The sequence below is a fragment of the Ovis canadensis genome, chromosome 6 (genome assembly GCF_042477335.2).
Source record: "Ovis canadensis isolate MfBH-ARS-UI-01 breed Bighorn chromosome 6, ARS-UI_OviCan_v2, whole genome shotgun sequence".
In the NCBI taxonomy this organism is placed as follows: domain Eukaryota; kingdom Metazoa; phylum Chordata; class Mammalia; order Artiodactyla; family Bovidae; genus Ovis; species Ovis canadensis.
This window is the reverse complement of record NC_091250.1, coordinates 15,319,800-15,463,978: the sequence shown is the minus strand read 5'-3', so window position 1 is coordinate 15,463,978 and position 144,179 is coordinate 15,319,800. Positions and strand designations below refer to the sequence as shown.

Sequence of the window (144,179 nt, the reverse complement as noted above, 5' to 3'; positions counted from 1 at the left end):
ACTGGAAAAACCATAGCGCTGACTAGAAGGACCTTTGTTAGCAATGTAATGTATCTGCTTTTAATCTGCTGTCTAGGTTAATCATAATTTTCCTTCCAAGGAATAAGTGTCTTTTAATTTCATGGCTGCAATCACCATCTGCAGTGATTTTGGAGCCCCCCAAAATGAAATCAGCCACTGTTTCCACTGTTTCCCCATCTATTTGCCAGGAAGTGATGGGACCGGATGCCATGATCTTCGTTTTCTGAATGTTGAGCTTTAAGCCAACTTTTTCGCTCTCCTCTTTCACCTTCATCAAGAGGCTATTTAGTCTTTCTTCACTGCCGTAAGGGTGGTGTCATCTGCATATCTGAGGTTATTGATATTTCTCCCGGCAATCTTGATTCCAGCTTGTGCTTCTTCCAGCCCAGCATTTCTCATGATGCACTCTGCATAGAAGTTAAATAAGCAGGGTGACAATGTACAGCCTTGACATACTCCTTTTCCTATTGGAACCAGTTTGTTGTTCCATGTCCAGTTCTAACTGTTGCTTCCTGACCTACATATAGGTTTCTCAAGAGGCAGGTCAGGTGGTCTGGTATTCCCATCCCTTTCAGAGTTTTCCACAGTTTATTGTGATCCACACAGTCAAAGGCTTTGGCATAGTTAATAAAGCAGAAATAGATGTTTTTCTGGAACACTCTTGCTTTTTCCATGATCCAGCAGATGTTGGCAATTTGATCTCTGGTTCCTCTGCCTTTTCTAAAACCAGCTGGAACATCTAGAAGTTCATGGTTCACACATTGCTGAAGTCTGGCTTGGAGAATTTTGAGCATTACTTTACTAGTGTGTGAGATGAGTGCAATTGTGTGGTAGTTTGAGTATTCTTTGGCATTGCCTTTCTTTGGGATTGGAATGAAAACTGATCTTTTCCAGTCCTGTGGCCACTGGTGAGTTTTCCCAATTTGCTGGCACATTGAGTGCAGCAGTTTCACAGCATCATCTTTCAGGATTTAAAATAGCTCAATTGGAATTCCATCATCTTCCCTAGCTTTGTTCGTAGTGATGCTTTCTAAGGCCCATTTGACTTCACATTCCAGGATGTCTGGCTCTAGACCAGTGATCACACCATCGTGATTTTATGGGTGATGAAGATCTTTTTTGTACAGTTCTTCTGTGTATTCTTGCCACCTCTTCTTAGTATCTTCTGCTTCTTTTAGGTCCCTACCATTTCTCTCCTTTATTGAGCCCACCTTTGCCTAAAATATTCCCTTGGTATCTCTAATTTTCTTGAAGAGATCTCTTGTCTTTCCCACTCTGTTATTTTCTTCTATTTCTTTGCATTTGTTACTGAGGAAGGGTTTCGTATTTCTCCTTGTTATTCTTTGGAACTCTACATTTAAATGGGTATATCCTTCCTTTTCTCTTTGCTTTTTGTTTCCCTTATTTTCTCAGCTATTTGTAAGGCCTCCTTAGCCAGCCATTTTGGTTTTTTGCATTTCCTTTTTATGGGGATGGTCTTGATCCCTGTCTCCTGTACAATGTCATGAACCTCCACCCATAATTCATCAGGCACTCTGTCTGTCAGATCTAGTCCCTTATCTATTTCTCACTTCCACTCTATATTCATAAGGGATTTGATTTAGGTCATACCTGAGTGGTCTAGTGGTTTTCTCCACTTTCTTTAATTTCTAACTATTTCACCAAACAGAGCTCAAAACTGAAAATTAATGTCTCCTTTATGAACTTGTGGTGGTTTAGTCACTCAGTTGGTCCCGACTCTTCCAACCACATAGACTGTAACCTGCCAGGCTCCTCTGTTTATGCAATTTTCCAGGCAAGAATATTTGAGGCAGTTGCCATTTTCTTCTCCAGGGAATGTTCCCAACCCAGGGATCCAAACATGTATCTCCAGCATTGCAGGTGGTTTCTATACTGCTGAGCTACCAGAGAAGAGATTTATGACCTTACTTTTTTTTTTTTTTTTAATTTTCAATGTGTGTCCAGAGAATATACGCAATTTGACTTGTCCCCGAGTTTACATGTGAATGATTACGAAAATTCTCTTTAGCTTCATAGTTCACTTTGGGTTAGAGAAATTGACATTTACATTTATTCATTTCAACACCTCTGACATTTATAAAGTGGACAATTTGTGTTCAAATCATTCTCAAATCCATAGAACTCTATGATTCCAAGCACTCATTTACTCTTACATAAAGTTTTTAACATATAGAGTCCAGTTCAGTTCAGTCACTCAGTAATGTCCAACTCTTTACGATCCCATGAACCACAGCACACCAGGCCTCCCTGTCCATCACCAATTCCCAGAGTCCACCCAAACCCAGGTCCATTGAGTCGGTGATGCCATCCAACCTTCTCATCCTCAGTCTTCCCCTTCTCCTTCTGCCCTCAATCTTTCACAGCATCAGGGTCTTTTCAAATGAGTCAGCTCTTCACATCACATGGCCAAAGTATTGGAGTTTCAGCTTCACCATCAGTCCTTCCAATGAACACCCAGGACTGATTGAGTAGAAGAAATCAATTATGTTTTTCTTCTGAAAATATCTTTTGACAACAATCTTTTCTAATAGCCTTTTTCATTTCTGTGTTTCTCAGAGTGTAGATTAAGGGATTCAACATAGGAACAATGATAGTATAAAAGAGAGAAAATATTTTGTCCTCAGGGAAATTGGGAGGTGGTCTGAGGTAGGCAAAGATTAAAGGACCAAAATATAAGACAACCACAGTGATGTTAGACCCACAGGTAAACAGGGCTTTGTACCTTCCTTCAGCTGAGTGACTTCTTAAGGTGGATAATATAATGACATAGGACCCAAACAAGAGAACAGAGGTTACTAAGGCAACCATTCCTGAATTGGCAACCACAAGGACACTAGTGACATAGGTATCAGTACAGGCAACTTGCAATAAAGGAAAAATGACACAATAGTAGTGGCGAATTTCATTGGGACCACAGAAGGGCAAACAGATTATCATAGAGAACTGAGAAATGGCATGGACAGCCCCACCAGCCCAAGCTGCCAGGATGAGGAGATTGCACCTTGTCCTGTTCATGATAATCATGTAGTAGAGAAGCTTGCAGAAAGGAAAGCAGTGGTCAAAGGCCTTGACTGTAAGGACAAAGACCTTGATGATGCCAAAAAGGTGCATGGTGAAGACCTGCAGAATGCAGTTGCCATAAGAGATGGTTTTCCTTCCCGGGAGCAGGTCACTGATCTGTTTCGGTGTCACACAACAGGTATAGCAGACGTCTATGAAGGATAAGTGGCTGAGGAAATAGTACATTAGTTGGTGAAAAAGGACACTGCATCGGATAGAGACAGGATCAGAAGATTTCCCACCAGCAGCGCAACATAACAGAATAAGAAGAATACAAAGCAAAACATCTGCATATTCTGGTCAGAGGAAAGCTCCACAAAAATGAATTCTGATACATTCCTCTGATTTTCCATATGGTGAATTTAATGTGTATTATTCAAAAATTGTTGAGTACCTGAAAGAAAAATCAGCACATGCATTTGGATGAAACTCTTACAATAAAATTATAGCAAGTTTACTATAAAATTATAACCATTAACATATCATTGAAGTAAATTCATAAGGTATTTACTGTATTTGTTATGGGAAATTATAGACTTTTTTGTCCCACAGCTTCCTTTTGTATAAAAATATTCTATTCTATTGATGAAATTAAATATGTATTCTCTTAAGTATTCCTCAGTTTTTAAATTTAATAATTAACATATCACTATTTCCTGAAGGAGAAAGGAACAATTATGGAGAAGGTAATGGCTACCCATTTCTGTATTCTTCCCTAGAGAATCTCATGGGCAGAGGAGCCTGGCAGGCTGCAGTCCATAGGGTCACACAGATTCGGACACACCTGAAGCAATTAAGCAGCAACAGCATAATATTTAGGGAAAAATAAATATTTATTTACTCATTTCTGGGTATGAGACATATTGATATATTAAACATGTGTTTTTTTGGTATTATTTTATATAATGTTTCTTTCTCCAACAGGATGTTGTCTACCGCCTACATTTTCTTCATGCATAAGTGCATAAACAAATTTATGACATCTTTTTCTGAATTTTGAAATGCTTAAGTGGACAATTTATTTGCAAAACAGCTTTTTTTTTTTTGCCACTAGTGAAAAAAACATAATCTTAGAAGTCAAATAAGTCTTATAAGTCAAATAACTGGAATACATGATCATAAACACTGGAAGTCTGTCGATGATTGACATCCTAAAAATAACTGTAAAATATATGCCTCTCTTCTATTTAACCTTTAAGTGTTAAAGTCACTGCTTTTGTAGTAACCTGTACATTTGTTAAAATTAATGGTTTAATAAGTAAAGGAAAAATAAAATTGCTTATAATTACACAGGTATATTTAATTTCTGCACCTTTTATGTGTTTTATATATTTATATTTTACTGTTTAATCACTTAAATTCAGTACAAGATGATGTTATAAAATGATAAAGCATACTTTATGGTCAGTAAGTATTCAACTATTATGTGTTGAATAAATGAGGGATTGATTCATGAATCTGCTTATATCACATTTCTGCATGATTTTTAAGACATAAAATATAGGAGTGGAAAAATATGCACTACATACAATAGAACTCATCTAAATGCTGCTCTCCACCATGGTAAATCCAGAAGGTATTCCTACCTTACTTCTAGATCAGGTGTGAAGACCATATACAGCCATCACAGACATATTTTTAAAATATAATTTTTTTGTTGCAGAATTATGTAGAAATTAACAACTTCATCATTAACTGCACTGCGTAGCTATATTACTGATAAAGTTACAGTGATTTTAACTAGTGAACAGATAAGACAATAAAACACATTTGGTATCATCATAGTTTAATCTATTTGATTCCATGAGGAAGGAGTTTTTGATTTTGTCATATTATATCCTTAACATATCTCCTTGCTAATCTCCATTAAAAATATTTATTTTAATTGGGGGTTAATTACTTTACAATGTTGTATCGGTTTCGCCATACATCAACATGAATCTGCCACAGGTATACATGTGTTCCGCATCCTGAACCCCCTTCCCTCCTCTCTCCCCGTACCATCCCTCTGGGTCTTCCCAGTGCACCAGCCCCAAGCATCCAGTATCATGCATCGAACTTGGACTGGGAATTCATTTCATATATGATATTATACATGTTTTGATGCCATTCTCCCAAATCATCCCACCTTCTCCCCCTCCCACAGAGTACAAAAGACTGTTCTATACATTTGTGTCACTTTTGCTGTCTCACATACAGGGTTATATATAAATTCCATATATATGTGTTAGTATGCTTTATTGGTGTTTTTCTTTCTGGCTTACTTCACTCTGAATAATAGGCTCCAGTTTCATCCACCTCATCAGAACTGATTCAAACGTATTCTTTTGAATGGCTGAGTAATACTCCATTGTGTATATGTACCACCACTTTCTTATCCATTCATCCGCTGGTGGACATCTAGGTTGCTTCTGCTAAGTCACTTCAGTCGTGTCCTACATTGTGAGACCCCATAGAAGGTAGCCTACCAGGCTTCCCTGTCCCTGGGATTCTCCAGGCAAGAACACTGGAGTGGGTTGCCATTTCCTTCTCCAGTGCATGAAAGTGAAAGGGAAGTCGCTCAGTCTGGTCCAACTCTTTGGGACCCCATGGACTGCAGCCCACAAGGCTCCTCCGCCCATGGGATTTTCCAGGCAAGAGTACCGGAGTGGGGTGCCATTGCCTTCTCCTGTCCTGGCTATTATAAACAGTCCTGCAATGAACATTGGGGTACACGTGTCTCTTTCAATTCTGGTTTCCTTGGTGTGTATGCCCAGCAGTGGGATGGCTGGGTCACAAGGCAGTTCTATTTCCAGTTTTTTTAAGGAATCTCCACACTGTTCTCCATAGTGGCTGTACTAGTTTGCATTCCCACCAAGAGTGTAAGAGGGTTTCCTTTTCTCTACACCCTCTCCAGCATTAACTGCTTGTAGACTTTTGGATCGCAGCCTTTCTGACTGGTGTGAAATGGTACCTCATTGTGGTTTTGACTTTTATTTCTCTGACAATGAGTGATGTTGAGCATCTTTTCATGTGTTTGTTAGACATCTGTTTGTCTTCTTTGGAGAAATGTCTATTTAGTTCTTTGGCACATTTTTTGATAGGATCTTTCTTTTTTTTTTTTTTTTCTTTTTCTGGAATTGAGTTACAGGAGTTGCTTGTATATTTTTGAGATTAGTTGTTTGTCAGTTGCTTCATTTGCTATTATTTTATACCACTCTGAAGACTGTCTTTTCACCTTGATTATAGTTCCCTTTCTTGTGCAGAAGCTTTTAATTTTAATTAGGTCCCATTTGTTTATTTTTGCTTTTATTTCCAATATTCAAGGGGGTGGGTCATAGAGGATCCTCCTGTGATGTATGTCTAAGAGTGTATTTCCTATGTTCTCCTCTAGGAGTTTTTTATAATTTCTGGTCTTACGTTTAGATCTTTAATCCATTTTGAGTTTATATTTGTGTATGGTGTTAGAAAGCGTTCTAGTTTCATTCTTTTACAAGTGGTTGACCAGTTTTCCAAGCACCACTTGTTAAAGTGATTGTCTCTAATCCATTGTATATTCTTGCCTCCTTTGTCAAAGATAAAGTGTCCATAGGTGCGTGGATTTATCTCTGGGCTTTCTATTTTGTTCCATTGATCTATATTTCTGTCTTTGTGCCAGTACCATACTGTCTTAATGACTGCGGCTTTGTAGTAAAGCCTGAAGTCAGGCAGGTTGATTCCTCCAGTTCTATTCTTCTTTCTCAAGATTGCTTTGGCTATTTCAGGTTTTTTGTATTTCCATACAAATTGTGAAATTATTTGTTCTAGCTCTGTGAAAAATACCGTTGGTAGCTTGATAGGGATTTCACTGAATATATAGATTGCTTTGGGTAGTATACTCATTTTCAAGATATTGATTCTTCCGATCCATGAATATGGTACATTTCTACGTCTATTAGTGTCCTCTTTGATTTCTTTCACCAGTGTTTTTATAGTTTTCTATATGTAGGTCTTTAGTTTCTTTGTGTAGATATATTCCTAAGTGTTTTATTCTTTTCATTGTAATGGTGAATAGAATTGTTTCCTTAATTTCTCTTTCTATTTTCTCATTATTAGTGTATAGGAATGCAAGGGATATCTGTGTGTTGATTTTGTATCCTGCAACTTTGCTATATTCATTGATTAGCTCTAGTAATTTTCTGGTGGAGTCTTTAGGGTTTTCTATGTAGAGGATCATGTCATCTGCAAACAGTGAGTTTTACTTCTTCTTTTCCAATTTGGATTCCTTTTATTTCGTTTTCTGTTCTGATTGCTGTGGCCAACTCTTCCAGAACTATGTTGAATATTAGTGATGAAAGTGGGCACCGTTGTATTGTTCTTGACTTTAGGGGAAATGTTTTCAATTTTTCACCATTGAGGATAATGTTTGCTGTGGGTTTGTCATATATAGTTTTTAGTATGTTGAGGTATGTTCTTTCTATTCCTGCTTTCTGGCGACTTTTTATCATAAATGGATGTTGAATTTTGTCACAGGTTTTCTCTGCATCTATTGAGATAATCATATGGCTTTTATTTTTTGATTTGTTAATATGGTGTTCTACATTAATTGAGTTGTGGATATTGAAGAATCTTTGCATCCCTGGGATAAAGCCCACTTGGTCATGATGTATGATCTTTTTAATGTGCTGTTGGATTCTGATTACTAGAATTTTGTTAAGGATTTTTGCATCTATGTTCATCAGTGATATTGGCCTGTAGATTTCTTTTTTTGTGGCATCTTTGTCAGGTTTTGGTATTAGGGTGATGGTGGCCTCATAGAATGAGTTTGGAAGTTTACCATCCTCTGCAATTTTCTGGAAGAGTTTGAGTAGGATAGGATAGGATAGCTTTTCTCTAAAATTTTGGTAGAATTCAGCTTTGAAGCCGTCTGGACCAGGGCTTTTGTTTGCTGGAAGATTTCTGATTACAGTTTCAATTTCCCTGCTTGTGATGAGTCTTTTAAGATTTTCTATTTCTCCCTGGTTCAGTTTTGGAAAGTTGTACGTTTCTTTCTTTCTTTCTTTCTTTTTTTTTTACTTTTCTAAGAATTTGTCCATTTCTTCCACATTGTCCATTTTATTGGCATACACTTGCTGACAGTAGTCTCTTATGATCCTTTGTATTTCTGTGTTTTCTGATGTGATCTCTCCATTTTCATTTCTAATTTTGTTGATTTGGTTTTTCTCCCTTTGTTTCTTGATGAGTCTGGCTAATGATTTGTCAATTTTATTTATCCTCTCAAAGAACCAGCTTTGACTTTGTTGATTTTTGCTATGACCTCTTTTGTTTCTTCTGCATTTATGTCTGCCCTAATTTTTAAGATTTATTTCCTTCTACCAAGCCTGGGGTTCTTCATTTCTTCCTTTTCTAGTTGCTTTAGGTGTAGAGTTAGGTTATTTATTTGACCTTTTTCTTGTTTCTTGAGGTATGCCTGTATTGTTATGAACTTTCCCCTTAGCATTGCTTTTATAATGTCCCACTGGTTTTGGGTTGTTGTGTTTTCAGTTTCATCCATTTCTATTCATATTTTGATTTCTTTTTTTTTTTTATTTCTTCTGTGATTTGTTGGTTATTCAGCAGTGTGTTGTTCAGCCTCCATATGTTGGAAGTTTTAATATTTTTTCTCCTGTAATTTCCATCTAATCTTACTGTATTGTGGTCAGAAAAGATGCTTGGAATGATTTTTTTTTAAATTTACCAAGGTTAGATTTATGGCCCAGGATGTGATATATCCTGGAGAAGGTTTCATGTGCACTTGAAAAAAAGGTGAAATTCCTTGTATTGGGGTGAAATGTCCTATAGATATCAATTAGGTCTAACTGGTCTATTGTATCATTTAAGGTTTGTGTTTCCTTGTTAATTTTGTTTTTAGTTGATCTATGCATAGATGTGAGTGGGGTATTAAAGTCTCCCACTAATATTCTCTCATTGTTACCTCTATTTTTTAAAAAAATGACAGCAGATCATTTTGTTAAAAATGAAGAGACAGCTTGATCTCTTCCACTGATCACGGTGGTTAAATAACATGTATTCATGTTGTATGGTTCATTTTTTAAAATGTCACAATTATAGTCATATGTTGTATCTATTATAGAGCAATAAAATGAAAACTTACATTTTAAATAAATTTAAGTACATTGTTATAAAGAAATCTATTAAATAAGAAGGAGCTTAGTTATTAGAATGGCTTAATCATGGGAACATGGTCCCTTTGTTCCATTACAAAAGAAGCTGATAAAAAGTAACTGAATGAATTTCCCAAATCAGAAGGTTAATAAACAGTAGCTCATAGAAATAATCTGGTTTACACTTAGACTGCTGATGCCTCTTCTGGATGGAAGAAGAACAGACAAGGAATCACGAAGGACAGCAGTGGTGGAATTATTTGAATCTATATTTCAAATTCTTTGCAATATAGATGACAGATGATATGGCAGGTCATTCTAAAAATACATCTATGAAGTTACAAGAATTAAGATATAGATTAGCATTTATGATTTCAAACCCATTTGCAACATCTTTGCTTACAATTTGACCACAGTAGTTTTCAGTGTCCCAATTTGTACAGTTAAAGATTAGCTATGTGCTGTTGACTGAATGTTGTTAAGGAAATTATGCTGAAATATCAAGTATTTCTACAGAGACTGGCAAAAACAAAATTAATCTAATGAATAAATTGAGGGAATAAAATTATAGCCATGGAAAAATTATCCTTTCTTTGACTGAAGAAAAAATTTCAAAATGTTAAACTCATATATTACATTTATGCAAGTATAAATAGTTTTTAATAAAGACAATAGCAAAATAGTTAGAAAAGCTGAGGAGTATAAAATAAAGAAGAAAACTAATGACATTGATTAAAACTCTGTACATAACAGTAAATTCCATCAAGATTGTCAAGCCCTTATATGTTTTCAACACACACATATTTGCCATTAGATGAAATAGTAGATCCTTATGCCTGGCCAATTTATTCCAATTTTTCAATATTAGTGTTTGAATAAATGTTACCATTGTGTCAAATATTTATTTCTGAATTAGTGGAAGACAAACAACTGTCATCCTGCATAAGCTTAGACACTACTAATTTTACTCTCCAAAATTATTTTAAATATTTTGCTTTCCATAAAATTATTAAGAACTTAAAACAGGAACAAAGTGTACTCTTTCGAGATTCTTTGGAAAGGATGTTTAATCTGTCTAAACTTCAGAATCCTTATATGTGCAACTGCAATATTGATATATTCTTAAAGATAATATTGAGAAGTACATAAAATTATAATGTGAAGCTTCCTAGTATGGTACCTAGTGCATAACAACTAGACAGGATTCCTTTCCCTACCATTGACTTACCTTCACCAATTTCAATCAGTCTAATTTATTTTAGGAAAATCATCATTTGATCTCTGTAGATTAGATGCTCAAAAGTCATAGACAACCTAAACATTTCAAAATTTTAATGTTATTTCCCCTACTTCATTTCAGCCTGCAATATACAATTAAGGCTAAACATCACCAAAGCATGTACTCTTATTGCTATACCACAATTAAATATAAAACCTTACAATAACAGTTAAGGAGAACAAAAGGCAAATAGCATGCCATTAGCCTAATACAAGCAAAAACATCAGGATAATTTTTGAGTTGCCTTCAGGTTAGTTTCCAGTTCTTCAGGAAAATATCTGCTTGGTACATTCTCCACTTTTGGTAAGCGCTGTGCTAACACTTTTCAATCATATAAACCCAAAATAAAATGGGATACTACAAATCCATGATGCAAACAAAGTTATATTAATTCTCTGCAAATATCTTCAGGATTGTTTTTCTGGGAGAAGCTCTGTTGTTTTGCAAAGGAAATCAAGAGTTAGGTGCCCTTGAATCCATCCTGAACTCACAGAGAAGTATAAATTCTTTCCACAGAGATGTGGTCTGGTCTTTTGATTAGACATAATTTGTTTACACCTGCTCTGAATTGCAAGTAAGCCGGAGACATTTTTCTATACCTGCTAAAGCAATGTGCATATGCATTCTGTAGTCGCCACCTGCTTTACGCTTGTGCCTGGAGGAAATGATATCTGCAAGAACCAACTATAAATAGGGCATTATAAAAATTCATTCTTTGAAAGCTAGGGGCATTTGTTTTCCCAAAACTGTTTCGAAAGCAATCTTGCTATAATCACTAACCAGTTGTCCAATGTTATATTTCTCAGGTCTCCTGGGAATTTTCAGTCTGTAAATTTGCTTTTCACTTTGCTTTAGCAGGGCTCTGGGCACTGGGTCTCTAGAAGGCAGTATTCTTATTCAGACCTGAGGATGGTCAGAAAATTCTGCCATCTTTAGCTAATGCTCTTGTTTGAAAAGCAGGAGGGAGACTTAGTAGCCCTGAGGAAGCATGAGGTTTCTTTGGAGGAGGTCTCTACTTCTTGAGAGGGGAACAACAAAGAGAATCAAAGGGGAAAAATACAGAGCTTGAATAATTGTCATGAACAAAGCAATATGGATACAGGAGTCACTTAATAAAAATACCAACCAGCTGGCACTCTATTCCTCTCAGTCCCAGGTTATTTACTGTCACATTTATTTCCATTTCTCAAATGGGAGATTGGGTTTTGCATATAAAAGGAAGAGAAAATAATCAAACCAAATGAACTTTCCTTTCCTTTTGGCAAAAGGGAAAAGATACACACACAACTATGAATTATCAGTTGCGAGTCAATATTACAGGTTATTACGATATATTGAATATAACTGCCTGTGCTATAATGAATTCTTATTGCTTCTCAGTTTTACATATATAGTTTGTATCTGTTAACCCCATACTCCTAATTTGTCCTTCCTCCCCTTTCTCTCCCCTTTGATAATCATGGGTTTGTTTTCTATTTCTGTAAGTCTGCTTGTGTTTTGTATATGATTCATTTGTATTGTTTATTAGATTCCACATTTAAGTGATATCATATCGTAATTGTCTTTGATTTATTTCACTAAGCATAATACTCTCTAGGACTATCAATGTGGCTGAAAAAGGCAATATTTCATTCTTTCAAAATTATCATCAATCTGGAAAATTTTCAATAATCAGCACTTTAATTTTTTTTCTCATTGTTATCCAAACCCTAGAGTTTGATAAACATTGTTTTTTCACTTTTATTTTACTTCATTGATAATGAATAAAATATTCTCTATCTTCTTGTATTTCTAATTCTATGTTCTGGTAATTTGTTAATAACTGCATTTCTATTTACTATTGCTTTCTTAAGATAAGATAAACTTCTTAAGATATTTATTGTTTCTTTCCTTTTTGTTGTATCCATCAAATTTCAAATTAAAATATTATTTTTATTTAATTTTTTAAACACCCTGGAAAATTTTGAGATTCATATATCGTGTTTTGAAAATTATTATTTTTATATAATAAATATTTTTACATTATATTTTTGTCTGACGACCTCAATACAGAAAGTCATTGTGTGACATACTCTGCAATATCTATGTTCAATATAATTTCCCCCTATATTCAAGGTTATTTTTTTAATGTGGTCATAACCTTTTGGAAAAAATTAAATATTTTCTCTTTTAGTTTGATTTTGAATTCAAGAATGTTTATCTCTTTTATGCTATAATAGAAGTTCTTGGAAAGTTGGAATTGTCTATATTTTGTGTTTGTGTACATGTAAGTGTTTTTGTGTGCATTGCAAACCAGCATTAGCATTTGTTGTTGTTCAGTTGCTCAATCATGTCCAACTCTTTGCGACCCCATGGACTGTTTCCCTGTCCTTCACTAACTCCTGGGGCTTGCTCAAACTCATGTCCATTGAGTCTGTGATGCCATAAAATCATCTCATCCTCTGTTGTTCCCTTCTCTTCCTGCCTTCAATCTTTCCCAACATCAGGATCTTTTCCAATGAGCTGGCTCTTTGCAGCAGGTGGCCAAAGTATTGGAGCTTCAGTTTTAGCATCACTCCTTACAATGGATATTCAAGATTGCTTTGCTTTAGGATTGATTGGTTTGACTCCTTGCAGTCCAAGGATCTCTGATGTTCTCCAGCACCACAGTTTGAAGGCATCAATATTTGGCGCTCAGCTTTCTTTACTGTCCAGCTCTCACATCCTTACATGACTGCTGGAAAACCAAAGCTTTGAACATACAGACCTTTGGCAAAATAATATCTCTGCTTTTTAATACAGTGTAGATTTGTCATTGCTTTTCTTTCAGGGAGAAAGCATCTTTTAATTTCATGGCTGCAGTCACCATTCACAGTGATTTTGGAGCCCAAGAAAATAAAGTCTGCCACAATTTCCATTGTTTCCTCATTTATTTGCCATGAAGTGATGGGACAGGATGCCATGATCTTTGTTTTTTGTGTGTTGAGTTTTAAGCCAGCTTTTTCACTCTCCTTTTTCACCATTATCAAGAGGCTTTTTAATTCCTCTTCACTTTCTGTGCTAAGGGTGGCATCACCTGCTTATACCTTCTTTACCTGAAACCACTGCCGCTATTTAGAGGCCATTGAAATGCATTTTTTTCTTTTTACTCAGAATCTAAGTAAATAATTTTCCAGTTTTACTTATGATAAGCAACTCCATCTCCTCTAGTAAATATCTTATTTGTAAATATTTCCCAGTGATGATTACCTAAATGCTAATCTTGTAAACATTACCTGACGCTCCATTCTGGGAATTTGTCCTAAGCTCCATTGTACAAGCTATCTTTCTAACAGTCTTATTCTTTGTATCTGTGATTGATAGCTTGATTGGCATTTTTTAATATACCCCAGACCCCAGTGATGAATGCTAACAGTCTTAGAACTTTCACATATTTCTAAACTTCTTATTGCATCCACCTTAATGTCTTTCTAGTGACATTTAAAAATTTAATATATTTTAGATTATGTCAGTAATATATTAGCAAAGATTATTAATACAAGTGTGTACCACTATCTTAAAATTTTAAGTATTAAAAATTACAATGTAAAACATATTAAAAAGAAACAATAGAAGATATATATACACCAAAAGACATTCAAAAATGTTTAAAGCAGTACTACTCTTAATAGCTCTAAGTGAGAAATGACCCAAATGCCTAGCACCAAAAGAATGGATAAATTAATGGGCACATATTCATTCAATGAGATGCTGTAGATCAATGAAAGCAATCAGAGAAGTCAATACATAATGACTGAGTATTACAAACACAATAATAGAGAACTGGACACAAGAGTATGATCTCTATTGCTATCTTTTCCATAGAATACAAAAATAGATATAAATTGATTTTAAAGATAAAAATAGTGATTTTGTGGGGAAATTGTAATTATACAGGGGTACAAGGTGGAGTTCTGGTGTATTGATAATTTCTGACTCAATCTGGCTGCTGCTCAATTTTTGAGCAGTTTGTTGAGCAATTTTTGAGCATGGTGTTGCTCAGTTTTTGACCGTTCATGAACTATACATGAGTGACATGCATGTATAGTCGAATAAAAGTTTGAAAATGGAAGGTAATGTCTTATTCAGTTTCTCAACATTTTAAGGCATAAAATGTGCATGATTTATTTTATCTTTTTTCAATAGGATGCTACATATGTGATGTAACTTTTTGTTTTTATCACATAGTCTAGCTAGTTTTCATAAACATAGTCCTTAATTGTTAAGACAGATGAAGGAGGGTGAGAATTAGAATAATGCTTAAAATTAGGTGAGCTGCCAGTGTAAAAACATAGAACAGACAGGATATCCTGTTGTTTGTTTTTGTTTGTTTGTTTGTTTGTTTGTTTTTTTACTTATCTCTCCAAGCAGAGGTGATGAGAATTGGTCTTATTTCCAGCCATGGTCTCAGGGAACCTCTTCATGAAATGCAGAAAAGCTTCAGAAAATTTACTTTCTTTCCAGAAGTACATGAGGACGCCAAAATTTCCTCAAGGCATTCCTCATCTCCGTGTTTCTCAGCATGTAGATCAGAGGCTTGAATATTGGGACAATGATGGTATAAAAAAGAGCAAACATTTTATCTTCTGGGAAAGTTGTGGCTGGTCTGATGTAAGTGAATGACTCAGGTGTGAAAAACAGGGGTACAACAATGATATGAGAACTGCCAGTGGAGAGATCTTTGCTGTGGCTCTCCATGGAATATGCCCTGAAGACGAACAATATAAAAAAGTTAGACAGCATCAAGACAGTAAAAGTCACCAAAACAACTAGGCCTGAAATAGCAATAACTTATCTGAATGCCGAAGAATTGATGCTTTTGAACTGTGGTGTTGGAGAAGACTCTTGAGAGTCCCTTGGACTGCAAGGAGATCCAACCAGTCCATTCTAAAGGAGATCAGTCCTGAGTGTTCATTGGAAGGACTGATACTGAAGCTGAAACTCCAAATTCTTTGGCCACCTCATGTGAACAGTTGACTCGTTGGAAAAGACCCTGATGCTGGGAGGGATTGGGGGCAGAAGGAGAAGGGGATGACCGAGGATGAGATGGCTGAATGGCATCACCAACTCGATTGAGGCGAGTTTGAGTAAACTCCGGGAGTTGGTGATAGATAGGGAGGTCTGGCATGCTGGGATTCATGGGGTCGCAAAGAGTCAGACACGACTGAGAGACTGAACTGGAACTGGAAGAAACCTATCATGCCTGTATTCGAGCAGGCCAGTTTCAGCAAAGGCTACACATCACAGAAGTAGTGATCTATCTCACTGGGGCCACAGAAGGGTTAGAAGATGGTGAGAAGAAACTGACTTGCAGAGTGTATAAATACCCCAGTACAGCAGGCAATGATGATGGCATTATACCTCTGCCTGCTCATGGCGACGGTGTAGTGCAGGGGCTTGCAGATGACCATGTAATGGTCATAGGCCATCCCTGTGAGGATAAAGATCTCAATGCTTCCAAGAAATGCATGCTAAAGAGCTGTGCCATGCAGTTCCTATAGGAAATGATCTTCCTTTCTGCCAGTAAGTCAATTAGCTTAAGTGTCAACAGTAGATGTGGAGCACAGGTCACAGAGTGAAAGGTAATTAAAGAAAAAATACATGCGTTGCTCAATGAGCTGACTGCAGGTGATAGAAATCATGATGAGCACATTTACTATCTAAATAGCAATGTAGCAAAATAAAAATAAGATGAAGCGAAGGATTTCAGTGATCTTGTTTTTGGAAAGTCCCAAAAGAACAAATACAGTGACATTATTGCATTTTTTCCATGATTAGTGTAGATGGACCATATAAATCACCTGCAATAATTCATGAACCAATATTTAGAAATGCTTATTGAGAAGAGTAATGATCCTATGATTTTAAAGGCACTAATTATTAACAGGTTTAATAGGACTCATTTACGTGTCTCTGAATAAAAATCAGGTAATCAAAATACTCTCTAATAAGAATCTGTATTAATATGTACAGATTAATATATTAATGATTTCTGTTAGTTCTTCTAGCAAATTGTGATCAGCATATGTGTTAGTTGACATGAATGTCTTTTATCAATCCACAATAGAGTTTTTAATGCTTCTGAAAAGATGACAGTGATTGGTTAACAATGTTCTCCGTCAAAAACTTTTAAAATAATGAATAATAAAAATAAACTAGGATAAATTCTTTTCAGATGTCTTCATGGTGTTGGCATTTTCATACTATATGTTTTCATAATCAACCTCATACTTGGCTTCTTGATCAATTTCTGTTTAGATTTCCTGTTCAATTCTTCCTATTATTGTTTAAGTTACATTGTTACCTACATGGTGAATAACTGCATTGTAATAGAGATAGAATTTTAAAATAAATAAAATTTGTTTCCATAGCAGAATTTTAAGAGTTTTTGCTAAATTAAAATAAACTAATTTTAGGAATTTGTTTAAAGACAAATTTATTGAGAAGTAGCTTCTGATCAGTCCTCAGATCAGACCAAGGTTATTAGCCAGTAAATAGAAAGGCTGTTCATTTCAATTTGAATAAAATAATAATGTTGAATATACTACTAGCTTGAAGCATTCACTATATACTTCAAATATGTCCTTTATCATGACTAAAGCGTATTTAGGCATTTATATAATTTTAAATTTCTATCAAAAGGAAAATTAGGAATAATCTCAGGAAAGCCAATTCATCAATTTGAATTCATCACGTTTACTAAAAATTTTCCTTGAAGGTTTGCTGTCTTTTTATCGAGAAAGCTACAGCTATGCTTAATTTCTTACCTGACATTCTTCCTTGATTCATCTTCCTCATTGACATAGGAGTACTATGACTAACTTCATATCTTTTAATGTCTTTAAAAATAATGATTACAATCTAATCATTCATTATATTTTTGGGGTATCCCTCATTATATGTCTTAACTAAGACACTAAATTCAGACATAAATTTTGCAGGGTAGTAAATATATTTAATATTTTTCTTTTTTTAAACCCCCAAGAAATATTCTTTAGAATTCAGATTGACTCTGGGTCAATTTTGATTACAGGTGAGAAAGATTTAAAAAAAAAAAAGCATAAAGTAGTGTACACATGGCAAGATGATTGTGTTGAAATAAATGTACACAAAAATAATGTTCAGAGGTTAAATAATTTGTATATAATAACATATCTAATATGCAGCAAACTAAGGTTTATAGCTTAAATTTTCTGACTCCATTGCCTGTTTTGCAATGTTTCAAAAAGGATAAATTAAAAAAAAAGCAAACCAACAAGATAGATTTAACATTAACCCCACTTCACCCAACTCTGAAGTTTGCATAGATTTCTTAAACCTTCTAGATAAAACTATGATGCCTTCTGAATCAATCATTGTTCCATTCTAGTCACAAAAACTTAAATTTAAAAAAAAATGTGTAAATGGAACACAGAACATAGTTAGGCTAAAGTCTCTATGAGAAACCACAAACCAAGTCAGCTCTGAATTGTCATAAATAAGCCACTCAAAAATGTAACAATCATACAGTTCATCTTCTTCTGTAGGAAGCAATTTCATATTATTTCAAGAGTGAGCACTAAGTGCATCTCAACTCTTAACCATGTAAAATAATAGGCAGGAGAATTGTATTTAGGAGCATGTCCTAACGTTGCCACTTCTTATATCTGTTAAGTTGAAAACACCTGGCTCTGTGAAATGAAGAAATTATCTTCTTTGTTCTAATAGTCCTTTCCACTATTATGTCTTTTCAGAATAAAAATTAGCTTAATATTGCTTAATATTTTACTGACCTTCTCCCTTGAGTTATAACAACGTGTACTTTTTATATATATATGCAGTCATCCTGCAGTATTATTTTATGACTTTGATCTTATTTTTCCAGAATCTGTTAATCCACCCTCAGTTTACTCTCAAATCTTCCTTGAATTTCCTTGTCCTTTAATCAAAAAATTTCCTAGGCTATAGAATTCACAATAAAGCATATTTTAAAAGCAACAGTCAATTAATATTTTCTTAACCCAGTAGTTAAAAATATATTGTGAGAAATACCACATGTTTATGGAAACTCCTGGCAAGGAAGAAAAAGACATAATTTACTCATATTTTCCTCAGCACTTATTTTTAATCTATCCTTCTTGTATAGTTCTGTCCTGTCTTCATTGAAATGAGAGTCATCCTTTAACGGCTCAAGTGATTTCCTTTCAAGTTTCCAACTTGAATGCTACTGCTGAGTTTCATTTTCTAATTTCCCCCATCTGTAAATAAATAGTACAACATTTACATAATCTTAGTAACTACTGTTCCCTAAACACCATCAAATCAAATAAATAATGGGGGTTTATTCCACAGAAAAAAGCTTGAGGGTAAGAAGAGTATTATTTTATCCAAAACTAGTCAAATGGAGTTTTATAGATTCTGTGTTTATATTACAACATCATTCCTTAGGGGTTTAGGCAAAAATTCTGTAAAGTTTTAAGTAAACTTTATATCCTAAAGGTACCTATATTTCTTCCCAAAAGGTTGCTTACTTAGTTCAAGTTAATTATGTATATTGGGTTTCCCAGGTGGCTCAGTGGTAAAGAATCCACCTGCCAATGCAGGAGATGTAGGTTTGATTTCTCCATAAGGTAGATCCCCTGGAGAAGGAAATGAAAACCCAGTCCAGAATTCTTGCCTGGAAATCCCATGGAAAGAGGAGCTTAACAGGCTACAGTCCATGGGGTCGCAAAGATTCAGGCATGGCTTAGTGACTAAACAGCAAAAATAATTATGTGTATGTTACCAAATAATCCACTCACCAGTGTCCTTTTAGATCTAAGTTATCAGAGCAACTTATAGAACAACTTATAGAGCAACTTATAGTTATCACGTTATAGAAGTGGACTATAAATGCCCTGCAAAAGAGGTAAACCTGCAGCAAGTTAGAATCCCTTAATGACTGAGATCTGTTATGTATGCAATTCGAGTTTCTTTTCTCCTTGCTGTTACATGAGGAAACCTGTAGTCAGACCTTCTGTTAAGAAATAATTTTCATCCATCCTCATGTAGTGTTTTAATCTTTGTCTCCAGAGGGGCAAAATGAATGTTCTTTAATGTACTTCCAGTTAAGATGAATTTTTCTGGAAAATACACATATATAGTACTTTCTTTCATATCTTTCTAGGTTTCAAAAACTTATTAGACTAATTTGTCAACAGTGGAGTTGAGCGTTGTGTAATTTTGCTCTCATAATTTTTCAACAGCTTTTCCTCTTTTTACATCTATATACAAAACTAATGCTTGCTTCTGCTCTGCTCTGTGAGCCTCATTAATAATAGCAAATATTTACCATCTGTAAAGTACGAGCCAACTGATGAGATTTAGCTTATTAATCTTTATATCAACCCTAAGAGATAGATAATGCTTATCAGCTCCATTGCACAGATGAAGAAACTGGGGTGTAGAAAAGTATTTTAAGAAGTGATCCTCAAGAGATAGAAGTTACAGTAGTCTTTGATGATGATGATACAGAAAGCACTAAACCTAACTTTCCTCTTATTTTTTTCTTTTTTCATTATAGCATTCATTTTAATATAGTAGTGACTTAATTACTATAATCCAGATGATTTTTAGGCATATAAGCCTGATCACATCATCTCAAAATCCAACAAAATTAACTACATTTTCAATTCAATTTTTTTGTAAGTAGAATTGGTGTTTGTTTAGTAGCCATTTTTAATCTAGAAGTCCTATTTATGTCACTTTATAAAACAGTACTGGTGGAATAATTAATCTGTGAAATAATTTATTGTTCTCTGATTCCACATATATCTCATCTAGCTGTCCCTCACCCCACCTTTTTTGTTGTTGTTGTTAAGATGCAGAGAAGGCAATGGCAACCCACTCCAGTATTCTTGCCTGGAGAATCCCAGGGACAGGGGGAGCCTGGTGGGCTGCCGTCTATGAGGTCACAGAGTCAGACACGACTGAAGTGACTTAGCAGCAGCAGCAACAGTTGTTACGATGTGATTAGAATGTTTAACACTAAGCTCTTCTTACAGCATTTTTCATCTTTATATCCCTCAGCATACAGATAAAGAAATTGAACATAGGAGCAATAATGATGCAGAGAGAGAATACTAAATGAAACATGGTATGCTGGACTGAATATAAAGAAAATGTGAATGTAATTGCTACATCAAAGAGATATATGATTCCCATTCTCACTGCAGCATTATTCACAATAACCACAACATGAAACTACCTAAGTGTCCACTGTCAGAGGAATGGATAAAGAAAATGTGATATATGCATGTATGTGTATATGCATATACAAGAGAAAGAAATGTTACCATTTTAATGACATAGATGGAACTTGAGAGCATTATAATAAAAGAAGTAAGACAGACACAGAAAGACAAATATAATTTTACTTATATGTGAAATCTTAACAAAAAAAAGAAAGAAAGAAAAGCAAACAAACCTGAATTCATAGATTCAGAGAATAGATTACTGATTGCCAGAGATGGGTGGAAGGGGCATGACAAAATGTGTGAAGAGAGTCAAAAGGTCCAAAGTTGCAGTTATCAAATTTATTTATAAAATAGATAAATCCTTCCTGGATATGTGATGTATAGAATGATGGTTTTAGTTAATAATACTATATTTTACATTTGCAAGTTGCTAAGAAAGTAAATATTGGACATTACTATAACAAGAAAAAATTTCAAATTTGTCAGGTGATGAATCGAAATGGCTTATTTTGGTGATCACTTATATATATATATATTATATATATATATATATAATGTTATGCACTAAAAATTAATTATGTAGTTATATGTCAATATGCTTCAATTTGAAAAATACTGTCAACCTATTACTCCTGACAGACACTACAAGAAGTACTAAGTAATTTCTGTAAAATGTTTTTGTAAAGACTCAAGTCTCATTTAGTGGAATTTGTGTTTAAAATTGTATCAGGAAATGTTTTTAGTGCTAGGTCAATACTGTTTCAAATAAGAATTTTGATCACTAATAATGCTCTATAAATATAAATTCATACTATTAAGGGAAATATGACAATGAAAACAATTAATTACCTTTTAAAGATGGCAACAAAGGTCCATCCAGCCAAGGCTGTGGTTTTTCCAGTAGTCATTATGGATGTGAGAGTTGGACTGTAAAGAAAATTGAGCACTGAAAAATTAATGCTTTTGAAGTATGGTGTTTGAGAAGATTTTTGAGAGTCTTTTGGACTGCAAGTAGATCCAATTAGCCCATCCTAAAAGAAATCAAACCTGAATATTCATTGGAAGGACTGGTGCTGAAGCTGAAACTCCAATAGTTTGGCCACTTGTTGTGAAGAACTGACTCATTTGAAAAGACCCTGATGCTGGGAAAGATTGGGGGTGGGAGAAGGGGATATCAGAGGACAGGATGGTTGGATGGCATCACTGACTCAATGGACATGAGTTTGAGCAAACTCTGGGAGTTGGTGATGGACAGGGAGGCCTGGCGTGCTGCAGTCCATGGGTTTGCAAAGAGTCTGACATGACTGAGGGTCTGAACTGAGCTGAACAGATAGTCCTTTGAAATAATTCTATTAATTAACTCAACTTCTATTTCACTGTTACTGACAGTTTTGTTTGGTTCTGTTCAGCTTAGTAAGCATCATGCTAAGTCGCTTCAGTCTTGTCCGACTCTATGTGACTCCATAGATGGCAGCACACCAGGCTCCGCTGTCCCTGGGATTCTCCAGGCAAGAAAACTGGAGTGGGCTGCCATTTCTTTCTCGAATGCATGAAAGTGAAAAGTAAGCATCATTGAACATGACTAAAATTAAATTTGGCGATTAAAAAAAAAAAAAAACAATAACATAATTTCCCTAGTGGTACAGTGGATAGGAATCTGCCTGCCAAGGCAGGGTACCTGGGTTCAGTCCTTGGTATGGGAAGATTTCACATGCTGCAGAGCAATCAAAGTCCCTATTCTATGACTATTGAACCCACAAGCCCCAGAGCTAGTGCTATAGAGCAAGAGAAGCGACCACAATCAGAAGCCTGTGCACCCCAGCAAAGAGTAGCCATACTTACCATAACTGGAGAAAGCCAGGATGCAGCAGTGAAGACCCAGTGCAGCAAAGTAAAAAAATCATTGAAAATTTAAAAATATAGTAATGACAACAATAACACTTTCCTTAAACATTCTTGGATTTGAGATTGTTTATTTTTATTTAGTTGTTGTTGCCGGCCACACTGCCAGTTTCAGGAATCTTTGTTCTCTGACCAGTGATTGAACTCAGGGACCCGACAGTGAAAATGCTGAGTATTAACCACTGGACTGCCAGTTTTGCCATTGTTTAATCACTAAGTCATTGGACTCTGTAGCCTCATGGACTGTAGCCCGCCAGGCTCCTCTGTCCATGAAATTTCCTAGGTAAGACTACTGGAGTGGGTTGCCATTTCCTTCTCTAGGGGTTCTTCCCAACCAACCCAGAGACTGAATCTGCATCTCCTGTTTGGCAGGTGGATTCTTTACCAGTGAGCCACCAGGGAATTCCCAAATCTGGAGATAATTTGATTATTTATTAGGAATTTTGGGGATGCTAAGTTGTGCAGTTCCTCTCTGCTTTAAAAACTAATAGTTAATGTTACCTTTGTTATCATTTTTTCCATCCTTTATAATTCCCTGTGGGCTTCCCCAGTGCTGCCGTTGGTAAAGAACCTGCTTGCCAATGCAGGAGATGCAAGAGACACAAGTTGATCCCTGAGTTGGTAAGTCCTCTGGAGGAGGGCATGGCAACTCATTCTACTATTCTTGCCTGGAGAATCCCATAGACAAAGGAGCCTGGTCAACTATAGTCTATATGGTCGCAAAGAATCAGACACAACTGAAGCAACTTAGCACACACATGCATACTTCCTTATATAGCATCTTTAGAATGATTGTGACTCTTGGAATTTTTACTTTTTATACAATTTTAAAGGTTACTTTCATTTACAAAGTCATGGCTATATTCTCCATCTTTTACAATACATCCCTTAACCTATCTTGCACCCAATAGTTTATACATCCCATTCCTTCACCCTTATTTTGCCATCCCCCAAAAAACTATTAGTTTTCTCTCTATATCTGTGAGTCTACTTTTTTATGCTATATTCACTAGTTTGTCATAGCTTTTAGATTTCACATTTAAGATATATCATAGAGTATTTATCTTTCTCTGTCTGATTTATTTCACTTAGCATAACGCCCTCCAGGTCTATCCATGTTCCTGAAAGTGGTAATATATATCATTCTCTTTTTATGACTGAGTAGTATTCCTCTGTGTGTGTGTGTGTGTGTGTGTGTGCGCGCGCGCGCACGCGCACACATGCATCACGTCTTCTTTATCAATTCATCTGGTAATAGACACTTAGGCTGCTTCCTTGGAAATTATAATAATGCTGCTATTGAACACTGTTGTTGTTGTTCAGTTGCTAAGTCATGTCCAAGTATTTGCAACCATGTGAAATTCAGCACACCAGGCTTTCCTGTCCTTCACTGTCTCCCAGAGTTTGCTCAAATTCATGTCCATTGAGTCAGTGATGCCATCCAATCACCTCATCCTCTGGTGTCCACTTCTACTCCTGCCTTTAATCTTTCCCAGTATTAGGGTCTTTGCCAATGAGCTGGCTCTTCATATCACATTCACATAGCCAAAGTATCGGTGCTTCAGCATCAGGGTTGATCTCATGTAGAATTGACTGGTTTGATCTTCTTGCTGTGCAAGGGACTCTCAAGAGTCTTCTCCAACACCATATTTCAAAAGTATCAATTCATCAGCGTTCAGCTTTCTTTGGAAAAGCTATAGCTTTGACTATATGGGTCATTGTTGGCAAAGTGATGTCTCTGCTTTTTAATAAGTTGTCTAAGTTGGTCATAGCTTTTCTTCCAGGGAGCAAGCATCTTTTAATTACATTTCATTGAAAAATGAGGTGAATATACTTTTTTTCAATTAGTGTGTGTGATTTCTTATATATATATATATGGCAAGTATCCTTTAATTTCATGGCTGCAGTCACCATTGCAGTGATTTTGGAGCCCAAGAAAATAAAATCTGTCAGTGTTTTCCATATACATATACATATACATATACATATACATATACATATATATGTATATATGTATATATGCATATGTATATATTTATATATATGGATAATTGCTGGATCGTATGGTAGTTTTATTTTTAGTTTTACTGCATTTATACATTCTAAAGTATTTTCAATACTTTATTTTCCTTTTCATAAAAACCTGTTAGTGTTTTCTCTCTAATGGTATTTGCCATTCCTTTTTTTTTTTTTTTTAAGATCGTTATTTAAACCCTATTAAGCATGCTCAAATGACTTTCATAAAATTCTTTTCTGGTTTATCTATAAAAACTTTCTCAGAATTCTCTTCTTCATTCTAGTTTCAAGATAAGTTGATGTATCTATTTGACATAATGTATATTTTTAACTAATGAATTTTACTTTGTAAGGCAGTTTTAGTTTTAGTTTGTAAGGCTATTTAGCAAAACCATATACCCCTATCCTCACACAAGGACTACCTCTCCCACCAGAGGGGTATATTTTTACATTCAAAGGAATCCACATTGACACAACTTCATCACACAAAATTCACAGTTTACGTTAGGGTTCATTATAGGTTTTATACAGTTTATGGGTTTTGACATACATCATGACATTAGCTTAGACACAAAATATATCGTGGAAAATGCTGGCCTGGATGAAGCACAAGCTGGAATCAAGAATGCTGGGAGAAATATCAGTAACCTCAGATACGCAGATGACACCACCCTTATGGCAGAAAGCAAAGAGAAACTAAAGAATTTCCTGATGAAGGTGAAAGAGAAGAGTGAAAAAGTTGGCAAAAAATGAAGATCATGGCATCTGGCCCCATCATGGCAAATAGATCGGGAAACAGTGAGAGACTTTATTTTCTTGGGCTCAAAAATCAATGCAGATGGTGGCTGCAGGAATGAAATTAAAAGAGGCTTACTCCTTGGAAGGAAAGGTTATGACCAACCTAGACAGCATATTAAAAAGCAGAGACATTACTTTGCCAACAAAGGTCTGTCTAGTCAAGGCTATGATTTTTCCCGAAGTCATGTATGGATGTGAGAGTCGGACTATAAAGAAAGGTAACCGCCAAAGAATTGATGTTTTTGAACTGTGGTGTTGGAGAAGACTCTTGAGAGTCCCTTGGACTGCAGGGAGATCTAACTAGTCCATCCTAAAGAAAATCAGTCCTGGGTGTTCATTGGAAGGACTGATGTTGAGGCTGTAACTCGAATACTTTGGCCACCTGATGTGAAAAGCTGACTCATTGGAAAAGACCCTGATGCTGGGAAAGATTGAGGGCAGGTGGAAAAGGGGACGATAGAGGATGAGATAGTTGGATGGCATCACCGACTCAATGGACATGAGTTTGGGTAAACTCTTGGAGTTGTTGATGGACAGGGAAGCCTGGCATGCTGTAGTTCATGGGGTCACAAACAGTCTGACATGACTGAGCAACTGAACTGAATGCATTTCAGTTTACTGTAGTGATGAATAGTATTCAATTGTCTAGAAGTACCACAGTTTATCTATCCATCTACAGAAGGTCATCCTAGTTACCTACAAGATTTGAAAATTAACAATAAAGTTGCCATTAATATCCATGTACTACAAAAAATGCACTCATTTGTTTCTTTTATTGATTTTAATTGGATATTATTTGTCTTTTGCTAGCTTTTCCCCCCTCATTGTAGTATGAAAGATCTTTGAGCGCCAATCCAATCATGAGCCAATTACTTATCATTTTAGACAATTAAGGGTTTGTTAACACCTACAGTTTTTTTATTAATCATTTCTGTAATTTTATGGGAAATGCTTTATATTCTGATCTATAGGTGGAAAATATTAATTGTGGTTTTAATCTTCCTGAATTACTGATTCTTAGTTTGTCTTTACTAGATTTTATTATTTTTTAATGTGAAGTCAAGTGACCATTTGGAAGCAAGTTAAAACAGAGTCTGCTGTACTGATCTTTTGTTATATTACTGATTTCTGAGTGCTAATAAAAGATATGCATGTGAATATTTTTTCACAAATCTATGGATATAATTTTATCTCATATTTCAACTTTTCTACTGCCATATAATATGAGCCATCATATGGTCTGGTCCATAAGCCCAGAGTTTTTAAAATAAGCATAATTTAAAATATTTTAATCTTAATAGTCAAGGATCAATATAGAATTGTTTTATTTGTTTTGAGCCAGTTTTTTTTTTTTTTTCCCCTTGCAGGTAACTATGTCTAAACCACCATAAAACTGCAAAAACTGATCAAACTTCCAGCTATTTTGGTATGCACAAATTTAGTACTGGTTTTGATTTTAAGTTTCTAAACTTCTGTTCTCAATAATTCCATTCAAATGATGGTAGAATATAAAATCTATGAAATCCCTTTTCTTTTATAAAAATTGCTTACATACAAGCTTCTTCACATTAATCGTGTGCTTTCTTTGAAAATAAGCTTTGAAAAAAAAAAAAAAGAAAATAAGCTTTGACACCAAATTTTCCTCATAGCATTTTTCATCTCAGTATTTCTCAGTGTATAGATTAAAGGATTGAACATAGGGGCAATGATAGTGTAAAATAGTGCAAATACCTTATCCTCAGTGTAAGGTAAGAGGTCTAAGGTCTAAGGTAACCAAAGTTTGAAGGTCCAAAAAATTAGATGACTACTGTAATATGAGACCCACAAGTAGAGAAGGCTTTGCATCTTCCCTCAGCTGAGTAATTTCTTAAGGTGAATAATATGATGACATAAGAAACTAATAAGACAATAAAATTAAATAAGGAAACCATTCCTGAATTGACAACCAGAAGGACACCAGTGATGTAGGTATCAGCACAAGCAATTTTAAACATAGGAAAGATATCACAAAAGTAGTGATTATTTTCATTAGAACCACAAAAGGCAACTAGATTATCATTGATAATTGAGGAAAAAAATGGACAGCCCCACCAGGCCAAGTAGCCAAGACTAGAAGATTACATTTTATCCTGTCCATGATAATCATATAATGAAAAGGTTTACAAATGGCAATGCAGCAATCAAAAGCCATGGCAGTAAGAATGAAGACCTCAATACTGCCAGAAAAATGCATTGTAAAAATCTGTAACATGCAATTATCATAAGAAATGTTTTTTGTCCCCCCTAGTAGATCACCAATTAGTTTGGTTATAATACTAGAGGTATAGCAAATGTCTATGAATGATAAGTGACTGAAGAAATACTACATTGGTTGGTTAAAAAGAGGATTGCCTAAAATGGACACAAGGATCAGAAGATTCCCTACCAACAGGATAACATAGCAGAATAAAAAGAGCACAAAGCAAAATGTTTGTATATTCTGGTCATAAGAAAGTCCCAGGAAGATGAATTCGGAGATGTTTCTCTGGTTTTCTATATATGTGAGTTTGTTATATATTATATACAAATGAATTAGGTATCTGAAAAAAAAAATCAGAACAAACAAAACATAAATTTGGTGAAAATTAACAATATGAACACAAAATTATAAACTTTACTAAAAACTAGTTTGTCATTAATGTAATATTATTCTCAACTTATTGAATTAAGCTGCTTTATTTTTAATTGCTTTTTATTTTATAAACCTACTGTGGACAATTTTTGTAATTGAAATAATTATTTTACTGAATTTTATCTTTTCAGTAATGATTTTAAACATTTAAATAATATTTTGAAAATCGAAACATATTTGACTATCAATTATATTATCTAGCTAACAAGATTTTTAATTGACCAAAGTAAAAAAGTGCTTTTCCACATATTTTAAATATATATATATATCAAATACATAAAATTGACCTTCCTTTTTCTAATATATTTGTCCAAATTTTCTGAATTATCTGGGACTGACTCATCAGGAAATGCAAATGTATTTAAGCATCCCAACCTAAACTGGAAAATTCTTACAGAGTGTGCTGTTTATGGCTTATATGAGAAAATGTTGCAAATGAATCATGCTAAACCAGAGTGATTGTTATAATATTAGAAAGTAAAGAATGTTTGAGCACTACTCAGCAAAAGAAAGAATGCATTTAATGATGGATATTGTGAAAAAATTAAGAAATCAATTTATCCTATTTATAATTCAAGTGAAAGGCAATTAAAAATATTACTGTCATTGAAGTTTGTGATGGCAATCATTAAAACATAGATGAAATAAACTATCCACATATATTTGAATTTAGCATATGCCATGACTTTCGCTAGAAATTGGTTATGTTTTATTTACAATCTAAAAAACTGTTGTAAATAAAAAGAGATAATACAGAAGACAACTTTGGACAAACTTTGTGGTCGGATACACATGGTGGTATTTGAGGCATTGATATTAATAAATTAATTAATTCATAGTTATACATATTATGTAACTAACACAAATGTTAAAGACATTAAACTGAGCAAAATAAAGGCTAGAGACAATGCACCATGAGTGTCTCACCCATTGATGATGAATCAGCTGTCCTAAGTAGGTTTGCAAAAGCTAGTACACCTACCTTAGTCTGCATCTGATGTTACAAACAAATCTGTGCCCCAGATGTCTACAAAGAATTCTTTCATAGCAAGGATATATTGAAACCATCAACTCTACTTGAAGAAGGAATTCATAGGCCTAGACCCCATCTTAGGCCTGTTCTTGCTGATCAATCTCAGCCACCTCGCCAATGAACTCTGGACTCTGCTTAGTACCTATGGAAACTACAATAGAAGGATAAGACCCTCTCTGGACAGGGGAATCTTGAAGATCACATCCAGGTTACTCATTGCCTAAGAGAAAACATACTCTAATCACCCTTGCCTCCGGACAGGTCATAAATGCTTTCTGTATCTGTTGGAGTGTAACCTCAGGCTTATTAATTATTAAATGTTTGAACACCTAACAGTTGATAACATTTGAATAATGGGGTTATTGCGATTGTATTTACCCTTTTGTTTAATGTAAGTCCCAAGGAAATTGAGGTGGTGGGTTCGGATATGTACACATGGGGTATAAAAGATTTTCACTAATGCTGGCCAGAGTCCTTGGCCAAGAGGAGACTCTGCCCTGGGCTCTCTGGTGTAATAAACTGCACTCCACTATCTGCATTGTCCTTCTGAGTGAGCTTGTTTCCCAGAAAGCATGGCTATAACATATTAACTGTCAAAATCAATACCTATGTGTTTTACAGTCTTGGAAACTCTTATACATGCCATAGAATTAACAGGCAGACATTTAAAATATCTGTAATGTGGAACATCAACTCTATTTTAAACTATTCAAAAGTCTAAATTTTCAAAGGAGACATTTTCAGTTTGTTTCTACTTTAAGGATAATTATCAACCACAGAATGTTTTCCAGTTAAACTTAACTAATGATAATTGAAAATTTTTATGTGAGATAGCAACATGGCTATAAACAAACAAATTTTTATGTGGGATAGCAACAGCTGCTACTGAACCTGCACACCATAGTGAGGGATACTTGTGTGCCTCAATGAAAAGATCCTGAATGCTGCAGCAAAGTTTACACTGACAAAAATAAGATCTGATGTGGCCAAATAAAAAGATAGAAATAAAAATCAACTCTCAAATTTAAAACAAACAAACAACAACAACAACAAAACAGAATCTAACTAACTTCTCAATGTTGGAGAATAATATAATTACATAAGGAACAAATAAGAGAACAAAGGTAGCTAAAGGGAAGCCATTCCTGAAGGAACAACCACTATGAATGTTCAGAGACAAATGTTCTGATTATTCCTCATCCGGGGCTTCAAGTCATGCTTGAGAGCTGAGAGAAATGCAGGAAAACAGTGAAAGCACTCTTGAATTCTTATCTGAGTAGAAAAAAAAATGCATGGTGATGAGTTATTAGACACCAATTTGTTTTCTGAATATTTACATGTGTAAAGAGAATGGGATAGTTAATGCAAACATGTATTCCATACACTTTTTTTTTTTTTAATTTACTGGAAATTTTTCCAGTAGTCATGTATGGGTGTGAGAGTTGACCCGTAAAGAAGTCTGAACACCAAAGAATTGATGCTTCTGAACTGTGATACTGGAGAAGACTCTTGAGAGTCCCTTGGATTGCAAGGCGATCCAAGCAGTCCATCCTAAAGGAAATCAGTACTGAATATTCATTGGAAGGACTGATATCGAAGCTGAGATTCCAATACTTTGGCCACCTCATGTGAAGAGCTGACTCCTTGGAAAAAAACCCTGATGCTGGGAAAGACTGAAGGCAGGAGGATAAGGGGACAACAGAGAATGAGATGGTTGGATGTCATCACTGACTCTATGGACATGAGTTTAAGTAAGCTGCAGGAGCTGGTGATGGACAGGGAGGCCTGGCTTGCTATAGTCCATGAAGTCTCAGAGTTAGACTCTACTGAGTGATTAACTAACTAACTAATCTGATCTTACTATTAATTGAGGGGAAAAGGGAAAGGGAAAGCTCAGATGAGGAGAATTATTGTCAATTCTCTGTTCTGACCACAGAGATATTAAGGAAAACTCCCAAGTAGAAATTTGTCAAAATGGATGAAATAAAGAGTATTTGGCAATCTCTGAATACACACAGCAGTGGTGACAGGGAAAGAGGCAGTAATGTTAAGGAATGGCTATAAACAAACAAACACAAAAACTGACCAGTGTCACCCTTGAGCTAACTGCTTACTCTTTTTAAACCTCATCTTATTCATCTTATACCTATGATATCATGCCAGAATTCAGATTTCTAATGAGGAGTGCATGAGGTGATTTGAAATAAACCAGTGACAATGTGATATTTAAAACAGATTTTCCTTTTATAGTCTTTCCTCTTTGTCTGATTGGTTTAGAAACACAGAATTGTCATGTACATTTATGCAAAGTCGAATGGAAAAATAAAGACAAAAATGAAAAAATTCACAACATGCAAATGATAACTATGATGAGGTAAACTTTAATTTAGCTCTATGTTAGTGAAAACATTTAAGCTAGTTTAATAAGATTGTTTCTCATAAGGAATATTTAATTCTATTCACTAACCTAATCTTTTGCACTATAAAATATTGTCATCAATTTACTTTATTCTTAGGTAGTACTGAATAAAAATTCTAGTGCCCTTTCTGTTATGTTATTAGCATAAGGGTAAAAATTGGGAAATAGATGGAGAAACAGTGGAAACAGTGTCAGACTTTATTTTGGGGGGCTCCAAAATCACTGCAGATGATGACTGCAGCCATGAAATTAAAAGACACTGCTTGGAAGGAAAGTTATAACCGACCTAGATAGCATATTCAAAAGCAGAGACATTACCTTGCCAACAAAGGTTCATCTAGTCAAGGCTATTGTTTTTCCAGTGTTCATGTATGGATGTGAGAGTTGGAGTATAAAGAAAGCTGAGCGCTGAAGTATTGATGCTTTTGAACTGTGGTTTAGGAGAAGACTCTTGAGAATCCCTTGGACTGTGAGGAGATCCAACCAGTCCATACTGAAGGAGATTAGCCCTGGGATTTCTTTGGAAGGAATAATGCTAAAGCTGAAACTCCAGTACTTTGGCCACCTCATGCAAAGATTTGACTCATTGGAAAAGACTCTGATGCTGGGAGGGATTGGGGGCAGGAGGAAAAGGGGATGTCAGAGGATAAGATGGCTGGCTGGCATCACCGACTCGATGGACGTGAGTTTGAGTGAACTCCGGGATTTGGTGATAGACAGGGAGGCCTGGCATGCTGCGATTCATGGGGTTGCAAAGAGTCAGACACGACTGAGCGACTGAAGTAAACTGAACTGAAGAAGTTCTTAAACTTAAAACTTCCACTGCATACTCAAATTTTTCTTTAATGTATCAAAATGTAGCATGGTATAAACTTACCTTAGTTAATTCAGGTCAGACTAGTCTACTGTGAGATGCCAGATTTTGATATTTTCATGACTGTAGATATTGAAGCATAATCTAGTATATGTCTTAATGGTAATATGAAGGAATGCATATAAACATAAAAATAGTGCACAATGATATTCACTGCCAATTATTAGAAAATGTTTTAACTGTGTATTATTTTAGTAAGAACCTTGTTTACATGTAATGCACCATTAAAATTAAGGCATGATAAATCATTTTACAGTAAACAAATTATCATATACTGCCAAAGAAGTTATAGGCTTTAGAATGAAATTATATAGAATAAATAGAAAGACGATATAATTAGCCTAGCACATGTTTGATGGGGCTCAGGTCGTAAAGAATCCGCCTGCAATGTGGGAGACCTGGGTTTGATCCCTAGGTCAGAAAGATACCTTGGAGAAGGGATGACAACCCATTTCAGTATTCTTGCCTGGATAATTCAATAGACAGAGGAGTCTGGCAGGCTATAGTCCTTGAGTTCACAAAGAGTCAGACAAGACTGAATGACTAACACTTGGACACTTTCCAAAATCCAGGTGCTATGAGTAATAAACTGCCAAAAGTTCTGAGTGGCTATCAGGTTTGTTTCAGTTTGATCAAGAATTTTGCTGTAGATGCCTACTTTGTCAATCCATCCCTAGGATCAAAAACTGCAATAAACTGTGATAAATTACATTTCATAAATAAATTATAAACTAATAATTCAGACACATCCAAATTAATTCTCTGCAAATATTTTGGAAATTTCAATACATCTCAAAAACTCTACAGGCTTGTAAGGGAAATGAACTGTTAGAACTACTGTGTACATCTTTATGCCCCGAGGAAAGCAGGCTAGGAAGTTCAAATGCCAATTGAACATCTCAGTACTAATTCACTAAAAATAAACAAAAAGTATGTTTCAATCCCTTCAAAAGCTAACACAGGTATTTACACCCTATTCATTGCATGCTTATGCCTGAAGAAATTTTGGTTCAAAAGAACAGAATATAAATGAAACTAACAACCATAAATTAACAGGTCCTTGAGAGCTCTAACTGATTATATCCCCAAAGGCATCTTCTAAACAGACCCAAGTCAAATGTTGCTGAGTCACTGTCCTTGGCAATGTCCTTGCTTCCAATGGGACGAGGACTTTCCATAATTTATCTTGATTCAGGCATTTTTTCCCAGGGGTCCTAAAAAGGCTACAGGCAAAACAGTTCAGGGAAACCTGACTGCTCTGCTCTTCCAGCTTTCTGAAGATTAGGAAGAAAACTGATATAGCATGTAATAGTACCAGGCTGGCTTTCAGGAAAATCTGAGCTGAGGTAGGGCAGAGAACCAATTACAGGAATTTTACATTCTAACTATGGACCATTATCAAGATCCTAGCTGTGCAGAGTAGATAAACAAATACAATTGATGACCTTCAATATCATAACTGGTACAAAATTACTTGTTTCAAGGGACCAATTTTGCCAGAATAGATCGTTTGGGAATGGAAGATGAGAAAATAAAAGAGAAAAGCATAAACAGTCTTTTTCTAAAAAAAAGGAAAAATTAGAGGAAGTACTCAATATACAGCAAAACATGTATCCTGTTTCCTCTTCAGTTTTTTTTTGTTTGTTTGTTTGTTTTTTCCCCTTGAAACTGAATATTTATAGGTTGTTTATTCAGTCTCATCCTCATACACTAAAGTTTGATTAGTCTCCCTCTGAAACAAATGCATAAGTATATACTTTTTCAGGCATTTAAAACTTAAGAAAATTGCAGTTTATAGTATCAGACTTGATACAATACTGCTAAGACCAAACTATTTAGCAAATTAATAATAGTAAAATAATTTATTGAGAGATTATTGGGTAGTTCATGTTCACTATTTTATTTAATATGAATGAGTGAGTAAAAGCCACTCAGCTGTGTCTGACTCTTTGCAACCCCATGGACTCTACAGTCCATAGAATTCTCCAGGCCAGAATGCTGGAGTGGGTGCCTTTCCCTTCTCCAGGGGATCTTCCTGACCCAGGTATCGAACCCAGGTCTCACGCATTGCAGGAGGATTCTTTACAAATTGATCCACAAGGGAAGCCCCTTAATATGAATAAGAATGGATATTTTGAGCGAAGTACTGTTAACTCTGCACTTCCCAGATGATGGCTCAGTGGCTTTTTTTGTTTGTTTGTTTTGTTTTTCCACAATGCCAATTCCATTCGTTTATTCCTTCACACCACAAACATTTAACTCCCTTTTTGCAACCTGAATTTACAGAAGCAAATTGCAGAGGAAAAACAGGCATTTTTTAATCCTCCAAAATGCATGTATGAAATATATCACAAACCCTAATATTAAGACACAAACAGGCTTAGCTGAAGCTTTATGGAAATTTCTTAAAATTAGCATGACAGTTTAAATATTTATGCCTCTAAAGGTTTGCACAATCTCTCACATGCTAGTAAAGTAATATTTAAAATTCTCCAAGCCAGGCTTCAGCAATACATGAACCATGCAGTTCCAGATGTTCAAGCTGGTTTTAGAAAAGGCAGAGGAACCAGAGATCAAACTGCCAACATCTGCTGGATCATCATGAAAGCAAGAGAGTTCCAGAAAAAAAAAAAAATCTATTTCTGCTTTCCTGACTATTCCAAAGCCTTTGACTGTGTGGATCACAATAAAGTGTGGAAAATTCTGAAGGAGATGTGAATACCAGACCACCTGACCTGCCCCTTGAGAAATCTGTATGCAGGCCAAGAAGTAACAGTTAGAACTGGACATGGAACAACAGACTGGTTCCAAATAGGAAAAGCAGTACGTCAAGGCTGTATATTGTCACCCTGCTTATTTAATTTCTCTGCAGAATACATCATGACAAACTCTGGGCTGGAGGAAGCACAAGCTGGAATCAAGATTGCTGGGAGAAATATCAATAACTTCTGATATGCAGATGGCACCACCCTTATGGCAGAAAGTGAAGAAGGACTAAAGAGCCTCTTGATGAAAGTGAAAGAGGAGAGCAAAAAAGTTGGCTTAAAGCTCAACATTCAGAAAACTAAGATCATGGAATCTGGTCCCAGCACTTCATGGCAAATAAATGGGGAAACAGTGGAAGCAGCGGCTGACTTTGTTTTTCTGGGCCCCAAATCACTGCAGGTGGTGATTGCAGCCATAAAATTAAAAGACACTTACTCCTTGGAAGGAAAGTTATGACCAACCTAAACAGCTTATTAAAGAGCAGAGACTTTGCCAACAAAGGTCCATCTAGTCAAGGCTATGGTTTTTCCAGTCCTGGTCCTTGCCCATGACTCATGGCCTCAGAGACAGTCTCAGGGCAGATGGTGCTGCCTGCGTGCAAGAATCCCCAGTGCTTGACTCAAATGACCCCAGTGCACACACTCGCCCCCTGGGCACCCCGTGGCTCAGGATGGCCCCTCCTGCCCACCCCCTCCATGCAGTCAGACTTTCCCCTTGCTTCACCTCGGGCCTCAGCCCCACGTCAGACAAGCCCTGGGGCCCCCAGGCCCTGGCCTGTGGGTTATGGCCGTCTCGAATTGTCTTTCCAGGGGCTCATCTGGAAAAAGAAGGAAGGTGCCAATTAGTGGCATCCGTGGCAGCCAGAGCCTCCACAAGTGATGACTCGGCTCTCAGAATGCAGGCCACCCTGGGGTCTCCCTCCCCTCTACTCCCCTCTGCACAGACCCCAGTCACACGACCATGAAAGGCCCGCCTCGGGTCTAGGGCTCGGCCCCTCCCATCAAGCCACGTCAATCCCTCCTTGACACTGCCAGATCTTCTTGGAGTGCCTCCTGCTTGCTTCCCCCTGCCCAAAAACAAAACAAAATAAACAAAACACAAACAAACAAACAAACAAAAAAAACTATGGATGTAAGAGTTGGACTATAAGAAAGGTGAGCACTGAAAAATTGATGCTTTTGAACTGTGATGTTGGAGAAGAATCTTGAGAGTCCCTTGGACTGCAAGGAAATCCAACGACTCCATCCTAAAGGAGATTAGTCTTGGGTGTTCATTGGAAGGACTGATGCTGAAGCTGAAACTCCAATATTTTGGCTGTCTGATGTGAAGAGCTGACTCACTTGAAAAGATGCTGATGCTCTGATGCGAACAGCAGATGCATTTGAAAAGACGCTGATGCTGGGAAAGATTGAGGGCAGGAGGAGAAGGGGACGACAGAGGATGAGATGGTTGGATTGCAACACTGACTCAATGGAACTGGGTTTGGGTGGACTCCAGAGTTGGTGACGGACAGGGAGGCCTGGCGTGCTGCAGTTCATGGGGTCGCAAAGAGTCAGACATGACTGAGTGACTGAACTGACTGAACTGTCTATACATAGTTATTTCAGAAGCAGTTAAGACATTTAATTAATTGTTGGATTAAAAAAAATACTTCAACAAAAAAGCTCTAACAATTGTGTGAAATTTAAGTCACTTACACTTAAACATTTAGGGTCATGATTCACAAAACTTAGAGCATATCATGATTTATTTATGAGTTTTGGAGAGAAGGTAAGTAGTATAAAGAATATTTCCCAGGTAAAATCTATAATGAATGACTTTTAGAAGAATATCTGTAATATGCTTACCTGAAATTAGAGAAAAAGTAACAAAACAAAAACTGTAATACAGGAGACGCAGGAGTCAGGAGTTCGAACCCTGGGATGGGAAGATGCCCTGGAGGAAGAAATGAAAATCCACTCCAGTATTCTTGCCTGGGAAAATCCCATGGATGGAGTGAAGGAGGAAACAGACAGAACAGCTCCATATTGAAAGCAGGACTCCATCTTGGGCCAGACTGTGGACTTTGGGCTGGATGTCCAGTATCTATGGAAAAGACATACCAACTGTAAAACAAGACCCCACCTCACAACCCGGCCCAATTGAAGAGCCCCAGGGCTCATACCTAGACTCTCCAATGCCTAAAAGAATACCCTAATTATCTGTGTTACTGAATAAAATTATACATTCTATTATGCTTATAGAATGTGGTCATATGGAATATGACCACAGACCTATTGATAATTGTCCACTGTTAACTACCTAGGCTTAAGGCATATGAATCACAGATTAACTCTGTTTGTATCTTTCTTTTCATTTGTTCAGACTAGTTTCACGGAATTTGGGGGAGATGGGTTTGGGCATGTACACTTAGGGTATATAAGGTTTTCACAAAACCTGGTTGGGGTCCTTGGCTAAGAGAAAACTCGGCCCTGGGCCTGCTGGTATAATAAACTGCACTCCACTATCTGCACTGTCCTTCTGAGTGAGTCTGTTTCCCAGATTCCATGGAGAAGGAGCCTAAAAGGCTACAGTACATGGGGTCAAGAAGAGTCAGACACGACTGAGCACTCATACAGCACATGTTATTACCTCTATTATGCATATGAGACATCATAGTTTTTAGAGGTTAAATAACAAACTCAACAACCAGGATGCAACAGAATAAAGACCATGGGTATTTGTAAAGTTAATGCTTGCTTCTAGATTTGAAAAATCTAGTAACTCTGAGTAAATAAAATATCCTATCATTAAAAAGAAGTATGTTTTATAGTCAAAAATCTATAAGTATTATGAATTGAGTTTCAGGAAGAGAAAAGCCAATGAAATCAAAACTATATGGAAATGAGGATATATTAAGTTACAAAATTAATGACATAATTGACAGTTCTAAGTAGAGAATACAAAACGCAAAGGTTTATTCTTGATAGAATCAATCACACAGAAAACTTTATTGAAATGAATTAATAGAAAGTAGAGAAAAAGGAGAAAAACAAACACAAATTTTCAATGGAGAAATAGAACTCATATGTTTTTGAAAGTAGTATAAAATTGTACAAAAGTGTTAAAACAATTTGGCAATATCTGCACAAGCTCCATATGCTATGTTCCAACAATTCTGCTTCTAGATATTTATGATAATATATAATTGAGTGACTAATTTCAAGGTATCATCATTTAGATGCAGGTATATAATGTCATGAACTCATACCTGAGATTTGGGACACAATATGTTGCATGAGAATGTGGCTCACACTTAGAGCACCCAGGCCTTGTTATAATATGTTTCAAAGAGTAGATAAGCAAATAAACACAAAACAAGCTCAAAGAAAATTAAGTATCTTTAGACCTACAAGACCTTTTACAACTAACAGCCCCAAAAGATGTCCTTTTCATTACAGGGGACTGGAATGCAAAAGTAGGAAGTCAAGAAACACCTGCAGTAACAGGTAAATTTGGCCTTGGATAATAGAATGAAGTAGGGCAAAAGCTAATAGAGTTTTGCCAAGAGAACACAGTGTTCATAACAAACACTGCCTTCCAACAACACAAGAGACAAGTCTACACATGAGCATCACCAGATGGTCAACACCAAAATTAGATTGATTATATTTTTGCAGCTAAAGATGGAGAAGCTCTATACAGTCAACATAAACAAGACCATGAGCTGACTGTGGCTCAGATCATGAACTCCTTATTGCCAAATACGGACTTAAATTGAAGAAAGTGGGGAAAACCATTAGACCATTCAGGTATGACCTAAATCAAACCCTTATGATTATACAGCGAAAGTGAGAAATAGGTTTAAGGGACTAGATCTGATAGACAGAGTGCATGATGAACTATGGATGGAGGTTTGTGACTTTGTATAGAAGACACGGATCAAGACCATCCTCATGGAAGACAAACACAAAAAAGCAAAATGGCTGTCTGAGGAAGGATTACAAATAGCTGTAAAAAGAAGAGAAGTGAAAATCAAAGGAGAAAGGGAAAGATATAAGCGTCTGAATGCAGAGTTCCAAAGAATAGCAAGGAGAGATAAGAAAGCTTTCCTCAGCAATCAGTGTAAAGAAATAGAGGAAAACAACAGAATGGAAAAGACTAGAGATCTCTTCAGGAAAATTATAGATACCAAGGGAACATTTCATGCAGAGATGGGCTCGATAGAGGACGGAAATTGTATGAACCTAAAAGAAGCATAATTATTAAGAAGAGTTGGCAAGAATACACAGAAGAACTGTACAAAAAAAGAGTGCCACTACCCCGATAATCACGATGGTGTGATCACTCACCTAGAGCCAGACATCCTGGAATGTCAAGTCAGAAAGCATTACTACGAACAAAGCCAGGGAAGGTGACAGAATTCCAGTGGAGCTATTTCAAATCCTGAAAGATGATGCTGTGAAAGTGCTGCACTCAATATGCCAGCAAATTTGGAAAACTCACCAGTGGCCACACGACTGGAAAAGGTCAGTTTTCATTCCAATTCCAAAGAAAGGCAATGCCAAAGAATGCTCAAACTACCGCACAATTGCACTCATCTCACATGCTAATAAATACTCAAAATTCTCCAAGCCAGGCTTCAGCAATACATGAACCATAAAATTCCAGATGTTCAAGCTGGTTTTAGAAAAGGCAGAGGAACAAGAGATCAAACTGCCAACATCTGCTGGATCATCGCAAAAGCAAGAGATTTCCAGAAAAAAATAAGAAAAGAAAAGAAAAAAAAAAAACACATCTATTTCTTCTTTGTTGACTATGCCAAAGCCTTTGACTGTGTGGATTACAATAAAGTGTGGAAAATTCTGAAGGAGATGTGAATACCAGAACACCTGACCTACCTTTTGAGAAACCTGTATGCAGGTCAGGAAGCAACAGTTAGAACTGGACATGGAACAACAGACTGGTTCCAAATAGGAAAAGCAGTATGTCAAGGCTGTATATTGTCACCCTGCTTATTTAACTTATATGCAGAGTACACCATGACAAACTCTGGGCTGGAAGAAGCACAAGCTGAAATCAAGATTGCTGGGAGAAATATCAATAACTTCAGATATGCAGATGACACCACCCTTATGGCAGAAAGTGAGGAAGAACTAAAGAGCCTCTTGATGAAAGTGAAAGAGGAGAGTGAAAAAGTTGTCTTAAAGCTCAACATTCAGAAAACGAAGATCATGGCATCTTGGTCCCATCACTTCATGGGAAATAGATGGGAACAGTGGAAACAGTGTCAGACTTTACTTTTCTGGGCTCCAAAATCATTGCAGATGATGATTGCAGCCATAAAATTAAAAGACGCTTACTCCTTGGAAGGAAAGTTGTAACAAACCTAAATAGCATATTCAAAAGTAGAGACATTACTCTGCCAACGAAGTCCAGTTTCGTCAAGGCTATGGTTTTTCCAGTGGTCATGTATGGGTGTGAGAGTTGGACTGTGAAGAAGGCTGAGCACCAAAGAATTGATGCTTTTGAACTGTGGTGTTGGAGAAGACTCTTGAGAGTCCTTTGGACTGAAAGGAGATCCAACCAGTCCATTCTAAAGATATCAGTCCCGGTGTTCATTGGAAGGACTGATGCTGAAGCTAAAACTCCAATACTTTGGCCACCTCATGTGAAGAGTTGACTCATTGAAAAAGACCCTAATGCTGGGAGGGATTGAGAGCAGGAAGAGAAGGGGATGACAGAAGATGAGAGGGCTAGATGGCATCACTGAGTCGATGGACATGAGTTTGAGTGAACTCTGGGAGTTGGTGTTGTACAGGGAGGCCTGGCATGCTGCGATTCATGGGGTAGTAAAGAGTTGCACACGACTGAGTGACTGAACTGAACTGAGACTTAAAATGAGATTTATAGCCATTTCATGTTCAGGGCCCTCAGTTTCTAGGGCTAGTCTTCTTACAACATGTACTTGTGTGGATGAAGCACATGAGATAAGAATCCCAGCAAACTGGGCACATCAGGATTTAGGAAAGCAAATGTACCATAAACCACCTTTCAGTGGGCTGACAGTTTCTCAGATGAAAACTCTCAACCACACCTAGAATATTTATTACATATCAGTCATTAAGCTAGGAACATCATATGGACTATATCCAAAGTTACGTGGGTAAACTATTATTTAATATAACTTAAAAGTGATGCTTGTATATATATATATATATATATATATATATATATATATATATGGGTAACAGAAGATGAGATGGTTATATAGCCTCACCAATTCAATGAATATGATATTGAGAAACTCCTGGATATAGTGAAGGACAGGGGAGTCAGGCAGGCTGTAGCAGATGGAATTGCAAAGAGTTGGACCCAACTTAGAAACTGAACAGAAGAAATTTATTTTTATGGATTTATATATACATATTGAAGTAGGAAATGGTAACCCACTCCAGTATTCTTGCCTGGAGAATCCCATGGCCAGAGGAGCCTGGAGGGCTACAGTCCATAGGGTCACAAAAAGTTGGACATGACTGAAGTGACTTAGAATGCACACATATGTATATAGATAGAGATAGAGATACAGATAAATATAGATATAGCTATATAGATTGTTGTTGTTCAGTTGCTAGGTTGTGCCTGACTCTTTTTGACCTCATGGAGTGTAGTCCACCAGGCTCCTCTGTCCATGAAATTTCCCAAGCAATACTGGAATGGTTGCCATTTCCTTTTTCAGGGGATCTTCTAGATCCAGGGATTCAACCTGTGCCTGCTGCTTGGCAGACCAGTTGTTTAACACTGAGCTACCTGGAAAGCCCCATATTAATGGAGGGATTTTCTTAAATTACGCATTGACAACTGTAAATATTTCTTAAATCTTCTGTTTTTCACTAACATGCTAAGCAAAACATAAATAGCTAATCTTACTTTAATATATTTTGTATGTAGCCTTGTGCAATATCGTCTGATTTTTTGCCAATTTGTGAACTTCAAGAAAAGGAAAAAAAATGATAATAAAATTTTATTTATTTGCATAGCATTTCTGTGATGGGATGATAATTTCCCATCCAACTCCAATACTCTAAAGCCCCCCACACCATATATACACAGACACAATCATTACATGCACACAAAGATACACACAGCATGCATATACATTCTATACATGTATACTTTAAAGAAATCCAAATGCTTTTGGAAAAAAATTACATTAAACCAGATCAAATGTTACTATGAATGTTTTGTCAAATCTAATTTACAACGGAATGGGCAGAATATTTTCTCATCATATTCCAATGTATCCAGAAGAGAAAGAAAGTTATTATCTTCATATGAAATAAAGAGACTGTGAGATATTTCCCCAGCAAAAATAAGTTTATTCACTATTAACAGAGAATCACAATGTGGGGTCTGAAACCCTGGCAAGAAAAATACATGAGCCTGTGTAAGTCCTCGAAAAACAAGTGTGAAGGAGAAATTATTTATACAGAGAAAAAGGCAGGTTATAACAAATAAAGAGGTCATGGCTTTTCTTTGGCTGAGCCTCTGTCAGGAAAGGAAAGTCTTTTCTTTTGTATTTTGGGCTGTGTTGTCACAAGGTGTAAAATGTCCCTGCTACTGATCTACCAATACAATTTAATTGAGGTTTCTCTTTATTAATTTTTTTTTTCACTGTTCTAAGAGCTGGAACATTAGAAGAAGGGATCTTGATAGTTAAGACAATATTTAACATAGTCTCTGTGTGTCTTTCCTGGGTTTTGTCTTGGTTGAGAGTCAGGAGTAACTTCGTCAAGAAAACTGTGTGGAAGATACGTCATCATTTGACTGAGAAAAGAAAAGTGCTTGGGCAGAGTGAAATGTCTAGTCAAGTAGGAACCAAAGTTAGAAGCTGAGATTGTGTTATGTGATTCAGTGAATACAAGGGTAAGGGACAATCAAAGAGCCATACCTTCTCAATGCATTAAATAAATAAGTAAAATATATATTATTGGGGATTGAAAGTCTGCTGGATTTCAATCACTCCATGATTGAAACATGAGGACATATGTTAAAATTTTAGCCTTTCTGACATTATTATTAATGCATGATTGTTAATGACATGAATGCAAGTTCTAGATATGTGAGAAAAAATCCATGAAGTTAAACAAAGAGAAAAAAAAGAATTTTGTATTTAATTCAGAAACTTTTGCTACATCTTAATTTATCCTGGAAAAAGAGATAAAAGATAATTAAGATATGGCACACAATATTCTGTCTAAGTCATTAGACAGAAGAAAAACCCAGTCATTAGACATTTTCTAAGTCATTAGAAAAACCCAGTTCATAAGAAGAAACATAAGATGCCAGGTTATTTGAAATAGAGCCAGAAATCCTGGAATGTGAAGTCAAGTGGGCCTTAGAAAGCATCACTATGAACAAAGCTAGTGGAGAGGATGGAATTCCAGTTGAGCTATTTCAAATCCTAAAACATGATGCTGTCCAAGTGCTGCACTTAATATTTCAGCAAATTTGGAAAACTCAGCAGTGGCCACAGGACTGGAAAAGGTCAGTTTTCATTCCAATCTCAAAAAAAGGCAATGCCAAATAATATTCAAACTACTGCACAATTGCACTCATCTTACTCACTAGTAAAGTAATGATAAAAATTCTCCAACCCAGGCTTCAGCAGTACATGAACCATGAACTTCCAGATGTTCAAGCTGGTTTTAACACAGGCAGAGGAATCAGAGATCTAATTACTAAAATCGACTGGATCATCGAAAAAGCAAGAGTTCCAGAAAAATATCTATCTCTGCTTTATGGAATATGTCAAATCCTTTGACTGTGTGGATCACAATAAACTGTGGAAAATTTTGAAAGAGATGAGAATACAAGACTACCTGATCTGACTCTTGAGAAATGTGTATGTAGGTCAGGAAGCAACAGTTAGAACTGGGCAAGAAACAACAAACTGGCTCCAAATAGGGAAAGGCTGTATATTGTCACCTTGCTTATTTAACTTATATGCAAAGCACATCATGAAAAACACTGGGCTGGAAGAAGCACAAGCTGGAATCAAGATTGTTGGGAGAAATATCAATAACCTCAGATATGCAGAAGATACCACCATCATGGTAGAAAGTGAAGAAGAACTAAAGAGACTCTTGACGAAAGTGAAAGAGGAGTGAAAAAGTTAGCTTAAAGCTCAACATTCATAAAACTAAATTATGGCATCTGGTCCCATCACTTCATGGCAAATAGATGGGGAAACAGTGGAAACAGTGACATACTTTATTTTGGGGGGCTCCAAAATCACTGCAGATGGTTATTGCAGTCATGAAATTAAAAGACGCTTACTCCTTGGAAGAAAATTTATGACCAACCTAGATAGCATATTCAAAAGCAGAGACATTACTTTGCCAACTAAGGTCCGTCTAGTCAATGCTATGGTTTTTCCAGTGGTTTTGTATGGATGTGAGATTTGGACTGTGAAGAAAGCTGAGCACTGAAGAATTGATGCTTTTGAACTGTGGTGTTGGAGAAGACTGTTGAGAGTCACTTGGACTGCAAGGAGATCCAACCAGTCCATTCTGAAGGAGAACAGCCCTGGGATTTCTTTTGAGAAAATGATGCTGAAGCTGAAACTCCAGTACTTTGGCCACCTCATGCGAAGAGACTCTGATGCTGGGAGGGATTGTGGTCAGGAGGAGAAGGGGACAACAGAGGATGAGATGGCTGGATGGCATCACTGACTCGATGGATGTAAGTCTGAGTGAACTCCTTGAGTTGGTGATGGACAGGGAGGCCTGGCGTGCTGCGATTCATGGGGCGCAAAGAGTCGGACATGACTGAGTGACTAAACTGAGCTTAACTGGACATAAAAAGAAAAGTGAAAAGAAGACCTCAGTTACCATTATAAGAAAATAATGTTTTTACTGTGTCACAAACAACTTTAAAAACTTACCTGCAACAGAGAAGCAGGTCTCCACCATTCTGTTTCTCTGTGGCCTGAGTATAACAGGGAGACCAAGCCTCTTACATCTGAATCTGTAGCTCTAGGGACTCAAACCCTGGAGGACCACTAGCAACATTTTCCTCAGAAGCATCACATCAGATCATTAAGGCAAATGGCACGCCTCATACCATTTTTAATGACTAGAAATTTTTTGGAATTACACAAAAAATTGTGGCTTGAAATTGGCTGCTGGGATTTGTTTCCATGTAATTAAAATGCCCCTGGAATAATGACATGAAATTGAAGCTAATGGAAAAAAGTCATATATGTGTGTGTGTGTGTGTGCGTGTGTATATACACACACATAAAATGATGTCTAAAATTGGAAGTTTATATACATAATTTTCTTTGCAATTTGGTTTAACATTTTCCAACTTTTTTCACACATGATATACACAGTGTTGCAAATATTTTCATAGAAAGCATTTTATCAGATGTATATTTCATGTTTGAATTATAATGAACAGGACACAAGTCAATTCACAGTCAGCTACATCAGCAGTATGTGAACCATGCACTTCCAGATGTTCAAGCTGGATTTAGAAAAGGCAGAGGAACCAGAGATCAAATTGCCAACATGTGCTGGATCATCAAAAAAGCAAGAAAGTTCCAGGAAAACATCTATTTCTGCTGTATTGACTATGCCAAAGCCTTTGACTGTGTGGATCACAATGAACTGCAGAAAATTCTGAAGGAGATGGGAAGACCAGACCACCTGACCTGCCTCTTGAGAAACCTGTATGCAGGTCAGGAAGTGCAGTTAGAACTGGACATGGAACAACAGACTGGTTCCAAATAGGAAAAGGAGTATGTCAAGGCTGTATATTGTCACCCTGCTTATTTAACTTACATGCAGAGTACATCATGAGAAACGCTGGGCTGGAAGAAGCACAAGCTGAAATCAAGATTGCCAGGAGAAATATCATTAACCTCAGATATGCAGATGACACCACCCTTAGAGCAGAAAGTGAAGAACTAAAGAGCCTATTGATGAAAATGAAAGAGGAGAGTGAAAAAGTTGGCTTAAAGCTCTACATTCAGAAAACTAAGATCATGGCATCTGGTCCCATCACTTCATGGCAAATAGATGGGAAACAGTGGGAAAAGTGGCTGTCTTTATTTTTCTGGGTTTCAAAATCACCACAGATGGTGATTGCAGCCATGAAATGAAAAGACGCTTACTCCTTGGAAGGAAAGTTATGACCAACTTAGACAGCATATTAAAAACTAGGGACATCAATTTGTAAACAAAGGTCCTTCTAGTCAAGGCTATAGTTTTTCCAGTGATCACATATGAGATCACGTATGAGAGTTGGACTATAAAGAAAGCTGAGCACAGACAAATTGATGCTTTTGAACTGTGGCGTTGGAGAAGACTCCTGAGAGTCCCTTGGACTGCAAGGAGATCCAACCAGTTCTTCCTAAAGGAGATCAGTTCTGGGTGTTCATTGGTAGAACTCATTTTGAAGCTGAAACTCCGATACTCTGGCCACATGATGCAGAGAGCAGACTCATTTGAAAAGACTCTGATGCTGGGAAAGATTGAGGGCAGGAGGAAAAGGGGACAGCAGAGGATGAGATGTCTGGATGGTATCACCGACTCAATGGACATGGGTTTGGGTGGACTCCGGGAGTTGCTGATGGACAGGGAGGCCTGGCATGATGCAGCTAATGAGGTTGCAAGGAGTTGGACACGACTGAGCAACTGAACTTAACTGACCCTGTGTGTAATGGGACCCCCTATGATGTACAGGGAAGGCTGACATGCTGTAATCCATGGGATCACAGAGTCGGACATTCCTGAGTGAATGAACTGAACTGATGATGGAGTCATTAATATTTGATTTCCATCCAACTGAAATCAGACAAGGACACTATCCTGGCCTCTTTTTGTGGCTGAACTCACTGTTGACCTCTTCCCTCATCTGTTTGTATAAAATAAACACATGGCATCTTCCATATAGCTCACACAACAATTTGCCAGTTCTGTGAAACTGTACCACTTTATTTGTAAATCAGTTTGTGAAAAGTTGTCTAGGTGACTTTTGAATGATATTCAAATAGGCCTTTATCTTATATTTCAACAAAATTTCGTCAGTTTTGATTGACAAATGAGAGAAGAATTTAGGTTTGTCTCTGTCAATTTTTCTGAAACAGCATAATTTATTCTCCTCTAGTGTAATTGCATCCAGAATAACTATATTGCTCTCCTCTAGTATAGTATAACTATAACCTATAACATTACTCTTATAGGATTAAAACAAGCTCCAGAGGCATCCATACCATGACTCCTTTTTCTCATGATTTTCCTAGAGAGAGGTCAGTCTAAGTAATATAGAGATGCTTTGAAAATACTAATGTCCTGGATTTATGATTTTCTTGTGATATTCTTGCCACATATCTTTGGCTAAGAGATTAATCAACATATTAAGTTGTGGTCATATTTTTTAGCCTCTGATCATGCATCTTAAAAGGTTAAATATTTAGAAAGATCGCTTTATTAGTTTCCTATTGTTACTTTTAAAAATTTGCCACAAACTTGGTGGCCTATAACAATTCATAATTATTATCTTGGTAGCAAGAAGTCCAAAATGAGTCTTATGGGGCTTGAGACAGGGAATGGGCACAGCTCTTTCCTTCTGGAGATTCCAGGAACCATTCATCCTTCTCTTTTTCCTGCTTCTGGTGGCTGCTGGCATTCCTTGACTTACAGCAGGCTCACTCCAGTCTCTGGTGCATTGTCACATTTTCATCTCCTCCGTAACAAATCTCCCCCATCTTCTTCTTGTAAAGACCCTTATATTTTGTACTCAGATGATCTTCCTATCTCAAAGTACTTATCACAGCTGTAAAGTCCCCTTATAATAGACGGTCACTCACAGATTCCAGAGTTTAGAGCCTGAGTGACTTTGGGAGCTATTATTCAGTCTCTCACAGTAATTCTCTAATTTTGTCCTGAGAAGACTTTGTAAGTGTGTATGTATTTGTGTGTAGGCACATGAATGTATTTGTGTATTTATATGCTTACACTGTCATGCGTGTATTTATCTATCTTCTTCTTCCACCAAGATACACAAAGTATTGAAGAATTATACTTGTTATGAGGAAATAACCACCCCCGCCCCTCAGGACTTTGTTGCTGTTATAGTCCTCTACTGTATCTGCACTTATTTGAAAAATTTGTCTTCTGTTTGTATCATCTTCTCCATTTAATAAAGAGATGAAATTTGCTGCTTTCTTCTCTTTCCCACTTTTATTGAGGCATACTATTTCCTAGCTTTATTAACTTATAACACTATACAATTTTAATGTGTACAATGGGATGATTTGATATACACATGTATTGGGAAACATTACAATAAAGTTAGTTAGCATATCTGTCATCTCACATAGTTACTAATGTGTGTGTGGTGAGACCATTAAGATCAACTTTTTAGAAACTTTCAAGTATACACTAGAGTATTTTTTAACTACAGTCACCATGTTGTACATTGGGTCTTCAGAACTTATTGTCTTCTTTTTTTTCTGAAAAGCTTATTTATCTATTTATTTATTTTTAATTTATTTATTTTAATTGGAAGCTAGTTACTTTACAATATTGTGGTGGTTTTTGCCATACATTGACATGAATCAGCCATGGATGCACACACGTTCCCCATCCTGAACCTCCCTCCCACCTCCCTTCATCCTTCAGGGTCATCCCAGTGCACCAGCCCTGAGCACCCTGTCTCGTGCATCGAACCTGGACTGGCGAACTTATTGTCTTATAACTGGAAGTTGCACCCTTAGACCAGTATCTCCCTGCTTCCCTCACTCCCTAACCCTTGCAAACCACCATTAAACTCTGTTTCTATGAGATCATATTTTCTGATTCCATATATAAGTGAGATGACATGGCATTTGTCTTTCTTTGTGTTAGTTTATTTAGCATATTGCCCTCAAGATTCATCCATGTTGCTGAAAATGGTAGGATCTCCTTCTTTTCTATACCTGAATAATATTATATATTATTATACATACTCATAAAATTCTTAATCCTTTCATTTGTCAATGGACACTTATGATACTTGTATGGCTTCCATGTCTTGACTATTGCAAATAATGCTGCAATGAATGTAGGGGGGCAGATATCTCTTCAAGATAAATTGATTTCATTTCTTTTGGACATGTACTCAAAAGTGAGATTACCAAATCATACGGTAGTTGTATGTTCATTATTATGCACCATTTTCCATACAGTCACCAACAGTGCACCAAATTCTGTTTTCTCTTCACTATTAGCAAATTTTCTCTCCTCTCCCTCTTTTTTTTTGTCTTTCTGTTTAATGTTTGGATAATAAGCATTCTGAAAAAGGTGTTGCTGCTGCTGAGTCGCTTCAGTCGTGTCGGACTCTATGCAACTCCATAGACGGCAGCCCACCAGGCTCCTCCATCCCTGGGATTCTTCAGGCAAGAACACTGGAGTGGGTTGCCAATTCCTTCTCCAAAAGGTATTAGTGATATTTCATTTGGGGTTTAATTTGTATTTCCCTAATTATCAGTGATGTTGAACATGTCTTCATGTATTTTTGGCTATGTGTATATTTTCTTTGGAAATAAGCTGCTTCTCTTCTGGAAAAAAATTTCATTATGATTATGTTGTAAATCAAGGTGACTCTGCCTTTTGGCTAAAATTTTAGTTTTTTCCATGAGTTAAATATTTCAGAGTACTAAATGAGCAGTTTCATTTTTTAAGTTTTCTAGAGCCTGCTTTTTTTCTATACTAATATATCATTTGATAAGAACCATTTACCATTCACAGCTCTTCTAAATCTTCTACATGTGAAATGTTTAAATGGTTTTAGATTTACAACAGAGATTTTTGTCACACTGGTTATAAACAAGAAAACTAAATATGAAGACACGTTGTTTTATCAACTCCAAACTCCCTGAACATCAAAAAGTAATTGCTTCCTAGAAAAAGATATTTTGGTACTTTTAATGATCTCCCTTGGGGAAGAAATAAAGAACACTGAGACTTTCCATTGTGACTTTTCTTTGCCATTGAAGCACTGAGAGCTCGATTAAAAAAAAAAAATTGCTTATTTTTTTTTTTTTTTTAGAACACTACATCACAGATCAAAGATCCTTTCATAACTTCCTGGCAGTTCAGTTCTATTCAGTTCGGTGCCTCAGTTGTGTCCGACTCTTTCAATCCCATGACCCATGGCACACCAGGCCTCCCTGTCTATCATCAGCTCCTGAAGTTTACCCAAAGTTATGTCTATTGAGTAGGTGATGCCATCCAACCATCTCATCCTCTGTTGTCCCCTTCTCCTCCTGCCCTCAATCCCTCCCAGCATCAGGGTCTTTTCCAATGAGTCAGCTCTTTGCTTGAGGTGACCAAAGTAATGGAGTTTCAACCACAACATCAGTCCTTCCAATGCACACCCAGGACCTATCTCCTTTAGGATAGCAGTTCATTCCCTTCTTATTCCTTGGTGAGTAACTTAATCTATAATTTGATTATTTTCACTCCCATGATATTGTTTATCTTGTAGTACCTATGTGAATATTTATAATCAAGATATATAGTATTCACTGTACTTTTGATTATAGATGAGATTGAATGATATTTATGCTAACTGGTATACTTATCTAATGCAATAGTTTTAACTTGTACAGTATTTAATTGTGTGACTATATCATTTTTAAAAAATTTCCGTTAAGGCTATTTTCATTTTTTGTTATTGCAATCTATATGCAGCTGAATGTTTTTTCATATCTTTTTGTGCACGTACATTTGAGTTTCTCCAGAGCAGTGATTTGCCATGATTTTTCATGTGATGACATACACAGAAAAAAAATACCTGTTGGATACACAAGGAAAAACTGAAGATGATTTATTCCACATATTTTCTCAGTTTTATAACTTCTTTACTGTATTTTCCTAAGTATTTTGTCATCGATATTGTAATATTTATATTTACTAGATACTTATTGTAGATATTGATCTTCAGCTTTTTAAATATATTTATGTTTTTTCTCTCATTCTGAGGCTTCTTTTTAATGTTTCCATGTGCTTCAATATAACATATTTTAATTCTAACATGGTACGTTTATTTTTATTTTTAATACTTACCTACACTGAATTCATAATTTGTTCATTGCCTTAAGAGAGACCAACTTTTATAAGAACATTAGCATAACAAGTAAGTATAATTGCTTATAGAGAGATTTTTACAGACTTTCTACAGGGTTTTTTACATATTTGAGACACATTTTCTTGTGAATCATATAATTTTTCTGGAACCTGAATAATTTTGAGGTGCTATACTTCAGGAATAGGAATATGAGTGTCATTATTTCAAGCTTTCCAATAAGCACAATTATCACTTGGTAGGTGTCCCAAACTAGTTTAGCCAGAAATATGTGGAATGATCCAGTATCATTCTGGCTTTTAATTCAAGTTATAAACAAATTTCTCCAATTGTGGTGGACCAGAATCAACCTAATCAAAGATATGATTTATCAATTATATCTAGAACCCTACAAGTTTGAATTTCTGGATCCAAGTAATTCAAATGAACTAATATATCTACAGTATTAACTACATTACTGAATAAACTCTTCAGATTTTCTGAAATCTGTATTACCTTATAAAGGGCAAAATCCCTAAATTGAACATGACCAGTTTTAATAAACTACATTCAAGGTCTAATTATGAGACACTTTTGATAATGAAAGTGTCATTTCTGTGGTTCTGAAAACTGCAAGAGTCAAATGTTTATAGAAAATGCAACTACAACTAAATACTTAAAATTAGATAAAGAAATATATTTCAGGGTACCGTACTCAGCAATAGAAGCATTTACATAAGTATGGTTATGTTTTTATCTTTGAGTGTATTATTTACATTGTTTTACCTTTTTAAATTTCATGTGACAACTATATTCGTTAAAGAGACATCACCTAGGTGAAGTGTTAATCACTCAGTAGTATCCATCTCTTTGTGACCTCATGGACTATAGCCAGGTTACTCTGTCCAGGGGATTCTCCAGACAAGCATACTGGAGTGGGTTGCCAATTCCTTATCCAGGGGAACTTCTCAATCTGGGGATCGAACATGGGTCTTCTGCACTGCAGGAGTATTCTTTACCATCTGAGCCACCAGGGAAGCTCCCTTACCTAGGTGAACACAGTACTAATTATTATGAATTATTATTATTATTATAAATCATTATTATTATTACTATTATTTAGTCAGAAATTTTCATTTTTTTTAATCTTTTAGTCATCTGACAAGTATTCACTGAAGGCCAAACATCTTTCTAGGTAATTTTTTAGGCATTAAAGATATAATATACAATAATAATACCAGAAATTTCTGCTCTCTTGGAGTGTATACAAGGAGAAGGAAATAAGAGACAAATAAATTGTTGCATGTATTAAACATATCATCAATTTCTAGGAAAAAATATAAATCAAGTTAAGGGAATAAGGAGTGATTATCTCATTATGTTAGGCTTTCAAAAAAACTTTCTTGGAAGGTGATAGTTGAATATGCACATACATGATTTAATTGAAATATATTTATTAATGCTGGATTGAGCACTAAAATATTTTGGTGTCTATTAACTTCTTTACAAGGTGTTTCATGTTTTTGTATTTCAAGTATTATGTCAGTGAGTATATCAGTATGTATACTGTATGTCAGTGAGTTCAGTGTGAGGATTAGTGTGGTATAAAAGAGACTCTACTTGAACAATTATTTATGAGAATTTGGAACTGAGCATACTATAGAGGGGCTTCCCAGGTGGCGCTAGTGATAAGGTACCTGCAGGAGAATAAGCGACTGGGGTTCAATCCCTGCATCCAGAAGATCCCCTGGAGGAGGGCATGGTGACCCGCTCCAATATTCTTGCATTAGAATCCCATGGGCAGAGGAGCCTGGAGGCTACAGTCCAGGGTCTCAAAGAGTTAGACACGAGTGGAGTGACTTAGCACACAGCATGCACATAATATATAGAGAAAGGATGATGATGTGTGGAAGGCACAGGTAGACAGGACTCTGTGATGTCCACAGGTAGAAAGTATCTTTAAAATAGTGACAGAAGGGAAAGCTAGGAAATGATGACTATGAACTTTCTTAGTTCATTGAATTGGCTAAAGTAAAACAAGATCTAAAAAGGCAGCAGATTATTCATATCAAATATGTTAACTATGATGGATTCACAGTAGGGAGTACAACTGAAAGGATGAGTGTAAGAAATAGTCTACGCTCAGCTGTAGCATCAGCCAAAAGGATGGAAACAGCTTCTGGGGAACAATAGTTGTATAAAGTGTAGGTTTACAAACATCCAGGAAGCAGTTATGTACCAACAATACTAAAAATGAGTTTTTTTTTTTTTTTTTTGAGAATTGTGTGTGGTTTAGGAGGAAAGAGAGAGAAGCAGAATTCACACACCCTCCTTCCCTGTGTGTCTCTGTATATCTTTTTCTGTATCTTACAAGGACACTCATTAGATTTTGGGTTCACTTTAAGCTCATCTTAACTGTTACCTTAATTACATCTGCAAAGATCTTATTTTCAAATAAGGTGACATTCTGAGGTCTTGGTGACATGGATATTTGGGGGACATTATTCATCCACAGCACTTCCATGGTGGCTCAGAAGGTAAAGAATCTCCTTGAAATGCAGAAAACCCAGATTCAAACCCTGGGTCAGGAAGATCTCCTGGAGAAGGCAATGGCTACCCACTCCATTATTCTTTCCTTGAGAATTCCATGGAGAGAGGATCCTGGCAGGCTATAGTCTGTGGGGTGGCAAATAGTCGGACATGACTGAACAACTCACAGTTTCACTTTTCACATACCCACAACACACATCATTTTACACGTTATACAGCTATTTTATTTGACATTGAACTGAATGGAAACTAAAAGATCAAATAGGCAACTTATGACTCTAAATTTATGATCTAGAGAGTTGACTACATAATTTGAGTCATCATCTCTATAAGAATATTTAATCAACACTATGTAACAGATCAAAAATTTTTTTGGACATACACATATTCAACCAAATTGTATTAAGTGATTAATTTCCTGATGCTCTCTTTCACAACTTTGTTCCTGAGGCTATAGATCACAGGGGTCAGCATGGGACTCAGTTCAGTTCAGTTCAGTTGGTCAGTCGTGTCCGACTCTGAATCCCATGAATCGCAGCACGCCAGACTTCCCTGTCCATCACCAACTCCCGGAATTCACTCAGGCTCACGTCCATCGAGTCAGTGACGCCATCCAGCCATCTCATCCTCTGTTGTCCCCTTCTCCTCCTGCCCCCAATCCCTCCCAGCATCAGAGTCTTTTCCAATGAGTCAACATTTCACATGAGATGGCCAAAGTACTGGAGTTTCAGCTTTAGCATCATTCCTTCCAAAGAAATCCCAGGGCTGATCTCCTTCAGAATGGACTGGTTGGATCTCCTTGCAGTCCAAGGGACTCTCAAGAGTCTTCTCCAACACCACATTTCAAAAGCATCAATTCTTCAGCCCTCAGCCTTCTTCACAGTCCAACTCTCACATCCATACATGACCACTAGGAAAACCATAGCCTTGACTAGATGGACCTTAGTTGGCAAAGTAATGTCTCTGCTTTTGAATGCGCTATCTAGTTTGGTCATAACTTTCCTTCCAAGGAGTAAGCGTCTTTTAATTTCATTGCTGCAGGCACCATCTGCAGTGATTCTGGAGCCCCCCAAAATAAACTCTGACACCGTTTCCACTATTTCCCCATCTATTTCCCATGAAATGATGGGACCGGATACCATGACCTTCATTTTCTCAATGTTGAGCTTTAAGCCAACTTTTTCACTCTCCTCCTTCACTTTCATCAAGAAGCCTTTTAGTTCCTCTTCACTTTCTGCCATAAGGGAGGTGTCATCTGCATATCTGAGGTTATTGATATTTCTTCCAGTAATCTTGATTCCAGCTTGTGTTTCTTCCAGTCCAGCGTTTCTCATGATGTATTCTGTATATAAGTTAAATAAGCAGGGTGACAATATATAGCCTTGACATACTCCATTTCCTATTTGCAAGCAGTCTGTTGTTCCATGTCCAGTTCTAACTGTTGCTTCTTGGCCTGCATACAGATTTCTCAAGGGGTATGTCAGGTGATCTGGTATTCCCATCTATCTCAGAATTTTCCACATTTTATTGTGATCCACACAGTCAAAGGCTTTGGCATAGTCAATAAAGCAGAAATAGATTTTTTTTTTCTGGAACTCTCTTGCTTTTTCCATGATCCAGCAGATATTGGCAATTTGATCTCCGGTTCCTCTGCCTTTTCTAAAACCAGCTTGAACATCAGGGAGTTCACGGTTCACATACTGCTGAAGCCTGGTTTGGAGAATTTTGAGCATTATTTTACTAGCATGTGAGATGAGTGCAATTGTGTGGTAGTTTGAGCACTCTTTGGCATTGCCTTTCTTTGGAATTGGAATGAAAACTGACCTTTCCAGTCCTGTGGCCACTGCTGAGTTTCCCAAATTTGCTGGCATATTGAGGGCAGCATTTTCACAGCATTATCTTTCAGGATTTGAAACAGCTCAACTGGAATTCCATCACCTCTCCTAGCTTTGTTCCTAGTGATGCTTTCTAAGGACTCACCACTGTATAAAATATATAACCTACTTTGTCCATGAGCCAAGAGTTTTTGGAGCTGGCTACACGACAAAGAAACAGAACAGTCCCATGGAACCTGGTGATGGCGGTCAGATGGGAGGCACAAGTAGAGAAGGCTTTTTGGCGAATCCCAGCAGAGGACGTTTTTATGATAGTGACAAAAATAGAAAAATAAGTAGTGAGGATAATTGTCGGGCTGCTCACCTCATTGAATATGGCAATGGCAAAATAGCTCTTGGCTGATGAAGGGATCAGAGCAGAAGATTGAAACAATGACAGAGAGCTCATACAGGAAATTATTTATGATGTTAGACCCACAGAAGGATAATGTCTGGATAGGACAGGTGAATGTCAGGGAGGAGACTACAGCCCACGTGCAGGGACCAGCCACTGACAATGCACAGAGCTCTGGGGACATGACCACTGTATAGAGTAGTGGCTTACAAATGGCCACACATTGGTCATAGGCCATCACTGCCAACAGGAATGTCTCTGCCACTGCAAACATACAAGCTGAGAAGAATTGCATGATGCATCCTGTGAAAAGATGGTTCTATCTTCCACACCAAGTTATCCAAGAGTTTGGGTGTAACTGTGGTGGAAAGCAGAAATCAACAAAGGACAAGTGACTGCAAAAAATGTACATGGGGGTGTGGAGTTTGGGCCTGATCCTGATGATGGTGATCATGCCCATGTTCCCCACTACGGTGACGGCATAGATGGTGAGGAAAACCAGAAACAAGGGAACCTGGAGGTCAGGATATTCTGAGAAGTCCAAGAGGGTGAACATGGTTCCAGCACTCTGATTTCCTTCAGCAAACCACATATTTATTGTTGGAGAAAATCTGAAATAGTGATAATAAAATGGTAACAGTGATAATGATGACAGTCCATGGATATCACATTTGTTGTGTGGCAGATATTGTGCTAAAATATTGGTAAGTTTGTTTTGACCACTAAATAAGACTTATGAATTTCAAAACAACCAGTCTCATATTTTACAAAAGGAAATGGTAGTATATATGAGTTAAGAAACTTGTTTGAATTAACACAGCCTGCTGGTGATGAGATAGGTTTGAAGTGACCATGAGTGACATAAATTGAATTTAATTTAGAGTCAGAGAGAAATATTTTCTATAGTGTCATAGAAAAACATGTTTTTCACAGTTCTATCATTCTGAAGGTCAGTGTTGTTTAATGGGAGTAACATAACAATAAATGAAATCATAGCACTCAAGTTTATTTTCAAAAGCAGGAGGAGTAATATTTTTAGAGGCAGTAGTACTTCTATCATTATGTTCAAACTGAAGATCATCAAAAAGGCAGAGGTCATGGGTCACTGCAAGAATTTTCATATTTTGGAAAACATAAATGGACATTGAAAGAAATAAAGCTCTATCTTCAAGTTTTCCAATGATTCCAGTTTGATGCTGAAATTGTTGGCTTTGTGTTCAATGCGTTGACCTGGTAAAGTAATGATGCCATATTATAATTTGTAGTGCCCTCACTACTGTTTTCTTTCCTGTTTGACTGTTTATCGTTTGTCTCACATATTGCCATTAACGCTCTCGATATAGTCTTTTAAATTATTTGATCAATATCTCTAATTTGCTATCAATATTTTTAATATAATAATTTTTTAGGAATATTATAGCATTAGATGCTTATAGAATATCTGAATTACAGAGTAACTTAAAATATATTTTGCTCAGCTCTTCCACATTCTATGCTGTTTCTCAAGAAAATCAGAAAATACAGTGATAAATACGAGTGGTTACATTACCACCTTCAAAACTTCTGGTGACAGGGCTATTGAGTTTGACTAAAACTACAGGTGATAATCTTGCTTTGAGTCATACAATTATTTGTATAGATTATTTTGGGAAAACAATAGCATCTTGTACTGGTAAGCAGTTTACAACAACAGAAGCATATTTATTTAGCAAAGATTTTAAAATAAGCTAACCAATAATAAGCACACATCTGAAATATTCAGATTAATAAAGACTATCAGTTAGACTGTCATAAACACAGATGCAATTTTAGTTTTGTCTGACCATGTGAAGGGAGAAATAATTGATTATTTCTTGAATATCTTTATGGTACTTTTGACAGTCAAAAAATGTATTTCCTATATGCAGAAAAGGGAATGGGTGGGAAGGGGAAAAGAGTTAGTGACAGACTGGCACAATGAAAGGAGGAGTTGGAAACATAGATTTAAATTCAGTTTCAAGCTTTGTCATTTACTGTATGATCTTTGGTGAATCACTCAGATTTTATGAGCCTCAACTTCTTTATCAGTAATAGTGACATGATAAAGCTGAAACTCCAATACTTTTGCCACCTCATGAGAAGAGTTGACTCACTGTAAAAGACTTTGATGCTGAGAGGGATTGGGGGCAGGAGGAGAAGGGGGCGACAGAGGATGAGATGGCTGGATGGCATCACTGACTCGATGAACGTGAATCTGAGTGAACTCCTGGAGTTGGTGATGGAGAGGGAGGCCTGGCGTGCTGCGATTCATGGGGTCACAAAGAGTCGGACACGACTGAGCGACTGAACTGAACTGAATATATATTTTATAAGTGTATAAGTATTAAGTTAGAAAATGACGTTAATATAATTAGCCCAAAGTCTGACAGTTATGGAGTTCAAAATGTATACGTTTTCCCACCCTCATCCCTTTTAATTCTTAACACTCTGAATAACTGTTATTATTTTTAAACACATATTATTTTAAACAATTTAAGGAACAGGTCAAGGTCCAAAGTTGGCAGCAATAAAAATGAAGAAACAATTTGTAATGTTGAAGAATAGCTCAACTAATTTTTTTTTCTTGAATTTCCTCTTGGCCCTGTTCATGTTAATTCATCAATCACTATCCTTCAATAAATTGACTCCATTTCCCCTTCATGTTATCATAATTATCTGACTCTTGCTAATCATCTAATTTTAATCTCATGGTCACCTAGGCTCAGCCAACTTGCCTGTAGTGCTGCTACCCTGCATTGTGAGAAAATGAATTTCTTCTTTTCTCGATTACTCTTTTATGACAGTTTCTGACTCTTAAAAACTCTAATTTCTCCCTATTAACTAATTTATCAAGTCTAAATTTCTCTGCTCAGCTTTACCTAAAGCCTTATCCTAGCTATATTCTTCAATTTTCAACCTTCTTTGAGCGCCAGTATTCTCAGATTATAATGCCTGTAATTTCCTCTTTTCTTACATACTGATACAGCAATTGAATAATATACCAAGCATTTCATGAAAATTGCTATCATAAGGACGATTTTCCCTTTCACTTCAACCATATTTCCTACACCCTTGACATACCTGTGGAAATTAGTCAGAAAAATGAAATCATATATTATGGTGTTCATTATTATTATATACATATGATTCTTACCTTTTTTGACTCAATTTTGAGGTGTTGAGGAATTCTCGGGCATTATAATATTTTTAAAAATTTCATTGTGACTATTCTGCTAAGCACAGTGTGGATATCCTCAGAGCAAAAATCAAGATAATACCCCAGTGAAGGGGAAAGAGATCAAAGTTCAGCCTTTAGGAAAATGGACTCGGGAGACATCACCACACAAAAACTGACAGAGAGTGTCCACTGCTTCAGAGGTTTCAGGATCTGAGTTCCCCAAAGGAGAGAAAAGAAACACGATAGACCATCCCACCTGAAACCAACTCACCTGAAGATCCTGTTTCTACTCTTAAATATCTCCAGGCGAGTTCCCACTCTGAATTCAAATATCATGCAAAATATTAAGGAGTTGGTCAATGTAGCAGGAGCCCACAAAAAATGTAATGGGACTGGAATATAATTCTTTTTTAATATCCAGAAAAACTAGGAGAAACGAAGAGACAGAGAGAGAGAGAGAAAGAGAGAGAGATTTGGAAGCTGAATCTAATGCCTATAAACAAAATGTAAGGCTTATTTATGCTTCCATGACCTTGGGGATTTAGATCCCAGAGAGTATTTTTTGAGCTATTACTTTTTATATCCGACATCCAGAAAGTAACTTGAATGTTTTTCTATGTGGCAATTTGCAAGAATGTAATTTCCTCTAAATGACTGGAGATAGAGCCTCAATACAATATTTCATGGATTTCTTAAAAAAAAAATATAGAAAAATAACATGGTGACTAAAATAAAACCTCAAATTAAAGATAAATAAGTTATTCATACAGAGATATTAATAACTGCTATTATATATATTTACTTTATGATTTTTCTGTCCCATTCTGTGTATGAAGTGCCATGTGTTTTGAGATGCATGAACAACACAAATTGGTCTCTGGTTTTATTGCCTAACTTAAATGAATAGTATTCTCTGCAGAAACAGTGATGTTCTTTACTGAAACTAAATTGTGTTTCCTTCTAAATATGAGCTATACATACCTCCAAGCTTCAGTTCAGTCGAGTTGCTCAGTCGTGTCCGACTCTTTGCAACCCCATGAACTGCAGCACACCAGGTCTCCCTGTCCATCCCCAACTTCCAGAGTTCACTCAAACTCATGAGTCATGAGTCGGTGACACCATCCAGCCATCTCATCCTCTGTCGTCTCCTTCTCCTCCTGCCCCCAATCCCTCCGAGCATCAGAGTCTTTTCCAATGAGTCAACTCTTCCAATGAGGTGGTCAAAGTACTGGAGTTTCAGCTTTAGCATCATTCCTTCCAAAGAACAACAAGGGCTGATTTCCTTTATAATGGACCAATTGGATCTCCTTGCAGTCCAAGGGACTCTCAACAGTCTTCTCCAACGCCACAGTTCAAAAACATCAATTCTTCGGCATTCAGCTTTCTTCACAGTGCAACTCTCACATCCATACATGACCACTGCAGAAACCATAGCCTTAACTAGACAGACCTTTGTTGGCAAAGTAATGTCTCTGCTTTTGAATATGCTATCTAGATTGGTCATAATTTTCCTTCCAAGGAGTCACCATCTGCAGTGATTTTGGAGCCCCCCAAAATAAAGTCTGCGACTGTTTCCCCATTTATTTGCTATGAAGTGATGGGACGAGATGCCATGATGTTAGTTTTCTGAATGTTGAGCTTTAAGCCAACTTTTTCACTCTTCTCTTTCACTTTCATCAAGAGGCTTTTTAGTTCTTCTTCACTTTCCTCTATAAGGGCGGTGTCATATGCATATATGAGGTTATTGATATTTCTCCCGGGAATCGTGATTTCAGCTTGTGTTTCATCCAGCCCAGCGTTTCTCATGATGTTTAATATGTATCTGCATAGATTTTAAATAAGAAGGGTGACAATATACAGCCTTGACATATTACTTTTCCTATTTGGAACCAGTGTTTTGTTCCATGTCCACTTCTAACTGTTGCTTCCTCTCAAGAGGCAGGTCAGGTGGTCTGGTATTCCCATCTCTCTCAGAATTTTCCACAGTTTATTGTGATCCACACAGTCAAAGGCTTTGGCATAGTCAATAAAGCAGAAATATATGTTTTTCTGGAATTCTCTTGCTTTTTTGATGATCTAGCAGATGTTGGCAATTTGATCTCTGGTTCCTCTGCCTTTTCTAAAACCAGCTTGCACATCTGGAAGTTCACGGTTCACGTATTGCTGGAGCCTGGCTTGGAGAATTTTGGGCATTACTTTACTAGCATGTGAGATGAGTGCAACTGTGCAGTAGTTTGAGAATTCTTTGGAATTGCCTTTCTTTGGGATTCGAATGAAAACTGACCTTTTCCAGTCCTGTGGCCACTGCCGAGGTTTCCAAATTTGCTGGCATATTGAGTGCAGCACTTTCAGAGCATCATCTTTCAGGATTTGAAATAGCTCAACTGGAATTCCATCACCTCCGCTATCTTTGTTCATAGTGCTGCTTTCTAAGGTCCACTTGACTTCTCATTCCAGGATGTCTGGCTCTAAGTGAGTGATCACACCATCGTGATTATCTTGGTCATGAAGATCTTTTTTGTACTGTTCTGTGTATTCTTGCCACCTCTTCTCGATATCTTCTGCTTCTGTTAGGTCCATACCATTTCTCTCCTTTATCGAGGTCATTTTGCATCAAATTTTCCCTTGGTATCTCTAATTTTCTTGAAGAGATCTCTAGTCTTTCCCATTCTGTTGTTTTCCTCTATTTCTTTGCATTGATTGCTGAGAAAGGCTTTCTTATCTCTTCTTGCTATTCTTTGGAACTCTGTATTCAGATGCTTATATCTTTCCTTTTCTCCTTTGCTTTTCACTTCTCTTCTTTCCACAGCTATTTGTAAGGCCTCCTCAGACAGCCATTTTGCTTTTTTTGCATTTCTTTTCCATGGAGATGGTCTTGATCCCTGTCTCCTGTACAATATCACAAACCTCATTCCATAGTTCATCAGGCACTCTATCTATCAGATATAGGCCCCTAAATCTATTTCTCACTTCCCCTGTATAATCATAAGGGATTTGATTTAGGTCATACCTTAATGGTTTAGTGGTTTTCCCTACTTTCTTCAATTTAATCTGAATTTGGCAACAAGGAGTTCATGATCTGAGCCACAGTCAGCTCCCGATCTTGTTTTTGCTAACTGTATAGAGCTTCTCCATCTTTGGCTACAAATAATATAAGCAATCTGATGATATGGTGTTGACCATCTGGTGATCTCCATGTGTAGTCTTCTCTTGTGTTGTTGGAAGAAGGTGTTTGCTATGACCAGTGCATTCTATTGGCAAAACTCCATTAGCCTTTGTCCTGCTTCATTCCATATTCCAAGGCCAAATTTGCCTGTTACTCCAGGAGTTTCTTCTTTTTATTATTTTTTTTTAAATTTTTATTTTTACTTAATTTTGCTATACAATACTGTATTGGTTTTGCCATACATTGGCATGAATCAGCCACGGGTGTACATGAGTTCCCAATCCTGAACCCCGCTCCCACCTCCCACCCCATAGCATCTCTCTGGTTCATCCCCATGCATCAGCCCCTTGATTTCCTACTTTTGCATTCCAGTGCCCTATAATGAAAAGGGCATATTTTTTTTTTTGGGGGGGGGTGTTAGTTCTAAAAGGTGTTGTAGATCTTCATAGAACAGTTCAACTTTAGCTTCCTTAGTGTTACTGTTTGAGTCATAGAGTTGGATTACTGTGATATTGAATGGTTTGCATTGGAGACGAACAGAGATCATTCTGTCGTTTTAGAGATTGCATCCAAGTACTGCATTTCAGACTCTTTTGTTGACCATGACGGCTAGTCCATTTCTTCTAAGGGATTCCTGCCCACAGTAGTAGATATAATGGTCATCTGAGTTAAATTCACCCATTCCAGTCCATTTTAGTTTGCTGATTCCTAGAATGTCTACGTTCACTCTTGCCATCTCCTGTTTGACCACTTCCAGTTTGCCTTGACTCATGGGCCTAACATTCCAGATTCCTATGCAATATTGCTCTTTACCACATCAGACCTTGCTTCTATCACCAGTCATATCCACAACTGGGTATTGTTTTTGCTTTGGCTCCATCCCTTCATTCTTTCTGGAGTTATTTCTCCACTGATCTCCAGTAGCATATGGGGCACCTACAGACGTGGGGAGTGCCTCTTTCAGTATCCTATCATTTTGCCTTTTCATACTGCTTATATTAATACAATTAAATAATATAATCTCTTAAAAATGGCAAATGCGTCTTGGAAACATGTTTAAATCTCTAAAACCTGAGTGTCAATCAATCCACTGGTTTCACTACACTGAAATATCACACAGGTAGATCCAGTGACTTGCCTGGTGGCTCAGCAGTAAAAAACAAGTTGCCTGCAATGCAGGAGATGTAGTTTCTATCCCTGGGGTCAGGGAGAAACCCCGGAGAAAGAAATGGCTACCCCCTCCAGTATTCTGCCTGGGAAATACACTGGACAGAGGAGCCTGGTGGGCTGCCATCCATGCAGTTGCAAAAGATTTGGACATAACTTAGTGACTAAACAACAACAAATGCTGTCCCTAGCTCCTGAAAACCTGACTAACAACTTGCCAGACTCTACCACGAAGCCATAACACACCAGAGGCTGTTTCCCACCAGGCACAGAATTATTGTACACCGCGTAATCTTGATCCAAAATCCCACAAGTCATCGTGGCTATTCTTTCACTGAGATAGGTTTGAGTTCCACAATGCATCTTACCCCCATCGCTGACACTTCTGTACACTGGAGTAACTTTGAAGCCGATATCTACACTCTAGTCATCCAGAGTTAGCAACCTTTTTGGATATTAGTTTTCCATGCTGTACAACAAATTGCCACCAACTTAGAGACTTAAACTGCTATCACAGTTTCTGTAGCATAATAGTCTGCCGCATAACTTTATAAGATACTGCTAAACTATTTTAAAAGTTATTTAACCTTGTATTCTTATTTGAAATGCATAAGCATTCAACTTGTTCCACATTTTCACCAAGATTTGAAGCTCTTATTCATTTTAGCTATTCTAAATAGGGTACAATAGTCTCTTCTTGTGGTTTAAGTTGTAATTTTAATAAGAATGGCATTGATGACTAATGATGCTTAGTATTTTTTCATGTGTTTATAGATGGTTTGTGTGTTTTATTTTGTCAAATGTGTGCTCAGATAATTCATCAAACCTTTAAGTAGCTTTTTTTTCTTGTTGTTTTGACTATAAAGTCTTCTCTGTACAGATAAAATAATTTATCAAATATAAGTTTTGCAAATATTTACTCACAATCTATAACTTATATTTTCATTTTATTAATGGTGTCGTTTATACTTAAGAAACTTTTACCAATTATTTTTAATGGTAATGAAGTTCCTTTTGTTGTTTTTTAAAGATCCATCATTTTTATGTTCATTAAAAAAATTCTCACCCCAAGTTTTAAAAGATATTTTGTTTTATGCTAAATTTTTTAGTTTTAATTTTTATGTCTACATCTATGATTCATTCATCTATGATTTCTTGGAAGTAAAGCCATGACAGACCTAGACAGTGTATATAGGATGCCTGGGGCTGGTGCACTGGCATGACCCAGAGAGATGGTACGAGGAGGGAGGTGGGAAGGGGCTTCAGGATGGGAAACACGCATATGCCCATGGTGGATTCATGTTGATGTGTGGCAGAACCAATGCAATATTGTAAAGTTAAAAAAAAAATCCATAAAGCCAAGTCAGGTTAGAGCTTTAAAAAATAAAAAATAAAATAAATAAAAAGTACAGACATAACTTTGCTGACTAAGGTCTGTATAGTCAAAGGTATGGTTTTTTCAGTAGTCATGTTCACGTGTGAGGGTTGGGTCATAAAGAAGGCAGAGTGATGAAAAATTGTTACTTTTGAATTGTGGTGCTAGAGACTTTTGAGAGTCCCTTGGACAGCAAGGGGATCAAACCAGTCAATCTCAAAAGAGATCAACCATGAATAGTAATTGGAAGGACTGATGCTGAAGCCGAAGCTCCAATACTTTGGCCATCAGATGAGAAGAACCGACTCATTAGAAAATACCCTGATGTTAGGGAAGGTTGAGGACAGGCAAAGGGGGAAACAGAGGATGAGATGGTTGGATAGCATCACTGACTCAATGGACATGAGTTTGAGCAAACTCTGGGAGATGGTGAAGGTTAGAGAAGCCTGATGAGCTGCAACCCATCAGGTGGCAAAGAGTTGGATATGACTTAGTACCTGAACAACAGCAACGATTCATTTTATTTCATTCATGTTAATAGTTGTGTATGCTATGAAGTAAAAATAAGAGCTTATTCCTCCATGTGGATATTCAGTTATCTCAGCCTTGTTTATTGAAAATTATCATTTCTCTATTGAATTATAATAGCAGGTATTTTTGAAATTTAAATGACCAGAGACACTTGAGTCCATTTTGGTACCCTATTAGACTCATCTCCTATTGCCTTGATTACTGGAAAAGCTTTTGTAATAAAATGAGGATTTGAACATGGGGAAAGTAGAATGATATTTTAATTGTGTTTGTTGGTCAGCAGGCTTTATATTTCATGAATAGAAATTGACTTCTACCACTTATTATGCAATGATTATCAAATGATTCATTATAAACTACAATATTTGCTTAAGCCAGCTCTGGAGTATGATTCCTAGTCTAGGGATTTATGTTTGGCTTGCATATATCTGATGAGCTGAGAATCAGTTTTTCTTTAGAAAGGAAAGTTGCTCAGTCGTGTCCCACTCTTTGAGACCCCTTTGGAACTCTCCAGACCAGAATATTGGAGCGGATAGCCTTTCCTTCCAGAGTCCAACTCCAGCAGCCAGGGATTCAACCTGAAGGGGTGAGTGGTGTTGGTGAGAAACTGAGGCAGCCTCTCAGTTTTCTTGGACTGCCTATTTATTTCAAGCTTAAGATTCTCCTTTATATTTTTCCAAAAGCATTAGGTCAGAGGTTTGACATTTTCAGTTCCCCCTCACCCAGATTTATTATCTCTATAAATCATTGTTGCCCTTCAAACAGAGTTCCTGCTTCAGCGGTTCTCTCAGAATAGTTTTTCCTTTAACTCATGATTATATTGTAACTTGTGCTTCAAGTCTGGGATGCATACCACAAGCCTCAGCTTATTTCTTATCTTTCTAAGTCCTGTTTGCCCCTAGTATCCTGAGCTCACTAACTATTAAAAATACTTCCAGCTATTAGTATCTCTAAAATTCCTAACCTCTATAAGCTATAGTAAAATATGTTAACATTACAACATTCCTTAAATCTTTAACTTCTAACTATTTTAATTATTTCTAAGCCCTAAATTCAACAAACTCCTTTGCCTTAAACATTTTCCTCACAAATAGGCTTCAGATAGCAATCCCTCCCATGGCCTCAAGCTGCAGCCTATGTGTTCATCCTGGAACCCTCTTTTGTAAATGTCCTTGAACAAATGTCAATGATTAATTTTATGAATTATTCTCTGAGCACAGCTGCAGAAGGCTTTGTGCCTTCTCATGCTCCTCTCAAAAACAATAAGCACCTTAATACTCCTTTTTAGTCAACTCAGCTGAGAAGAGGAAAAACCAAGTCAGAATTATAAGGCCTAACTCTTTCATCCTGGGTCCACGCCTGCAGGACAAGGAGAGGGGGTTGGGGCCGTGTCTCCATTTTGTCAGTAATACCTAACATGGCTCCTGACATTTTCCCATCTCCAGGGGATCTTCCCAGCCCAGGGACCAACCCAGGTCTCCAGCATTGCAGGCAGGTTCTTTATCAGCTGATCTGCAAGGGAAGCCCTTTCTTTGGAAACACACATATAAAATTATGCTCTTTATTGTAAAGATTTCCTAAAGCAACTATACTCCAATAATAAAATAAAATAAATTAATTAATTAATAACAGTCATTGAAAAGCTTTGATTAACAATTGCTCTTACTATTGTTGACATTTTTATTATCAATAGCAAAACATATGAAGTAAAATTGATTTTCATGGCTGTGACTCTAACTGATAGTATCTGATTGTTTTCATAAAGTACGAGTTTGAACCCTAAAAAAATGAAAAAGAAACAGGGTTACCAGGGGCCAAGGGGGAAACAAAACCTAATAATTTTCATCAAGCTCTATTCTCCCTGCTGACTCCAAGTGTCTTCTTTTCTAGATTGCTGTCATGCATGTCTAAACACTGTAGTCTAAGACAACATTTGGTCATTGTATGATTAGTATAATTGTGTTGTTGTTTGGTTACTCATATTTTATTGCTATTGAGTGTTCAGTTGATTAGTTCTTGGAGTCCACGTTGCCCTCCTGTCTTTAATTTTCCCAGACTTGTGTTTTGAAAAGGGAGTTATAAATAGTTTTATGCCTTCTTTGCATGAAACATGAACTTTCTCCTTAGTCATCCTTTTTATGATGTTCATGTCAACTGTCTAAGGCAGAAAAATAGTTTATTTCACCCTGTACCCATAAACTGTTAATAAATTTTGATTCAATCAATTTGTAAAACAATTTACAAATATTGCAAAAAAACAGTCAAAATTTTGTTTGTTTTGGTTTATATGGTTTTTTTTTAAATTTTTACTTTATTTTTCTTTACAATACTGTATTAGTTTTACCATACATTGACATGAATCCACCAAGGGTTTTTTTTTGTTTTTTTTTTGTTTGTTTTTTACTTTTTTTTTTTTTAATTTTACAATACTATATTGGTTTTGCCATACATTGAATGGAATTGGAGGAATCAACCTGCCTGACTTCAGGCTCTACTAGAAAGCCACAGTCATCAACACAATATGGTACTGGCACAAAGACAGAAATATAGATCAATGGAACAAAATAGAAAGCCCAGAGATAAATCCACATACATATTGACAACTTATCTTTGACAAAGGGGGCAAGAATATACAATGGAGAAAAGACAATCTCTTTAACAAGTGGTGCTGGGAAAACTGGTCAACCACTTGTAAAAGAATGAAACTAGATCACTTTCTAACACTATACACAAAAATAAACTAAAAACAGGTTAAAGATCTAAATGTAAGACCAGAAACTATAAAACTCCTAGAGGAGAACATAGGCAAAACACTCTCTGACATAAATTGCAGCAGGATCCTCTATGATACACCTCCCAGAATACTGGAAATAAAAGCAAAAATAAACAAATGGAATTTAATTAAAATTAAAAGCTTCTGCACAACAAAGGTTTACATGTGTTTTACAACTATTTTACTAAACATTGATGAATGTAACAATCAATAAACAACTACCAATAAAAAGTTGTCCTGCCATAGATATATTAACTAAAAGCTTATTTATTAAAAGATTTGAATCATCAATTGCACTACAAGAATGGAACAATCTGTAGCATAGTTAATCAGCTTTTTTCAGAAATAGAATAATGAATGTAAGAATATTAGGGGGCATGCAAAGTGATTTTGTGAAAATTAATCTTATGGATGCATTATTTACTTCTTTGTTCCCCAAGCTGTAGTTCAAGGGTTTCAGAATAGAATAATGACTGGGTAAAACACAAAGTCACTTTGACTGTCAGCCCTATCTACCAGCAGGTCTTGTGGAGGCTGTGTGTTTGCACAAGGGCACCAGATAACAGTCGTTTCCTCTCCCCGAAGCTCGACAGGCTGTCAGTACAGCCCCAGGAGCAAACCCAGCAGCAGCACCAGCAACCAAGACATGCTGCACAAAGCCCTGAAGAAGAAGGGCATCAAGTCTTCCATCAGCTGCTTGTTTAGCAAAAAGGAAAAGGGCCAGCCTGGACACCCCCGCAAGGAGGGGTTACGACTAGGTGGGTGCTTCACTGTTCAGAGGGAGGAAGGCCTGCTGGCATGTCCCTTCTGTGTCTCCCCTGTTGTCCTCACGAGGCTTCTGTCACTCACGCTGGGGGTCCTCCTGGGAGCAGGAGTGGCGGAGGCATCTGTCTTCTTGGTGGGTCCGAGATGATCAGATGAGTTAATGAGTGGATGGGTGGATGGATGGATGGATTAGTGAGTGGGTAGATGGATGGGTTAGTGAGTGGATGGATGAATGAACATATGGCTGGCTGCATGGGTGGATGAACGGGGCATGGAATGAATAAAACAGATGTTTATACTCCAATGCTAGAAACATACTCTATGAAATTGATTGAGTAGGAGCTGGGCAATGCTTGTTTCCTCCAGAATAGTGACACGTGTTTGGAAACGGCCTAAGTGCTCATCAGTGAAGGGTGAGGTAAAATCTGTGGACACCCCGCAAGGAACAGACCCCCTCCTTCCTGCCACTTTCCGCATCCACAGGAGCTCATCAGGGGTTCTGCCCATGCCCCCCACCACACCCCACCCCACAGCCACACAGGTCCTCCTGGGGTTTCCTCATCACACAGGGTTATCATCAGGCCCCCGTCTCGCTCAGCTTCATCTCCTTGAGGATAGGGTATGTCCCTGCCTCTTCAGCCACAAATTTGTTGAGTGTCTCGTTTGTGCTGGGTGTGGGATTTCCAGGGGTAAGTAAAACAGATGTGGTCTGGAGCACAGTTAGGTGACAAGAGAGAAAAAGGAGAAGGTGATTAAATGCTATCCCTATTATTAATAAATACAACGCTGACATGGATGGTACATTGATTATATATCAGATGCTGTGTGTGCCCCTCAGGAAGCAGGTGCTGCCACCTTCCAATTTACAGAGGAGGACACATGGTTAGGGAGTGGTGAGGGCAGGTTCACACCCACGTAGTGGGCCCAGGCACTTTGCCAAGCCCCAGCCACCTCTCTGGCGGATGCAACAGGAATGAGGTGGTTCTATGGCATCACTGATTCAATGGACATGAGTTGGAGCAAACTCCAGGAGATAGTGAATGACAGGAAAGCCTGGAGTGCTGCAGTCCATGGAGTGGCAAAGAGTCGGACCCACCTGAGCGACTTAACTAAAGCCTGAGGATGTGCTAAAGTGCTTCACTCGTGTATGACTCTTTGCGACCCCAGGGACTGTAGCCCACTAGCTCCTCTGTCCACTCCAGGCAAGAATACTGGGGTGGGTTGCCATGCCCTCCTCCAGGGTACCTTCTCGACCAAGGGATCGAACCCACATCTCTCATTATCTGTTGCAATGGCAAGCAGGATCTTCACCGCTAGCACCACCTGGAAAGCCCCAGTGAACGCTGACAACTAGGAAATGCAGAAAATAAGGGCTGCTCCTAAGTTAAACTGGAAGAGCAGCAAGCACAGGTTGTAAAGAGGAAACCACATGATGAGCGACAACAGTGCCGACAGAAACAAGCCTGGATGTGATCACCCACATAAAGAAAATATCTGTGCCATTCAGAAGAGAAGCCCATCAGCCCTTGGAGGGACAGTTGGAACCAGAATGAAAACTGAGCCCATGGTCACTAGTGCCCACCCACACAGCCCGAGTGGAGTGGTGTCATTCACCGGACTTCCTGCATCCACGAAAGTGCTGGTGGTAACATCTCTGAGTGCTAGGCTGGGCAGCATCCCTGAGTGAGCTGTCATCATTGCTCTCCTTCCAGTGCTGCTGCAGGGACCTCTGTGGGCGGCCAGCCTCATCCCCTGCCCTCTCACCCGCTGGGGCCCGGCTGTCCCACTTGGATCCTTTCAGCCCTTGAGCTTGGGTGTTCCCAGCCCTCTGACACGCCAGACTGGGACACAACTCAGTACTTGGCTTGAGATATCGAGGAGACCATGATTCTGGAAGGGGACAGCCCTGGGGCCAGTGAGAGAGCAGGAGATCCAAGCCCCCACTGGGAGGAAGCAGAGCTGGGGAATGTGCCCACAGCCTCCACTGCCGCCTCTACAAGTGCTTCTTCTTTGCCTCTGCTTGACCTGAAAACAAACAAACAAACAAACAAACAAACAACAACAAAAAAAAACCCACCAACAACAACAGCTGCTGCTGCTCTGCAGGTGATTCCTGAAGATGCACCTCCGGCAAGAGCTAGTGTCCTGCTGCTCTGGGGCTGCCTGAGTGTGTTCAGGACCGTCAGACAAGTAGGGCTGCCACACCTCATACCGGAGGTGGGGGGCCTGATACTGGGGAAGGGTCTGAGGCTGGAGGAGGGTCTGACGCTCGGGAAATGTCTGATGCTGGACTAGGGCCTGATGCTAGGAGGAACGTCTGATGCCTGGGGATGGCCTGATGCTGGACTAGTGTCTGATGCTGGGGGATGGCCTGATGCTGGAGGGAAGGCCTGATGATGGTGGACAGCCTGCTCCCAGAGGTACACGGAGTGTAGGATAAATCTCTATGATAAATCATTTTTTCATACTTTCCTGACCACCTTGCTGTGTTCTTTTTAACTTAAGGATAATTGCTGTGCAATATCGGTCTGATTTCTGCCATACATCAACATGAATTAGCCATAGGCGTACATGTGTCCTGTCCCTCTTGACTCTCCCTCCCACTTCCCCTTGCTACAGTGTTGTTTCTGTGGATATATGAATAATAAAGACGGTTGACTAAAATATCATGAAAAGCTCCCACACACAAGCGTGCACACGCACACTCCCTAATACATCATTCGGGTCCACGTCAGGGTTGCTGTCGGCCACCCCACCCTGGGACCGACGGTGAGCCTTGACACCTGCACTTTGTTCCCACCCTCGGCCTGCTGCCCATGCCTCAGCAGCACAGGGGCCCTGTCCCCACAGACGGTGAAGTGATGGAACCTCTTTTCTCCAGAGCCAAGGGCATGAACACACTGTCGGTCGTCCTTTGGGGACACCTATGCTTCTGCCTTCTGGCCCTTCCATTGTATCCATCCGTTTCTCTTAACAGAATGTCCTTGTGATGACACGGGCTCCTATTACCGGCTCTGGTTTGTTCTCAGTGAGAGTACAGCTTACTCTTGGCACTCTTTATGGGCAGTGGGAAATTTTGCTTCAGTACTTTATTGAAATAAAGCAATAAATAATACTGTGATAAAAATAGTTCAAAAGTAGACTGTACATACTTTGTCACATATTCAGGAAGTCCACAAAAGATTAATAGGAAAATAGAACAGTAACAATGAATTGTACAAGTAAATTAAAGGCAGAACCCACATGTAAAGAGACATGGTGTCTCTGTCAACCGAGATACCAGCTGCATAATAAATATTCCACCATGATCTGAACGCATCTCTTGTTGGCTTTTTTAATGTGCCGCTGAAAAAGTAAAAGTTACATTTGCTACTTATACAATCCAGAATGGCTGTCATCACAATCTAAAAATGTATGCCTAGGTCCACTCTTTAAACATGTTTACAAACAGCTGTAAAAACCTGATTTACATAAAAATAAGGCCTTTGTCAGGACTGCACTATGCTGTCTGTCTGTAGGGGACGTGGCACCTTCACCGTCCAACGCACCGGCGCCACAGCAGGTGCAGGGCATCGCAATTGGTCCCCGAAGAGTCTCACCAGAGAGGAGGGATCCGGGTCTACAGAGACCAGGTTATGGGAGAGATTTTCATAGTCTTCTTCTAGCCATCCTTTCAGCCCAAATTTCATTAGAAGCTCACATTTAACACCCAGTACTTTTAAATCACTTCACGCTGCAGACAAAAAGCATTTCTTGCCAGAAAAGGTACAGTTTAGGTCAGTCGTTAAAACACAAAACACCTGGTTGAAATTAAGTTTGCTCATTTCAGAGTGATTGTTGGAGAGCTCAGTTACATTCTGGAAGGATAATGCACACCGTGTCATGACGATTTTACAATCTCAGGAAAACCCCTTCTCTCATGGCTTAACATTTAAAAATTAAACAGGAATAATTACAATAAGTGCATCATTTACAAAAGTCCTATATTTGTTCATAGGATTTACACAGACAAGCACTGCAGTACATTCATTTGAAAGACTAAAATCAGGTATCAGAACATGAATTGATATGAAAGGATGTTTAAGCCTGATTATACAAGAAAAAGTAAGTAATTATATAAATGAAGTCATAAGTTTACATAAATATAAGAAACATTAAATTCTAAAATATTTTCTTCTATGGTATTCATGAATTTGTCACTAATTAAAAACCCTGTAATAAAATATCTTCTGGTCCATGTAACAAATATTAACACAGTATAAAGATTGCATTCAGTTAAAAATGTAGTTTTTGTCGTATTCTGGACGCTGTATAATCACCTGTATAATTAGTGTGGGTAAACTGGAAACAAACACACAGATGAGTCAGTCCTGGGATGGTGGCTGGTGCCCGAGCCCCTGCCCCTCCAGACATCCCCCGCCCCATTCTGGGTTTCAGCTGCTTTGAGAATTCAGAGAAACATGGAGGACCAAGCAGATCAAGGCGGTAACTCTGTGGCTGACTTTATTCTGACATATAGCTAAAAGCTGCTGGTAAAAAACTCAAAACCCAATCCAGCTTTCTAGCTGAGATGTGAACAGGACAGAGCAGACAGCCTCCTTCCCTCAGAGTGGCTCGAGCAGGGCTGGGCCCCCAGGCCGGACCCACCAGAGGACTACCCAGAGCAGCACCTGCAAGGGAGGGTGGCCCCTCAGTGACGGCCGAAACCCACATGATGGTGCACCTCCATGTGAAATGCTGGCCTCCACACAGAGAGGCCCAGGGCAGGGCAGCCTCGTGAACCCTGACACTCTGGGCTCTGTTCCCTCCGAGAACGTGCACACAGGGCATGGCCGGCAGCACTGCCACTGTGGGAGGGACACCCATGCGCACGGACGCGAGGGAGCCTCGGGCCGTGCTCTGATCACTCCGGCGACAGCTGGGCGCCAAGGTCACGTTCTCTGCTCCTGAGGGCTCTCCCGGCTGGCCTCCAGAGACCCACTGACCCTCCACTCCCAGGGCGTGGCCTCCGTGCCCCCGTGGGACCAGGCCGGCCTGTACTCACCCCAAAGCTCAGCAGGAGCAAATCCCGACTGTAGTGGAATCCAGCCTCTGCATGCCTGCCACGCTGCCTGGTCCCACGAGCGTGGGAGGAAGGGTGCAAACACCTTCCTTGCACTAACCTAATGCGCTTAGTCATGCAACATCACACGGGGCACGGGGACACACACTCACACCCGCAGCAGTGCCCACTCGTACTGAGGGTCTGGGGAAACTTCTAGAGGGTGGATGAGCCAGAGAGAGCGAGCCAGGGGTCTGCCACGTGACGGTCCCAGCCACCCGGGGGGGATGGCGGTCACACTAGAGCAGCAATGGCACATTCGATGACAGAAATGCCATCATGGGGCCAGCTACTCCAGGTGAGCAGCTGCCAGTCTCTCCTTAGACCTCCAGACTCACAAGGCTGCTGGACCTCTCTTCCAGCCCTCAAGATTCGATCTGTGAGACTGGATGGGGGGAGGGACCAGCTGCTTGTGGGTCAGCGGCTGGGCACTGGTGGCCTGGAGCCCCACGATTGCTGTCCTGGGGGGCCAGGCCGCTCTCCCCAGGCTGCTTCAGGGAGGGCCGTGCACGGGGCTGATCTAAGAAACCAGAAACTCAGTCTCAGCCTCCCTCGGAAATATCACCGCTGACGTTGTTTTCTCATCACAACCCAGGCTATAGGGCCCAATGGGTCAGCCTGGACCCCTGCTCCAAGTTGACTAAGGAATCTCCATAACCCCCTAGCAGAAACCCGCTGCTCCCAATTCAACGATTTCTGTCTTCCCCTGGGCCCATCAGGAACATATCTGATGAGTCGCTGGCCAGGGTTTCAGAGAGGGCTGAAGACATCAGGGGCTGCTGATGCAGAAGGCCACCCATCCAAGCCCTTCTGATTCTAGGAGCCCCAGACACTTGCTGCACTGTGACTTCAAAAGCCATAAAAACAACCCAGTTACACAATTTATGCCCTGCCTATCTCATGCGGTTTGTAAAAGGTCAGATCCTGTACATCATATTCCCAACACCTCTTTCTAGCATCATTTCTGATTTATCTAAACTCTAATGTCTACGTCACCATGTGCATCTGACAGGGAAATGTTGGATTTATAATGAGGAAAATGGAAAATATAAAAGCTAGCAGTTCGACTCTTCAACCGACTGAAAGCTAAGCTACAGTCAAGATTTGTAAAAATGAGCTGCATGCTCCTTGGAAGAAAAATGCTGTTCAAAAAAGGAGAGAGTCACTGGGTCCCCCCCACCCCTGGTAAAGCGTATTAGTGAGTTCTGGTGATGAGACAATGCAGCTTCCCCGTAAGTCCCCTTACTGAATGTGCCCAGCTTAGCACAGGCTTTACCTAAATGTACTTTGCTCTGTGAGAGCAAGTGAGAGCAAAGCTTATAAATCTACTCATGGGAAGGGCTAATAACAGGGAAAAAAATGGCACCAAAGAGACCCTCCAGGCCCCGCCCCGATGGGGTAAGTGCACACTCCCTCTGGGAACCCCCAGTGTGGCTGGCACAGGTAACCAGGGAGAAAGGAGCCATTGAGATGCCCCTGTCATGGATGAGACACTGGGCGGCAGTGGGGGGTCGGGGCGTTGGGCACATGCACAAGGCATCTCCTGAGCCACAGAGCCTGACCCCAGCCCAGGCTGTCTGGCCATCTATCTTGACATCAAGTGGGGACACAGCGGCCCTGAGCATCCAGCCTGAACTAGCAGTGTTCTCTGGCAGAGTGGCTGTCAGAGGGAAAACCAGGACTGGGTTTGAAAGGACAACTCCCAGGATGGTGTACACTGCCTGGCTGAACTCGGGAGAGGACCTCTCCTGGCCTTAGCTTCTTCCTTTGCCCCATCCACTGACAGTGTGCAAGGGACCGACAACGGTGGAGATGAGGACGGGGGAAGGACAGGAAGGTGGATGCTGCTGTCACTGAATATGGACTCGGCCATCCTCCCAGTGTGGAGAGTCGTTGAGAGGCAACTGTGTGGCCTGAGAGTGACCCTACTGTTTTATGAAAGAGCTCTTGAGCACTGCCGGCCACACACACATCTCTACAAGCATGGGTGTCAATCTAATGCTCTGAGAACACACATGAGTCTCAGTTTTATTAGTTGGAAGAATATGCTAATATTCAACCAGACAAGAACTTGAAAAAAAGAAAAGAAAAACAAACAAACAAAAAAAAACAAAAAACACATGACTGTTAAATGTTTATAAACAGATGTTAGGATTCACTGTAGAGCACTGACCCTTGGGCATGCAATGGCACTAAAGAGACCTGTAACCTGAGAAGCAGGCCATTCCAGCTCATCACCATTCTAGCCCAGGGCTGTGCACTATGCCTATCCTGTCACCTACTGTCCGGCTGCATCTTCTTTGCCTGCATCGAAAGTGAGGGCAGAGAGGACAGGACCCAGAAGCTTGCAGGCAGAGTCTCTGTGCATGCAGCAGCTAAGCCATGGACATCCGTTGGTCTGAATGTTTTCCTCCAAGAAGGTGCCCTCCTAAAGCTTTTATCATCGTGCTTGGAAATTACAGGACAGAAAACAAGACCCAGAATTTAAAACAAAGGACAAAAACAAAAAGCCACCAGCCCTTTAAAATGGCTGAGTTTCCTACTGCACTTTTGTCCATGTGTATTTGACCCCATTTGTGATGACTGTGTGACTGATATGCCCAAACTGGGAACAGAGGAGCGTGACACAGGGTGGGGTAACACACGTACTGGGACCCTGACTGGACCCTAACTGTACCGCCCTGCCTACCCGGGTGGATGTTCCTCCTGACAGTTAGCAGGTTTCACTTCTCATCGTGGAGAAATCACCTCCTGCTATATAATACAACACACTGTCATTTGCCATGGAAATATTTTCAAGCTGTAACCAGTTCTGGCTCACTCTGGGACAGAGCCAATGGATGCTTCTTCAGGTGTCCGATTCTTCTTGTCAAACTCAAGTCTCCTTAAGGTCCAATGAAGAGAAGAACGATAGTGTGGGAGTGAACGAGTCATGGTTGTGTGTCAGGGGAAATTAGTGTTTTGTGTGTTTTCAATACACTTATGAAACAGGCCCCCAAAGCACACGGGCCCTAGAATAGGGTAAGGGCATCCAGTTGCTCCCCAAAACACAACTCACAGACAGCATTCCTAAGCGGAAACCAATGTTTTAATATGAAATATTTTTGAGGGGGCAAAAACTTAAATAGCAAAAACAAACAAACAAACAAACAGACCTAACCCACCCTCTATCTTACTAGTGAAGACACTAGTTTTTTAATGACTCATTTGTTGATAAAATTTTAAGAGCAAAGTTTAACTTGTAAGATAAATTTATCTCCAAATTTAGAAGAGATACCCTGACTACATGGCTCATACAAGTGTAATAAAATAATTTCCATTAAGGCAACTTTAAAAATCATTAAGCTGAACACTTACTTCATCGAACCTTCTGTCAGTTCCCATGAAGGACTTGATGCCCTTCTTCTTCGGGGCTTTGTGCAGCAAGTCCTGGCCGCTGGTGCTGCTGCTGGGGTTGTTCCTGGGGCCATCGAGAGCCTGTCGAGCTTCGGGGAGAGAAAACGACCTTTAACCAGCACCTTCATGCAAACACACACCCTCCACAAGACCTACTGATAGAAATGGGCACCCAGCAACACCTGTGCCTCAACCTCACAGCAGACAGTGGAGTCTCCCTCACCAACCACACTCTACACGAGCAACGCAGGCTCCCGGCCACAGATAACCACCCTGGGAAGCTGAAATTCTCTGCCTCGAGCTCTCCGCGTAGGAGGGCTTGACTCCAGGCCAGCTGGTGCAGAGGCGGCTCCGACCCTCCCTCAGGGTCACTGCTCGGCAGGTGACGACACTCCAGGAGAAGGCGAGCTCCCCTGCTCTGGGCATTTCCCCGCGCCTCCCGCAGGGTGACCGTCCCCAGCCATGGCAGGAGAGCGACGGTCACCATGCAGGGCTGCTGGTCAGGTCGTCCTCCATCGAGTGCTGCCTGGCTCAGGATGGGAGCTCAGCAGGTGGTGGTCTGAATGAGGACAGTGTCAGTCACAGGAGGGGACCCAGAGCCTCTTGAGAGAAGACCCCTGAGGAAAAGGGAGGGACCCTCAAGAGCGAACCCAAGAGGCACGGGGCCGTCACCGTCAGGAACGCGCCCCCCAGGCCGAGCAGACCACTAGTAAGAGCAGGAAGAAATCTCCCGCAGGAGTCAATCCGAAGAGACGAAGGTTTTCTAAAATCACTGAGGTCACTGAATTCTTGTCCCCCAGCACCTGAAGTTCACCACTAAACACAGGCACCGAACCCAGTGGGATTCCTTTATGATCATCCTTGCAACTCTTCCAGGACAAGAGGCACAGGGCTCCTGAAACTGACAATGAGGCATGCAGGCCCCTTACTTGTGGGCATCCCTGATGTCCTCGTGGCTGGCTGTGTGCAGCACCCCAGTGTGCAGCTGGTCCAGCCAAAGGGATCACGGCGAGGTAGGGGTCGAGGTTTCACATCTGACGGTGCTCTTGTCATCTCGTACCTCTTCCCGTAAAGCTGTCACCTGAGTGAGAGAGGTAAGTGTAAACTTGGCTTACAACAGACCGTGTTGAAAAAGCAATCTCACAGGATTTACATTATAACCAGAAACCTATTTCAAAATCTGTTAGCTATGCTATCTGCCAACTACAAAACAAACAAACAAAAAAACAAAACAAAACAAAACAAAACAGAAAACCTTGTTCTAGCTTAGTGCCATCTTAAAGGACTGTCTTGCTCAGGAGAAACGGGGGCGTAGGGCAGTAAGAGCATGTGACTGATCGCAGAGACCCCGGAAGGGAGCCTCCCTGCAGCCGGACTCTGCCCTCCCTGGCATCCAGCGACCAGATGGCCCCGCCGAGCAGGACAGCAGAGTCCCACTGGAACCGTGAACCCTGCATGGCATGAACTGCCCCAATGCAAGGACTGTGCTCATAGGCAGATGCTGCTCAGAAGCACCACAGCTAGAATAAGAAATCTCTCAGCAAAGTTGTCCAGACATTTCTGTTTGAAGGAGAAAAGGACACAGCTTGTGTCACCCTCCAAGATCATTTGTAGTGATGATTCAGGTTGGAACCCATTACAACAAGTGAAACACAAAAAAGGTACCGAACCTCTGCATGCGAACACCATGTGTCTGGCACATATTTCTTGGTAACACACAGACTGGGGGCTGCACACTGAAGTGCTTACACGCTGTTTGAGTGTGATTCACTCACTGTGGTTTACATGAAGCACCCCTAGGTCTTCACTAAGAGATGATCTTGTATCAACCTAGAGTGGTTGGATAGGGAAGGAGATGGGAGGGAAGTTCAAAAGGGAGGGGATATATGGATACCTATGGCTGATTCATGTTGAGGTTTGACAGAAAAGAACAGAATTCTGTAAGGCAATTATCCTTCAATTTAAAAAATAAACTAATTTTTAAAAAATGATGATTTCTCCTGGATTTTTCCGCTGGTCCTGGGTGTGAAGACAGGAAAGACAGTGGTGGCAACTGTCTGGACCCTCAGGGTCCAGACAGGTCTCAGTTATACATTTGGGTTTGTGGCTAAGCCAGGGGAGGTTTTAGGAAACGTGCACAGCAAGTATTTTTATAAACAATGAGTATGTTGTTTTAACCAACTAACCTGTGCGTTTTTAGTGGGATTCTGTAAAGAACACTGATCCACTGCAGCCTCACAGGAGCTTGGTGACAACAAAGTAACTTAGTGCAAAATACAGCTGAACTCGTTTAACAGCAGCTGGATAAACTGTGCACCCTCTCCTGATCTCTAACAGCAACCCTCAGAAAACAGAAGGCTAGAAATTATCCACATGGAACTGAACAGGGATCAATCTCAAATTCCAGTTAAAATAAGCATTTAAAAAAATCAGAACGCAACAAAGAACAGAGCAGGGAAGTGACACACCTGCAGTCCAAGTGACTATGGACTCAATGGAAACAAACACCTGCCTCAAAGTCAGGGACCACGGCCACGCCCCTTCCCCCAGGCCTCCTCCTGAGGAAGGCCTCAGGATCCCCAGCCTGGCGGCCCTCCCCCAGAATGGGAACCTGCCCCACAGGTGCCGACTTGTCCTCACTTAACAGGAGGGCAAAGCAGGCACAAAGTGGGTGAGTGGCACACCCAGGTCACCAACCCCAGGGTGACGCAGCTGCTCTGCTGTGCCCAGCAGAAGGGCTCCTGGGCACTGAGCTGCCTGAACTGGAGCACGGCTGCCCAAGTCCTGCGGGAGGCCCCAGGAGTGCTTGATCAGTGGGCTGGGAGCAGGAGAGGGACGAGGAAGACCAGCCCTCGGGATACTGGACTCCAGCAACAGGGGCTCATCCACGTGACCCACAGGGATAGGCAGCGAGCTCCCTCCTGATGCTCCCTCCATCAGGGATGCCATCATGGACACAAGAGCCTCTGGAGGAAAGCGGTCTGGATGGCAACATGGTTAAGTGTTCAGGCTCTGATCAGACCAGTCTACACTGTGCTGCTTGGTGTGTGAGCCTGGGCACGATGCCTGGCCTCATTAAGCCTCAGTGTCCATGTCTGCTGAAATGGGATAACAGCAGCTTGGACCTCACCTAGGTGTCTGCGGGATGAGATGACAGACTGGGAAAGCACTCAACACGGTGCCCGGCGCACAGAGTCTCCTGCACACTGCTACCCCCGTCATTAGTTTGATTTCCCGCAAATCTAACATCCATGGTTCTGATTCAATCATAAAAAAAAAAAAAAAAAAAAAAACTGTAAGTGGAAATTTCATGGTGGTCCAGAGGTTAAGACTTGGCACTTTCACTGCCGGGACACCTGTCTGATTCCTGGTTGGGGAACTAGGATCCCATACACTATGCAGCATGGCCAAAAAAAATAAGCAAGTTTTTTTTTTTTTTTTTTAAGTATTAAATAATACTATGTGCGTGTGTGTTAGTCACTCAGTCGTACCTGACTCTTTGCGACCCCATGGACTGCAATCCACCAGGTTCCTCTGTCCATGAGATTTTCCAGGCAAGGATACTGGAGTGGGTTGCCATTTCCTTCTCCAGGGGATCTTCCCAACCCAGGGATCGAACCCGGGTCTTCTGCACTGCAGGCAAATTCTTTACCGACTGAGCTACAAGGGAATGTCTATTATAAATAAGCATGAGATGATTCAAAGGCAAACAAGTGGCAGAAAGGCAAACTGTTACAGTTGTCCCAACAAATGACCTATCTCCAACAGAACCATCAGCATATTTCAAGTGGTGGGTAAGTTTCAAAACTTCCATTAAAATGTCAATTATTCACCACTACATAACCGCACAGTGTTCATTTTCATTCACGTAACACGATAAGGACTCTTTAATACGTCACAGAGAAACAAAGGCCTGCTAAATTACTAAATAGTTTACCTTTTGACGCTGCTTCCTTAAATCACTAGGCTGATAGATGCATGCAAAGAAGTGAAGAGGAACCAGATTTATTGCAACTTTGAAGCTAAAAATTCAAGAATCAGTATAGGCAAATACAGTAAAGCAAAAATGGTGGCAAGCATATAAGTGAGATTAAGACTTAGAGAGTCCCTTGGACTGCAAGGAGATCCAACCAGTCCATTCTAAAGGAGATCAGTCCTGGGTGTTCATTGGAAGGATTGATGCTAAAGCTGAAACTCCAATACGCTGGCCACCTCGTGTGAAGAGCTGACTCAGTGGAAAAGTCTCTGATGCTTGGAGGGATTTGGGGCAGGAGGAGAAGGGGACAACAGAGGATTAGATGACTGGATGGCATCACCGACTCGATGGACATGAGTGTGGTTGAACTCCGGGAGTTGGTGATGGACAGGGAGGCCTGATGTGCTGCAATTCATGTGGTCGCAAAGAGTCGGACACGACTGAGCAATGAACTGAACTGAGCTGATATTGCATGTGCGTTCTAATTATTGTTCATTCTTGCCAACCTTTAATATTGTCATAGCAGACATTTTAATATTTTCAGGTTGGTGGTTGAGTAGGGGTACTTCATTTTGTTATGAATTCAACTCCACTTTACGAATGTGGTTGATTTCCTATAATTTAGTTATTAGTCATTTGACTTGTCTTACTTCTTTGTGAAGGGCCTATTCAGTGTTTGTTTGTTTTTGGTTTTTTTCCTTTTTATCTATTTTTCTATTAGGTTGCTAATACTTTATTATGAAATATGTATTTTATTATGCATTGTAAATAAAAGACCTTTTATGTTTGTATCGTGAATATTTTCTCCTAGATTGTGGCTGATCTGTTTACTCGGTTGGTGATACATTTAGGTGCAGACATTTCCTTATGTTTAATGAATCAATATCTATCAAACTGTTTCTTTACACAGTGAAGTGCTTCTAATACCTTATTTAGGATTCACTTCTTACCTCCAAAAGAGTAAAGATATTCTCATATTTTATGTGCTGAATTACCACAAATTTCATACAGTATTATATTTTATATTCTACTTCTTCTATTTTCAATTTGGAGCTTTATTTTCTCTTTTTACATTGATTTTTAAATTTATTTCAAGCTGAAAGTAAATTTTGATGGGGCATGACTATAAGCCAATTTTATATTTTGACTTATTGGTGTATATTTACCCCTGAAATACTTATTGAAAAATTCAATCATTTTAACCCTGCTCTGTGGTGCAAGAATATTCATAAAGTAAATATCAATATATCTATAGTTCTGTTTCTAGACTTTCTGTATGCTTCTAGGTGTTTTATAATCAGAACTACCCTTAACTAATAGACTTTAACATCAAGTTGAGCAACTGCTAAAACGTTACTCTTTATCTTGCAGAGTTTTTAAGATATTCTTTATCTTTACCTTTTAAATCAAACTTTAGAATATTTCTTGTTTAGATCTAGTGTAGAAAAACAGTAGAATTGTAAATCTGTTTGCAGAGAATGATGTTTGCATCCTCAAGTCTTCCAAATCATAAGCATGCTACATTATTATATTTATTTAGGTCTACTTCATGTTTTACAATATAATATCTATCATACTTTTTATAAAGTTCTCACATATTTTTAAATTAATCTGGTATGGGATTATTTTTCATACTATTTTAAATGTCATTTGTAATATGTATGTAGTTTTTCCATTAGGATTCAATGCATTTTGGCAACTCTGAAAATATCTCTAAATAATAATTTATTTGTAATTAAATTTGAGTTTTCAACCTGCATATTGTACAATCTCTAATTAAATATTTTCCAGATATGTTGTTTCCAATGGTTTTCGTTTTATTTTTTCTTGTGTTTGGTTCACTAGTGGAAAACTGTAAAATTTTAAATAAACAGTAAAAGTGGATATCCTTGACTTTCTTATCCAACAAGGAAAGTATCTATAGTTAACATTTCATGCTTATAATGTTAAGCAAAGTTATCTCATGTATTTTTTTCTATGTGTCTATTTGTTATATTTATTTTATTGCATGAATGTTGAATTTTTCAAGCTAATTTTCCTCATTTAATTCCTTTAATCATGCTGATGTGATCACTAATCTAGAGCCAGACATCCTGGAATGTGAAGTCAAGTGGGCCTTAGAAAGCATCACTACTAACAAAGCTAGTGGATGTGATGGAATTCCAGTAGAGCTGTTTCAATCCCTGAAAGATGATGCTGTTAAAGTGCTGCACTCCATATGCCAGCAAATTTGGAAACCTCAGCAGTGGCCACAAGACTGGAAAAGGCCAGTTTTCATTCCAATTCCAAAGAAAGGCAATGCAAAAGAATGCTCAAAGTACCGCACAATTGCAGTCATCTCACATGCTAGCAAAGTAATGCTCAAAATTCTCCAAGCCAGACTTTAGCAATACGTGAACTGTGAACACCTTGATGTTCAAGCTGGTTTTAGAAAAGGCAGAGGAACCAGAGATCAAATTGCCAACATCTGCTGGATCATGGAAAAAGCAAGAGAGTTCCAGAAAAATATCTATTTCTGCTTTATTGACTATGCCAAAGGCTTTGACTGTGTGAATCACAGTAAACTGTGGATAATTCTGAAAGAGATGGGAATACCAGACCACCTATTGAGAAATCTGTATGCAGGTAAGGAAGCAACAGTTAGAACTGGACATGGAACAACAGACTGGTTCCACATAGGAAAAGGAGTATGTCAAGGCTGTATATTGTCATCCTGCGTATTTAACTTATATGCAGAATACATCAAGAGAAACGCTGGACTGGAAGAAACACAAGCTGGAATCAAGATTGCCGGGAGAAATATCAATAACCTCAGATACGCAGATGACACCACGCTTATGGCAGAAAGTGAAGAGGAGCTAAAAAGCCTCTTGATGAAAGTGAAAGAGGAGAGCAAAAAAGTTGACTTAAAGCTCAACATTCAGAAAACGAAGATCATGGCATCTGGTCCCATCACTTTATGGGAAATAGATGGGGAAACAGTGTAAACAGTGTCAGACTTTATTTTTGGGGGCTCCAAAATCACTGCAGATGGTGCCTGCAGCCATGAAATTAAAAGATGCTTACTCCTTGGAAGAAAAGTTATGACCAAACTAGATAGTATATTCAAGAGAAGAGACATTACTTTGCCGACTAAGGTCCGTCTAGTCAAGGATATGGTTTTTTCTGTGGTCATGTATGGATGTGAGAGTTGGACTGTGAAGAAGGCTGAGCACAGAAGAATTGATGCTTTTAAACTGTGGTGTTGGAGAAGATTCTTGAGAGTCCCTTGGACTGCAAGGAGATCCAACCAGTCCATTCTGAAGAGATCAACCCTGGGATTTCTTTGGAAGGAATGATGCTGAAGCTGAAGCTCCAGTACTTTGGCCACCTCATGTGAAGAGCTGAATCATCGGAAAAACTCTGATGCTGGGAGGGATTGGGGGCAGGAGGAGAAGGAGATGACGGAGGATGAGACGCTGGTAGCATCATGGACTCGATAGACGTGAGTCTGAGTGAACTCCGAGAGATGGTGATGGACATGGAGGCCTGCCATGCTGTGATTCATGGGGTCGCACAGAGTCGGACATGACTGAGTGACTGAACTGAACTGAATTCCTTTAATATTTTGAAATGGTAACATATTTTAACAAATTTCTGATCAAAATTTGCATCATTCTCTGCAAACAGATTTACAATTCTACTGTTTTTCTACACTAGATCTAAACAAGAAATATTCTAAAGTTTGATTTAAAAGGTAAAGATAAAGAATATCTTAAAAACTCTGCAAGATAAAGAGTAACGTTTTAGCAGTTGCTCAACTTGATGTTAAAGTCTATTAGTTAAGGGTAGTTCTGATTATAAAACACCTAGAAGCATACAGAAAGTCTAGAAACAGAACTATAGATATACTGATATTTACTTTATGAATATTCTTGCACCACAGAGCAGGGTTAAAATGATTGAATTTTTCAATAAGTATTTCAGGGGTAAATATACACCAATAAGTCAAAATATAAAATTGGCTTATAGTCATGCCCCATCAAAATTTACTTTCAGCTTGAAATAAATTTAAAAATCAATGTAAAAAGAGAAAATAAAGCTCCAAATTGAAAATAGAAGAAGTAGAATATAAAATATAATACTGTATGAAATTTGTGGTAATTCAGCACATAAAATATGAGAATATCTTTACTCTTTTGGAGGTAAGAAGTGAATCCTAAATAAGGTATTAGAAGCACTTCACTGTGTAAAGAAACAGTTTGATAGATATTGATTCATTAAACATAAGGAAATGTCTGCACCTAAATGTATCACCAACCGAGTAAACAGATCAGCCACAATCTAGGAGAAAATATTCACGATACAAACATAAAAGGTCTTTTATTTACAATGCATAATAAAATACATATTTCATAATAAAGTATTAGCAACCTAATAGAAAAATAGATAAAAAGGAAAAAAACCAAAAACAAACAAACACTGAATAGGCCCTTCACAAAGAAGTAAGACAAGTCAAATGACTAATAACTAAATTATAGGAAATCAACCACATTCGTAAAGTGGAGTTGAATTCATAACAAAATGAAGTACCCCTACTCAACCACCAACCTGAAAATATTAAAATGTCTGCTATGACAATATTAAAGGTTGGCAAGAATGAACAATAATTAGAACGCACATGCAATATCAGCTCAGTTCAGTTCATTGCTCAGTCGTGTCCGACTCTTTGCGACCACATGAATTGCAGCACATCAGGCCTCCCTGTCCATCACCAACTCCCGGAGTTCAACCACACTCATGTCCATCGAGTCGGTGATGCCATCCAGTCATCTAATCCTCTGTTGTCCCCTTCTCCTCCTGCCCCAAATCCCTCCAAGCATCAGAGACTTTTCCACTGAGTCAGCTCTTCACACGAGGTGGCCAGCGTATTGGAGTTTCAGCTTTAGCATCAATCCTTCCAATGAACACCCAGGACTGATCTCCTTTAGAATGGACTGGTTGGATCTCCTTGCAGTCCAAGGGACTCTCTAAGTCTTAATCTCACTTATATGCTTGCCACCATTTTTGCTTTACTGTATTTGCCTATACTGATTCTTGAATTTTTAGCTTCAAAGTTGCAATAAATCTGGTTCCTCTTCACTTCTTTGCATGCATCTATCAGCCTAGTGATTTAAGGAAGCAGCGTCAAAAGGTAAACTATTTAGTAATTTAGCAGGCCTTTGTTTCTCTGTGACGTATTAAAGAGTCCTTATCGTGTTACGTGAATGAAAATGAACACTGTGCGGTTATGTAGTGGTGAATAATTGACATTTTAATGGAAGTTTTGAAACTTACCCACCACTTGAAATATGCTGATGGTTCTGTTGGAGATAGGTCATTTGTTGGGACAACTGTAACAGTTTGCCTTTCTGCCACTTGTTTGCCTTTGAATCATCTCATGCTTATTTATAATAGACATTCCCTTGTAGCTCAGTCGGTAAAGAATTTGCCTGCAGTGCAGAAGACCCGGGTTCGATCCCTGGGTTGGGAAGATCCCCTGGAGAAGGAAATGGCAACCCACTCCAGTATCCTTGCCTGGAAAATCTCATGGACAGAGGAACCTGGTGGATTGCAGTCCATGGGGTCGCAAAGAGTCAGGTACGACTGAGTGACTAACACACACGCACATAGTATTATTTAATACTTAAAAAAAAAAAAAAAAAACTTGCTTATTTTTTTTGGCCATGCTGCATAGTGTATGGGATCCTAGTTCCCCAACCAGGAATCAGACAGGTGTCCCGGCAGTGAAAGTGCCAAGTCTTAACCTCTGGACCACCATGAAATTTCCACTTACAGTTTTTTTTTTTTTTTTTTTTTTATGATTGAATCAGAACCATGGATGTTAGATTTGCGGGAAATCAAACTAATGACGGGGGTAGCAGTGTGCAGGAGACTCTGTGCGCCGGGCACCGTGTTGAGTGCTTTCCCAGTCTGTCATCTCATCCCGCAGACACCTAGGTGAGGTCCAAGCTGCTGTTATCCCATTTCAGCAGACATGGACACTGAGGCTTAATGAGGCCAGGCATCGTGCCCAGGCTCACACACCAAGCAGCACAGTGTAGACTGGTCTGATCAGAGCCTGAACACTTAACCATGTTGCCATCCAGACCGCTTTCCTCCAGAGGCTCTTGTGTCCATGATGGCATCCCTGATGGAGGGAGCATCAGGAGGGAGCTCGCTGCCTATCCCTGTGGGTCACGTGGATGAGCCCCTGTTGCTGGAGTCCAGTATCCCGAGGGCTGGTCTTCCTCGTCCCTCTCCTGCTCCCAGCCCACTGATCAAGCACTCCTGGGGCCTCCCGCAGGACTTGGGCAGCCGTGCTCCAGTTCAGGCAGCTCAGTGCCCAGGAGCCCTTCTGCTGGGCACAGCAGAGCAGCTGCGTCACCCTGGGGTTGGTGACCTGGGTGTGCCACTCACCCACTTTGTGCCTGCTTTGCCCTCCTGTTAAGTGAGGACAAGTCGGCACCTGTGGGGCAGGTTCCCATTCTGGGGGAGGGCCGCCAGGCTGGGGATCCTGAGGCCTTCCTCAGGAGGAGGCCTGGGGGAAGGGGCGTGGCCGTGGTCCCTGACTTTGAGGCAGGTGTTTGTTTCCATTGAGTCCATAGTCACTTGGACTGCAGGTGTGTCACTTCCCTGCTCTGTTCTTTGTTGCGTTCTGATTTTTTTAAATGCTTATTTTAACTGGAATTTGAGATTGATCCCTGTTCAGTTCCATGTGGATAATTTCTAGCCTTCTGTTTTCTGAGGGTTGCTGTTAGAGATCAGGAGAGGGTGCACAGTTTATCCAGCTGCTGTTAAACGAGTTCAGCTGTATTTTGCACTAAGTTACTTTGTTGTCACCAAGCTCCTGTGAGGCTGCAGTGGATCAGTGTTCTTTACAGAATCCCACTAAAAACGCACAGGTTAGTTGGTTAAAACAACATACTCATTGTTTATAAAAATACTTGCTGTGCACGTTTCCTAAAACCTCCCCTGGCTTAGCCACAAACCCAAATGTATAACTGAGACCTGTCTGGACCCTGAGGGTCCAGACAGTTGCCACCACTGTCTTTCCTGTCTTCACACCCAGGACCAGCGGAAAAATCCAGGAGAAATCATCATTTTTTAAAAATTAGTTTATTTTTTAAATTGAAGGATAATTGCCTTACAGAATTCTGTTCTTTTCTGTCAAACCTCAACATGAATCAGCCATAGGTATCCATATATCCCCTCCCTTTTGAACTTCCCTCCCATCTCCTTCCCTATCCAACCACTCTAGGTTGATACAAGATCATCTCTTAGTGAAGACCTAGGGGTGCTTCATGTAAACCACAGTGAGTGAATCACACTCAAACAGCGTGTAAGCACTTCAGTGTGCAGCCCCCAGTCTGTGTGTTACCAAGAAATATGTGCCAGACACATGGTGTTCGCATGCAGAGGTTCGGTACCTTTTTTGTGTTTCACTTGTTGTAATGGGTTCCAACCTGAATCATCACTACAAATGATCTTGGAGGGTGACACAAGCTGTGTCCTTTTCTCCTTCAAACAGAAATGTCTGGACAACTTTGCTGAGAGATTTCTTATTCTAGCTGTGGTGCTTCTGAGCAGCATCTGCCTATGAGCACAGTCCTTGCATTGGGGCAGTTCATGCCATGCAGGGTTCACGGTTCCAGTGGGACTCTGCTGTCCTGCTCGGCGGGGCCATCTGGTCGCTGGATGCCAGGGAGGGCAGAGTCCGGCTGCAGGGAGGCTCCCTTCCGGGGTCTCTGCGATCAGTCACATGCTCTTACTGCCCTACGCCCCCGTTTCTCCTGAGCAAGACAGTCCTTTAAGATGGCACTAAGCTAGAACAAGGTTTTCTGTTTTGTTTTGTTTTGTTTTGTTTTTTTGTTTGTTTGTTTTGTAGTTGGCAGATAGCATAGCTAACAGATTTTGAAATAGGTTTCTGGTTATAATGTAAATCCTGTGAGATTGCTTTTTCAACACGGTCTGTTGTAAGCCAAGTTTACACTTACCTCTCTCACTCAGGTGACAGCTTTACGGGAAGAGGTACGAGATGACAAGAGCACCGTCAGATGTGAAACCTCGACCCCTACCTCGCCGTGATCCCTTTGGCTGGACCAGCTGCACACTGGGGTGCTGCACACAGCCAGCCACGAGGACATCAGGGATGCCCACAAGTAAGGGGCCTGCATGCCTCATTGTCAGTTTCAGGAGCCCTGTGCCTCTTGTCCTGGAAGAGTTGCAAGGATGATCATAAAGGAATCCCACTGGGTTCGGTGCCTGTGTTTAGTGGTGAACTTCAGGTGCTGGGGGACAAGAATTCAGTGACCTCAGTGATTTTAGAAAACCTTCGTCTCTTCGGATTGACTCCTGCGGGAGATTTCTTCCTGCTCTTACTAGTGGTCTGCTCGGCCTGGGGGGCGCGTTCCTGACGGTGACGGCCCCGTGCCTCTTGGGTTCGCTCTTGAGGGTCCCTCCCTTTTCCTCAGGGGTCTTCTCTCAAGAGGCTCTGGGTCCCCTCCTGTGACTGACACTGTCCTCATTCAGACCACCACCTGCTGAGCTCCCATCCTGAGCCAGGCAGCACTCGATGGAGGACGACCTGACCAGCAGCCCTGCATGGTGACCGTCGCTCTCCTGCCATGGCTGGGGACGGTCACCCTGCGGGAGGCGCGGGGAAATGCCCAGAGCAGGGGAGCTCGCCTTCTCCTGGAGTGTCGTCACCTGCCGAGCAGTGACCCTGAGGGAGGGTCGGAGCCGCCTCTGCACCAGCTGGCCTGGAGTCAAGCCCTCCTACGCGGAGAGCTCGAGGCAGAGAATTTCAGCTTCCCAGGGTGGTTATCTGTGGCCGGGAGCCTGCGTTGCTCGTGTAGAGTGTGGTTGGTGAGGGAGACTCCACTGTCTGCTGTGAGGTTGAGGCACAGGTGTTGCTGGGTGCCCATTTCTATCAGTAGGTCTTGTGGAGGGTGTGTGTTTGCATGAAGGTGCTGGTTAAAGGTCGTTTTCTCTCCCCGAAGCTCGACAGGCTCTCGATGGCCCCAGGAACAACCCCAGCAGCAGCACCAGCGGCCAGGACTTGCTGCACAAAGCCCCGAAGAAGAAGGGCATCAAGTCCTTCATGGGAACTGACAGAAGGTTCGATGAAGTAAGTGTTCAGCTTAATGATTTTTAAAGTTGCCTTAATGGAAATTATTTTATTACACTTGTATGAGCCATGTAGTCAGGGTATCTCTTCTAAATTTGGAGATAAATTTATCTTACAAGTTAAACTTTGCTCTTAAAATTTTATCAACAAATGAGTCATTAAAAAACTAGTGTCTTCACTAGTAAGATAGAGGGTGGGTTAGGTCTGTTTGTTTGTTTGTTTGTTTTTGCTATTTAAGTTTTTGCCCCCTCAAAAATATTTCATATTAAAACATTGGTTTCCGCTTAGGAATGCTGTCTGTGAGTTGTGTTTTGGGGAGCAACTGGATGCCCTTACCCTATTCTAGGGCCCGTGTGCTTTGGGGGCCTGTTTCATAAGTGTATTGAAAACACACAAAACACTAATTTCCCCTGACACACAACCATGACTCGTTCACTCCCACACTATCGTTCTTCTCTTCATTGGACCTTAAGGAGACTTGAGTTTGACAAGAAGAATCGGACACCTGAAGAAGCATCCATTGGCTCTGTCCCAGAGTGAGCCAGAACTGGTTACAGCTTGAAAATATTTCCATGGCAAATGACAGTGTGTTGTATTATATAGCAGGAGGTGATTTCTCCACGATGAGAAGTGAAACCTGCTAACTGTCAGGAGGAACATCCACCCGGGTAGGCAGGGCGGTACAGTTAGGGTCCAGTCAGGGTCCCAGTACGTGTGTTACCCCACCCTGTGTCACGCTCCTCTGTTCCCAGTTTGGGCATATCAGTCACACAGTCATCACAAATGGGGTCAAATACACATGGACAAAAGTGCAGTAGGAAACTCAGCCATTTTAAAGGGCTGGTGGCTTTTTGTTTTTGTCCTTTGTTTTAAATTCTGGGTCTTGTTTTCTGTCCTGTAATTTCCAAGCACGATGATAAAAGCTTTAGGAGGGCACCTTCTTGGAGGAAAACATTCAGACCAACGGATGTCCATGGCTTAGCTGCTGCATGCACAGAGACTCTGCCTGCAAGCTTCTGGGTCCTGTCCTCTCTGCCCTCACCTTCGATGCAGGCAAAGAAGATGCAGCCGGACAGTAGGTGACAGGATAGGCATAGTGCACAGCCCTGGGCTAGAATGGTGATGAGCTGGAATGGCCTGCTTCTCAGGTTACAGGTCTCTTTAGTGCCATTGCATGCCCAAGGGTCAGTGCTCTACAGTGAATCCTAACATCTGTTTATAAACATTTAACAGTCATGTGTTTTTTGTTTTTTTTTGTTTGTTTGTTTTTCTTTTCTTTTTTTCAAGTTCTTGTCTGGTTGAATATTAGCATATTCTTCCAACTAATAAAACTGAGACTCATGTGTGTTCTCAGAGCATTAGATTGACACCCATGCTTGTAGAGATGTGTGTGTGGCCGGCAGTGCTCAAGAGCTCTTTCATAAAACAGTAGGGTCACTCTCAGGCCACACAGTTGCCTCTCAACGACTCTCCACACTGGGAGGATGGCCGAGTCCATATTCAGTGACAGCAGCATCCACCTTCCTGTCCTTCCCCCGTCCTCATCTCCACCGTTGTCGGTCCCTTGCACACTGTCAGTGGATGGGGCAAAGGAAGAAGCTAAGGCCAGGAGAGGTCCTCTCCCGAGTTCAGCCAGGCAGTGTACACCATCCTGGGAGTTGTCCTTTCAAACCCAGTCCTGGTTTTCCCTCTGACAGCCACTCTGCCAGAGAACACTGCTAGTTCAGGCTGGATGCTCAGGGCCGCTGTGTCCCCACTTGATGTCAAGATAGATGGCCAGACAGCCTGGGCTGGGGTCAGGCTCTGTGGCTCAGGAGATGCCTTGTGCATGTGCCCAACGCCCCGACCCCCCACTGCCGCCCAGTGTCTCATCCATGACAGGGGCATCTCAATGGCTCCTTTCTCCCTGGTTACCTGTGCCAGCCACACTGGGGGTTCCCAGAGGGAGTGTGCACTTACCCCATCGGGGCGGGGCCTGGAGGGTCTCTTTGGTGCCATTTTTTTCCCTGTTATTAGCCCTTCCCATGAGTAGATTTATAAGCTTTGCTCTCACTTGCTCTCACAGAGCAAAGTACATTTAGGTAAAGCCTGTGCTAAGCTGGGCACATTCAGTAAGGGGACTTACGGGGAAGCTGCATTGTCTCATCACCAGAACTCACTAATACGCTTTACCAGGGGTGGGGGGGACCCAGTGACTCTCTCCTTTTTTGAACAGCATTTTTCTTCCAAGGAGCATGCAGCTCATTTTTACAAATCTTGACTGTAGCTTAGCTTTCAGTCGGTTGAAGAGTCGAACTGCTAGCTTTTATATTTTCCATTTTCCTCATTATAAATCCAACATTTCCCTGTCAGATGCACATGGTGACGTAGACATTAGAGTTTAGATAAATCAGAAATGATGCTAGAAAGAGGTGTTGGGAATATGATGTACAGGATCTGACCTTTTACAAACCGCATGAGATAGGCAGGGCATAAATTGTGTAACTGGGTTGTTTTTATGGCTTTTGAAGTCACAGTGCAGCAAGTGTCTGGGGCTCCTAGAATCAGAAGGGCTTGGATGGGTGGCCTTCTGCATCAGCAGCCCCTGATGTCTTCAGCCCTCTCTGAAACCCTGGCCAGCGACTCATCAGATATGTTCCTGATGGGCCCAGGGGAAGACAGAAATCGTTGAATTGGGAGCAGCGGGTTTCTGCTAGGGGGTTATGGAGATTCCTTAGTCAACTTGGAGCAGGGGTCCAGGCTGACCCATTGGGCCCTATAGCCTGGGTTGTGATGAGAAAACAACGTCAGCGGTGATATTTCCGAGGGAGGCTGAGACTGAGTTTCTGGTTTCTTAGATCAGCCCCGTGCACGGCCCTCCCTGAAGCAGCCTGGGGAGAGCGGCCTGGCCCCCCAGGACAGCAATCGTGGGGCTCCAGGCCACCAGTGCCCAGCCGCTGACCCACAAGCAGCTGGTCCCTCCCCCCATCCAGTCTCACAGATCGAATCTTGAGGGCTGGAAGAGAGGTCCAGCAGCCTTGTGAGTCTGGAGGTCTAAGGAGAGACTGGCAGCTGCTCACCTGGAGTAGCTGGCCCCATGATGGCATTTCTGTCATCGAATGTGCCATTGCTGCTCTAGTGTGACCGCCATCCCCCCCGGGTGGCTGGGACCGTCACGTGGCAGACCCCTGGCTCGCTCTCTCTGGCTCATCCACCCTCTAGAAGTTTCCCCAGACCCTCAGTACGAGTGGGCACTGCTGCGGGTGTGAGTGTGTGTCCCCGTGCCCCGTGTGATGTTGCATGACTAAGCGCATTAGGTTAGTGCAAGGAAGGTGTTTGCACCCTTCCTCCCACGCTCGTGGGACCAGGCAGCGTGGCAGGCATGCAGAGGCTGGATTCCACTACAGTCGGGATTTGCTCCTGCTGAGCTTTGGGGTGAGTACAGGCCGGCCTGGTCCCACGGGGGCACGGAGGCCACGCCCTGGGAGTGGAGGGTCAGTGGGTCTCTGGAGGCCAGCCGGGAGAGCCCTCAGGAGCAGAGAACGTGACCTTGGCGCCCAGCTGTCGCCGGAGTGATCAGAGCACGGCCCGAGGCTCCCTCGCGTCCGTGCGCATGGGTGTCCCTCCCACAGTGGCAGTGCTGCCGGCCATGCCCTGTGTGCACGTTCTCGGAGGGAACAGAGCCCAGAGTGTCAGGGTTCACGAGGCTGCCCTGCCCTGGGCCTCTCTGTGTGGAGGCCAGCATTTCACATGGAGGTGCACCATCATGTGGGTTTCGGCCGTCACTGAGGGGCCACCCTCCCTTGCAGGTGCTGCTCTGGGTAGTCCTCTGGTGGGTCCGGCCTGGGGGCCCAGCCCTGCTCGAGCCACTCTGAGGGAAGGAGGCTGTCTGCTCTGTCCTGTTCACATCTCAGCTAGAAAGCTGGATTGGGTTTTGAGTTTTTTACCAGCAGCTTTTAGCTATATGTCAGAATAAAGTCAGCCACAGAGTTACCGCCTTGATCTGCTTGGTCCTCCATGTTTCTCTGAATTCTCAAAGCAGCTGAAACCCAGAATGGGGCGGGGGATGTCTGGAGGGGCAGGGGCTCGGGCACCAGCCACCATCCCAGGACTGACTCATCTGTGTGTTTGTTTCCAGTTTACCCACACTAATTATACAGGTGATTATACAGCGTCCAGAATACGACAAAAACTACATTTTTAACTGAATGCAATCTTTATACTGTGTTAATATTTGTTACATGGACCAGAAGATATTTTATTACAGGGTTTTTAATTAGTGACAAATTCATGAATACCATAGAAGAAAATATTTTAGAATTTAATGTTTCTTATATTTATGTAAACTTATGACTTCATTTATATAATTACTTACTTTTTCTTGTATAATCAGGCTTAAACATCCTTTCATATCAATTCATGTTCTGATACCTGATTTTAGTCTTTCAAATGAATGTACTGCAGTGCTTGTCTGTGTAAATCCTATGAACAAATATAGGACTTTTGTAAATGATGCACTTATTGTAATTATTCCTGTTTAATTTTTAAATGTTAAGCCATGAGAGAAGGGGTTTTCCTGAGATTGTAAAATCGTCATGACACGGTGTGCATTATCCTTCCAGAATGTAACTGAGCTCTCCAACAATCACTCTGAAATGAGCAAACTTAATTTCAACCAGGTGTTTTGTGTTTTAACGACTGACCTAAACTGTACCTTTTCTGGCAAGAAATGCTTTTTGTCTGCAGCGTGAAGTGATTTAAAAGTACTGGGTGTTAAATGTGAGCTTCTAATGAAATTTGGGCTGAAAGGATGGCTAGAAGAAGACTATGAAAATCTCTCCCATAACCTGGTCTCTGTAGACCCGGATCCCTCCTCTCTGGTGAGACTCTTCGGGGACCAATTGCGATGCCCTGCACCTGCTGTGGCGCCGGTGCGTTGGACGGTGAAGGTGCCACGTCCCCTACAGACAGACAGCATAGTGCAGTCCTGACAAAGGCCTTATTTTTATGTAAATCAGGTTTTTACAGCTGTTTGTAAACATGTTTAAAGAGTGGACCTAGGCATACATTTTTAGATTGTGATGACAGCCATTCTGGATTGTATAAGTAGCAAATGTAACTTTTACTTTTTCAGCGGCACATTAAAAAAGCCAACAAGAGATGCGTTCAGATCATGGTGGAATATTTATTATGCAGCTGGTATCTCGGTTGACAGAGACACCATGTCTCTTTACATGTGGGTTCTGCCTTTAATTTACTTGTACAATTCATTGTTACTGTTCTATTTTCCTATTAATCTTTTGTGGACTTCCTGAATATGTGACAAAGTATGTACAGTCTACTTTTGAACTATTTTTATCACAGTATTATTTATTGCTTTATTTCAATAAAGTACTGAAGCAAAATTTCCCACTGCCCATAAAGAGTGCCAAGAGTAAGCTGTACTCTCACTGAGAACAAACCAGAGCCGGTAATAGGAGCCCGTGTCATCACAAGGACATTCTGTTAAGAGAAACGGATGGATACAATGGAAGGGCCAGAAGGCAGAAGCATAGGTGTCCCCAAAGGACGACCGACAGTGTGTTCATGCCCTTGGCTCTGGAGAAAAGAGGTTCCATCACTTCACCGTCTGTGGGGACAGGGCCCCTGTGCTGCTGAGGCATGGGCAGCAGGCCGAGGGTGGGAACAAAGTGCAGGTGTCAAGGCTCACCGTCGGTCCCAGGGTGGGGTGGCCGACAGCAACCCTGACGTGGACCCGAATGATGTATTAGGGAGTGTGCGTGTGCACGCTTGTGTGTGGGAGCTTTTCATGATATTTTAGTCAACCGTCTTTATTATTCATATATCCACAGAAACAACACTGTAGCAAGGGGAAGTGGGAGGGAGAGTCAAGAGGGACAGGACACATGTACGCCTATGGCTAATTCATGTTGATGTATGGCAGAAATCAGACCGATATTGCACAGCAATTATCCTTAAGTTAAAAAGAACACAGCAAGGTGGTCAGGAAAGTATGAAAAAATGATTTATCATAGAGATTTATCCTACACTCCGTGTACCTCTGGGAGCAGGCTGTCCACCATCATCAGGCCTTCCCTCCAGCATCAGGCCATCCCCCAGCATCAGACACTAGTCCAGCATCAGGCCATCCCCAGGCATCAGACGTTCCTCCTAGCATCAGGCCCTAGTCCAGCATCAGACATTTCCCGAGCGTCAGACCCTCCTCCAGCCTCAGACCCTTCCCCAGTATCAGGCCCCCCACCTCCGGTATGAGGTGTGGCAGCCCTACTTGTCTGACGGTCCTGAACACACTCAGGCAGCCCCAGAGCAGCAGGACACTAGCTCTTGCCGGAGGTGCATCTTCAGGAATCACCTGCAGAGCAGCAGCAGCTGTTGTTGTTGGTGGGTTTTTTTTTGTTGTTGTTTGTTTGTTTGTTTGTTTGTTTGTTTTCAGGTCAAGCAGAGGCAAAGAAGAAGCACTTGTAGAGGCGGCAGTGGAGGCTGTGGGCACATTCCCCAGCTCTGCTTCCTCCCAGTGGGGGCTTGGATCTCCTGCTCTCTCACTGGCCCCAGGGCTGTCCCCTTCCAGAATCATGGTCTCCTCGATATCTCAAGCCAAGTACTGAGTTGTGTCCCAGTCTGGCGTGTCAGAGGGCTGGGAACACCCAAGCTCAAGGGCTGAAAGGATCCAAGTGGGACAGCCGGGCCCCAGCGGGTGAGAGGGCAGGGGATGAGGCTGGCCGCCCACAGAGGTCCCTGCAGCAGCACTGGAAGGAGAGCAATGATGACAGCTCACTCAGGGATGCTGCCCAGCCTAGCACTCAGAGATGTTACCACCAGCACTTTCGTGGATGCAGGAAGTCCGGTGAATGACACCACTCCACTCGGGCTGTGTGGGTGGGCACTAGTGACCATGGGCTCAGTTTTCATTCTGGTTCCAACTGTCCCTCCAAGGGCTGATGGGCTTCTCTTCTGAATGGCACAGATATTTTCTTTATGTGGGTGATCACATCCAGGCTTGTTTCTGTCGGCACTGTTGTCGCTCATCATGTGGTTTCCTCTTTACAACCTGTGCTTGCTGCTCTTCCAGTTTAACTTAGGAGCAGCCCTTATTTTCTGCATTTCCTAGTTGTCAGCGTTCACTGGGGCTTTCCAGGTGGTGCTAGCGGTGAAGATCCTGCTTGCCATTGCAACAGATAATGAGAGATGTGGGTTCGATCCCTTGGTCGAGAAGGTACCCTGGAGGAGGGCATGGCAACCCACCCCAGTATTCTTGCCTGGAGTGGACAGAGGAGCTAGTGGGCTACAGTCCCTGGGGTCGCAAAGAGTCATACACGAGTGAAGCACTTTAGCACATCCTCAGGCTTTAGTTAAGTCGCTCAGGTGGGTCCGACTCTTTGCCACTCCATGGACTGCAGCACTCCAGGCTTTCCTGTCATTCACTATCTCCTGGAGTTTGCTCCAACTCATGTCCATTGAATCAGTGATGCCATAGAACCACCTCATTCCTGTTGCATCCGCCAGAGAGGTGGCTGGGGCTTGGCAAAGTGCCTGGGCCCACTACGTGGGTGTGAACCTGCCCTCACCACTCCCTAACCATGTGTCCTCCTCTGTAAATTGGAAGGTGGCAGCACCTGCTTCCTGAGGGGCACACACAGCATCTGATATATAATCAATGTACCATCCATGTCAGCGTTGTATTTATTAATAATAGGGATAGCATTTAATCACCTTCTCCTTTTTCTCTCTTGTCACCTAACTGTGCTCCAGACCACATCTGTTTTACTTACCCCTGGAAATCCCACACCCAGCACAAACGAGACACTCAACAAATTTGTGGCTGAAGAGGCAGGGACATACCCTATCCTCAAGGAGATGAAGCTGAGCGAGACGGGGGCCTGATGATAACCCTGTGTGATGAGGAAACCCCAGGAGGACCTGTGTGGCTGTGGGGTGGGGTGTGGTGGGGGGCATGGGCAGAACCCCTGATGAGCTCCTGTGGATGCGGAAAGTGGCAGGAAGGAGGGGGTCTGTTCCTTGCGGGGTGTCCACAGATTTTACCTCACCCTTCACTGATGAGCACTTAGGCCGTTTCCAAACACGTGTCACTATTCTGGAGGAAACAAGCATTGCCCAGCTCCTACTCAATCAATTTCATAGAGTATGTTTCTAGCATTGGAGTATAAACATCTGTTTTATTCATTCCATGCCCCGTTCATCCACCCATGCAGCCAGCCATATGTTCATTCATCCATCCACTCACTAACCCATCCATCTACCCACTCACTAATCCATCCATCCATCCACCCATCCACTCATTAACTCATCTGATCATCTCGGACCCACCAAGAAGACAGATGCCTCCGCCACTCCTGCTCCCAGGAGGACCCCCAGCGTGAGTGACAGAAGCCTCGTGAGGACAACAGGGGAGACACAGAAGGGACATGCCAGCAGGCCTTCCTCCCTCTGAACAGTGAAGCACCCACCTAGTCGTAACCCCTCCTTGCAGGGGAGACACAGAAGGGACATGCCAGCAGGCCTTCCTCCCTCTGAACAGTGAAGCACCCACCTAGTTGTAACCCCTCCTTGCGGGGGTGTCCAGGCTGGCCCTTTTCCTTTTTGCTAAACAAGCAGCTGATGGAAGACTTGATGCCCTTCTTCTTCAGGGCTTTGTGCAGCATGTCTTGGTTGCTGGTGCTGCTGCTGGGTTTGCTCCTGGGGCTGTACTGACAGCCTGTCGAGCTTCGGGGAGAGAAAACGACTGTTATCCGGTGCCCTTGTGCAAACACACAGCCTCCACAAGACCTACTGGTAGATACGGGAACCCAGAAACACTTGGGCCTCAACCTCGCAGCAGACAGTGGAGTCTCCTTCACCAACCACACTCTACATGAGCAACACAGTCTCCCAGCCACAGACAACCACCGCAGGAAGCTGAGATTCCCTGCCTCGAGCTCTCCCCTGAGGAGGGCTTGACTCCAGGCCAGCTGGTGCAGAGGAGGCTCCAACCCTTCCTTAGGGTCACTGCTCGGCAGATGAGGACGCTCCAGGAGAAGGCAAGCTCCCCTGCTCTGGGCAATTCCCCTGGCATCCCACAGGGTGACCGTTCCCAGCCCTGGCAGGGGAGTGACGGTCACCGTGCAGGGCTGCTGGTCAGGTGACCACACGTGCCATCCATCGAGTGCTGCCTGGCTTAGGACAGGAGCTCAGCATGTGGTGGTCTGAGTGAGGATAGTGTCAGTCACAGGAGGGGACAGTCTCTTGAGAGAAGACCCCTAAGGAAAAGGGAGGGACCCTCAAGAGTGAACCCAAGGGGCACGTGGCCGTCAACATTAGAAATGCGCCCCGGGCCGGGCAGACCGCTAGCAAGAGCAGGAAGAAAGTTCCCACAGGATTCAATCCAAAGAAACAGGTTTTCTAAAATAACTGCGGTTACTGAGCTCTTTTCCCCCAGCATCTGAAGTTCACCACTAAACACAGGCACCAAACCCAGTGGGATTCCTTTATGATCATCCTTGCAACTCTTCCAAGAAAAGAGGCACAGTGCTCCTAAAACTGACGACATGCAAGCAGGCCCCTTACTTGTGGGCCTCCCTGATGTCCTCGTGGGTGGCCATGTGCAGAGCCCCCATGTGCAGCTGGTCCAGTCGAAGGGACTGCAGAGAGGCAAGGGTCAAGGTCTCACATTTGCTGTTTCTCTTGTCATCTCGTACCTCTTCCCATAAAGCTGGCAGCTGAATGAGAGGTAAGTTTAAAATTGGCTAACAATAGACTGTTGAAAAGGGCAATCTTAGGAGCTTTACATTATAACCAGAAACTTATTTGAAAATCTATTAGCTATGCTTTCCCTCAAGTACAAAAATACAAAACAAACAAACAAAAACAACAACAACAAAAAAAACCAAACCCTTTTTCTAGCTTAATTCCATCTTAAAGGACTGTCTTGCTCAAGAGACGCGGGACCATGGGGCAGGGAGAGCACCTGACTGAGCACAGAGACCCTGGACGGGAGACTCCCTGCAGCCGGGCTCCACCCTCCCTGGAATCCAGCAACCAGATGGCCCCACCAGGCAGGACAGCAGAGTGACACTGGCACTGTGAACCCTGCATGATGGCATGAACTGCCCTGATGAAACAATTGTGCTCATCACAAGGTGCTACTCAGAAGCACCACTTGCAAGAGAAAGAAACCTCTCAGCAAAGTTGTCCAGATCTTTCTGTTTGAAGGAGAAAAGGACACAGCTTCTGTCACCACCCAAAATAATTTGTAGTGATGATGCAGGTTACTGGAACCCATGACAACAAGTGAAACACAGAAAAGGTACCTAACCCCTCCCTGTGAACACCATGTGTCTGGCTCATATTTCTCAGTAACATACATACTGGGGGCTACACATTGAAGTCTTACACGCTGTTCAAGTATAATTTGCTCAGTGTGGTTTACATAAAGCACCTCTAGGTCTTCACTAAGAGATGACCTTGTATCAACCTAGAGTGGTGGGATGCAGAGGAAGATGGGAGGGAGGTTCAAAAGAGAGGGGATATATGGGTACCTATGGCTTATTCCTGTTGAGGTTTGACAGAAAAGAACAAAATTCTATAAAGCAATTATCCTTCAATTAAAAAATAAACTAATTAAAAAAAAAAAAAAAGAAAAAGATGATCTCTCCTGGATTCCCACCTTTTCCATTGGGCCTGGGTGTGAGGACAGGAAAGACAGTGGAGGCAACAGTGTGGGGAACAGATAATCCCCTTCAGGGTCCAGACAGGTCTCAGTTATACATTTGTGTGTGTGGTTAAGCCTGGGAAAGTTTTAGAAAACATGCATGGCAAGTATTTTTATAAAAATGAGTGTGTTGTTTTAACCAACTAACCTGTGCCTTTTTAATGGGATTCTGTAAACAATACTGATCCACTGCAGCCCCACAGGAGCTTGGTGACAACAAAGTAACTTAGTGCAAAATACAGCTGAACTCATTTAACAGCAGCTGGATAAATTGTGCACCCTCTCCTGATCTCTAACAGCAACCCTCAGAAAACAGAAGGCTAGAAATTATCCACATGGAACTGAACAGAGATCAATCTCAAATTCCAGTTAAAATAAGCATTTAAAAAAATCAGAAAGCAACAAAGAACAGAGCAGGGAAGTGACACACCTGGGTTGACTATGGACTCAATGACTATGCCTCAAAGTCGGGGACCGCGGCCACGCCCCTTCCCCCAGGCCTCCTCCTGAGGAAGGCCTCTGGGTCCCGAGCTTGGCCGCCCTCCCTCAGGGTGGGAGCCACCCCACTAGGTGCCCACATGTCCTCACTTAACAGGAGGGCAAAGCAGGCCACACAACAGACAAGCGGCACACCCAGGTCACCAACCCTATGGTGACAGAGCTGCTCTGCTGTGCCCAGCAGAAGGGCTCCTGGGCACTGAGCTGCCTGAACTGGAGCACGGCTGCCCCAGTCCTGTGGGAAGGCCCCAGGAGTGCTCGATCAGTGGGCTGGGAGTAGGAGAGGGACAAGGAAGGCCAGCCCTCAGGGCACTGGACTCCAACAACAGGGGCTTATCCAAGTGACCCGAGGGGAGAGGGAGCGAGCTCCCTCCTGCTGCTCCCTCCATCAGTGATGCTGTGATGGACACGAGAGCCTCTCCAGGAAAGCGGGCTGGATGGCACCATGGTTAAGTGTCCAGGCTCTGATCAGACCAGTCTGTACCACACTGCTGGGTGTGTGAGCTTGTGCAGAGTGCCCGACCTCTCTAAGCCTCAGTGTCCATGTCTGCTGAATGGGGATAACAGCAGCCTGGACCTCACATGGGTGTCTGTGGGATTAGACGAAAGGCTTGGAAAGCACTCGACATGGTGCCCAGTGCACAGAGTATCCTGCACATTCCTACCCACCATCATTAAATTGGCTTCCTGCAAATCTAACATCTGTGGCTTTGATTCAGTCATTTCTTATAAGAAAACACTAAGCAGAGATTCCATGGTGGTCCAGAGGTTAAGACTTGGCACTTTCACTGTCAGGACACTGGTCTGATCCCTGGTTGGGGAACTAGGATCCCATAAGCTGTGCAGCATGTAAAGAAAAATTTAAAAATAATAAATAATACTGTGTTTATTATAAATAAACATGAAATGATTCAAAGGCAAACAAATGGCAGAAAGGCAAAGTGTTACAATTGTCCCAATGAATGACCTATTTCCAACAGAGCCATCAGCATATTTTAAGTGGTGGGTGAGTTTCATTACTTCCATTAAAACGTCAATTATTCACCAGTACATAAGCACAGAGTGTTCATTCATGTTAAACGTTAAGGACTCTTTAATACTTCACAGAGAAAAAAGGCATGCTAAATTACTGAATACTTTACTTTTCAATGCTGCTTCCTTAAACCACTAGGCTGATAGATGCATGCACAGATGTGAAGAGAAACCAGATTTATTGTTAATTTGAAGTTAAAAATTAAAAAAAAAAATCATTATAGGCAAATACAGTAAAGCAAAATGATGGCAAACATATAAGTGAGATGAAGATTTAGAGAACATGTGACTGGTAACAGAACTTTTTTTGGGGGGGGGGACCACAGAAGTTAAATAAGCTATTGAATATTTACTAGAGAAACACTATAAATTATTACTCAGGAAGATACAATTCTATTACAACATCATGATTTATTAAAGCACAGCATTCTGTACAACAAAGGGCCTTAACAGTTGTCTATTCTCAGCCAAACTTCTCTATATGTTAGTTTCTCTTAATAAAAACCATGTTATACTTTAAATTAGTAATTTAACTGATGAGGATGTTACCATAATACCTATTTTAACATTGAACAAATCTAACCACCTATTGGACATTAATGTAAAATAATGACAAACTATTTTAACATTGAACAAATCTAACCACCTATTTGACATTAATGTGAAATCCTGACATATAATTTGATATAAAACTTCTCAAAATAAATTCATTAAAGCAGGTTCCCTGTGAAAATATGTAAGAATAAAAGCTTGCATAATAGCAGGTGCAGTCTTTACATTTTATTAACCATAGAAGATAGCTTTTAAAAGAAACATTAACTGTGCAAAAGCTGATGTGATTTACAGTCTTAAATACAAGCACCAACATAGAAATGATATTGTGTCAAAAGTCCATTAGTTCTACACTTAAGAGGATCATTTCTTTATATAAGGATAATCTCATTTATGAATTACACATGATATGTAGTTTAGGATTCATCTACATTATGCTTGTAACTGCAGGCTGCTGCTGCTGCTGCTGCTAAGTCGCTTCAGTTGTGTCTGACTCTGTGTGACCCCATAGAGAACAGCCCACCAGGTTCCTCCATCCCTGGAATTCTCCAAGCAAGAAAGAACACTGGAGTGGGTCGCCATTTCCTTCTCCAATGCATGAAAGTGAAACGGAAAAGTGAAGTCACTCAGTCGTGTCCCGACTCTTTGTGACCCCATGGATTGCAGTCTCCCAGACTCCTCTATCCATGAGATTTTTCAGGCAAGAGTACTGGAGTGGGTTGCTTTGCCTTCTACTCTAACTGCATAGTGATACCCTAATTCAAACTTACTGCTATGGGGAAAAACATTTAATGAGATATGAAGACAAAGCACAAACTCGACTAAAGGGACACACGCTGTGGACCATAGCACTACTATGACCAGAGCAAGTGGGAGGTTGGGGGAGAGGAGATGGATGGGTAAACTACAGCCTCGGGGGCGGGGGGTGGGAGGGGAGGAGGGGAGGCTCGGGTCTGGATTGATGAAGACTAAACAGAGATCCAACCAGTCCATCCTAAAGGAGATCAGTCCTGGGATTCATTGGAAGGACTGATGCTGAAGCTGAAACTCCAATACTTTGGCTGCCTCATGCGAAGAGCTGACCCATTGGAAAAGACCCTGATGCTGGGAGGGATTGAGGGCAAGAGGAAAAGGGGACGACAGTGGATGAGATGGCTAGACGGCATCTCTGACTCGATGGACATGAATTTGAGTGAACTCCGGGAGTTGGTGATGGACAGGGAGGCCTGGGGTTCTGTGATTCATGGGGTCACAAAGAGTCAGATATGACTGAGCGACTGAACTGAACTGAACTGAACAGACAACAGGATGAGACAGGAAATCAAAACCAATGAGGAAAGCAGACAAACCATCAGAGAACTCCAACAACAAGGAAAACATATACAGAACTGTTCTTTTACAAATACTCAGAAAGAAATCAAGAAAGAAACCACAGAGAAATGGTCAAATAATTTTAAATATCAGCTAATTAGCCAATGATGCAAATTATAAAAACAGTGTGTCAAAAGACCACAAAATTGACTAGTTAACATTTCACATGCATCTAAAATGATTCACAGTTAATTTAATTATATGCTGACTAACAATGCAGCTAACATGAAATGGGTGGTAACCAAAAAAAGTGATAATACAAGTCCAGTTACAAAGCAGAGTGTTGTACACATGATTTCATGGGGTTAAATAGCAATGCACTCACAAAACCTAAGCTAAACATGCAAGAAAGCTGGAACATGAGCTTTAGAGCCACACACTCTGTCACCAAAAGCCCTAGGTCGTCATCCCATTTTTAGACTCAGAAGAGTGAGGAAGCCCGACTTCTTCCTGGGGCCCTGGGGTACCAGGCTTTTAACCTGGTTTCACACGCAGAGCTGGCCTGAGCATGCAGCCAGGCCCATCAGAAAGCTGACCAGTTTAGATTCTTGGTTTTGTTCCCACCGCATGCCCTGCACCCTGCAGCCAGGCATCCCCAATGGAAAATGTGCTGCATGTTTTTCACACACCATGAGAGCTGCCTATGATTACTTTCACAAAGCTGTCTGCTCCCTGAGAACAGAAACTTCCCTGCAGCTGCTATGCCCAGCACAGGCCAGGCCCAATGTTACAGAGGCAGGCTCTGGCTGAGTTCATGATGACACACAAAGCTAGCGGTCCAAATATCATGACATTTGTCTCTGTGTGATTATGGAATGATTAAAGACTAAGCAGTTTTACAAAAATTCAGACCTCTGAGTGTAGCAAATGTACCTGAGTTTCTCCTGGGTAAAAAGAGAAAAAACTAAGAGGGATGTGGCAGGAAGGAGGCAGACACATACCAGAGTCATGATGCCCAGCTTGTCTACTTCCCACACCGGGCTGTGGCGCCTCCTTTGGGGCGTGGAGCGCACACTGCTGGGTGGGCAGGAGCCAGCAAGCGAGGAGGTGGGATACAACTTGAGGGAGTTTAAGGATTTAAAATGAAGGAGGTTGCCTAAGCTCCCCCCGCCCACCCTACTCTCAGTCTCCTCGGCTCGCTGCTCCGTGTTCTCCTTCTTGGATCAACCTAAGATAGAATAAAACCCGTCACGTGCCTTTGTCAGCAGAGAAATCTGTCTGGATAACATATTTGGGCTGGCATTCTGTAACACGATTAGCAAATTCCAGGAACAGCTGCTCAGCAAAACGCTTCGACTTTCCCTCTTTTGAATTTTCTCAAACTTAGAATAACTTATCATTGAGTCTTACAAACTGGCCCCTGATCATTCACGTTTGATTTGATTTATTTACTCTAACATTCTGATGGGGCGGCAACTCCTGGGTGGCGACTCTCTCCCTGTGAGGAGATACCTCAAGTTGATAACCTTTACCTTCCCTTCCCTCTTAGGTCAGAGATGCATGTCAGTGCCTCAAGTCTTTTCCACTGGAAATCGGGAACTCTGTACAATCGAAACATTGATTCATGAACAAGCTGGAGTTTCTAAACACAAGTCTCCAGACCAGATGAAGTGCCTAGTTTATTTTGTTTTTTTTTTTTTTTTTCTTAAGGTTGTATATGTACAAACTCATCACTTGATGAAGTTCTCCACCGGCTTTATGTGAGTTTCTGGATTCATGTCAATGTGCCGCATTAGCCAAGAATTCACGGTTACTGCTCTTCTCCTCTAATGTGTCATGGATGACTTTATATAGCAGTTTAAATATATGATTATGCATTTAAAATGATTTTCTAAATAAAATACAAGATTCTTGCAGGTTGTAACCTATCCAGTTTCACTTCTACTTCTATGTCCTGAAAGTTCTTCACTGGTGATAACAAGTTGATGGAGAGAATTTACCATTTACATCAAGTCAACTTGTTGCATAAGGAAAAATCACTTTTACCTAACAACTTGCTGTAAAAATAAAAACATTAATATATAACTGTTCTGTATTTCCTGTGGAGATGGAGAAAGTCCATCTTTCTGAGCTTGTCTGTGCTCAAGCATGGCCCATAAAGCAGTCTGTCTCAGCGTCAAATGTGTAGGTGGCACCACCTGCATTTGCTGGTTGTGCCATTCAGGCCCTGCTTTTCCCCCAAGCACCCCATGCTAGGCAAACAGGAACGGGGACCTTGGCCTGGGCTGACGTGATGAGAAGAGTCTGAGCAGCAGCTCTATCTGTGCAGGGTCACCAGCCTGCTGCCACTCTGGATGTGGACTCCGGACAGGGGCACAGCTATGTGGGTGTGGCATCAGGCAGGCCTTGGGGCCCACAGCCACCTGGCTGTACCCAGACCCAAGGCCCCATGCTCACCACAAGGCTGGTCTTTTGATTCTATCATGTTTTGTAAACTGTTATAACTACCAAGGCGGTGTCTAAAGAAAATATCTTAAATATATTTATGAGTTGAGAAAAACTCAAACACATGTCCTTGGGCTACTGTCTTACAACAAGCCAATATTCACACTGTATTAAGTTAAAAAGGAAAATGCAGATTTGAGTGGGAATTTTTCCAACCCCAAAACCCCAGCTTTTCTGTTCCAAGTGGCTTTTCACCAGAACGTGGGAGTCTCCGAGGGACACACGAGGGTGAACTCTCAGTGCTGGAAGGTGCACGGGCTGCAGGGGACACTGCCTCAGCACCTCACCCACCTTAGGGCTCAGAGACGGGGAGGGACACCCCATAATGCCCCCCCCCAGAGTGCTGACACCACACTGTGGACCGAATGCCCTGGCTGACTGAGCTTGATAATCAAGGGCAATCTTGGAACTGAAAATTCTTGAAGCAGACCTGAAGTCAGTTTTCTTACTGTGGAACACTCAGGCTTCTCTAAGGAGAAGACAGCTCCTCAGAGAAACCGAGTTTCCAGGGAGCTGGGATCAGGTGCACCCACTGGATCTCTTTGTTGATGGCATTCAGCTGCTCCCGAGGCATCAAAGTCAGAGTCTCGGCATTGGCCTGCCTGCTGGGCGATAGTTGAGTGGCCGAGCTGAAGAGAGTGACCCTGTTGTCGCTCGTCACTCGACACGCCCTCATCACTCTTGAATGCCTGGGCCACGTTGACCAGCACACTGGCTTGCTGCACACTCCCAGTCCTGTTCCTTCAGGGTCTGCACCTGGACACGAGAGGACCATGTCTCACCAGCAACATTTAGAGCAGCTCAAGTCTATCAGGAACTGAACACAATTTTACATGGAAGCCCTAACTGGATAAATGGGCCATGCTTATGAGACACTGCCATCTCTTACGCGAGCAGTAATGAACAAAGGGGCAGGAGGAGAATCCAGTTCCTAGATGGCCTGGTGACATTCAGGTCTTAGCGTGGATGGAAGGCAATCCTATGAGGTTGTTCACAAGGGTGGGCTGATGGAGGCAGAGACAAAAACTGAAAATTAAAAAAAAAATACATCCATGCCTCCATCAGCCAGGCTGAAGGAAAATAAGAGAAAATAACCCTTCAGCTCCGCAGCCACTGGGTCCCCCTCACTGGTCATCACTGGTACCAGTTCACCAAGGAGTACTGTCCTCATAGGTTCCCAGCCCTCCGTTTCCCAGGCTGGTCTGAACACCCACAGACAGGAGAGAGCAGGGGTAGTCAGGGGATGGGAAGGCCAGCCCCTCACGTCTCTCCTCTTGGGGCACAGGCCCTTGGGTTGTTTTGGGGGATGGCTCCTTGCACCGCAAGTGTGACTCTGTCATCAGAGACACACAGGAGAGTGCCCACGGGGCCCTGTGCTACCCTCATGCTCTCACACCTCACATCCTTCTCTCTGTAGTTCTCCCCCTGCCCCACTGTCACCCAGGTCCTGCCTTCTTTTCCCAGATATGACTTCAAAGCAACCGAGGGGCAGCCACGAGGTTCTGCCTTGCCGGTTCCCCCTCCCCTGTGGCCAATGCCCTCACCCCTTGTCTTTGTCACGACCCCTCCCCAGAGCTGGCCTACCCCCTTCGTTGGCTTAAGAACCACCCGCCATCATTCCTGCTCTGCTCCAGCGAACCAGCTGCCTATGGGTTCACTCCCATCAGCCTGGTCAGCATGTCCTCTCCCTTCTCTCGCCTTCAAATTGCACAAGGGGAACCAGCAGATTCCTCCTCCAGGGCTCCCTGTAGCGCCTACTGTGGGTCTCTGAAAGTTCCCTGGGAGCGGCCTATACTGCCCCCCTCCCCACCCAGTGCCCAGCCCTCTGCAAGCAGGCGGTGTGCCTTCCCTCACAAGGCAGCTCCCTGGGGGGCTCGAAGATCCCATGTTACCAAGCCCCCTCCTCTCCTTGCCCTCCCCTAGGATCCCTCAGTATGTCTCTCCCTGGGCTCCAGGCCCCGCCCTCCCTGGGGTTATTGCTCAGTCCCTTATGCCCCTTCTCAACTTTGGAATGTGGGGTGCCCCACGGCTCTACCCTTGCACCCCATCTGTCTCCACCGGCACCTGCCTGGTGACTTTACCGTGCTCATGCCTTTAAATGCCATCTATATGCCCACGACCCCAGGTCCACCCTGAGCTGAGTGAATCCTCTCCTGGATGCAGACTGGAATACTCAGCTGCTCTCCTGACAAGTCCCCTGGACACACCATGGGCTTGTCCACCTCAACAGGGATCTTAGCTCCCCACCCCGGCAGCCTTCCTCACCTCAGAAAATAGGCTCTGGCCTCGAGATGCTCACGCCTGAGCCTGAGGTCCTCCCTAATGCAGGCCGCTCTCTCCCTTGTCCCCGCTTATTGACACTACCCTTTTTCTATCTCCAAGTGGCTACTTCTCTTCCTGCTTTTGGGTCTCTGGTTCAAGGTCACCCTCCTGGAGTCACCTCGCTGGCCACCTTGTTCACACACGATCGTCCCCTCCTCCTCGGACAACTTGGGCACTCTGGTCTCCTTTCCCTGCTCATCACTGTCCGACAGGCTGTGTGGGTTCAAAAATGGCTCCACAAATTCTTGCATCCTCCTCCCTTCAAGAGGCAGAGGGGGCAACTCCTGCTCAGCCCCTGAGTGAGGCAGGACTTCTCAGCTCACCCTCACAAACAGAAGTGAAGGTGTTCATCTTCCAAGACTGGGGCGTGCAAGGCCCCAGGGTACACCCCATGCTCACGCTCTCAGAGGGAGTTCCAAGGAAAGCCAGGCCATGAAAAGGTCCACACGGCAGGGACCTGGGCCTGTCCCCAGCAACCAGGTGAGTCTGAAAGCCTGCCATCCAGCCCTGGGGGGCCGTCTCATGTCTGCATCCTCAGGAGGCCCTGAACCAGGCCCACCTGCTAAAATGCACAGGAACTGTGGACTGTGAGCTGTTCACTGGGAAGTCACTAAGCTTTGCAGTGATTTGTTATGTAGTAGTGGATAAAGAACACACAGTTTTTAATTCAATGCTGGAGTCATACTTCTGACGATGTCTAGCACAGACTAGCTACTCACTGAATATGGAAGCTCAAAACACAGACATGTATGAAAAAATACATGCCATGAATGAGGTGAAAATATAAAGGCACTTAAACTTCCAATGAGAATTCTTCTCACTAAAAGATGATGGATATATGTATCCACTTACTTGTAGGATGATTTCAAAACTGTGCTTATTTATACCGTGCTTGGCCTCACAGTAGGCCACAAGTTATCAAAACTGGTTCTTTTAAGAAAAAAAAGCATGCCGCAAAGTAAACTCTTAGCCAGAAAAGGGAAAATGGGAAGACATAAAGCGATCTATCAATGCTTTGCTCCAAACCCATCTCAGGACCACAGTGTGAGGGGGCAGGTGCCTCACGAGGTGCCCACCAGGGATGGGAAGGGGCCAGGGGTCCTTGTCTTAGATGGCTCATCACACAGTGCTGCCAGCTGGCCTTTCTGGGGGCACTGCAGCAGCGCAGTGCTGTTGGAGGAGTCTGCCAGCTAGTCTGCCACAGGGAACCTGAAGTCCGGGGTGCTGCCCAAGTGGGGTCAGCTGAAACACAAGGGAAAGAAGAGCACTGTTAGAAAGAAAGAAGCTTACTCTGTCAGTCAAGCCACAGCCTGTCAATTTGGAAGATTGGCAATTTCACAGCAAAAGGGTCCCCAGGAGGGCACTGCCCTCCTGGCTCCAATAGTAACAGGCTTCTGCTGTCCCACAAACACTCAAGGCTCAGCCCCACCAGCTGGAAAAGTCCCGTGTGTGGGGAAGGCAGTGCTGAAGCGAGGGTGTGGCGCTGACTAGGACAGGATCAGCTGTCTGGGGTTGGGACGTCTGTAGTCCCCCTGGAGCCCACCCTCAGGTCCAGGGCGGGGCCTGCACCTGCTCTGCTTTCTCCTTGGCACCCCACCTCCCCTCTCGCCGCACCTGTTCTGACCTCCCTTTCCCATGTGAAGTCCGTGGATCACAGTCACCTGTCTACCTGGAACACTGTCTGCACCACTCTCAGTGCTTCTAACGGCACCTCAGACAGCCTGCAGCAGAAAGACCTCGGACCCACAGCTCGGAGCTGAGCCACATTGGTGTCTCCCATCAAAAGCAGAGATGAGCGTGTCACCAGATTCTGGGCTGAACAAGGCTCAGGACAGATGCTCAGGCCTGATCACTAAGGCCTGGGCCTGCCTGCGCCAGGAGTTCACTCAGCAGGGGCCTGCTGAGAGGCAGGACAACCCCTCCTTGACTGTGAGCCACTGCACTGCAGGACTGCCTGGGCTCTGCTCAGTCTTGTCTCTGGGAAGAGGGTGGCGCCTTCACATGCAGGAGTCCCTAAACCAGGGAGACAGAGCCCTCCTCCAAGGACAGGACACCCCATACATCTGCAGAGTGGCCAGGGCCAACCACCAGCTCAGCCTGTTCAGGTTCACATGCTGCTCTGCTCAATGGTTTTGCGAGGAAAACTGTACTGCACAGGAGATGGAAGTCTGGAATCCCCCCGAACCACACCTGTATCCTTCTCATCTCCCCTCCCTCCTGACAGAACCACTCCTTTCTCTGCTCCACTTCTACCCAAGGGCCTGGGGCCAGAGCACACTCGGCAATTGGGTGGGAGGTATGACACGGTCCCGCCATGGGCTGCAGACCCTCACAGATCCTCTGAGGGCCACAGAGGCCTCTGGGTTGGGTTGTTCCCCAACTATTACCTCCCAGTCCCCTGGCAGAGTGCAGCCTCCATCTCTCTCCCCCTTCTCACTCGAGGCGCTTTCCTCCAGGAGAAGGTCTCAGAGACAAGGTGATCAATTGCACTGGGAGGTCCTGCCAAATACGCCAAACCTGCCCTGCTGTGAGCCAGGTTTTCAGTACACACTCTCTCCCTCCTGAGACAGCATAGTGGTCCCCACCCAGCCCACATTGCCTGTAAGCCCCACTCCAAGGACCCCCTGTGCTGCTAAGTTACTGCCATGACCCCTCAAGAGCTGCCTCCTGGAGACATCCCTCCCTTGCACCAGCCACTGTGGCCCACTCTCTTCAGAGCACAGCGACCCCTCCTGCCCCGTGGCGGCTTCCTCTTCTCCTTTCTCACTCTCACTGACACACAGGGGACTGGTGACCAGGTTCCAGTCTTCTCCATCTGAACCCCCTAACCATGCCAGGCCTTCAGGTCCCAGCACCAGCAGCACCCCCATCCTTACCCAATCCCCCCAAGAGCAGTAGGCCATGTCCACCTCCTCTTCCTCCACTGTCTACACAGTCCTCCTCACACTCACCTCATCTACCCTGGGAGCAGGGGTTCTCCACCTCTGACAGCACCAGCCTCTCACCCTGGAGGAGCTCTGCCAGTAAGTCCGGCCATGTCCCTTATCCGTTCTGCAGGGCATGTGCTCCCCTTGAACTCCACCCACCATGGATTCAGACACAGGGCCAGTTTCTGACTCTGCCTTTGTCTTGAATGATATCCCCTTACTCCAGAAGATGGCTGGGCAGGGGCCCTGGACCACAAGGATCCCCTAAGCACACAAACACATAAATATGCATATGGGCTCCAAATTGCCTCCTAACTCAGGATTCAAGCAGCAGTCGATTTCCTACACATAAATGAATGTTACCAGTTAAGCACTTTAATAACCTTTGCTTAAGTTTATCTCTCACTTGTGACCATATTCCATCAAGAAACCACAGAAACATTTAAATACTTAATAAGAATTACTGCCCCTATAAAACAAGTAATGAAAATTCAGGATGCTCAGTAATCTGCTGGCCTCATTCACAAGCCAGGCGATTCCTCCCACTGCAGTCAACGGCAAGTCATGTCTCAGTCTCCATTCACATAAAAAAGACTACAGGTCATTAACCTTCTGCACCTCTTAAGAAACATCAGTGTCACAGTTTGTCAGGCCCCTCAAATGAATACACCCAATATCAACTGGTTGGCCCCCCACTTCCAAACCTCTGCCTGTGGTTGTGAATTTTGTCAATACTGTGACCACCACTTTTCCTGGTACCAAGTTCAACCCTAAGGATCAATGCTTGTCTCTTCCCTCTCGCTGGCCACAGGCTACAGGGTCCTTGAGGTCCAACAATGAGAGACACCCAGGCATACTGTCCACACACCAGACAGGCCCTTGTCACACTTGACAGTGCTGAGGGGAGCTGCCCGGGGGAGCAGCCTACCCATGGTGGAGGGGAGCCCCTGACAGCCTTGTCTGGTCCAGTTCGGCTCTCAGGGTTTGTAAGTTTAGAATCAGCTGGTCCTACGAAACAGCAAATGACACAGCCTGCACCACTTGCTTTCCGGATGTAAAATGACTTGCATCAAAATGTGCATAACAGGTTACATTAGCAGTTATCAACTTCGAACATTTTAATTCTGAGAAAATGTTCTCTAAGAGTCCCACAGCAAATATAAACACTCAGAACAATATTAACCCTTATAAATCATAATGAGTAAGAAGTTCCATCTCATGTGTAGCAAAGCTTCTGGAGGAAACATGGCAAGCTGTTAACAATGATGAAGTCTGCAGAGAGAAGCTGGACTTGGGGCGGGGGTTCGGGTGGCAGGGGACAGAACTTACTCTATTGCCCTCGCTTCTCTCTTTGCTTTAAACTGGCTCCATGGAGCTCACCTGCATTCATGGGCATTCCTCACATTAATTCTTCTACACCCCACTTCACTTCCTCACAGGGTAAAACAAGACAAATGGGCCAAGTTTCTGAGTCACTTGACTTAACCTGGCAGCTCTGTGCTGTCGGCCAAGGCAGTCACTTGCCTCATGCAGCACCTGAGTACATGAGACAGGCTGGTGCAAAGCTCGATATGGAAATCACACAGAAGAGTTCAAGACTTGTGGTGAAAGAAGGATGTCAAGCAGTCCACTGGTTTTTAGGAAATTTTAGATTGTGTATGTGGCTCTTATTATCTTTCTGAAGAACAGCACCATCCATCTGAAAGACTCACGCTTTGTCTCAGCTTTCGGGTGAACCCAGAAAGGACTACTCAGAATTCTGAACCACACACAATGGCCACACACACTAAATCCACCTATAATGCAAACACATTCAATGTTCAAAACCAGAAATGCTATACTTGTTACAGCAGTGGATTAGCCATAAGGAAAATGTAACTTGACTTCCGCTAAGCATCTCTAATGACTGTAATAACAAACCCAGCTCAATTCAGCTCTTAACCAAATTTCTAAAGGATTTAGACATTAAACTACCTTGTCATTTTGCATTTCTTCTAATTGCTTTTTCGCATTTTCAACTTCCCATAGGAGAGAATTGTGAAAACGATACACACACTGCTTTAGGGTCAGTTCTTACAGATGCTGCGTGGACTGTGGGATGGCTACTCTTCTGTTTGAAAGCATAAAGCACCTTGGGAGAAGGGGCGGGCCTCGCGCCCAGAGTGAAGTGCCAGCACGAGGCCGGTTGACAACTTTTAGCACTAACTTATACACAAACCATCTCCTCCCCCCCCGACTGATCTTCTAGGTACAAGAAGGCCAGGTCCCTGGGGTAAGTGAAACTACTTTATACTTGCTTTCAGCTTTTGCAGTTCGGTGGTCACTCAGGAAATTGGCACAGGTTTCACATGCCAAATTCAAACCTGAGACAAAGCTATCCCCACCTCAGGGCCAGCCCACAGGTCAGGGTGAAGTGAGAGGAAAATCCTGTGTGGTCTCTAGTGAAGTGTATGTGTCATCTTGGGTTTTGTGGGGGGAAAATGTGCCACAGTACTTGCAGTGACCATAGGTCTCTCTCAGAAAAGCCGACATCAGGGATGATTCTGGGCCTCGTCTTTAGGGCACTAGTGCAGCTAGGCCATGTTTTCACCAAACCTGAATTGGACTGTTGCCCACTGAGCTGCTCTGATATAGGTTCTCAGACATTTTCCAAAGCAAATGAAAAGAGAGAAGGCTGGAGTTGGAATATAAGAATGCTTGCTTTTACTTGCTCCAATCTTTTCTATCATATTATATAAAAGATCCTGAACTAAACTTCTTAATTTGGCTGGATCAGCCCTTAGCTACATCACACAGGATTCCTTTGATGTGATTGCCATGTGGCATGTGGGATCTTAGCTCCCCAAGCAGGGATCGAACCTGCATCCCTGACCTTGCCAGGCAGACTCTCAACCACTGGACTGCCAGAAAAGGCCCAGAAATAAACTTATAAGAAAGAAACGAGGGGGTAAGGGTGGATCTAGAAGAAAGTTCTAGCACAGCAGCTGGTAACATCGCGGCCATTGGTGGATCCGGCTCACTGATGCTTTCTGTAAGGGTTGCAGGCACATATCTATTGTCTATTCCTTTACACACTGCCACGCTTATTGACTAGCATGAAATGCTGCTACTCAGTTATTCATAACCAGTAAAGACATTCACTCTGGGGCCCTCTATGGGAACACTTTTCCAACTTCTGGCTTGGAGATTTCCCCCTCACACAGACTGGGCCAGGCCAGGCCGGGCCATGCCAGATGTGCCTCTTTGTAAAGGGACTGTGGGGCTGGCTCATCTTACTCTCCAGAGCAGCCATTCTGTCCTTCAGATGAAGCTGAAGCCTCTCCTCTGATTTGGACAGAAGCTTATGCACGGTATCTGATAAACATTTATTGTGTTCTTCATTCATTTTTTTCTCTCTGCCTTGCCTAAAACAAGAAAAACCCAAAACTCATAAACTTCAAGAGCAAGTACGGTCCTTCTTTTAAAACCACCCTGTATGCAAGACAGCAAAAGAGACACAGATGTGTAGAGTGGACTTTTGGATTCAGAAGGAGAGGGAGAGGGTTGGATGATTTGGGAGAATGGCATTGAAACATGTATACCATCATGTAAGAAACGAATCGCCAGTCTATGTCCAATGCAGGATACAACATGCTTTGGACTGGTGCACGGGGATGACCCAGAGAGGTGTTATAGGGAGGGAGGTGGGAGGGGGGTTCATGTTTGGGAACACATGTACACCCGTGGTGGATTCATGTCAATGTATGGCAAAACCAATACAGTATTGTAAAGTAAAATGAAGTAAAAAAAAAAATAAAAAAATAAAAGCACTGTGGAGCAGCGACGTGAGCAGCCTGTGCCCTGATTCCCTAGGAGGCCCCCTCCCATGGCCACCTCTGGTGGGCTCTTGGGAATCACCAGAGCAGACTGGTAAGTGCAGAGGGAGGCAGGGACTTCACTTGTCAAAGGTCACTCCCAATGCTTCTCTTTGACAGAGCACCTAGGAGACCTTAGCGTCACCAGCCATTACCTGTCACAGGGGCTTGGGGAGCAAGCAGATTTACATTCAGAAACAAGCAGACTTTAAAGGGGATCAGCTTACACACACATTGGTAGAGGAATTTCCCAGTATATAAACAGAAGCTTGAGTCTGGATTAAGGGGCATATTCAGTTTATAAAGCAAAAGCTGAGAAAATTCATTTTGGGATAAAAGCCAGTGGAAATAGACTTTCACATATTTTTCTTTACATGCAACATCACTTGAATTCTTTGTAACGATTGCTGTTGTTCAGTTACTCAGTCGTGTCTGACTGTTTGTGACTCCATGGACTGCAGCACACCAGGCTTCCCTGTCCTTCAGTATCTCCCAGAAGTTTCTCAAACTCACGTCCATAGAGTCTGTTTTGCCAACCAACCATCTAGTCCTCTGTCACACTTCTCCTCCTGCCTTCAATCTTTCCCAGCATCAGGGTCTTTTCCAATGTGTCAGTACTTCGCATCAGGTGGCCAAAGTATTAAACCTTCAGCCTCAACATCAGTCCTTCCAATGAATATTCAGGACTGATTTCCTTTAGGATTGATTGGTTTGATCTCCATGCAGTCCAGGGGACTCTCAAGAGTCTTCTCCAACACCTCAGTTCAAAAGCATCGATTCTTTGGTGCTCAGCCTTCTTTACGGTCCAACTCTTATATCCATACATGATTACTGGAAAAAAAAACATAGCTTTAACTAGGTGTTCCTTTGATGACAAAGAAATGTCTCTACTTTTAATATGCTATCTAGGTTGGTCATAGCTTTTCTGCCAATGATAATTCATATTCAGTTCAGTTCACTTGCTCAGTAGTGTCTGACTGTGCAACCCCATGGATTGCAGCATGCTAGGTTTCCCTGTCCATCACCAACTCCCAGAATTTGCTCAAACTCATGTCCATTGAGTTGGTGATGCTGTCCAACCATCTCATCCTCTGTCATCCGCTCTATTCCTGCCTTCAATCATTCCAGCATCAGGGTCTTTTCCAATATGAAAATTCGTATTAAAAAATGAAATAATTACCTCAAGCAATTTTAAATGTAATAACAAAGTTGGCAAGTCTGTATTTTATAAATTGAGCATCAATTTCATGGTTTAAAAAGCTGTTTTAAGACCTACTGTATTAAAAAAAAATGGAGAGAAGACAAAAGAATGATCTATTTGAGATTGGCCCTGTGTTAGAAATTGCTGAGGCTAATTGATGGGTCATGGGTATTTATTATACTACTCCATCCACTTTTGGGCATGTTTGAAATTTTCCACCAGAAAAAAATAAACAAACGGGTAATTTTCTGTTAAAACAGAGTCTTCTCCAGCAACACAACTCGAAGGCATCAATTCTTCAGTGCTCAGCCTTCTTTATGGTCCAGCTCTCACACCCATACGTGACTACTGGAGAAAACATAGCTTTGACTATGTGGACCTTTGTCGGCAAAGTGATGTCTCTACTTTTCAATACCCTGTCTAGGTTTGTCATAGCTTTCCAACGAGCAAGCATATTTTAATCTCATGGCTGCAGTCACCATGTCTGCAGTGCTTTTTGAGCCCAAGGAAACAAAACCTGTCACAGCTTCCACAATAAAGCATTGGCATTCAAATATTTTTAAAACAAACCAAAAGTTTACTTTGAATTGGCTTAGTCATAAACAGCATCCCGATCTCAACAGCCTCTGAGCAGCACTTCTGAAAGTAAGGAAGTACACCCTGATCGGGAGATATTGAGCTCTCTGCCTAAGAGGGGAGGGTGCCTCACCATTGGTCTCATGATGGTAGTCAGAATCACTGCCCCCCAGGAGCCTGCGTGTGAGGCTCTGTGGTCCAGGCCCAAGAACACAGGCATAGTGGGGACAGTACTGACATGTGAGGCTGGACCTGGGATCCCCACTCCATTTCCTGGATGGTCTGTATTGATGTGGAGCCAGCCCTTCCAGGAAACCTCTCTCAGGACTTGGTCATGCGGGCCTCCACCATCACCCTTTCCTGACGTGCCTTCTGTCTCAGTGCAACTATGGTTCTCCTCCTGTCTAGGAGCAGCCATCCTACACACATACTGTGTCTGGACAAGCAGTTTGGCATGTGGGACTCAAGCGCCACATCCAAGGCAAGCGCCACGTTCAAGGCAAGCAGGCTCCACACCTGGGTGCCATGCCTTCAGTTTCATGGGCCTCGGGCTGGCACCCACAGGTTTGCCTGAGGGGCACTCGTGAGGTCCACCTGTATCCCAAGCAGCTCTCTGGACTGGCTGCTCAGACCAACAACAAGCCTCTTTGAATATGGGGACGCCCTGGCCTCTGCCCACTGCCTATGGGCGACCACCTCTGGCCCTGTTCCCGAGGAGGTGGGTGCCTGGATTAGCAGATGGGGCACACATGCACACACATGCACACATGCTCCGAGATGGGAGCAGCGGAGAGAGGCAGCAATGCCCCCTGCCCAAGCTGTGTCTGCCACCCAGACGGAGCCTCCCTGTCAGCACACGCACCCACTGCAGCTCCTTGTTCTTCTCCTCTAGTTGGGCCTCCACCTGGCACAGCCTCTCCTCTGTGCTCCCATGTCTCTCTCCCGCCTATTGGTCAAGAACAGCATCAGCTCTGCTGGAAACTACCCTGTTCTGATGGCTTGCGGGCTGTGATTGCAGGGGTGGCAAGTGGGCCATGGAGACTATGGGCCCCAGGTTGGTGGGGGGCATGCCCGCATGCCTGCTCACACAGCCTGTGCAGCTTCTTGTGTGACACGTGGGTCAGGGAGGGTGCTGGTGCCTGGCTCATGAGAGGAGACGCACTCCCCCATGCCCTGGGCCCTGCACCCACGGCCACTGCACCCGCTCGTCTGACTGCCTGTGGCGAGCCAGCGTGGGCAGCAGGCAGTGGCAAGTGTGGGACACACGAGGCACACGTTCTACATTCCCAATCTGGGAGGTAAGTTCAAACCGTTTAGTCTCCTTAGTGGCAGAGCTTCCTGAAGACAAAACGTCGGACTACAAGACTGTCTGGGGAGGGACAGCAGAGATGCTAGGGGAAAGAAAGCAAGCCTTGAGAGGAAGATCACAGGTAGAAGGGCTCCCCCCTGGCTGCTGTTAGTGACCCTGGCCTGGGAGGGTCTGTGAGCACCCAACACTGCTGGCCACCCGAGACAAGAGGGCCCCTCAGCTGCTCACTCAGCTCCAGGCAATGCACCCGACAGCTGCGCCAACACAGGCCCACCCGACTCTCCATGCCCAGCCAGTGCTCACCAGCAGTGCGGGACAACACTGTTCCCACCAGAAGGACGGAGTGGCTGGCTGGCTGGCAGTGGGGACGATGCTCCCAACAACACCACATCCCTGGGACACGGCCTCTCACCTGCGGGCTCCTGGGGATGGCAAGCTGGGAGTGGGGCCCTGGGTCTGCATATGCCCCTCTGTGACTTCTTCAACAAGTAAAGAAGTCTTCAATAAAGACTTAAAACTGTGTTCATTATAGAGCTATTTTGGCCATCTCTTAAACAAGAATGGGATTTTTCTAGGTCTCTATCCTGCTAGGCTTTGAGTGGCTGACTGAACTTTGAGCAGCAGTGACTCGGAGCTGAAGAGTCCTGGGGACACACAGAACACAGGACAAAACTGGAGGGAAATTAACGTAGGGATGACACAGAAGCGGGCACTGTCTGACACTCAGGGAGTGCTCCCATCTCAGACGGGCAGCAAGACCCCCGCGTCTGCGCTCCTGTGTGGACTAAGCAGCATGGGCAGGGGCACAGTGGGACAGCATGGGAAAAGGCCCTCTCTGCGCCCGCCCCCCCTCCCCTCCGGGACACAGAGCAGCACCTTAGAGAGCACAGCCACCCTCTGCGCCAGCTCAGCCTCCACCTCGGGCAGCGTCTCCCTCTGCAGCATCTGCTGCAGCTTCTCCACCAGCTCCAGGCGCTCCTGCAACTGATGGTTCTTATCCTCCTTCTCCAAAGGGAGAGCAGAGGATCAAAACAGGCCGAATGGTGTAGTCACTGCCACTTTAAGTAAGCTGAGACAAAGCCTAAATGCACGTGTCTAGTGTCTACTGGATTAGGTCTGTTTAGGAAGCTGCGTCACAATAAATTTTCTCTCAGTGTTCCTGGGCTTGGTCTCAGTAAGCAGAACACCTCCTGCCAGAGTATTTGCTTTTCCTAGATGTTCCCCAAAGAAGTCTTAAAAAAATTCTTATATATTAAAGAAAATCAGTTTTCTGTAGAATCTTATTCATTCTTATTGGCAAATTAAGGGAAGAAAGGTTCAGTAGAGACCCTTCTTAAAACATCACTAGAATCATCATTTGAAGAGAATCCTACCGACCGCAGATGGCCATGGGCCTGTAAGCCAAAATATGGCTTTCATTTCCTCTGAAATACAGACCTGATTAGAGTGTGCCTGGTGAAATGCCAGTCAACTAATATTTGTAAATGCACGATTATTCTTTTAATAGATTTTCTTACTCTGAAAAACTTTCAATGTAGAACATTTAGACAAATACTTTTTTAGAAAAGAAAAAAAAAAAAAAACTTATCTATAAGTTCAGGTTCCTGAGAGGTTATCATTTGCTTCTAAGCAGCTTTCATATTTTTTCTCTGTGTGTATGACTCTATGTACATACATACACAAACAATACAATATGATTTAAAATCCTCAGAAAACAATAACATATGGTATGTAGTATTTTCTGATCTGCCTTTTACAGCCATTGTTTTGTATATGCTCTTAATTAGCATCCCACATCATACTTTTCAATGGCTTTCTAGTATTTTATTTTTGTGGTGGGGACAATGATACACTTTGGCACACACCAGACTGACTCACTTTGTTTTGGAGAACCCAGATTTGGTTTTCCTGGTTAAGTCCTGATTATCTGAGACCACATGGGAACAGGAGCAAGTAAGTTTCACCAAACCGCAGGAAGGATAAACCCTAATCAGACCAGAGCTCTACCCTTGCCTTTTGTCACAGTGACCCCAGTTTCCAGCAGGCAGCCAGCTGCCATGAAGTTCCCTGCTGCTCTCTGCTCTTTCAGGAAAAATGCTAACAAGCCTACAGATTCAAGTCAAGTAAAACAAAACAGTCAGGAGTGGAATTCCACAAAATAGTTAAACCAAGTCCTAAATAATTCAAACTTGTAAGTTGCAGTCACCCCCAATTTTTTTAAAAAATGTATTTCCTTCCAGTACAGCTGATTTACCATGATGTACATCCACAGTTATTAATGCAATATTTTAGGGTCATAAGAACATTACACTAGGACTTGATTTCCAACGTGGTAGTCACAGGAAAAGGTCTTAACATTCCTTCCTGAGTAATCCATTACTATAAAAATCAGACACAGTTCAGTAAAACCCATTACCTGTTGATGCATAGAATCCTTATTTGCAATTTCATTGTCAAGTTTATCATTAAGGTCTTGCACAGAGGTGGCTTTGTACTGTGCAGTGAGGTAACATTCCTCAAGGGTAGTGATGCTCTTTTCCATGTCCTCCTACAGGGCCATGGCCTACATCTGGCATTGCAGAGGAGAAAAGGGAAGCCATTATCATGGAACACTCCGATACACTTAAGAGTAAAAAGAAAGCTGGACTAAATCCTAAGTTTTAAATCAAACATAAAGTTAGCACCCACAAAATGTATACTATCATGTAAGAAATGAATCACCAGTCTATGTTCGATGCAGGATACAGGATGCTTGGGGCTGGTGCACAGGGATGATCCAGAGAGATGATATGTGGTGGGAGGTGGGAGGTGGGAGGGGGTTCATGTCTGGGAACTCATGTACGCCCTCTGTGGATTCGTGTCAATGTATGGCAAAACCAATACAGTATTGTAAAATAAAGTAAAAATAAAAATTTAAAAAACAACAACAACAACAACAAAGTGCTAGACATGGCGGTTTTCTTGGACATAGGCCAAAAAGTGCCTACCACAAATGTCACATCTGCCACGATTGGCACCAATCTGTCTTAATGTTCTGTCTGGCCACTCGGTTTACCAAGCTTATTTTCTATATAATAAACCCAAACAGCAAACAAAAAGTATACCAAACTACCCTGTTATTACAAGAATTCCAGGAGGAAAGATATCTGGCATGAAATCAGGACCTCTGTCTGCTACACCATACAGGCAGGCTTGACCCAGAACAGGGAGGGATCTTCAACAGACCCAACAGGGAGGGATCTTCAACAGACCCAACAGGGAGTTCTGAGGCTCGTTTCCTCAGGTAAAAGTTGGGAAAATCTCATGCAATTTCCTCAAAATTAAAATAAGAATATTAACAAGTGGAAACAGAAGTCAAAGTGTAACACAACTATAAGCAGCCTTCTCAAGCAAGCCTAGTTCTAAAGCAGAGTTACACCACATGTATGAAATGCTCAAACCAGGACCAGAACTTGCTGCTGGTGCAACTCCTATCAGCCAGTTCAAAATCCATTTCAGGTCCCTCCCTGGTCACTAAGTAACCAATGTGGGCAAAATCCTAACATTAAAAGTGAAAGTTCTTAAAAATGCTTTTTCCAGAATTCTCTACATATTAAACTCTGCCACCTAATCTCCAAAGAGTAGTGTGAATAGGTTATACAAACATGTGCAAATGTTTCTGTTTTGAGTTCTCACATAGAATTACTCACACCAAGCTACTAAACAAGTACACCTGCTGTACCACATGTTGAAGGGGTTCTGTCTGAGACAGTCTCATGGGGAAGGGTGGGGCATGGTGGGCACTATACAAAGGAGAGGTGAGGCTCACAGGAGGAGGCCTGAACCCCAGCACTCTTCTGTTTTCACAGTTACCATTAGGCAGTTTCTCATAAGTCATGAAACCCGCAGACATGACCACCAGAAACATCACACTTCCACATGGTCACACAGTTTGGGCCTGAGGATCTGAGGGTGAGGAAGTGCCACTCGACTTGTCTGACCACTGATATCACTGTTACACATCCCTTCAAGGAGCAGAACCTCAGAAAACTAGAGAAGATGGCCAAGCAAAGCTGCCTCAGCAGAGCCCACACAGCATGCTCCCATCTCTCCAAGAGAACGGGCTCCACAGACATCACCAGACTCGCCTGAGTGAATCAGAAGGAAATTTCAGCATCATCAGGAACACATTCGACAGGCAGGTGGCGGGGGAGGAGGGATGAACCAGGAGACTGGAGTTGACATATATACAGTACCGATACTATGTATAAAGTCAACGAGTAAGGACATAGTATACAGCATAGGGAAGTCTACTCAGTGCTCTGTGGTGAAGTAAATGGGCAGGAAATCTAAAAAAGAGGGATATATATATATTATATATGACTGATTTACTTTGCTGTACAGCAGAAATTGACACAGCAGTGTAAAGCAACTGTACACCAATAAGTGAATGAATGGATGAATGAATTTTTAAAAAAGGAACACACTGGGGCCCCTAGAACTTGTAGAAATGAGGAGTCCACACCCAGAGTGCAGCACAATGCTAGGGCTACACTCATGTTGGTCCACTGCCAACAGACCACCTGGACCAGGCCTCTTCTGCCCCAGAAACCTTGATGCAGAGGCAGGGAGGCAGCCAGTCATGGTCTCACCAGTGCTCTGCTCTTACTCACGCAGCCATCCCAAGGCTGAGATCACCAGGAGAACAAGGAACCCACATTCCACCTCAGAACAGACACAGCCTTTGTCACTCACTTCATGGACATCCCGCTGCAGTTTCATGTTCACCTCCTCAGACTTGAGGAGGTCCTTCCTGGCTGTGTTCAGGTCCTCCTCCAGCTCTGTCACTTGGACAGAGAGGGCTGCCAGGCGCTCCTTCATCTGGTTCTGCTCCTGTGACAGCTTGTCTATGAATTCCTGGAGCTTGATCACCTTAGCCAGGTCTTCCTCATGGCTTAGAGAGCTGTCGGAGGGTCTCTAAGGGGGAAAGGAAGCCTTAGACAGCCTTGTTTTTGGAGGGAGGGAACACAGCACTTCTGGGCAATTGGTGAGGTCAAAACTGCCTTCTGCACTCTGGGAGCTCACAGGAGCCTCACGGCCATGCAGACCTACATGGTGCACTGGTGAGAGGTCCCAACAGCCCCGCACAGACTGGATGGTAAGATGAGAACCAGACAGAGAGTGAGACCAAGGACTTGCCTTTCCATTGGCGCTTGGCATGTTTTCTTGCTCATGATTTACATCAAACACCCCGTCCATTAGTATCTTTTCCTGGTTATTCTCTTTAGGAATCATCTGCTAAAACCAAAAAAATTGAATCAGAGTAAAGAAATTAGTAAAGACAGCAAAACTCCACCTGGAAAAACTCAACTCTAAAACTGAAAACATAACATAAAAAGAAAATACATGGTGATGCTATCCATCCTGAATACGACCAGGTGACTAGAGTCAGAATTTGTCTTCTACTGGACAAAGGGGTACTTAAGAGATCCTGCAGGTCTGAGCCACAAGTCTAGTTTACTAGTTATTAAAATAACCCAGGTGGGCTTGTCTTCAATCAGAAAGATAAATAACATCTGATGTCCACCACTACAGCCTTCATACTTTTTTAAAATGAAAGGATACAAATGACAAACCCTTAACCGAAATTACACGATGACTGATCAAACTTACCTCTTTATGTGTAGCACATAATTCTTCTTCTAACAAACTACACCTTTAGATTGCTAGTCATAATCACTCTCTCAACTGAAATAAAAGGGGTTGAGTCACCGTGTGTTGATGTGTGTATATATGTTAGTGCACGTCTGACTATATACTCACCCTAATACATGGCTACTGTAACAGAATACCTTTAATGTCTCTCATTGATCTTAACGTCAAGAAAATCTGCTTGTTAACAGCTTTAAATTCTAAGTTTGAGGGAACAAAATGTTATCCTAAATTAATTCTATTGCCAAGTTTTTAAACTGCAAATTGATATACAGAATATAATAAATCTTGAGATATTTATGCCAACTAATACTTTTTAACTGGGGGCTTCCCAGGTGGCTCAGTGGTAAAGAATCCACCTGCCATTGCAAGAGGCAGGTTTGATCCCTGGGTTGGGAAGATCCCCTGGCTTAGAAGATGGCCACCCACTCCAGTATTCTTGTCTAGGAAATCCCAAGAAGAGAGGAGCGTGGTGGGCTATAGTCCACAGGGTCACAAAGACTGGGACATGACTGAGCATATACACAGCCAACACTTTGTAACCACATAAAACTCTGACTTCTTATGGAAAAAAAAAATGTATTTACAAAAATTCAAGAAGCTCAAAAGTCAACTAGTTACATAAATACATGACTCATCCACCTAACAAGGCAGCAAGTGTACAAATCCAGGACAGCCGGGTGGCTGGTACTTTCTCATCCAGGACCTTGTGGTGCTCGAACAGATTTCAGTGCCCTGAGCACCTCCACCTCACTGGTCATGCTGGCTGGGGACTGCACCTGCTGCTTGCCCGCCGTCATCTGGAGGGATGGCACGTATCAGGAAACCAGACACTTCAGGTGCTTCAGCAGCAGGTGCAGGGCAGGGCCAAAGGAACACCTTCAACTTCATATTTGAATTCAGGGCAGATAACACCTCTCAGCCTCATGCTATAGCCAAAAACATGCTAAGGTACATTGGAATACTGCCAGTTCAGTCTAAAGTTAGAGTGGACTTTCCCAGTGGCCTAGTAGTTAAGACTCTACACTTCTGCATGGGTCATAAGTTTTAATCCCTGCTCGCGGAACTAAGATCCCACAGAAAGTGTAGCTTGGATAAAAATGTAAGTTGAGAGAACTCCCCCCTCAAATGTCCTAAAATTACATTAGCTCTCACCATAAATTTGAAGCAAGGTATGAGAACCCCGAACTGATCCACCCTGGTCTGCTCAGTGGGAAGATGCGGAAAGTGACTTAAAAATAAGACAGAGTTTAAAGACAACAACACGGAGTCCAGTGGTGATCCCTGCGGGGCAAATGTCAACACGAAAGAATCCCCCTACTGACCCTGGTGTTGCTCCTTTCCACTTTCAGCACAGCTATTTCTTCTTCTCTTTTAAGAAGCTGCTCCTTGCATATATTTAATTCTTCAGTAGGAGTTGGACACTCCTAGAAAACAGTTAAATGTGTAACTAAATGCAAACACAAATTTAAAAGAGAGTGAGACTTTGAAGACTGACCCTGACATGTCTCTCCAGGCTCCACACAAAGGATCTCCCTGCCCCTCCAGAGAAGAGGGGGTCCGCTGACACCAAGACCACACAGACCACCACAACTCAGACTGGCCTTAAGCCTCCACCTCGACCTGGCAGGCATGCAGCAGGGGAGAACCCGGAATCCAAGCCTGCCTTCTCAAGAACGTCCAGGGATGTCTAAGAAACTTTCCTAAACATAAACCTAACAACAAAGTGGATAAAGAAATTCTTAAACAACACATAGACAACTGACCTAGAACCACTGGGGAGAGTGAAGAAAAGAGGTAAGGTCTACAAGGCCACCAGGCTTTGGAGTGTTCCTCTGGGAAAAAGACTGATGGGACCCCAAGGCCATCTATTAGACTGACTCCACTGAAGTCACTCAGTTGTTCAATAAACTGGTTAAAATGTTAAATTTATGTTATATGTCCAGTTCAATTCAGTTGTTCAGTCGTGTCCGACTCTCTGCAACCACATTAATCGCAGCATGCCACGCCTCCCTGTCCATCACTAACTCCCGGAGTTTACCCAAACTCATGTCAACGAGTCAGTGATGCCATCCAGCCATCTCATCCTCTGTCATTCCCTTCTCCTCCTGCCCCTAATCCTTCCCAGGATAAGGGTCTTTTCCAGTGAATCAACACTTCGCATGAGGTGGCCAAAGTATTAGAGCTTCAACTTCAACATCAGTCCTTCCAATGAAGACCCAGGACTGATCTCCTTTAGGATGGACTGGTTGGATCTCCTTGCAGTCCAAGGGACTCTCAAGAGTCTTCTCCAACACCACAGTTCAAAAGCGTCAATAATTCAGTGCTCAGCTTTCCTCACAGTCCAACTCTCACATCCATACATGACCACTGGAAAAACCATAGCCTTGACTAGACAGACCTTTGTTGGCAAAGTAATGTCTCTGCTTTTCAATATACTATCTAGGTTGGTCATAACTTTCCTTCCAAGGAGTAAGCATCTTTTAATTTCATGGCTGCAATCACCATCTGCAGTGATTTCGGAACAAAAAAAAAAATACAGTCTGACACTGTTTCCACTGTTTCCCCATCTATTTGCCATGAAGTGATGGGACCGGATGCCATGATCTTAGTTTTCTAAATGTTGAGCTTCAAGCCAACTTTTTCCCTCTCCTATCTCAGTTTCATCAAGAGGCTTTCTAGTTCCTCTTCATTCTCTGCCATAAGGATGGTGTCATCTTCATATCTGTTAGTTAGTTCAGTCACTCAGTCTTGTCTGACTCTTTGCGACACCATGAAGCGCAGCACTCCAGGCCTCCCTGTCCATCACCAACTCCCAGAGTTCACTCAGACTCACGTCCATCGAGTCCGTGATGCCATCCAGCCATCTCATCCTCGGTCGTCCCCTTCTCCTCCTGCCCCAAATCCCTCCCAGCATCAAAGTCTTTTCCAATCAGTCAACACTTCGCATGAGGTGGCCAAAGTACTGGAGCTTCAGCTTTAGCATCACTCCTTCCAAAGAAATCCCAAAGTTGATCTCCTTCAGAATGGACTGGTTGGATCTCCTTGCAGTCCAAGGAACTCTCAAGAGTCTTGTCCAACACCACAGTTCAAAAGCATCAATTCTTCAGTGCTCAGCCTTCTTCACAGTCCAACTCTCACAGTCACACATGACTACTTGAAAAACCTTATCTGAATATCTGAGGTTATTGATATATCTTCCATTAATCTTGATTCCAGCTTGTGCTTCTTCACAGTCCAACTCTCACAGTCATACATGACTACTTGAAAAACCATATCTGAATATCTGAGGTTATTGATATTTCTTCCATTAATCTTGATTCCAGCTTGTGCTTCTTCCAGTCCAGCTTTTCTCATGATGTACTGTGTATAAATTAAATAAGCAGGGTGACAATGTACAGCTTTGACATTCTCATTTGCCTATTTGGAACCAGTGTGTTGTTTCACGTCTAGTTCTAATTGCTGCTTCCTGACCTGCATACAAGTTTTTCAAGAGGCAGGTCAGGTGGTCTGGTATCCCCATCTCTTTCAGATTTTTCCAGTTTATTGTGATCCACATATTCAAAGGCTTTAGCATAATCAGTAAAGCAGAAATAGATGTTTTGTTTTGTTTTTTTCTGGAACTCTCTTGCTTTTTTGATGATCCATCGGATGTTTGCAATTTGATCTCTGGTTCATCTGCCCTTTCTAAAACCAGCTTGAACATCAGGAAGTTCACAGTTCATGTATTGCTGAAGCCTGGCTTGGAGGATTTGAGCATTACTTTACTTGCATGTGAAATGAGTGCAATTGTGTGGCAGTTTGAGCATTCTTTGGAATTGCCTTTCTTTGTGATTCGAATGAAAACTGACCTTTTCCAGTCCTGTGGCCACTGCTGAGTTTTCCAAATTAGCTGGCATATTGAGTGCAGCACTTTCACAGCATCATCTTTCAGGATTTGAAATAGCTCAACTGGAATTCCATCACCTCCACTAGCTTTGTATGTAGTGATGCTTTCTAAGGCCCACTTGATGTCTGGCTCTAGATGAGTGATCACACCATCGTGATTATCTGGGTTGTGTATTTTACCACAATTTGCGTGCACCTGGGGCCATCCACGTGGTGAACTTGCTCAAACTGAACCACTGAGTCTTTCATTCTTCTATTTTTCTTAGCACAGATTAAAAACAAAACAAAACAAAACATCCTGGGCTACATATCCCCTACTACACACTGAGTATTCAGCACCCAAAACAGTGCCCAGCACCTGTAAGAGGCATGTAGTAGATATTTGAAGCTATGAGGGTGTATGTTATACATGTAAACAATAGGTACTCTTTATTAAAATCTTGGACACCCTGGTCTGTGCTTTGTAGGATAGAGAACATTAAGATGCTTAGCCTTACTGCTTCAAGGACTGACTCTCTAGCTTAATCCTCAATACCCCAGGCAGTGTTTCCCTTCTTGTGGGGCCTTCGCCTACCCTCCATGCAGCACCTGCACAACCTCATACAAGGTCAACCTGCTGGGGTCGATCCTGCCCACTAAGGCCAAAATGCCCTGGCAGCCAGGGACCACAACCATGGAAACAAAATGAAACACAACCCCAATGCTTCATGGGGTGAGGACCAATCCGACCGGTCCAGCCCCCAGCTGCTCTCACCTCAGGCCACTCTGCTTCCAGGACTTGGGCCAAGGCCAAGTTCTTCCTCGTCTTGGCCTTTGCCTTGGGGTTGCAGCACTGAAAAAGAGCTCACAGGCAGGCTTTGCTGTGACCCATCCTCACGAATCGGGGCAGCCCTCCACTCAGGAGCAACTGCTGTTTCACGGTCTCATACATCAGCACCCGAGCTATCACCACCGATCTCACACTACGACAACCGCTATTCACACTATGACCACTGCTCTCACATACACCACTTTCACTTCTGATCTCAAAAGCACCGCTCTCACGTACCACTCTCACACACACCACTCTCACACTATGGCCACTGCTGTCACCCTATGACCACCAGCAACACTGTCTCAAGAAGAAATGGCACAAAGGCTCTGCCAACAGCACATCTCCCAGGATCCAGAAACCCAGAACCCACTCAGTCACAAGGGGCTCCGTGGTAACAGGGGGCTGGGCTCAGGCCCACTGTCAAGGATGCAGAGGGGGGAGGAGCTGCCAAAAAGACGGCAGCTGACTGTGGGTGTGGTAGAAGGAAAGCCGTGCCCACAGCTCACGCCCACCATCAAACATGACCTTGCAAGACACTGGGTCACAGTCGAACTGAACAGTTTAAACTGCTTCAGAAACCACCACCGCTAGGAATGAGCACGTCTTCTAAGTGGGCTTCTTCCCCCTCCAACACCCAAACAAGCCTCCAGTGAGGCTACTGAAGGGGCACCCCTGAACTCAAGGGTATCCCCAGAACCCACTCAGCTGAGGTGGACTCACCACGCTAGCTGCCCCTCACTCTCACCCTGAGCTCGGTCCTCCCTGACTGACTGTCTCACTCGAGCTCAACAAGGGCTTGACCAACCTAGCTCCAGGCACTTAAAATGAACCCACAGTGGGTACAGGGGTTCATTTAACCTGCTGCAAACTCGCCCTCTTAACTTCGACCCTGGGCTGCCAGATGACTCTGCCCCATGGGGGCTGCATGGTGGAGGTTCAGGGGTGTTCCTGCCTTGAGCCGTGACAGCCAGTGCCTTCCAGACCCCACCAGGTGCTGCCACACCCTCCACCCCCAAGTCTTCCACCCATCTCTTGGCCCCACTCCTACCCTCGTGGCTCTCCACTCGCCAGTGCATAGGCCACACCATCCCTGGATCAGCCAGGACCCCTGCTGTCACTTGAGGACTTTGGTCCCCAGGGTGCTTGGGGTTCTATATCCACCCATCTCAGCAATTACACACTCTGGGAGAGACATAGTACAGTTTGGGGTCCCACCCGCTGTTCACCCTGAACACATTCTCTTTTTTTTGACATTATCTACTAGAGTTTGCTGAGATGTCTTTTTAAAATCTCAGCTGTTGTTTTCAAAGAGACTGAAAAATCACTTGCTCAATTTTAAGAATAAAGTCTTCATTTTCAACCTTAAAGTGAAACTGACTAAAAGCAGTCATTTTTCAAACTGAAAAAACAAACAAACAAACAAACAACAACAACAAAAAAAACCACAAAAAACAAAGTCCACAGTGTGATCATGTCACAGAATACACCCTCCCTCCTCGGCCTTTTCCTCCACCACCAGCAGCCTGTCATCGCAAGGCCTGGGCTGGCAGGGGCAGGGGAAGAGGGCAGACCAGCTCCTCTGTCTCCAGGCCATGTGGGCTGCTTGTTCCACCTTCTTCCCAAGTTCACGTGGCACTGAAAGAGCCCAGGCAAGCTGGGGATTCTGATCAGAAACACAACCATGGGTACTAAGCAAGGACCCCTGGTTCTTGTCTTCCCTGGTATCAAATAAAGATGATCAATACAATCACTGTGACAGTTACATGTGGCTTCAGATGACTGAAGACTCCCAGGGCACCCCACTTCCAGTGACAGATGCAAGCAGCTTGTAGGTCAGCCTACCAAGAGCTAGAAATACATTTTAAAAGAGGTCCTTAGGCAGCCACAATAAAAAATTTCAAATGAAATGGAAGCCCAGTGAGGGAGTTGGAGACTGAGAGGGCCACTCCTTCCCTTGGGGCATCTGAACAAAGCTCACTCTGTGAAGAAAAGGCAGAGAAAAATTCAAGGGGAGGGGGCTGGCTAACACAGCTCTGGACTGTTCCTTGGGCTTGGAAGACAAAAATTCGAGCACAGGCCTGACAAGTCAGTCCGGATGTCAGAAAATGTACACAACACTCTGCCCAAACCAGCTGAGTGCTGAGTATCAGTCACCTCATGGTGCTCAGGAGACAGATGGTGGGTCAGGACCTGCCAAGAAGGAGGGGCCCTGAGAGGCACCCCAGGCTTCCAGACGGAGATTCTGGAAGGCTCCTCCCTGGGGTCAGGGGGAAGGTAGGTGAAGGCTGCTGAGACTGAGCTTACAAGGATCCTCCAGCCTCAACGGCCTGAGGGACAGACAGCTCTGCATCAGAGGAAACTCTGGAGAAGACAGCATCACCAGAACCTCTAGAGTTTTCCAAACATAATGTCCAACATGCAATTTAAAAAAAAACAGTTTGTAACAACCAATAGGACCAAGAGAAAGAGAACTGAACCAGATCCAGAGGTATCAGATGTATATCAACATATCAGAGGTATGCTAGAAGCATCAGATGCAAACGTCACCTGTTCAAAAATATACTTGACAAAAGGAAAAATTTCTGAGAACCAAAACTGATTCCAGAACTTTACAATAACAGTGACTGAATTTAAAAACTCAGTCTCTGGGCTTAACATCAAATTGGACATAGCTGAAGAGAGGTTCAGTGAACTGAAGGATGGGTCAGTTAAAAAATATATGTAAGAGGGAAAAAAGTATAGAATATATTGAAGGAGCTCCTTGTTAAACTACGTTGTTAAAAACTATAAATGGGGAACCTCATGGAGAAACAGTGGAAACAGTCTCAGACTTTATTTTTGGGGGCTCCAAAATCACTGCAGATGGTGATTGCAGCCATGAAATTAAAAGACGCTTACTCCTTGGAAGAAAAGTTATGACCAAACTAGATAGCATATTCAAAAGCAGAGACATTACTTTGCGGACTAAGGTCTGCCTAGTCAAGGCTATGGTTTTTCCAGTAGTCATGTATGGATGTGAGAATTGGTCAGTGAAGAAGGCTGAGCACCAGAGAATTGATGCTTTTGAACTGTGGTGTTGGACAAGACTCTTGAGAGTTCCTTGGACTGCAAGGAGATCCAACCAATCCATTCTGAAGGACATCAACCCTAGGATTTCTTTGAAAGGAATGATACTAAAGCTGAAACTCCAGTACTTTGGCCACCTCATGTGAAGAGTTGACTCATTGGAAAAGACTTTGATGCTGAGAGGGATTGGGGGCAGGAGGAGAAGGGGATGACTGAGGATGAGATGGCTGGATGGCATCTCTGATTCAATGGATGCAAGTCTGAGTGAACTCTGGGAGTTGGTGATGAACAGGGAGGCCTGCTGCAATTCATGGGGTCGCAAAGTGTCAGACATGACTGAGTGACTGAACTGAACTGAACTGAACTGAACTCATGGTGGAGAAAAGACAGAAAGGGGGCAAAAGACCCTCCAGGGGTTGAAACTAAAGAGCTTCTTAATGAAAGTGAAAGAGGAGAGTGGAAAAGCTGGCATAAGACTCATATTGAAAAAATGGAGATCATGGCATCCGGCCCCATCACTTCATGGCAAATAAACAGGGAAATAATGGAAACAGTGACGGACTTTATTTTCTTGGGCTCCAAAATTGCTGCAGATGGTGAAATTAAAAGATGCTTGCTTCTTAGAAGGAAAGCTAGGCAGCTTATTAAAAAACAGACATTACTTTTCCAACAAAGGTTCATTTTGTCAAAGTTATGGTTTACCCAGTAGTCATGTATGGATGTGAGAGTTGGCCCATGAAGTAGGCTGAATGCCAAATAATCGATGCTTCTGAACTGGGGAGTTGGAGAAGACTCTTGAAAGCCCTGTAGACTGCTAGGAGATCCATCCAATCAATCCTAAAGCAAATCAGACCTGAATATTCACTGGAAAGACTGATGCTGAAGCTCTAAGAATTTGGCCACCTGATGCGAAGAACTGACTCATTGGAAAAGAACCTGATGCTGGGGAAGACTGAAGGCAGGAGGAGAAGGGGACGACAGAGGATGAGATGGTTGGATGGCATCACCGACTCAATGGACATGAACTTGAGCAAGCTCTGGGAGTTGGTGATGGACAGAGAAGCCTGGCATGCTGCAGTCCATGGGATTGGGTTGCAATGGGTCAGACACTGAGTGACTGAACTGACTGACAGGGACAGTGGCAAGAGTTGGTTCAAGAATCAGATCATTGACTCAAAAATGAAAACCACACATTGGTTTCAGTTTCTCTACGGTGCCTAAGGCAAGAAGAAAATGTTCAAGCACTCAGAGGAAAAAGGGTGTGGCTTTTAATGGCACAACAACACCAAGAGCTGACTTCAAGAACAAGGAAGTCAGAAGATAATGGACTGGCATCTGTAAAATGCTGAAAAACAAATAACCACCAACCTGGAATTCTATGCCCAAGAAAAACACTCTTCAAAAGTGAAAGCAAAATAAGGACTTTTAGGGTAAATGGAAATGAGACCACTCATCACCCACAGACATGAACTAACAAAATATTGTGGAAAAGAAAAGTAGTCTCTGATGGAAATATGAAAAACTAGTAAAGACCAACAACGAGGTAACTGTGAGGGTAAATACTAACTTTACAAAACAATAATGTTAATGCCAAAAATATATCTAACAATTTAAAGTGTAACAGTGACAAAGAGGAAACAGTCGTGCCAAGGAAGCAGTAAAAGTACTAAGTTAGACTTGAATGTAAAACACACGCTGTATCTGTGAATGTATACCCAACAACCTGATAGGAGTACAGAACTAGAAAAACACTTCATACTTTTAAAAGAAGGCAAGAGAAAAGAACACAGAATAGGTGGGACAAACAGAAAACAAACAGTCACATGGTATCTACACACTGAAATATCAGCATGATAAATAGAGCAAATACTCTCAAAAGATAGTGTCAAACTGATTACAATGAAAACTATACACTATTCACAGAGGTACATGTTAAGATGGAAGGTCTTTTAGAAAGGTGAAAGTAAAAGATATGCAGGCAAACAAGGACAGAAAACTGATATGGCAATATCACTGGCAAATAGTGTCTAAAGAAAGAAGCATTACTAGCGATAAAAAGGAACATCTCATACTGATACAAGTTCAATCTAGCAAGAAGATGAGGATTCTAAATTTGAATGTACCTGAAAGTGAAAGAGGAGAGTGAAAAAATTGGCTTAAAGCTCAACATTCAGAAAACGAAGACCATGACATCTGGTCCCATCACTTCATGGGAAATAGATGGGAAAACAGTGGAAACAGTGTCAGACTTTATTTTGGGGGGCTCCAGAATCACTGCAGATGGTGACTGCAGTCATGAAAATAAAAGACACTTACTCCTTGGAAGAACAGTTATGACCAAACTAGATAGCATATTCAAAAGCAGAGACAGTACTTTGCTGACTAAGGTCTGTCTAGTCAAGGCTATGGTTTTTCCAGTAGTCATGTATGGATGTGAGGGTTGGACTGTGAAGAAGGCTGAGCACCAGAGAATTGATGCTTCTGAACTGTGGTGTTGGACAAGACTCTTGAGAGTCCCTTGGACTGCAAGGAGATCCTACCAGTCCGTTCTGAAGGAGGTCAGCCCTGAGATTTCTTTGGAAGGAATGATGCTAAAGCTGAAACTCCAGGACTTTGGCCACCTCTTGCAAAGAGTTGACTCACTGGAAAAGACTTTGGTGCTGGGAGGGATTGGGGGCAGGAGGAGAAGGGGACGACAGAGGATGAGATGTCTGGATGGCATCATTCACTCGATGGACATGAATCTGAGTGAACTCGGGAGTTGGTGATGGACAGGGAGGCCTGGCGTTGCTGTGATTCATGGGGTTGCAAAGAGTCGGACAAGACTGAGCGACTGACCTGAAGTGAACTGAACTGAATAACATAACCTCAAAATATCAATACATAAAAACTGACAGAAATAGAAAAGGAGTAACAGTCAAGTTCATAATCACAGTGGGAAATGTTAAAGACACATGTCAATGTATGGCGAAACCAATACAGCATTGTAAAGTAAAATAAAGTAAAAGTAAAAATCTAAATTAAAAAAAAAAAAAGACACATCTCTCATGGAACTGGGCTCCCTGGTACGTAGTCACCTGCAGCCATGAAGTACCTAAAATGTGGCTGGCTCTAAAATGAGATGTGCTGCAAACATGAAACACACACTGGATTTTAAGACATAGCATGAAAAAAAGAACATGAAATATTTCATTAGGTTTTATCATGCTGATTACACACTGAAATGATATATTTTGGTTGTGCTAAAATAAAATATATTACAGGTAATTTCACCTATTTCTGTTTTACTTAACGTGGCTACTGGAATCTGAATTACGTGAGTGAAAAACCTGATCTAACCGATACACATAGAACATCGCATTCCCACTGATACATATTATTTTCAAGAGCCCAGGGAGCATATAACAAAGTGAATATATATTGGGCCATTAGGAAAGCTCAAATTATTTCAAAGGACTGAAATAATGCAGGGTATACTTAGGGATTGCAACAGGCTGACAGTTTATGTGCCCTCAAAGTTCACCCAGCATGTGGTGATGATCCTAGGAGGTAGGCACTCTGGGAGGGGTCAGGTCAGGAAGGAATGAGCTTCCATGCTTCGAGGACAGGGAGAATCAGCAGGCAGTCTAGGAAGTAGGAAACAGGCTTCACCAGATGTGGCACCTGCTGGTGATCTTGATACTCCCCAGCCTCCAGGACTATAAGAAACAACTTTCTGTTGTTTATCAGCTTGTCTATGGTATTTATAACAGTAGCCCAAAAGACAAAGACTGGCCTTTTCATGGAATTAAGCTAGAAATTTAAAAAGGGTCACTAGAAAAACCTCCCCAAACATTGGGAAGTTAAATGACATATTGCTTGAAGAATTTCATGAATAATAATTAAAAAAAAAAAAAAACACAAAGACAATTAGAAAATACTTTTCCATAAAAGATAATGAAAATATGGCTTATTCAACCTTGTGGGACAGAGTGAACTGTGTTTAGAGGGTAACTTAAAGCCTTAAACACATATATTGGAAAAGGAGGAAGGGTAAAAATCAATTAAGCCTCTATCTCTAGAAACCAGCAAAAAACAAAGCAAAAGAAACACAAGGCAGATGGGAAAAAATGAGCAGAAAATAAGGAAACAGAAAGCAAATATGAAATTTAAAAAAAAAAAGCCAAAAGTTGGCTCTTTAAAACTAATAAACCCCTAGAGAGACTGATTAAGAAAAAGAGACAAAGCACAAATCACCAGTATCAAGGATTTTTAAAAAGAGAGACAACACATTTGGCAGATAAGACAGATATTATGAACCACAGTACACTTACTAATTGGAGAGTCTACTGGCCTCAATAAATTCCTATTAGGGGGGAAATGCTTTACTTAAATAGACCCAAGAATACATACAAAATCAGAAAATTTTATTTGCATGAAAAAAATTACATCTGAAATTTAAAGATTTCCTACAATGAAACCAACTGGTTTTGCCAATCAATTCTTCCAAAACTCTAGGAAAGAAAACAGTAATCTTACAGGAGTTCTCAGGGTAAACAAGGAACACCCTCCACCCTTGTTTTATAAGACTAGCATAACCTTGATACTAAAACCAAGAAGAAGTACAAGAAAGTAAAATTACAGACTGTGAGTATAGATGAAATAATCCTAAAGGAAACACTAACAAATAAAGTCCAACAGAAGGAGAATACATCAAGATTAGTTTGAAGTTGTTTTAGAATCAAAAAATTTTTTAAAAGTTTAATCACCACATAAAAGAAAAATCAGCTGTTTCAAAATCTGCAGAAAATAAACAAGAAAATTTAATGTAATAATTTTAGTTCATGACTAAGAAAAAACTCTTAGTAAATTAACAGAGAAGAAATTATATATTTTGATAAAAAATATCTACAAAAAAGCTAATATCATGTGTGATGGTGAAATACTGAAAGCTTTCCCTCTGATAATGGGAAAGACACAAGGATACTTATTCTCACTAATTCTGTTCACCACTGTACTCTGTACTGGAGATCCCAGTCTGTACAATAAGGCAAGAAAAAGAAAAGGGTTATCACAGTTGCAAAGGGGGAAAAAAGAACTTATTTGCAGACATAATTGTGTACACATAAATAAATACAATTAGAATTATTTGAAATAAATGGATTTAGCAAGTGAATATAGAAAAGTCAATTCTATCTCTATCTATTAGGAATTTATAATGGCACTGAAAATATCAAGATATCTAATTAAACATGTGCAAGACATACAGCAAACTATAAATTTCTAAGATAAATTAAAGAAGATCTAAAAAATGGAGAGCTATCTATATTGTGTTCATGGATTGTAAGAACAACATAAACGACACACACACAGAGTTAACCGTGTGAGGTGATGTGCATGTTGGGTAATCATTCCAAGATGTCTATGGGCATCAAGTCATCACAATGTAGACTTGAAATACACACAAACTGTTTCTGTCAATGATTCCTTAGTGAAGCTGGTGATCTAAAATCAGCGTCTGGCACCTGGTAGCTGGCAGGTGTGGGAACTCGGACTTATGTGCAGGCTGTACATGCTCTTAATCACAGGTGAGACCTGAAGCAACCCAGCAACTCTCCATTTTTCTTTTTCTGTTTTTCTCTGTTCCCCTTGCCATTTGTGTTTAACAGATTCCCAGTATTGAGTGAGCAGCATCAATGCTACAATAATGTTTTCCCATCTAAAGCAGGAGCATGTAACACCAGCAGACTTCCCAATCACCCAGAGATAACTGCAGTGCCCCATCACAACAGAAAGCAACGAAACACGACATTACCCCCAGACAGAGCTGCCCAATGGCAGTAGGGACTATGGTCCAGCAGACTTCCCAAGGGGACCCTCAGGGGCTTGGAGTCCACGCTGGGGCCCTCAGCTTGAGGCCACACTTTCCTTTCCACCATTCTGGGGGTCCTGGCAGAAGAAAGCCAGGACACAGAAGGGGGATGATGTGGCTGGCCTGTGGGACTCAGGGCAGGACTGACTTGGGTCTGTGCTGGGCTCCACGTCCAGTCACCAGTCTTGGAGTGTACAAAGTTCTGGGGATCATTGTAGGTTTTTGGCAAAAAGCAATGGAGCTGAAGTCACTTAGGATGGTTTTTAAGAAAAAATCCTCACTGGGGATTCACTCAGCGCCAGCCTTGGCCCCTAGTGAGATGCAGACTCCGGGTCATCCATGGCTCTGCCCGTAGACCGCCGGGCAAAGGGAGGCTCCTGGACTGTGGAGGAGCTGGAAGGCTTTAAGCAAATACTGAAAATGTATTTGATTCACTCATGACGAAGGTTGGAAGCTGGGACGAGCATAACAAAGGGTTATGAGCGTTCACTGAGTGCCCAAGCCTGGGAACAGATGATGAAGGGTCAATACACCCGGCCTTGAGGCGCTCGAAGGCTTCCTTCTGACCGCCTGTTTCTGAGAGCAAGGACTGTTGTTTCATGATAAGACACCCTTTAGAGTCTCACCAAAACTATGTTATGGCTTGGGTGGTGGGAACTGTATTTTATGCTTGAATGCTTTAATGTTTATCTGGAATGGCTACGTTCAAAACAGCTGTATGCTCTATTCCCTGAAAATTATAAAACTACACAATTGGATAATAAACTTTGTCAGTCCACTAGAGGCTGTCCCTGAGTGTCCTTTTCAGAGTGTGGTTCTCAGAGCCTTACAACTGACACCCAACATGGGGCTCGAAGCAGCAGACTGATTTTGAAAAAGGGCCACACTCCTCCAGAAATTAGGTAAGCAGAATGGGACATCAGTCAAGTAAAATTCCTTTTGTTCATCTCATGCATCACTTCTTGAAACAATATGGGGTTAATCTGCCTGAAGAGCAGTTAACTAGCTGTTACCAGACAGTGGTTGAATATATCCATGGTTTCCGGAGGAAGGAACCTTGGATTTACAAACTTGGACAAGAGTAAAGAATAATGTTTTAAAAGCTTATAGACAGGGGGTAAAAATTCCCCCACAATGGTGGGTAACTTGGTCTGTTTTATGGGCTGTTATGGAGCAATTAGATGGCTCAGGAGAAGATTTAGAGGTTGAAACTGTTTGATCCCTGCATGAATGTGAATTAGAAGAGAAAGATCTATCAGAGGTTTTAAATCAGAAAAATGTCATCCTAGAGCAGATTACAGACAAACAAGAGTCACAGATGCTGAAAGCAGTCAAACAATCAATTTTGCCAGAGGCCCCTGATCCGGCTTTACCTTGCTTTTCGTGAGCTCATATTAACAAGCCTCTAACACCGGCCTTTCCGCCCGCTGCAACGCTGTCCGCTGCTGCTACTGCCCCCCTATTTCCTAGCATTGCTCCTCGGGACATGCCTCTTCATGCGTGGGCTTTTCCGGTTCAACTTAATAATCCTCAACCTGGACATAATCAATGGCAATCACCTGAATTTGATTTGCTCATGCAATTCAAAAAGGCATGTATGATATATGGGCCTACCTCACCCTACTGTATGGAATTTCTTAGGGGCTGGGTGGATGAATGGCTTCATGCAGATTTTTTTGCAGTTGCTAAAATGGTTATGATTTCACAACAGCTACTACAATGGCAAATGTGGGTCACAGATGAAGCCAAATTAATCTTGCTAGAACATCAAAGCAGGGGAAATCCTCCTGGACTAAATTTTGAAATTCTCACTGGCACCAGAGCTATGGCTGAAACTTTTGCGCAATTAGAATTTGTGCAGCCGCCCATGTTATACTGGATTAAGGAAGTAGCTATCAGAGCATGGGCTAAAATCGAGAGTTCCACCTCCAATGGATCTTTGGTGAAAATATTGCAGGGACCATCTGAAGAATATGCTCAATTTATTGGTAAATTAAAGGAGACCATTGATCACAGTCTTATGTATGCATCTTTGCGAGAAATCATTTTGAAACAACTGGCTTTTGATAATGCTAAGGAAGAATGTCAGGCTATTATCAGACCTATTAGGGAGCAAGGAGGAGTTATGGAATACTTGAAAGCATGCAGAAATGTGGGTATGATTCAACATAAAGCTAAAATAGCCACTTTAGAAACCTTAAATATTTCCCCAAAGTCAAAAGTTAAATGTTTTAACTATGGCAAGCCAGGACACATGTGCAAGCAGTGTCACTTGCCTAGACAAACAGGTCTTTCTCTTGACAAAGGAGGGGCTATTAAAACTAAGCCCCCCGGACTCTGCCCAAGATGTTGGCTGAGTGAATGCTGCTCCAGATTTGATAAACAAGGTAATGCTTTACCCATTCAGACACCTCCTTCAGGAAACTAGAACAGGGGCTCTCCTCTAGCCCCGTTAAACAAGGAGGATGACCAAATATTACTGAATTAACAGCGGCTACCAGACATAGCACATGTGTAGACATTCCTGCTCCCCGAGATATGAAATTATTAATGGTAAATAATCCTATGAAAATCTTAACTGGATATTTTGGCCCTATACCAAAAAATACTGTAGGCCTTCTGTTGGGAGGAAGCAGCAGCACCATGCGTGGGATAATTGTACATACTGGGATCATTGATGAAGATTACACGGATGAAATTGCAGTAATGTTACATGTGACTCATAATTTGTATTTACAAAAGGGTGACAGATTCGCTCAGCTATTGCTATTACCTTATGTGCCCCTACTTAATAGAAAAGCAGACACCAGAACAGGTGGCTTTGGGAGTACCAATGTTACTGCAACCCTTTCTACGGTTATAAAAGAAATCAATAAGCCCATGTTAAAATTAAAAATCAGAGGAAGAACTTTTGAAGGAATGTTAGACACTGGGGCGGATATTTCCATCATAAGAATAGAGGAATGGCCTTTGGATTGGCCTGCAGTTTTAGCCTCACACCAGTTGGTGGGAATAGGAACTGCAGATGCGGCTCAAACTTATGTTAGTTCATCTTACTTACAAGCCCTGTGCCCTGATCAATTAGTCGCTTACATTAAACTGTACATTGCCCCATTACCATTAAGTTTGTGGGGAAGAGACTTTCTACAACAAGCTCAAGCGACTATACAATTAAATGAAACTTTTTCTTAGGGGTCACTGAGATAAAACCACTGAAGTTAGAATGGAAGTCTGATAAACCTATCTGGACAGCTCAGTGGCCCCTATCAAAAGAGAAACTGTCCACTTTGCATACTTTGGTGGCTGAACTATTACAACAAAATAGAATAGAAACTACTCAATCACCATGGAACTCACCAGTTTTTGTCATTAAAAAGAAATCAGGTAAATGGAGAATGCTAACAGATTTAAGGAATATTAACACTATAATGATTCCTAAGGGAGCATTACAACCAGGAGTCCCAAGCCCTGCTATGGTCCTTAAGGACTGGGCTATTATGATTATTGATTTACAAGATTGTTTTTCACTATGCCTTTACATCCAGATGACAGGCAACGTTTTGCCTTCTTAATACCTTCTATTAATAATCAATCCCCTGCTCAATGGTATCAATGGAAAGTCCTGCCCCGAGGTATGATGAACTCCCCTACGGTCTGTCAATTCGTTGTTGATAAAATTTTGCAGCCCATCAGACAGCAATTCCCTGAGGCGTATCTCATTCATTACATGGATGACATTTTATTGGCTTTTCCCTCAGAATCTCAATTAAGTTTATTAGGTAATGAGGTCATAACTAATTTAACTAATCATGGGCTACTAATAGCAGAAGATAAATTGCAGCACCATTCCCCTTTTAAATATCTTGGATATCTTGTGGACCACTCTACTGTAAAGCCACAGAAACTTTCTATTAGAAGGGATAATTTACAAACACTTAAAGATTTCCAGAAACTTCTTGGGGATATTAATTGGCTATGACCTACCTTGGGAATTCCCACATATGCTTTACAAAACTTATTCAAATTATTAGAAGTTTCCTCTGATTTGAATAGTCCCCGACAACTTACCCCTGAAGCTGAGGAAGAATTACAATTGGTAGAACAGAGAATTCAACAAGCATTTGTTTACCGTATTAATTACAATTCCCCTTTTCAGATATATGTCTTTGGTACTAAGATATCTCCTACTGCCATTATAGTGCAGGATAATCACCCTATTGAATGGGTATATCTCCATTCCAAACAGACTAAATGCATTGTTTCCTCTATAGACTTGACAGGGAAAATAATTTTTCTTGCACGGTCTCGTTTGTGCACTATAACTGGATATGACTCTACTCAGATTTACCTACCTTGACAAAAACAGAAATCGATAATGCTCTCCAGGTGTCTACTGCCATTCAGATAGCCCTTGCTGATTATTCAGGGGAATTATTGGCCAACCCACCTAAAGGAAAGTTATGGAATTTCTTATAAAATACTTCTCTTATCATCAACAATATTGTTTCTGAACACCCTCTCATGAATGCACCTAATTATTTTATAGATGGAAATAAGGCAGGATGGGCAGCCATAATAGGTCCCAACCTGCAAAAGAAAATTAAAAGTCCTTATCAATCCGTTCAAAAAACAGAATTATTCGCATTGTATTGTTTACTTACTCCAATAAAAACCCCATTGAATGTTTTAACTGATTCTCACTATGTGGCACATCTTTTCCCATCTTTTGTAACCGCTCATTTTATATCCAATGAAAATGATCTTATACATTTGTTCTTATTGATTCAGCAAGAAATAAGAGCTAGACCCCATCCCTTCTTTATTACTCACATTCGTGCTCATTCCCATTTACCAGGACCCCTCAGTTTAGGCAATGATTTGACTGATTGCCTCATCGCCCCTATATTTTCTTCCCCTGAACAGGAACATCAGCTCTTCCATACTAACGCTAATGCACTACATGTTCAATATAAGATACCATTACAAACGGCTAGAAAAATTGTTCGTAACTGTGCCACATGTGTCCCCTTTCATTTAACCACTAGTCCCCAAGGGGCTAATCCTAGAGGCTTACAAGCAAATGAACTATGGCAAGCTGATTTTACACATTACAAACTGCCCCCTTTTAAATTGTTATTTGTAGTCATAGATACCTTTTCCGGCTTCATTTGGGCAGTTCCTTCCACTGCCGAGACTACTAAAGCTGCTGTCACAGCTCTTCTGCAATGTTTTTCAGTGATGGGGATCCCTGCTTCCATCAAAATGGACAATGGTCCTGCTTTTACAGCCAATGCTTTTCATGATTTCATGCATCAATGGGGTATTTGCCATCTTACTGGCATCCCATACAACCCCCAAGGTCAAGTCATCATTGAACGGGCCCACCATACACTCA

General features: G+C 41.7%; 5 pseudogenes; all 5 read right to left on the bottom strand.

The window, feature by feature from the left end:
- Positions 1 to 2,520: 2,520 nt before the first annotated feature.
- On the bottom strand, positions 2,521 to 3,455 carry LOC138442870 (olfactory receptor 4P4-like; annotated as a pseudogene).
- An 11,515-nt stretch (positions 3,456 to 14,970) lies between these two features.
- LOC138442851 (olfactory receptor 4P4-like) lies at positions 14,971 to 16,163 on the bottom strand (annotated as a pseudogene).
- A 10,851-nt stretch (positions 16,164 to 27,014) lies between these two features.
- Positions 27,015 to 29,231, bottom strand: LOC138442850 (olfactory receptor 4P4-like; annotated as a pseudogene).
- A 6,983-nt stretch (positions 29,232 to 36,214) lies between these two features.
- On the bottom strand, positions 36,215 to 63,935 carry LOC138442849 (olfactory receptor 5D13-like; annotated as a pseudogene).
- Positions 63,936 to 73,665: 9,730 nt separating this feature from the next.
- LOC138442848 (liprin-alpha-1-like) lies at positions 73,666 to 129,984 on the bottom strand (annotated as a pseudogene).
- Between the last annotated feature and the right edge of the window lie 14,195 nt (positions 129,985 to 144,179).